Source organism: Podarcis raffonei, chromosome 5 (genome assembly GCF_027172205.1).
Source record: "Podarcis raffonei isolate rPodRaf1 chromosome 5, rPodRaf1.pri, whole genome shotgun sequence".
Classification (NCBI taxonomy): Eukaryota; Metazoa; Chordata; class Lepidosauria; order Squamata; family Lacertidae; genus Podarcis; species Podarcis raffonei.
Window position 1 is genome coordinate 65,755,500 of NC_070606.1, and position 136,705 is coordinate 65,892,204.

The 136,705-nt window shown below is 43.9% G+C and overlaps 3 protein-coding genes and 1 long non-coding RNA gene across 5 annotated transcripts; 1 reads left to right on the forward strand and 3 right to left on the reverse strand.

Annotated features, from left to right (window-relative positions):
• The first annotated feature begins 1,356 nt into the window (after positions 1-1,356).
• RAB6B (RAB6B, member RAS oncogene family) lies at positions 1,357-55,641 on the forward strand. Of its 2 annotated transcripts, XM_053389866.1 has the most exons (8): positions 1,363-1,659; positions 30,049-30,107; positions 40,741-40,794; positions 44,057-44,162; positions 48,246-48,357; positions 48,692-48,785; positions 49,964-50,030; positions 54,018-55,641. In XM_053389866.1, exons 1-8 carry the CDS (start codon positions 1,590-1,592, stop codon positions 54,080-54,082), a joined length of 627 nt encoding a protein of 208 aa, XP_053245841.1. In that variant the 5' UTR covers positions 1,363-1,589; the 3' UTR covers positions 54,083-55,641. The 2 variants fall into 2 exon arrangements, with proteins under 2 accessions (XP_053245842.1, XP_053245841.1); XM_053389867.1 differs by lacking the exon at positions 48,692-48,785 and having other exon boundaries at positions 1,357-1,659.
• A 1,997-nt stretch (positions 55,642-57,638) lies between these two features.
• On the reverse strand, positions 57,639-63,059 carry LOC128414494 (uncharacterized). Its single transcript, XR_008330676.1, has 2 exons — positions 62,063-63,059; positions 57,639-58,886 (listed from the first exon to the last, which is right to left on the reverse strand). It is a non-coding gene; the product is annotated as an uncharacterized LOC128414494 (long non-coding RNA).
• Positions 63,060-67,300: 4,241 nt separating this feature from the next.
• Positions 67,301-76,380, reverse strand: SRPRB (SRP receptor subunit beta). The gene is made up of 7 exons (XM_053387438.1): positions 76,239-76,380; positions 74,231-74,325; positions 73,280-73,357; positions 72,673-72,755; positions 69,445-69,581; positions 68,310-68,364; positions 67,301-67,517 (listed from the first exon to the last, which is right to left on the reverse strand). Exons 1-7 carry the CDS (start codon positions 76,378-76,380, stop codon positions 67,301-67,303), a joined length of 807 nt encoding a protein of 268 aa, XP_053243413.1.
• Positions 76,381-79,123: 2,743 nt separating this feature from the next.
• On the reverse strand, positions 79,124-103,652 carry LOC128414495 (ovotransferrin-like). Its single transcript, XM_053389868.1, has 17 exons — positions 103,512-103,652; positions 100,799-100,968; positions 100,007-100,118; positions 98,976-99,170; positions 97,737-97,872; positions 95,047-95,102; positions 93,953-94,125; positions 90,525-90,702; positions 89,866-90,017; positions 87,566-87,656; positions 86,551-86,592; positions 84,658-84,822; positions 83,374-83,530; positions 82,310-82,374; positions 80,833-81,017; positions 80,301-80,484; positions 79,124-79,366 (listed from the first exon to the last, which is right to left on the reverse strand). The coding sequence occupies exons 1-17, from the start codon at positions 103,552-103,554 to the stop codon at positions 79,326-79,328; spliced, it is 2,145 nt and encodes a 714-aa protein (XP_053245843.1). The 5' UTR covers positions 103,555-103,652; the 3' UTR covers positions 79,124-79,325.
• Between the last annotated feature and the right edge of the window lie 33,053 nt (positions 103,653-136,705).

A 136,705-nucleotide genomic window follows, 5' to 3' on the forward strand; every position in this document is an offset into this window, starting at 1 on the left:
ACTTGTAATCTGGGGAACAGGGTTCGCGTCTCCACTCCTCCATATGCAGCTGCTGGGTGACCTTGGGCCAGTCACACTTCTCTGAAGTCTCTCAGCCCCACTCACCTCACAGAGTGTTTGTTGTGGGGGAGGAAGGGAAAGGAGAATGTTAGCCGCTTTGAGACTCCTTCGGGTAGTGATAAAGCGGGATATCAAAGCCAAACTCTTCTTCTATTCTTCTTCTGGAGTTGCAGCACTCATCTCGCTTTATTGGCTGAGGGAGCTGGCATACAGCTTCCAGGTCGTGTGGCCAGCATGACTAAGCTGCCTCTGGTGAACCAGAGCAGCGCATGGAAACGCCATTTACCTTCCCGCCGGAGCGGTACCTATTTATCTACTTGCACTTTGACGTGCTTTCGAACTGCTAGGTTGGCAGGAGCTAATATACCATGCTAATATACAGTAGAAGGTTAAGAAATGCATGTTCGGATTGAAAGTGGGTTTGGGGTCTGAAAAGTTTGAAGATACCCGATCTGCACCAGCTGCCCTCCAGACCTTGCCAAACTACTGGTCCGATCATTCCTCACCATTGGCTGATAAGATTTTGGGCAACATCTGAAGGACCCCCTGTTCGGCACCCTTGCGTGGCTCTGACTGGCAGCAGCTCTCCAGGATTCCCAACCTCTGCCTGCAGACGCCGGGGATTGAAGCAGGGATCATCTGCATGCAAAACGGGTGCTCGGTCGCCCCTGAGCGAAGGCCCTTCCTTTGAAGAAAGGCAGCCGTCTAAAGCCCCCTTAAGAGTGGCGGGAATCCCTGCGAAGGATTTGTAGGAATCAAAGCGCAGCAAACCTAGCGGGAGGTTGCAATTCCGGATTAATGGACGTGGATTGCAAGGGGATGATCTCATCATCCGTCTCAGCCCAATTGCTTGCACTCCCCCGCGCGGCGCCCCCCCCCCGCAGAGACACACTTGTGGCTTCCTTCCCACCTGCTCAGCCCCAGCAGGTGCCGGTGGGGAGTGCGTGGGAGGGGGTGGGGAGGAGAAACACCTGCTGGGCGTGAGGCAACGGCGGAGACGTAGTCGCGTGCTGGGCCCCGACGGGCGAGGTGCAGCAGGTCCCCCCCCCCGCCTCCACACCGGCGCGGGCCCGCCCCCTCCAGACGGGCCCGCCCCTCCAGCAAGCTCGTCTTGGTACGTCCCCACCCGCGCCTCTCGCTCGCTCCCTCTCTCTCTCCTGCAGCACCGCATTGGCTTGCTGGCTGCTCCAGCATGACATCAGAGTAGCCGGGAAAGGGGCAGAGCGCAGGCGCCGCCGCGGACGGGAGAGGCAAGGCAGGGCGAGAGCCGACAGGGGCAGAGCTTGGCTTCGGCATCTCCAGTAGCAGCTAGCAGCAGCAGCGCTGCTTCTCCGCCGTGGACGCGCGCCCTTGCCCGGCCACCGACGCAGGCTGCGCCCCGCTCGGGCGGCTCCCCCTCTGCAGAGCGCCCAGATCGCAGCCTGCCAGACGGGCCAAGGCGACCGGTCTCCCCGAGCCGACGGAGCCGCCTGCAGCCTTGCCCGCTTGCCCCCCGCCTCCGCCCTGCCCTCTCCCCGGAGCCAGGCACCATGTCCGCGGGAGGAGACTTCGGCAACCCGCTGAGGAAATTCAAGCTGGTCTTCCTCGGGGAGCAAAGCGGTGAGTGGGAGCCGTCGGGCGCGGCGCCCTTCCTGGCCAAAGGGTGTGGGCGGCGGCGATGGAGCCGGGTGCTGCGGCAGGCAGGTGCTTCTCGCGAAGCCCTTGGCCGCGAGGGGGAAGCGGCGGCGGAGCCTCCGGAGCGACGCCCCGCGCTCCGCAATGGACTCGAGGTGCCCGCGCTTGCCTCTTGCATTGCGGCAACTTCTGCCGGCGGGAGCGCTTCTGTCGCTGGGCGCCCGCCCGCCCGCCTCCCCCACCCTTTCCCGGCTTCGCCGTCTGATGTGTGGGGCCGGGTGGGTGAGAACGCCGCTCTTGGGTGCGGATGGAGAGGATGCCCACGGAGAGGTGGGGTGGGCGAGGAGAGGCTTCTAGCCCAGGAATTGCTGCCTGCGGTATAGGAAGAGAAAACGGGAAGATCAAAGTGGCGCTGGAATGATAACGCGGAGCAGCTTTAGATCGCATGGTGTGGATGCCTTTTTGGAGAACTGAGTCTCCTCCCCCGCCCTTGTTAGAGATACAAGGAGACGATAATGTGCCCTTTTTTCGAATGGGGGGGGGACCACCACCTTTGAAAAATAGATGGGGAATTTGGGAGGGGGTCGTAGTAGCCATCCCAGGGCTATCTGAAGATGTCATCTCTTCTCTCTCCTTGCCCACCGTGCAAACAGGCAAATTCCTAACGAGGCGAATTTTTTCTGTCCCCCCCCCCCCGAAGGATTTGCGCAAATAAAGAAGCGAGGCCCGGGACACACCCTGCTGCTGGCCAAGAGTCTTCCCCTCCCCCCCTTCCTCCCTATTAAAACCCAGTGGCTAGATAGATACCTGCCCAGGCTCTGAAGGCAGAGCCAATAGCCAGCACCACCTGGAGATGCTCTCTCCCAGCTTTCCATTTCTGGCCCCCGTCCCTTCATTGGCCCAGAGGTCCCCAGCTAGCTCAGCTGGGAGGAGAGTGGCCAGAACCCCTTCTGCATGTGTGCTCCATCTGCCTGGTCCAATTTGCAACCCCAAGGGGGAACAGAGGGGCAGCTGCCCCAGGGCTGAAACCTCAACCTCCAGGATCCATTTTGCTTTGCTTTCCTAGGCATTTCATGGACTTGACTTTAAGTCTCTTACAATATTATAACTTACAATAAAAAAAGGATATAGCAGTTCGCAATGAACATTCTACTCCTCCTCTCTTCCCTTGCCCAATTCAGAATCTGAATTTCACCTCTGGGATGTGTGAAATCTTGGCATGCCTCTGAACATATACAGCCCTGCTCTTCATCACATCAAAGATCCACCTGTTCAGGCATCTCACTTCCCATAGGGTAGACTAGTGTCAGGTGCTTCTGGGAAGAGCATCAGAAGGCCCCTCCCACTATTTGCCCTCCTGGCAAATGACATATTGCCTATGAACCTGATGTGCCTCCCCAACTCCTCTGCTGCTGCTGGGTAGCCACATACATGACCCTGTGTTTGGGGAGCAAACTTTAAGAATATATGAAGAGCTTGCTGAACTAGACCAGTCACCCAGATGGCTGCGGGAAGCCCCAAGCAGTGCACGGGCACAATAGCACTCACTCACCTGTTGTAGCAACTACTATACCTAGCAACTGGTTTTCAGAGGCATACTGCCTCACACAGTGGAGGTACAACCATTGTGGTGAGTAGCTGTTGATAGCCTCCTCTTCCATTAATTTGTGTAATCCTTTTCTAAAGCCATACGGATTGGTAGCCATCAGTGCCTCATGTGGGTGTGAGTTCCATAGTTTAACGATGCTCTGAGTGAAGGAATGCTTTCTCTTCTGTGTCTTGAATTTTCCAGCATTCAGCTCCATTGGATGTCCAAGGGTTCTAGTATTATGAGAGAGGGAGAAAAACATTTTTCTATCCACTTTAACCCTACAGCGCACAGAGAGAACTTCTATCACATCTCCTTTTATACTTGCCTTTTCTCTAAACCAAAAAGTCCCAAACATTGCAACCTTTTCCACATAGAAGTCTCACTCAGAAGTATTTGGGGAGGTATCTTGTCAAAAGCTTTTAGAAAGTCCAAGTAAACTATGTCAGCTAGATCACCTCTACCAATATGCTGGTTGACACTCTGAAAGAACTTTAAGAGGTTCTTGTGATAGGATTTACGCTTGCAGAAGCCATGCTTGCTGTACTTCAGCAAGGCTTGTTCTTCTATGCTTTCTCCATTTTACCTGGGACAGACATTAAGCTAATAGGCCTGTAATTTCCAGGAGGCTCCCAGATCTCTTTTTGAAAAGTGGTGTTACATTGGGTACTTTCTAGTCTGGGGGTATGAAGACTGATTGAAGGACACCTCTTTTTTTTGTTGTTGTTAGAAATTTTGAGCTCTTTGGGAACTCTCAGGTGCCATCCGGACTTGGCGACTTGTCAGTTTCTATTTTGTCTTAGGCCTAGACTTCCCCTCTAATCACTGCTATCTGCCCCGCAGTTCCTAACACATGGTATATTTCCTGATCTGCAGCATACACTCTAACTGAGCTTGTAATACTGTGTTAAACAACTCCCAAGTAATTTGGCTCTCTTGACTTTGCCTTTCAGCTTCCTTACCTGTCCCCTCATTGGGGGATGTTTCATGTTCTGAAGCCAAATGTGACCATGTTGGATTTACTTGGCATGTATGTTTAGTTTAATAGCACTATGGTCACTGCTCCCAACTGGCTCAATAACTCTTATTATCTCACATCAGGCACTGGGTGCCGGATTTGGTCCAAGGTCATCGCCCCTCTGGTTGGTTCTGTGACCTATTGTTCTGGGACACAATCATTTAGGGTTTCTAGAAATTTAAACTCTCATGTAAACTATCTATGTGAGGGTAGTTGAAGTCACCCATAACTACAACATTCCCTCTTTTGGATACTTCCATTTCAATATCTCCCTGAGCATTTTGATCAGGGGGATGAAAGCACATACCAGTACTAAATTACTTTTGGGCTCCTGCATCACCACCCACAATGACTCTTTGTAGGAATCTGCCCCTTTTGGCATACAGAGCTACACCATCTATAGACTCTGTATCTGGAGATAACCATGTCCCACTGGTTCTCTTCATTTCGCTATGTTTCTGTTACGCTCGCTATGTTGATTCCATCCTCTAAAACCAAGCATTCCCAGTTCACCATCTTGGCTGAGAGACTTCTAGCTTTAGCTCCTTTCAGATGTCTTTGGCATTTTCGTGTTGACCTGTGGTTCTTTGGCCTCTGAGAATTGCTATCTGGGGCAGCTGCACTCAAAATGCTTAGTTCTTCGCCTCCCCCATTTAAAATTTTATTGGTTTTGCAGTCTTCATCCCAGGGGGGGAGACTGGTTCTGAACTGGACCCTCTTCAGCACCTGCTAACTTTCTACCTGAGAGGGCATGGTTTCAAGGAAGTTTGAGTTCCACAGCTTGCCACTCTTTCAAGAAACTAAGCAGTGTCTACTACAAGAAAGGAAGGGCACTCATCTCTGTAAACACAATGATCAGAGGCTTAATCAGGCAAGTGGTGTGGTAGGCCAATTCATTCTTAGTTCCATCCCATTGAACCTTTCCCTTTTGAAATTTAGTACACTAATGTTCATCTTCTTGATCAAATGCTTTTAAACCATTGCTTCCTATTTGTGTGTCTTTGTTCGGTGTCTACATCAGGAGCTCTTTCCATTAGTGCATACCTCTAATGAATATGCTGTTGTAACATTTTTCCTTGGAATAAATACCTACCTAAACTCATTGAAACAATGCTGTTATCCCCTTGCAGCCCCCAAATCTATGATATGTCACAAGGCACTTAAGTAGACTTGAAACTGGCTTATGTTTGTAGTGCAGAAATGGCCACACTACTTCCTACTCTTCCAAATCAAGCTAATGTCCCTGGCATCTCTTGAGAATTGAGAAGGATCACTCCTTCTATACATGTGCTGGCCTTCTGCCAATATTATATCCTTCCAAATGTTTTGGATTTTATTTCCCAGCACTTTGCTGGCTGAGGCTGATGGGAGCTGTAGTCACAAAATCTGGAGGACCCCAGACTTGCAGAGGCTGACTCATGCTGATTTATTTAAATAGATGTATATTTTAACATCTTGGTTTATCTTCATGGAAGAAAAAATATCACTAAGCTATTCCCAGTTTGATTTTCTCTTGTCTCTCCCATCTTTCAAAGAAGATATGAATGGGACAGTACAGTATACCTTTTCCTTCAAGCAATCTTTTAAGCTTGTCAGACAATTGCAGGATGGCTTTCTTTCAAATACATTCCTTGTAAGGCTGCCATACCTTTTTCTGGGCTTGCTCCTTGTGCCATTAATAGCAGCTGGTATGAAGGTGAAGAAACCTTCTCTGCAGCTTGATCTCTATGTCAGTATAAGCTTTGCCTGCTAGATTCCTGCTGCTGATAAAAAGCACAGAAGCAAGCTCAGTAAAAACCACCCCATTGAGTTGCTTGCCATGTCCTCTTGAAGGTAATGTGCTGAAGAACGGCTAGTTCAAAAGTTCCTTTTTTAAAAAACAATAAAGGTGGAAAGACTATCTTTTAAAAATGGACTATTTTTCTAGGTCAGGGATGGCTAATCTGTGGTCCTCCCAGATGCTGCTGGAGTTTAGTTCTCTTCAATCCTGACCATTGGCTCTGCTGGGCTGATAGGGGTTGGAATCCTGGTGTTTCCCTTATCCCTGTTCTAGAGGAACCAAATAGTTAGTCCCTTGATCCTTCCCATCAGGATCATATGCCTATGGATGGCATTGAAGGTCTTCATAGCAAGGTAACAGATAAAGTATCAGATATATTCAGGGGCCTCCATCTCAAGCTTAATCTTTGGAAGCCCATAAACATGCCGCAGACATGAAGCTCAAAGCACAATGCAACAGGCAGATGCAACAGTCAGAGAAGACAGATAAGGGAGGAGAAAGCCAAAGCCAATTGCTCTAGCCTTTTTTTGCCCTGAGGACAGGTAATGGTGCTGTGAAACTGGGAGTGGGAGGCAGGGAAATAATCACAGATGGAAAAAATTGATCAGCTGAAAGTTCTTTTTTGATCAATAATATAAAACCAGCACAATTGTCTGAAACGCAGCTGCCTGTTTGGTGCCAAGGTCATTTGGCTTCTCTGCTCTGCAACGTGGTTTTTACGCAATGCATTCAAAATGCAATTTGAATTGCACAGTTCTCTGTGAACCACCCCCACCGCCAGCCATCTAGAAGGGGAAGTGCTTGCTGACCCACATATTGGCAGGACATCCTGAGGCTTTCTTGACTGATGCAAGAATCAGGCACAAAGAGATGGGTCTCTCCTGGTCAGGTCTCTGAGGCAGGTTAATGTATGATGGGGTGGAGAACTGGTGACCCGTGTTGTTGGACTCCAGTTCCCATCAGCCCCTGCCAGCATGGCCAGTGATGAGTGTTGTAGTCCAGTAATATCTGGAGGGCCACAAGTTCTTCTTTACTGATGTATGGCATTATCCCCTGCTCCAGTAGATAGCGTGAAATGCCTCACTACCTAGGAACAAAGACTCCACACTTTCCCTATAGATGTGGTGCAAAGCTTGTGCACATACCCTTAGAAATGCTCACTTTGAGCATCCTTTTGTGTAAGTCACACAAAGCGAGGTGGATTCCCTGCTCCCCTGATCTGAATGAGCCTGCAGAGTTGATTTTTTGCAAGCATGTTTGTGTTTTGTTTTCAACCAGCTTTCCCCAAGCTGGTGCCCTCTATCAGTCCTGGCCAGCGTGGACAATTGTCAGGGATAATGGGAATTATAGCCCAGTCACCTGGAGAGTATCAAGTTGGGGAAGATTGCCTTAGACTCGGTATCCCCAAATTCAACCCTCCAGCTGTTTTGGGACTACAACTCCCATCACCCCTAGCTAACAGGACCAGTGTTCAGGGATGATGGGAATTGTAGTCCCAAAACAGCTGGAGGGCCGAGTTTGGGGATGCCTGCCCTAGACCTTTAGCATTTGCAAAGCTGCATTTATTTATACAGTAAGATGTGTAGCCTGTGATCTCTTTTATTACCAGCCTGCATGCTTGCATGTTCAAGTATCACCAAGTGCTCTTTAGTGGTTATTTGACAAAGCATCTTATTCACCTAGAAGGAATTGTTGCTGTTTCATCCAGGCCACTGGCTAACTGCCAGATGGCTATGACTGTAGTCCTACACCCAATTGCCCACATTGAATTCAGTGAGGCCCACTTCTGAATAGACATGTATAGGATTGCTCTGTATAGCAATGTGTAGAAAGTAACAAAATGTTTGTAGCTCGTTAGATAATACTGACCAAAGCAACTAGGCTATTTGAGTTAACTGTGCCTCCCAGTATCGGTAACCTTCGCAATGAACTGTTATTGATTGGAATATTAAGTGAGGGTTGATTAAAGCACTAACAAGCCTCATTTCACACTCTTAGTTCCTCCCACCCAATCTTATTTATAGTCGCCTCCATGCAGGTGATTCCTTGGTTCTATGTACTGTTCAGAGAGGAATTAATGTAAAAATGGTGGGTAAGATGCTAAACTTTTATATAACCATGTATATGCCCTAGCAAAGGAAGTAGGGCTCAGGTTTTTGAAATGATTCTGAAAATTGAGTCTTTGCATGCACAGCACAGAGCTATTTATTAGGGTTGTGATGGTTGTGATATCTCAGGTTTTGGACCATTCCTTATAAAAAAAACCTGGATTTTAGTGTGTGTTGGTGTGTTGTGCCAGGGCAGGATGCTTAGCAGGGCTTGATAACAAAGGCAACAAAGCAGGAAGCTGGATTATTAGCAAGTTTGTGTCTTTTCTGGAAGGAAGAAGTATGATAGCCCTAAAGAAAAGGAAAAAGGGTTCCAATCTTCAGAAATGGCTGGCAATAGGACATGCTTGTGCTGTATACATTCCAAAAAGCCTTTTTTGCACTGCATGGCTGTTGGAGATGAGGACTCTCCTGAGCAGTGATGGAGGTGGAAGCCTGATTCCCCACAGACAAAAATACTCCTAGCCTACCTCTCAGAGGTATGTGCAGCAGATACACTTCACCTTTATACTCAACATGCTGAGCCAGCTTTCGGTCTGAGGTAAAGTGGCCTGTCATGTATCACCTCTTACAAAGATGCGCTGCCTCAGGCATATTTGGCCACCACAGTAGCCTGGGAGTTGGCCTTTGTCTCAGTGCCCAATGTAGTGCCGCTCCAGGAAATTATTACTTCAGTTTCTATACCACCCTTCACCCAAAGATCACAGGGTGGTTTACAATATGAAAACACAAAAATACATACTATAATAATGAACAATAACAATAGCCTTCCACACACAGTTGAAAGGTGGTTTGTACAGGTGTGGGAGATCCAGGGCAAACATCGCTACTACGGCCCTGGATGCCAGAGGGTGAAAACTGGCCCCTGAAGTATTGGAAATCAAGGTAATTTGTGGTACTTATTTGCTGTGAGGTCAAAATTCAAACCATTAGTTTAATCACCAAATTGTAGACTCCCCAGATATATTCTATGGTGAACTTTTACACAGCTGATTATTACATCCTGCAGCTTGATAATTTGTGTGTACAGCGCTGATTCTGAAGGGCTGCTCTTAGGTTTTATTCATATTAAGACTTTAAGGCCTTTATTCTTTATGAGGTTGGCTACCTGTAACACTGGCTGCATACAAACAAAATATTGCTTAAGTTGTGGGGATTACTCACATGCTGTGGTATGGTTTTCTCTAGAGTTGAGTTCTGGGGGAAACAGTTCTTTTGAATTTCCCAGAGAAACTGGGTGTGCACTGGGTGCTGACTGGCTGATGCCTGTGACAGCACGGATCCACAAACTTGCTCAGTTTCTCACTGGACATAACAGTTCTGGAACTTGTGGGGCGAGGCAACAAATGGTACTCTTAATTGCATAAAGGTACGGATTGTGTTTTAAGTTAGCTATACAAGGCAGAAAGCATTTGGGGGAGGAAGCAAGACTGACAAACAGATCTGCATTTGAGCAGCTGGTAAAGCTGGTAAAGTGTCTGACAATTGCAAGCATAGCCTTGCTAGTGTCTGCTTGTAGCACATTTGTATGGGAATATTGTTCAGTGATGTGGCATAGCATAGCTGCTAGAGGTGAATAGCTTGTACTGCAAATTCAGCAAATGTGACTCAGGTGACTATAACTAGAACTGCAGTATGAAAAATAATACCCAAATGTTTCCTGGGATATTTATTGCATGTCATGATGATTTTCAGGGAAGGTGCTCAGGGTGTGGGGGGAATTGGGAATTGTAAGCTGTCTAAACCATCTTGTGGCACTAATGCCATTCACTTTTTTTCCCTTAGCGATTACCAGTGCGGAGAGAAAATGTCCTGTTAGCTTACTTTAAACTCATTTTGTTGATATAATCTTATAAGTCCAAGTGAAGAAAAGACACCCACCCACTCCCATTATTGTGAATTTTCCCCTCACCTCTGATTTGCCCCATGATGATCAGAGTAATCAATACCTCTCTAATTTCCTTGGAGTAAACTGTGAGATGCCTTCACAGTATGGAACAGCACCTATGATTTGAAAGTAACTCAAGATGGATGCTTTATTACATTTGTAGCCCACCTTTCTACCAAGGAGTTCAGGGTGGTGTGCATGCTTTTCCTTTTCTCTGTTTTCTCCTTGCAACAACCCTAGGTGAAGACTGGCTCACGGTCACCCAGTAAGCAGCATGGCTGAGTGGGTATTAAATCCCAGTCTTCTGAGCCCTAGTCTGACACTCTAAACACACTGGCTTTCAAGATAGTAAGGGGAGCATCCTAACACCTTAAAATATATTGACCTTGTGAATCAATTATTGATGTAGTGATCAGGATACATCCATTGAGGCCTTGCTTTTTGGCCTCTTGGTAAGATTCGAGAAATTCACAGATAGCAGGGGCAGGGCCTTTTTCATTTTGGCACCACACATGAGGAAATGGTACCATTTTTGTTGTTTTTTGGGTGGAGCTCTTAAGACATTTTAACTTCGGTCTGCAGTTGATTAATGTCTGTGCTTTGATTATTACTGTTCCCCTTAGAGGTTATAATGTGGTTTTCACGTGGTGTTTTTATATAACACAATGTTTAGTTTATGGGTGGATTTTTTATGCGATATGCACTGAAGGGCAGATTTAAAAACCCTCTCAAAATATGAAAATATAATTCCCAATGAATTGCTGGGACAAGTAAAACAAACTGATTTCTTTCTAGATCTTGTAAACAAACAACAGTGGTTTTATTTTCAAAACATTTTTATTCATCATTTACAGAAATAAAGTTCCTTCCAGTCTGCTATTTCCATAATTCATGTTTGAATAGTTTGCAAAACACAACCACCTTCCAGCAAACTTTACAATATTGGTACTTCCATTTCTCATAATGGATCAATCTGTCAAAGTGTCCCTTCTGCCAACTCTAAGCACTTCAAGTATCCATTCCCATGTGGATGGAGTTTCTGGGTTTTTCCATCTGTGAGCCCAAATTATTGTAGCCGTTATCAAAGGGATCTTAACTAAGTACTTCTGTTCTCCACAAATATCTTCCTCAATCCAGTTAAACCAGATCAACCCTGAGGAAAGTCTCAGAGTTCACCCTCTCATTGATATTTGACACACAGTTCCCTCCCAAAATCTGTAAGTATGCTGACATTCCCATAACATGTGTAATGTGTGTGCATTTAGCAGCACAACATGTTTCCATACACTTTCTATTCAATCTGGCAGGGTGTTAAATACCAGTGCGGTAACTGTTTCCACTGAACTTCCCTTATTGATAAACTTAATGAAGAATCTTTCACAAAACACCAAATCTTAAACCATATTGACTCTGGGATAGTAAATCCCAGTTCTCTTCCCCACTTTTATCTGACAACAAACTCTGTTTTACTCAGGTCAATCAGTAATTTATAGTTTTTTGCCAAGGGGCAAAACAAATGTTTTAGATCCTTCTCTCTGCTTAATGCTCATATTGGGGGATTGTGTGATGCCCAGGAATAGTTTCCCTTTGATTTGAGGGTAAACTCTGCAGCCCCAGATCAAAATCCTCAGTGTTAAAGATGCGCTGCATTCCACTATAGTTCCAGAAGTGGCTTTTACATTGCGTAAAAGCTCAACTATAATGTGGACATGAACAGGGAAAATTGAGTAAGCTACCGTGTGAATGCAGCCCATGCCTACTTGAAAGTAAGTTGTTTGCTTCAATGGGGCTTACCCTCAGGTAAGTGGCGTTGGAATGCAGCCTTATCCATGTGCCTTAAAGAGCATGAGATCATGGCAGAAGGGCATGTAGAATGGTTTCATCATCCCACTTTACATTAAGCAACACAAAACACAACATTCATAAAATACATAGCAGCTTTACTATAATCAATAGGAGCTGGAATTGGAGCAATTTGGAGTATTTTTATTCCCCTGCCCCATGATATGTGTGTTTCTCTCTCTCTCTCTCTCTCTCTCTCTCTCTCTCTCTCTCTCTCTCTCTCTCTCAATGTTAACTTACACAACAGGTTCCCTTTATAGGAAAGGAGCATTATTTTTGCTAATACTTTTGGATTAGTTTGTATTTTTTACACTTTGTATTGTATTTTTACAATGCTAAATCCATGGGGGAAAGGGGAATTGAAAATAAAACAGTAACTATTATATACCCTTGTAAACCGATATTATGTCTCCCTGTAAATCTACAGTGCTGGTGTTCTGTTCTTGTGACTCCATTTCAAAAAGGAGAAATGGAGCTGGAGAAGGTTTTAAAAACTGCAAGTAAAATGATGATCTCTACAAAGAAGAGCTTAAAAGGACAGGGCTCTTTTCTGTTGCCTCTCCTTTTTCAGAAAGAAACTTGAGAGGAAATGTAACAAATGGTGCAGAAAGAGCGAACAGAGAGGACTTGGTTTTTGTTTTGTTTTTCCCCAAAACAGTAGAACTTGGAGTCATCCACTTTCATTGAATGGAAACAGGTCCAGAATCACTAATCGGGTATATATAGCATTTGATTAACCAGGAATTATTTGCTGCAAGGTGGTGGTAACGGCTGCTGGCTTAGATGGCTTTGAAAAGGGATCAAGCAAATCCATGGGGGACCCTCTTTGATGGGTATAAACCAGGAGTGGGCAACCTTTTTCAGTCCAAGGTCCACATTCCCCACTGGGGAGCCTTCTGAGGGCCATATGCCAATGGCTAGTGGAGCAATGAATGTGACTCTTCTCTTTGCACTGTAGGGTACAGTTCCAGCCCCACCAAACAGTATCCACATGTACCTCTTCAGGCAAGGAAGAGACATGATTACAGTGCAAAAGATGTGGAGGACCACCAGTGAGGGGTGTGTCCTAGGAAAGTCCCAGAGGCCAGTTACAGAGGCCTAGAGGGCTGCACTTGACCCTCAGGCCTGAGGTTTCCAACCCTTGTTATAAGCCATGGTAGTCTGAATGGAATCTCCACCATTTGGGCACCTATCTCTGAATATGAGATGCTGGGGACAGGGAGGTTTGTTTTCTTCAAAGGCTGCTTGTATCTTCTTGGAGACATCCACTTGATTGCAGTGGGTGGGTGAGATGGACCATTAGACTGCTTCAGCAAGTCAATCCTTCTGTTTCTGCTCCTTCACTGCTTTGATCTCATGCACATTTTCCCTGCAGGAGGCAGAATATTGGGCCAGAGAAGCTATTGGTCTGGTCTTAAGACTTCTGTGTTCATTTACCTTTACCTCATTTAGTGAACTGCATCTAACCCATATCCCTCAATGATGGTTTACATCCTGACCCCCTTGATCCCATTGCGTTCACTGACAAATTGTACTGAAGAATGGCACCCGCCATTTCATGCGATGAAACTCCAGTAGGTGTAGAAAGGATCCGTCTCCTAAATCAGCAAGTGAACCAGTTGTGTTTAATCACATGGCTTAAGTCGTGTATTTAAGCGCTGTGGCTGCAGCTGAACACAGAATTAAATTCATGACAGAACGTGGACATCCATGAATTCAATCCAAGTCCACAGAAATTGAGGGTTCTTCAGCTTTGCTTCGTGCTGGATTATGAAATACTCGCTCCTGTCGCTTTCTGCTGTGTCCATATGACTTGCAAACCGTCCAACAGAATTTCTGAAGAATTGTTATAATTTCGCAACTCTTCAGTGTGAGCTTTTTGTACTTTGGGGTCACAGCTGTATTTAGCTGTTTCAGGAAAGAGGCAGGGAGGGTGACAGACTCGGGCTGTGTACATACCAGATATTTAAAGCACATGACTTCCCTCCCCCAAGGAATCCTGGGAAATGTAACTTGACACGTGTGCTGCGCGTTGTAGCTCTGAGGGGTAAAGCACAGTTCCCAGGATTCTTTGGGGGATGCCATGTGCTTTAAATGCACAGGGTGCATGCAGCCTAATAGTGCACCGCTGTGCATGTTTGCTTGGGAGTCAGTTCCATTGTTTTTAATGGGGCTTACACCCTGTTAAAGGGACGCGGGTGGCGCTGTGGGTTAAACCACTGAGCCTAGGGCTTGCTGATCAGAAGGTCAGTGGTTTGAATCCCCGCAACAAGGTGAGCTCCCATTGTTCGGTCCCTGCTTCCAACCTAGCAGTTAGAAAGCATGTCAAAGTGCAAGTAGATAAATAGGTACCACTCCAGCAGGAAGGTAAATGGCGTTTCCATGCACTGCTCTGGTTCGCCAGAAGCGGCTTAGCCATGCTGGCCACATGACCCGGAAGCTGTACGCCGGCTCCCTCGGCCAATAAAGCGAGATGAGCACCGCAACCCCAGAGTTGGCTACGACTGGACCCAATGGTCAGGGGTCTCTTTACCTTTACCTTTACACCCTGTTAAGTGTGCTTACAGCTCCAGTCCGGGGTGCTCTTGCATATAGGAACAACTACAGTCAGAGGTCGGAAGGGTGTCCTCCTTAGTGGGCAGGCACTGGCTTGGCTTCCACGTTAATTGGGTGTTTATGTCCATGCAGCAACGATGTGGCCTGAAGCTCATCACCTAGAGTTCTGCTAGCTCCGCCTGACCCCTTAGGCTGCTGTGCTCACTTTGCCGTCTGTTGCCTGGCAACTGTGAAGAGCAGCACTCTGTATTTGCGTACCTGCTGTCAGGACCACATTCTTTTCTCCTTTCCTTTTTTTTTAATAATGAAAAAAGGCCAACGGCAAACACAAAGCGAATTGGATGGTCTCTCCCACTGTGCTGGAGCGGAAGCGCCGCTGAAGAGGCTGCACACCAGCTGGCTCGATGTGGAAAAGTGCCCAGTTCGTTGTGCGTGGTGTATGGGCTTCGGAATTATTAGCTGCAACCCGCCACAAAGAGAGCAGCCACTGGTGGCACTCTGTGGTTCACCCCCCTCAGGTATGGATGCCAGCTCCCCCCGCATCACCGATTCTGTGTGACTTTGGTGGTGGCACCATCTGGCTGCCACTCCCTTGCCAACTCTTGTCTGGGTGCCTGTCCTGCTGTCAGTAGTCACTATCGCTATGCTCCCCCCCTCCCCAGGGACCCCCGTTAAGTATGACGTAGGCTCCAGCTGCCCAAGCATGGCTAATGGGAGGGGGGAAAGCAGTTTCCACTCAGTGGGAGATCAGGATGGCTTTTAATTATACATCAGGATGCTTGACAGCACTACTTTCCCCTTTTGCCTGTCTCTGGTGCACTCTATCTTCTCTTTGTTCCCCCATCCCTCCCCTTGTTATCTCATGTCATCTGCCATTTTCTCAGTCGTCTGGTTATGATTCAACCCTTTGCCTCGCCCATCCTACACAAATATTTCTAGGTGCTGCCTTCCCGCCCCTTTCCCCTCAGCTGAGCCTGTCTTTCCTCTATTTCAACCTCTCTATTTCCTCTCTATTTCTTGTGATTCTGAGGGCAGTTCTAAGGGCAGAACTGCTGACAAAGGGGAGAGAGAGTGGCCTTGCTAGTTTAAACTCCCACCACCACCACCTTTTAAATAAAACAGCAACAACAACAACAACTGGATAAATGTCCCTGCTATTGAGTGGCAGGGTTCTGCCTCTTAAGCATTTAGAGGAAAAGGTGGGATATAAATGTAAGCTATAAGTAAATAATAAAGAAATAAAATACAGCTCCATCACAAAGTAGAGGAGGCTTGAGCTGGTATGAGTTGCTGTCTCGTGCATATTTCCACTGCGAGTGACTCCGAATAAGAGCCCATCACACTTGCACAGCTACATCCTATGCAGTAATCACAGTAGAAATACTTCCAGAGAATTTAGGGCAGAGATGGGAACCTATGGCCTTCTGGATGATGATAGGCCTGCAGCTTCCATTAGATCCAGACCCCTTGGCCAATGGTCAGGGGTAATTGGAGTTGTGGTCCAGCAAAATTATGTGGACCACAGGCTCCCCATCCTGATTTAAAGGTTAAAATGAGCACCATCTTGTGCTTTGAAGCAAACTTGGAGCCAGACCTGTTTCAAAGCCAGGAACAGGGTATGTTCCATTCGGCTAGACCTTTCTGTTGTGTATGGAATGAAACAGAAGTTTCCAAGTGTTTCAATGCAACCCCATGTACACTGTGTAACAACAGTCTAAATGAGATGTTACTGGAGTGTGGGTAACCATGGCCAGGTGTGATTGCAGTTGGCACACCAGCTTGAACTGGTGGAAGGTGCTTTCTGACACAGAAATCACTTGGGCCTCCAAGGGTAAGGTTGACTCTCAGAGCACCCCTAAGCTGTGAACCTGATTCTTTTTGGTGAATGCAGCTCTATACAGAAGAAGCTGAATTCTACTTTCTCAAGTCAGATGAAGCATCCACCAAAATGGTTTCATTATGTCCTCACTGAGCTTCTGCTTTATTGGCTGATCAGTTCATTATTGACTACACACCTCAATCTAGCAATTTACTAGCCTTACCTGAATCTGATGAAAAGGTGAAAGTTTGGTTTCATCAGCTTATTGGTCTCCAAGATGATGTCAGAAGTTTCATGTAGATGAAACAAAATAGAATCTTGCAGATCCTCCAGTGTCGCCTTGCATCTTCTGGATAGAGCCATCAAGATAGAAATGGAAGCATGGTGCCCTTTGTCACCATCCCAGAAAACCGGTTCAAAAGGTGTCCATACCTGAAGAAATCAGAAGAGGTGAAGGAGAATTTGATTATAGGGATTATGGCATAAATGTGCTGGCTTTAGATTTGGCAATTCTTAATGCAGAGTGGGAATGTCATTCTATTTATAATAATATAGTGAAATGATGGGTTGATTCTTTTAGCACAGAATCAGGATGATTTTAAAGCAAACTTAAGACAACAGATGGCAGATTACCTGATTGCATATCAAAATGGGCCCACCTATAGTGTTTTACCTTTTCAGGCTTATTAAATCATTCAGTTTCTCTTGTCTTCTTTCCCTCATTCATTCACCATAGGTAATGTAGGGACAGAGATGGATGCAGTTGGCATTCATTTTTTTCTGCACTGAAGAATGAAGTGTGTCTGGGTGGCATTTAAATGTTGAAGAAGCTTCTTCTTATGTAGGCAATCTTTCCTAGCAGCTGCTGGTGGCATCAACTTTTAATTTGGAGGAGCTGACTTAAATGACCTATTCTAGAATGCTGGTACACCTCTGATTATAATGCCAGTTGGCATTTCGACAGGACACAGCAGGCGACACATTCAAAGCACTATTCAGTCATACATACTGTATAACATTGCTTAACCCTTCCTTCTCTTGGCATAGTTCAGCTTTAAATATGGAGTCTGGAGTCTCTGGGTATCATCTTTGGATTTCTTCTCTCTTTGTTCTTGCGTCTCTGTATTTCTAGGTGTTCAAAGAAACAGATTCTCTTTCTAAGCTTCACAGTGACCTTAGGAAGTTGCCTTATTAGGGAGCCAGACCATTGGCCACCCAGCTCAGGTGAGACTTACACAGGCACAGGTAACCTGCTGCCATCTACAATCCACACTGAAGTCCCTGGGGGGGCATATCTTATTTTATTTTTTAATAATAATTTTTATTAAGGTTTATAGAGAGAAACACAAAGCTTAATATCAAATACCATTTTTATCCAAACTAAAATATTAATCTAAATAAGATAAAAACAGCGAGAGAGGGGGAAAGAGAGAGATATATATATATAAAGAAAAAGAAATAGAAAAGGTATTAAAAGAGAGAGAGAGAGAAATAAAGTAAAGAAATTAAAGAACTTTAGATTCTTCATCTGTCTGCTATATAAAAACAATATTCACTTCATCCACCCCAATATAGCACCCTTTGGGTGGTGGGGAGTATTTTCCATAAATTAAATTGCAGCTCAGGAGTCCCAGTGTATGGAATACGCCGCTATATCTCGTTCATTGGTAATGCCATGCCTTTCTTAGAGGTGCAATTAAAAATGCGAGGTTGTGAAGCCACATGTACTGCATCCTCATTCTGGGCCATGCAGCTCTTCGGTGCATGTCCATTTTGTAAAGTGCAGGAAGTAGATTCTCTCTGAAATTTCACTTTTTAGAAACCCTGGCATGTGCACCAGCCCAGAGAGTTGTGTGTGCTTAGAGTTCAGTGTTGCTCCCCCCCTTTTTATTAAAAGGTTGATGCAGGCGCACCTTCACACAACTATTTAAATATTAAACGTCAAAATTCTTAACTGAAAAAACTCTGCCCTGTGCTTGCAAATAAGGATGTTATTTGGGTCAGGTTGTACTGGAGAACTGTGGTGTACTTAGTGTTCCTTTACTCTGTTTTTGCTGCCGGGAAAAGGATGCACCCCAGTTGGCTGCTTAGTGCATGGTCAAAAACTGTTTCACAGTAATGAACACTAACCATCCTCTGCAGCACTGGCAGCATTTTCCATTTGTGACCTCTAGCTGCTGAGAATTGTGCAGTTCAGGGCCTATTAAGGAGGAGTGACCTTTGTATGTCGTTGCACAGCGTACATTTCTCTAGGTGGCTTAAAACATCAAAATAAAGGAAAGAAACACAAAGTAAAACATAAATTCATTAAAAAGGGGTGAGGCCTCAGTAAAATAGAACTTAGCACACACCCCAAAATAAAATAAAACCTAAGTTAGTTCAACAGACGGAATTCCATCACAGGTATTTTATTTACTAATAATATTTATATACCGCTAGTCATTCAAGCATCTCTAGGTGGTTTTGAATACTAATTTATTTGGTGAACTGTGAAGGTTTTAGGGGAAGATTTGGGTTTTCACATTAAGTACAGCTATGCAGGTGCAGGTTTAGTAGCTGTAAAAAAAATGGTCCAACCATTGAGAGTATAATGAAGGATAAGATTTTGTTCTGCGGATTCATTCTGCCCTGCCCAAGGTTAAAACTAAATACGAGGTGGGGGAAAGGATGCTAAGCCATTCTCACCATGGGAATCAACAGTGCAAGGGCAATGCAATGAATTAAGAAACAAAACAAAAACACCAACATAGACAAGTCTGTAAAACCCCAGAATAAAAGCTCAGTAAGTAGCATTATTACTACATGTCGGGGAATATATCTTGCAACCCACATGCTAGCAAGAAGCAGCAGTACTGCAAAATAACATTAATGTCGGATGCCATCTTGCATCAACATGACCAGTAGTCCAAGATGATGGGAGCTGAGGACCAGCAACCACTGGAGGGGCCCATGGGGCTCTCTAGGGTTTCATTTAGGCATCTTTCCCAGCCCTGCCTGGAGATACCAGGAATTGAATCTGGGACCTCTCCTGAGCTCGATATATATCCTTCCTTTGCTCCTCCTGCCAGGAAAGCTTAGCTATCCATTATCTGTAATTGCCTTAATCTTTTTAAAGCGCACCTAAGGCCCCGGGTTGCATGAAATGGGTAGTGCAATGGGGAATAATAGCACAGTGTGTGAAGGTGAGATGCTGCTATCTTCTTTTGCGAAATAGTTTGCTGGCCAAGGGCATTGAGCGGCACCAGCAAGGCCCAGAATCCGAGATTCTAGCAGGGCAAACCTCATGCTCAAGTTATACAATTGCCCGCAAATGGGATGCGAAACAACTGAGGAGCTATTTGGAAAAACCTTTCAAGCGAATCCACTCTACAGTTAGCCTAATGTCATCTTGGGTCGTGCCCATCATGTGAGTGCTATGTGGGTTTGTTTTCTGTAGGTGCCACTAAATTAAAAGCGCCACCACCAGAATGTTAATGCCAGCCGTGTTTATGTACTGTTCAGAAACACAAAGAGATGCTCTCTGTTCATAATGTGGAGCCTTTTGCAAGCAGATCGTTGTCTATAGAGAGACTACAAAGCAGCTACAGTACCTCTTTTCCCTCTAGTCGGCCCCCACTCCGTCGGTTCCTGCTGCCTGGATAATGTAGAAGGGGCCTGAGAGCACCATGATGGATTGCAGGGACCGTCTTCTGCTAGACACCTTTGATCTAGTATTGATCTGGCTGGACTGCCTGCCTAATGGATAAAAATGGTTTTCCCTCTCTGCTCAGCATCTTCATAGGCTTCCCAACAAGAGCAGCAGGGCAGTAATTCTCCCTGGGTTTCTTCTAGAGCATTGGCTTCCCTCTGGAGACCTCTTGACAAATGCTGAGGCCACACTTCTAACACAACGATTGTTCCACTGGAAGGGAGGGGTGGTTGAGGAGCTACTGAAATAGTTCTTTGAAATAAATGGGCACAAAGTCCAAAGCAGGATGGGGCAGCCTCCTCATAACAAAGATTAAGATATGGTTAATTCCACCCAGCATGACTGCGTCCTTGGCATCCTGAATGTTGGTACCTTGCTGCAGTTGCTTGGGATCCCACAACTGTTGAGTGAAGGCTTCTGTGAGCATGGCAGGGGGATGTGGTGGTATCTACCAGTGGTAGTGAGAGCAGGTCAAAGACTGCTGGAGAGCACAATCCAGCAAAGCAGATAGAAAGATGGTTCTCCATGATCTGACAGACCATGAATAGCTGCCATTCTAGCATTGGTCAGAAAAGTGCAGGCCTCAATGAGTGCTCCACACAGCAGGCCTAGAAGAGGACTGAAAGAGGCCACAGTCTCGTTTGGAGACTAAACCTTTCTCACCCTCTTGAATACATGACTGGCCATATAGCACTGAGCCTCTGCCTAAGCCTGTGACCTGCCAACGATCCCCAGCGGGTGGTTACCTGGGTAGAAAGAGCCGGTTTGGGATAGGCCTGACAAGGGGGCATTTCCCTGGAAAAGCTTGTAAGTTGCCAATAAAGGATCCACATTGCTAGATACTGATGGATGGAGCTAAGAGCCTGGTTAAGAGCCTGTCCTGGGTGCTCAGACACTACTGGGCAACGTTCAAAGTTCTTGTATTAATTTACAGTGCCCTTATTAACTTGGGGGCAAGATGCCCCAAGGGACCATCTAGTTCCTTATATCCCTGCCAGATCATGGAGGTCTTCCATGGGGGTCACTGCTAGTGGTCCCCTCATGGCTCTGATGCCTGGCTTGTATCCAGCAGGAGCTGTGCATTCAGCATTGTGTGTCTGGTGCCTTTATTATACACTGGATAGCTCAGTTCGTTAGAGCATCGTGCTGATAAGATCAAGGTCGTTGGTTTGATCCCCATATGGGACAGCTACATAGTCCTGCATTGCTAGGGGTTGGGCTGGATGATCCTTAGGGTCCCTTCCAACTCTACAATTCTATTATTCTAAGCTTTTGGAGAATGCTGAAGATGCAGCTCTTTACCCTGGTTTTTGACACCTGAGGTAAATGTTTTTAGAACCCACCTTATTTTTATGGTTGTAAGTTGTTTTACTATTGGTTTTAATGCTGTAATCTGCCCTTGGACCACAGAGTGAACTCCTCTTTGTTTTAAAGTAGGGTTGCATCCCCCCCTTTGATTTTACTGTTTTATCTTTTGTAAACTACTTTGAGGTTTTTAACAAAATCAAGTGATGCATAAATTTTAAACGACTAAAATAAAATTGTTGCCCCCTATTTTGTGGATCTCCCTTCTAGTTGGGCAGAGCCTTTGTTGAACTTCCAGCACCTACTGAATATGTTTTTTTGAAAATCCCAACAGGGATTTGATAAATTTAACTGATTTTTACCTTTTCTGCATTGTATTTCTCATGCTTTGTTTTACTATGTGTCTCAACATATCTTAAATAAAGGATGTGGCGGCTGTGGGGTTGGGCTGGTGTGAGTTTTAGTCCAATGCCATCTGTAGGACCACAGGTTCCTCACTTCTGAGTTAAATTTTCTATAGTCATATAATTTTTCCTCATCCTGAGGCACTCTGTCTGACTTTGGGATGTTCCGGCCACACTCTGAGACAACATTCTTTGCTCTCTCTCCCCCTCTGCATTCCAAATGGTTCAGTTAGTGTTTGGTTCCTCGGGAAATAAGGGCCAATCTAGTAAAGAGGGGCTTGTTTGCATCTCTGTGTAACTGGGGTCAGAGCATGACCTGCAGGAGAGAGAGCAGGTGGACGCTTGCCCAGGCTGATGTGTGGAGCACTGGGGCTAAGATTGATCTGGGGTACCAGAAGCAGTTGAGGGAAAGGCATACTAGGTGTGTTGCTTTCCACTGCATTGATTTGCGGAGGAAGCACCATTAAGTGCAAATCCATCTTAATTTATTTTTAAGACATTCCTATGTCCCGTTCCACATTTTGCTTTGTTAGATCTCTGCGTGAGCTCCAGAAATTGCATCTTAAAGCTCAACGTATTTTTCCCCCCAAGGCGTTTTTCAAAGAGATCTTCTAAGGAGTGCATTTCCCTTCAGAAACATTGAGCAGGATGCTGGTGGCGCATGGGATCAGAATACAAATAGCCTGCTTGCTTCATGTTTGCTGAGTAACTGCTCAGTTGCTCAGGCGATGTGTGAACAGAGTGGCGTTCTCGCCCCCCCAACAGTGCTTTGAAAAGCTGCATGTGGATGTGAGTATTAATCATGTCTGGATAGTCATGTCTTTCCTGGGTCCAATGCACACATCCTGCTCTGAAGGCTGATCCCAGCCTGTGTATGCAAATGGGAGTGTAGGGAAGAAACCCCTGCATATAAGCCCATTGCCCCAAGATAGGTACCCTGTGCAAAACTCTCATCTCACAGGACTTTATATAGTTCGGGAGAGGTTGTTTCGCCAACATGTGCAGAATGGGATGGACAGATGCACACGCACACATGAATCTGATATTCCTTCTGTGGGTTTATTCTGAAGCAGATGTTCCCTTGAGGATCAGGGCATGAAACAACTCTAGGTGAAACTTCAGCCAGCCATATCTCCCTCCTTGTGAGTTCAGTGCACCAACTTAGCAGTTGCAAAGGAGCAGAGGTTGGCTTGTTCAAGTTTTTGCATTCACATTAAGAAGAAGCAAATTTAATTTCAGTTTCTCTGAGAGTGGAAGTTCTAAGCTTATTTATATGTAATATATATGTGTGTGTATATTTTGAGGATAGTAGCCAACCTCTAAAAATAGATTTGGGGTTGAATTATTAAGTGGTCTACCAAGACCCTCAGTAATTGTGTGATTATATATATGTATATGAGAGAAATTCTGCTATTGACTCTTAAATAGATCTGCTTAAAACATGAAGCCTGTTTGAATGGCTGAGACTGTTGTGCCTGTCCACCAGCCTGGAGGAAATGTGCAGTCTTGTCAGCATGCTCCAATCTGGCTATAGAAGTAATAACCCCTGCTGTATGTCAGTTTTCAGTTTTGCATGAGAGTAGTGTAGGCTGCCTCCCTTTCTTCTGCCTGCATATTAACCTGCAGGCATGAGACGGTTCTGGGGTATGGAAACTCTTTGTATCCTATGCTATCAATGTATCATTGATTCTTCTTGGTTCTTCTCTTGCTTTCTGATGACTCTAGGCTGGGTGACTTTGTCTCCTTCAATATTATGTTTGCATGGTCTATATTGACAGCTTGAGTGTGTGTGTGTTTAGCTGAAATATGGATTGTATTTTAGTATTCCATTGTTCATTTTTACAGAATTTTGTACATATTAACCCGGTGTTTTCTTAAGGACTGAATAAAAAGTTTGTAGCTTTATTATAGCATCTTTATGGCCAGATATTTCCCCCTATATGGTGTTGGGTTTTTTAAAAAAATTGTCATGTTTGGATGATGATGTTAGCCTCTCTAGACTTCCTTTTGTAGGGAAAAGAAGGAAGGAAGGAAGGAAATAAATAAATAAATAAATAAATAAGTGGAAGGAAGGAAGGAAGGAAGGAAGGAAGGAAGGAAGGAAGGAAGGAAGGAAGAAGGAATGTAAAATGTATGTTGGAAAAGCTCAGGTTTGCAAGTTGTCCCTGTCTGACCACCAGCAGCTTGCAACTCCTTTGTGGCTTTTTGTCTCAGAAAATATGAGTGACTCTCTAAAAACTTGGGGGGTAGGAGAGCTGAAAATAATGCCAATATATTTCACAACTGGCAAACAATACGCCCCTTTGGGTTCAGATGGTACATGGGTAGATGAGTCTAAAAACCCCAGGACACAAATTTTCACAGCCCTCTAGTGGCTGTGGAAGCTCATTCATAACCAAAAGTAATGTATCTAGCATTAACTCTGGAAGTGTATACTCGATTCTGACCAAACTAAGCCTCCTGGTGTGTATTTTGCTCTAGGAGGCTTAGTTTTCCTACCCCACTAATGTGTTTTTACTGCAGTTTATAAAAGCAAATATTAATAAAGGAATTAAGTCTTCCAAAACGTGTAGCTGCTTTTACTGTAGTTTCTGTTTCAGAGGACAATTTCAGGGGAGCATGCTTGTGTGTTCTGCTTGGTGGAATTCACAGGTGGCTGAGAGCATCCTTTTAGAGGGAAACCTCTATCAGCTATCAAGCAGGATACTCACAGAATAGGGGGGGGTGCATTATAGCTATACTATGTGCCCAAACCTGCCTCAAAACTCCAATGATATTGATCCTGGGAAGCAAGCCACCCTAATAGCCTTTCTCGTAGTTTACTGCGGGCTGGCTCTGTACATATTCCATTGCCAGAACCTTTCCATTAACTCTTGTGCAAATGCACCAACAATAGTCATTCAAGAATGGAAATATAAACACAGAATAGGAAAAAAAAGAAGAAATGTACAGTGCAAAACACACCTATTTAAGAACCCAGATATTCACATATTTATGTTTTGATGCTGAGACTATTGTCAGTTTTATTACAGGACACATTGTGTACATTTAAAGTAAACCAGATATTGGTTCAATTCACTAATTTGTTTGGAGGATTTGTAATACGCAATAGGCTCATATGCTTGTTCCTTCTTGCATCCTCCCTTTGTATCCCAGTTTTCTCTTCCATGATTTGGGGTCAAATGTACTATGATGTCTACATGAATCAAGCAAACTATGGTGATCATTAACATGGAATTGCCTCTGAAACATGGTTTGCAAACGTACTTTGAAGCATGGTTTCAGATGGTGATTTCAAGGCAATTCTTGGTTAATACTAACCATAGTTTGCTCAATTTGGTCATCATGGCAAACTGCAGTTACTCTAAACCCCTAAAAGGAGTGCATGCACAGTTAGTTAGTTGATATGGATTGCTATTGTGGGATCTGAACTGAGTTTGCAAATCAAATTACAAAAGAAACTAATTTGCATTCCTTATGATTTATGTTCTTTCATGTGCAATGGCTACTGCCAAAAACTGTATGTATGCAGTCTTGGGAAAAATGGAAGAACTACAGGGAAAATGCAGGGAAACAACAACTGGATTATTATGTCATTATAATGGCTCAGAAAAAAGAAGATGAACAAATCATGGCTATTCCAGAATAAATACTAGTGTGGAAGTAACCAGAAGTGGAAATCATGCAAGTACTGAATACATGATGTATAGAAGTTCTAAATAATCAATCCTCCATGAGTCTAGATGCTGAAATAGATCCAGCATGAAATTTGAGTTTGACTGTAGACACCAGTAGTTGTATGTTCCTGGCTGATCCTACCATTAGCTGAGTGAGGTGGCTGCCTCAGGCAGCAGATGCTGAGGGTCAGGAATAAGAACAGCCGAGTGTACTATGCAGCCTGCTCTGTGCTCCTTAGCTAGCCTGCTGTTTTGGCTGCATGCAGTGAAGGACATTATTTTGTCACCAGTGTGGACATAAGATGAAACTACCAGTCTGATACATGGAACAGGGGAGGCAAAAATGCATTGGGATGGGCATGCTGTTGAATAAAGGGAAACACATTCAATATACAGTTTCCTCCCTCCCTCCTCAATTTCTGCATTATTTGTCCCAGCAATCTGTCAGCAACAGAGAAAAAGAGAGAGAGAGGATGTTGTTTGTCAGCTTCATGAAGCTCTGGATTTCTGGAGCATCTCTGGGGAGCAAGCATCAGGCAATGCCTTGTAGAATTCAGCAGCCAATTAGGATCCTGCATCAGCCCCTTATCCTCTACTGAACTGGCTAGAGCTGCTCTATAAATATCCATAGTTTGGTTTGGATTGGCTCTTTGGTTCATCTTTTTTCTCCCTTTCACAATAAGCAGTCTCTAATGAGAATGCATGAGGAGCAGGGGCTTAGTGGCTTCCAAAGTTACGGTCCCTTCACATTCATGTTTTCCTACAGATTACAAAGCCATACAGAAGGCAACAGGAGGGTTTAAAAGAGAGTGGGAATGTTTTCAGTTAAGATGACTTTGGGTTCTCTTCAATTATGAGCACTAAAGATCTAACACGGCCTTCTCTAACCTAGCACCCTCAACATGTCAAAACATGTAGTCCAAAGACTACAGCTCCCATCAGCCCCCGTACTGGCTGGGGATGATGGGAGTCGTAGTCAAAAGCATCTGGAGGGCACCAGGTTTGGGGAGGCTGATCTAGCACAATGAGGAAGGGGGGAACATTCCAGATCAAATGGGTTTTTAACTGGTGTTGTAGTAGATTAGTAGAGTCTCCCCCCTCTCTCATTATTAGTGCATTGCATGAAAATGCAAGAGATTGTCAGTTCCTCTCTCTCCATTTCCCAGCCTCAAGAGACCTGCCTTTTCTCCATTGAAAGCATGCTGCTCACTCACATCTGTAATCCTTCAATCCATCTTTCCTGCTGGTCTCCTGAGTACCACGAGAGCAGCAGGAAGGTTGGTATAGAGAAATTGCTCTTGGGCTTGGGTTTATGAGTTTCCAAACATCCCCAGACACACCCAGGCAGCTTTCTCCTATTTCCAGAGGTTGGCAAATGCAATTTTACTTGCAAAGCAGGGATTCTTCTTCTTCTTTGCTTCTACCTTTAGAGGTTTTAGAGAGCAGCAGGATGGACAAACTGGTGCCCAATCCAGACACATTAGAATCATGGACTTCTGTTTTTGTGGCAGCTCCCAAACCTGGTAACATTTTAAAATAGTTTCTCAGGATGAAGTGAGAAATGGCTTATCAAGAACCAATGAGATGGTTCTTTCAATCCTTTTTATATCTGTGCCTCTTCCTCCTTCTCTAGCCACAGCATCATGCCCCCCTCCCACCTGGATTTTTGCCCCCAGTCGGCATTCTGTGTCCAGTGACCACACTCGGTTCTCAATGGGCTGTTTTTTGGGGAGGGGGAGGTTCTTTTCTTACTTATTTATAAGGCCCCATCTGTACTATACATGCTTTGGGGGAAGCCACAACTGTTTAATATGATACTGCTTTAAATGTATGTTGTGGAAGGGGCCTAAGAAACACTACCTCTTTCCCATGTGTTGGTGCTGCCATTTTGGCTGCATCAGTGTGGACACTCTCTTCCTGAATATCAGAAATGAATTACCACATTTTTCGCTCTATAACACGCACCCGACCATAACACGCACATAGTTTTTAGAGGAGGAAAACAAGAAAAAAATATTCTAAACGAAACAGTGGATGTATGATTTTTGTGGTTCATGCTGTGGCCACAGACATGTGATCTGACGGTGAGTTTGGGGTAGCCCAGTGCAAAAATCCTGAGGATCCATGTGGATCCATGCTTTGTAACCACGTTTTTGCACCACTGCGGCCCCAGGCAACAGTGGGTGCGTGATTTTTTTGGTGCAAGCTGTAGCCATTGACATGCTATGTGATCTGATGGTGAATTTGGGGTGACCCAGTGCAAAAATCCTGAGGATCCATGTGGATCCGTGCTTTGTAACCAGGCTCTCTGTCCCTCTCTTCTTCCCACTCAGTGGCTCTTCTCCCGCTTTGCTGTTTCAAAGCAAGCAAAGCGAGCCACGGAGGAGGGAAGGAAGGGGAACCATGGATCCTCTGCTCACGACTGCAGCAGATCCCCCCCGCCATCCGTAGGCATTCGCTCCATAACACGCACAGACATTTCCCCTTACTTTCTAGGAGGAAAAAAGTGAGTGTTATGGAGCAAAAAATACGGTATATGACTAGTGCCTTTTTAAATGTATGTTGATGCACAACCAGATGCCATCATGTGCCCCAACTGCAACAACATATGCCTCTCCCATATTGGTCTCTACAACCACAGCAGGCGCTGCAACCTTCCAGCAGTTTGACTTCACCCCTCCATTGTCTCCCAAGACAGATGTATGCCAGCAACAAGTGATGCTGCATACTGAGAGTGTCTGTAGATATTGTATCATCCAGCATTGTGAGGAAGGGGAAAAGACTTTGGCTTCCTATTTTTGCACGTCTTCTGTATCTTCCAAAGTTGGGGTAGCTTTTCCATGGTGAAATGCATGAGCTACTAGCCCGCAATGGTTATGTTCTACTGTTGGCTTATGCCAAATGCCTGTCTAGTTCAGCATCCAATTCTCAAATTGGCCAACCAGATGCCTCACAAATCCACAAGGAGGACCTGAATGCAAAATCATTCTCCCCACTTGTAATTCCCAGCAACTGGTATTCAGAGGCAAATTACCTCCTACAGTGGATGTAGGAGGAATGCTAAGGTGTTAAGCTGACTGGCTTTGAGCCACAGAGAGCAGCTCTGAGGGGAAATATGGTCTCTCTCCACCCCTTTCCTTCAGCTGGGATTCTGAAAGGGGGGGTGAGAGAAAATTATACTAAAGACCCTCACACTCCTTCTGGTGTGAGCTGAACACCAGGGTGCTCATTAAACCTAAAGACGTATCCCATCTCTTCAAACGGCACACCATGGAGGGAATTAGCATACTTAATTAAGACTCCCGATGAATGGCGTTGTAAAGTTTCTTAATTAACAAATGTGCCCTCGGGGCAGGGGGATGGGTCTTAAACCAGGTTTGCTTTAAATGTTTCTCTTTTTAATGTGCATTTTGTAATCAGTAAATCAGCTGGGGTTTTGTTTGTTTTTTGTTTTTGGATGGGTATACTGAGAAGTGTTTTCTGTGGAGATACCTAGGTATGGAAGTGTGGCAAGAGAAGAGGAGGTCCCATGAGCCTCTTCGAGGCATCTGTTCTAGAGAGTTCTCATAGTTTGGGTTTCTTACTTGAATTGCCTGGCTTCAATCCATCATCTCCTGAAAAATACAAAAATACCATATGTTTTGTAAGAAATGTATAACTTCCACGCCTGGCCCCTGAAGCTCTGCATGTAATGTCCCAGTGGCCTTTCGCAGAACAGGTTTGCATGCACACTTCCCAGGGGGGTCAGCACTGGGCAGATTTCCAGCTTGTGAGATCTACTTTGTTTTTTAATTCAACCCAAAGGTGGAAAAGACAAACATTTAGAATTAAATAATTCTGAGCCCAGGAGCTTGTTTTGAATTGAGTTTACAGTCTTTCTACACACAAATTCACTGCTGCCTTGACTCCCAGCTTTCTTCATTTCTGCAGTTTGATTTAAAAGGAGGGGGGGAGTTGTTGTTTCTGTTGCCCTAGTTACTCAACTGGAAATCAGAAGTCCCTTCTGATCTGCTTCAAAACACCCAGAGATCTAGTAGCAGATTGCAGTCTACCTTCTGCCCAACCCTGATATAGGTGGCCAATAACTTGTAGACATTCAATGAAACTGAACATTGGACAATTCAAGACAGATTCATGGAATCATAGACCATGAGAGAAAGGAGCTAACACTTCCCCCCTGAACCTCTTTCCCTGATGACACCCCCCCAACCTGCTGCTTTTTGCTTTGATAGGAAGCACATGGATGCATTTATATGGTTTTAGAAGGGCGGAATGAACAGCACATGGAGTGAAGTTAGAAGGCACCGCAAAGGTCATCCAGTCCAAACCTAGGCAATACAAGAATCAATAATTTTGTGTCAGTTTAAGGAGTTTGTACTCTACCCTTCAACAGATTCACATGGCTACTTAACAAAAAGTTTTTAAAAATACGAAAAAGCAAACCTAAAAGGCAAAGGGTGAACTGCGGCACAGTTCCCAGTTCAAATTGCCTATGTCCCCTACCACCACCAGATTGCTATTTGTAGAAGTTTTTTTGTATCTCTGCTTCTTTGTTGTCACATCCACCTGGGCCTTGAGTGCCCCAAAGAATGTCCGTCCTGTGTTTGGATGAGGACTCTTGTATTATTGGTGGTCACAGCGTCCATTATTTTAATTGCATCTCTGTGGCTTTTGTGTGTTTCCTCCCCTGCCCCTCTCCAGTTGGGAAGACGTCGTTGATCACAAGGTTTATGTATGACAGCTTTGACAACACATACCAGGTGAGTTTCATCGCCTATGAGGTGCTCAACTGCATGATGCATGGTAATAGTAAAAAACAAAAGTTTCCCAGTGTTTTGGATAGCCATGTCACATGACCAAGGCTGCAAAATAATAATAATGCTCCCCTCTTTTTCTTTTTGACAAATGAGCAGAAGAGGAGTAGCAGAATTCAAATCTGAGCATTGTTCAGCTTTTGATCACCTGCACCTATCAGCGTAGATGTAGCCTCAACTTCCCTGTGCTTTCTTCTTCTGGTTTAACCTTGCCACAACCCCAGAAAGGCACATACCCGCCCCCATGGCTTCAGTTGGTTCAGCTCTGAAATAAGCCAAGTCATTTCTCCCAAAAGTCAGGAAATGGACTCAGTCATTTCTGAGCTAATCTGAATCTGGCCTCGTCTCCTGCCTTTCTTTAAAAACCTGCTTATGTTGCTGGCATGGGCAGTGTCGGCATAACAGCAGTAGCAAGAAACTGTATGGAAACAGAAGGGTGGTTGTTTCTGCCCCCCCCCCCCGCCTCCTTTCTGGTGCTTGACACACTGTAAAGCAATATGACAGAGGATAGAAAGCCCTGGTAGCCTCTGAGAAATGTATTTGCTCGGGGATGTGACCTGCAGCCATGATCCCAGTCACTCATGCATCCACTGAGTCTACACACTTGCAAAACATTTGAATTGGTCTGTTTGCTGACCAAGGCAGTATTTATTCAAATGGAAACAATACCGTACTCTTAAAAAAAGATCACGCTCCCTGTTGCAAAGGAGAGGCCATTCTCCTAGGATGAGTCCCCAAATGGGATGATTATCCATGGCAAGGACAGCGACATCTGTCTTGCAGGCTGCATCTGTTCACTGGAACAGGAAAATACACACCGAACAAGTGAGCTCTCCCCATGGATGATGCAACCCACGAAGCTATTGTACGTTACACAAAAGGCTGGTTTCTTGCTCGGCCATCTTCAAGGGTGTGGAACTGCAAAGTTGCCCACGTTGCTCTCTATAGATGAGAATTTGAGCTCCTCGGTCTGACTGCAATAAGCTTTGCTTTTCCTTGGGGTGATTCAAAATTATGTTTCTTGGCTGCCGGCAAATAATTCTTCCATCAATCTGAATGTTTGATCTGCTCATGCATTGTTCAACAGTTATCCATTACTGTATCGGTTTTGCAACTGTTAATATGCTTTCTTTTTGCACTCTGCTGGGTATGACTCCCGGAAAGAAATGCAGATTAATTTCATGTTTAAAAAACTTAAATGATTCACCAGGTGCTTCCACTATGCACCTGAATCCTAATTTAGTTATTGTGGGTTGACATTCTATTGTGCCAATCATTATTGAACCGTGGAGCAGTAAAATGTTAGCCTATATTGGAAAAAATGGGACCTTGGACATATTGTGAAGCAATTGGTTGACTATGTTGCTACCACGGCTAGCATGAAGAACTGCAGCAATCATTTCTGGCAATATTTTGAAGGCTGCTAATGAAACAATGACGTGGGTGGTGCTGTGGGTTAAACCACAGATCCTAGGACTTGCCGATCAGAAGGTTGGTAGTTCAAATCCCCGCAACGGGGTGAGCTCCCATTGCTCGGTCCCAGCTCCTGCCAACCTAGCAGTTTGAAAGCACGTCAAAGTGCAAGTAGATAAATAGGTACCACTCCGACGGGAAGGTAAACGGCGTTTCTGTGCGCTGCTCTGGTTCGCCAGAAGCAGCTTAGTCATGCTGGCCACATGACCCGGAAGCTGTACGCCGGCTCCCTTGGCCAATAAAGCGAGATGAGCGCCGCAACCCCAGAGTAGGCCATGATTGGACCTAATGGTCAGGGGTCCCTTTACCTTTAATGAAATAATCCACAACATGTGGGGTGTGACCAGAAGCCCATGCAGTGTGAGGGTGCTGAGGCCCACCTCTTCACCACGATCCCTTGGGACAGCCCTATTTACAGTACAGATTTGAGATTAGTCTTTGTACCAATTTCAATACAATACCCTCAGGCAAATAATTCTAGGAATTACAGTGTGGTGAGGTGCTGAGTATCATCTGGTGGAGAGCCTCATCCTGCCAGCTCCTACAGGTTCCCTGGAATGAAAAGTTTATTATATTTTTATGCCTCATGCTATTTCAACCCTCATTTTAGGGCCTTTTCATGGGTGTGAACCAAGGAATTTACAGTCCTTGCAGATCTGTAAATGCTTTGCATGCCAGGAGATGTTGTTGTGCTTCCCAGTTGGTGCTTTTTTTTTTTAACCTTTCAGGCTCTTGCAATTTTCTTGCTGCAGTGGAAAGTGAGGTTTTCTTCAGACTTCTTATGTAGCACCAAAGGGCAGTTTTTGGGTTCTGAAAGACCTCCTTGATCCTTGCTTGTGCTCCTGGCAGTGCTGGTTCCAGGTCTGAGGTGACTCTGGGCAGTGGGCCTCCTGTTCATCTGATGGGCCTCCTGTTCTGTCAGTAGCTCAGGGTGGGCTTACCTGGTTACGGCGGCGGCAGCAGCAGCAGCACTCCAAGCAGATCTGGGCAACTGGGTCTTGCCACCCTTTCAGTTTCTTACAACATCCCAGTGTGGCACTAAGCCAGGAGCATTGTGGGAAACTAAGGCTGCATTCAGACAAGGGGATTGTTGCATTAGGTTTCCTGGTTATAATATTACAGCTTCTGCCCCATATGCTAACTTTTCTAACATGGGAAAATGGGAATCTCTAACAGAGAATTCTCTCTTTTTTCTGGTGCTGTCACTGACTTAGAAGAGAGGACAGTCACTCAGAGAAGCTGGGAAAGCTGCTTTAATTGCCCACTTCACTTCCATTTCCCCCCTGAGTGTTGTTTTTCTTCATCTCTGGGTTGGGGAGCACGTTCATCACCTCCCAGAAGGATGCCATTCCTGCAGCAGCACTCTTACGGTTTACGATTTGAAACGGAACACGTTCCATTCAGGCTAAAAGGTGATTGGCCTTCAGCAATTATTTCCTCTCCTGCATTGGGCTTAAAGAGCCACCTGACTCAGTCAGTGTTGCAATTTAGTGAGGTAAACAAACACCCCATTCACCTCTTGACAAGCAATTTAAAATGCATCACAGGAGCAGCACTGCATGAGCACACGAGATGGATTCTCTCGTTAAAGACTGCTGCAATTTCCACGATAGCCTTCTTGGGCCCTACAAAAAAAAAAGGGGAAAAAAGAAATATCTCTGCACTCAAGAATTCTCTTCCACCTTTCCAAAAGCTCCTTCTTGCCTGGTTGCTACTGGTGACCAGCAAATGACTTTGAAAAAGTATAATATTACCCATGCCCAGTGTATTTGGAGAGGAAGAGTTTTTATTTCATGCTATGTGTGCTTGGCGTCTGTCAAGCTAGCAAGTGGTTGGCATAAAGGAGGAAGCATGTAGGATTCAAGGAAGGGATATGCCTAAAGCCTAATAAAGTAGACACAACCTGAAATATCTAATCTCCCCATTAAATGTGTTATTTCTTTTTTGGCTGCCTCAGGCCAGTTCAGACATTGATAATGTAGTCTCCAAGTGCCCCGAAAATGCCACCATCATCACAAAACCCTTAATCCATCACGGCTTCTCACTTTGTCACTTAGAGTCCCAAATTCCTCCCCCTCACTTTAACAAAAACCCCTCAGATCTTTCTCCACCTTTTCATTTATTACTCCTTCCATCTCCTGGCCAGGGAAAGAGAGAAGCAGCAACCTACTTTGGGTTCTCATTTGCACACTCAGCACAACGGGGAGGGTCTGCTCTTTTCCCAAACCTTAGGTCCCTGCCCAGTTTCTTTGCATTGCTGCCTCACCTTTAGTTGCTAGTTTCATTTGGAAAACTGAAAATTGGGAACCTCCCCATATCAGGAGACCCAGTACTTTCTACATTAGAGAGGTCTAGCCCACCCCAACAAACTACAGTTCCCAGTGTTGATTGGGAAGAAGGAATGACTATTGTAGTTTATATCTGAAGTGCAGAAAAACTAGTGCATGAATCTCCACACCACCATCCCTCACATATTTACTATTTAATTCAGAATGCCTGCAAAGGACCATATTTTGCCCGTGTTTTAAATCTGAGCATTGCACTGGATGTCTATTTTGTAAGCTATCTTGATAAGGTTTGGCCTTGAAGGGCAAGGCATTATTATATTAATTGTCGTTTAAACATAGAAGGGAAAGCAGTGATGGGCCATTTGCAATGTTGAATGAGTTTCCTGTCCAATATCAGCCTGACATTTTTGCATCACAAACTAATCAAAGCAGGAGTCTCTCGATGACTTGTGTTTGAAAATGCCTGTTCCTGTTGCTTAAGGAAGGTTAATGCAAAAAGAACTCTTGAACGGGGTCTTCAAACGGTTCCAGCTTAGGCTCATTTTGACGCTGATCTCATCTGGCAGGGATTTCACACACGAATTGTTGTGCTAGTCTGACTAATGCAGCATGTGTGTACCAGCAGTGGCGGCCAGACAAATGCCTCTAGGATGCTCATAAGCAGAGCCAGTTGACAATAGCCATTCCCTGCTGTTAATCTCCAGCATCTGGCATACACATGAGCCCTGGCATATGAGCATATAAATGAGTAAATGCACTAGATAGACACTAAAAGCTTTTTGGCTCATAGCCTTTGCCCTTAACCACTGTGTCACAGTGGATCTCACTGTGTGTTAGCTCCTTAAGGCTGCAGTCTAAACGCCACTAACCTGAGAATCGGTCCCATTAAATTCAGTAGGACTCACATCTGAATAGACCTGGTTAGGGCTGCACTGTAAGTTAGTAAGACTCATAATCTTTCCCCAATTCCAGGACGTTTTTCAACAGTGAGGAAGCTTTAGAGACAGGATGCCTTGTTCTGGGATAGGGAGTTGGACAAGATGCTTCATTTGGTGCCTTTGAATTCTGAGTTTTGCAGAGAGATGCTGAGATTAGCTCTAGATGTCTGTGCGTTGGCCAGCTCCTTCCCTGCTAGCTGACTCTGAGCTGGTATTTGGACTACAAGTTAGCAACTGGGAAATCCAAAGTTTCATTTTAAAAGAGGGTGGGGAGGCTAAGCCTTTAAGATTGCAAAAATAATCTTAACATGTGCAGGTGATGCCTGGTGAAGTCTCCTGAAGACAAAAGAGGCCAAGATGGGGTGGACCCTCAGTGGCTGAACCATGTCCCATCTCCCCGATTAGCAGAAGGGAATTACTTATGCTAAATGAAAAAATGTATACTGAATTGCCTAATTTCTACACTATGCAGAACCTGGACGTTCTGATTTCAGATTTTGAATATTTTCATATAAAGAGCCCTATGTTTGCTCTTCTGATGTGTATTTCCTTCAGGTGGGGAACCTCCAGCTCTTGGGCCAAATTTTCCCCAACCAACCAATTAATTCATTCACTTTATTTGTATGCCATTCTCCTGCCCCCACCCACAAAATGCTCAAAGCAGCTTACAACAAAGGAATAGGGATGCATTTCAAACAAACACTACAAAAACAATTTCATAGTAACACAGCAAAACAAAAATATGATAACATATTAAAAACCCACATTTCAATACTATAAATATAACAAGATTACTTAAACAACATGCAGCATCCAATAATATAGGAAAAATAATAAGGAAGCTTTACAGTTTCATCTTAGTCCTAGAAACACACCTCCCAGTCCCTCTCCTCATAAGGTTTCCAAGGGCAAAGGTTGGCCTACACCCACCTGCCCCACATCTGATGACATATGTGACGTCAGGTGTGGGGCAGGTAAGACACTATTTCAGAGGAGCAGTCAGGAGCTTAACATACACTCTCAGTTGTGCCTTGGCAAGCAGGACTCATTGTCAGTTCCAGTCAGCTGATTGGCACTGATAGCTCACCACTTTTAAGTCATCCATTTGCAGGCATGGTTTTGGATTTAAAATACACCTTCAAGCTGACACTTTTCCTCTGCAGACCAGTGTGCAGAGAGGAAAAGAGACAAAGCCGGGCTTTCTGTCAGCACCAATCAGCTGATTGGCACTGATAGCAAGCCCCTTCGAAATTATCACCAGGTGTCAAAATGACATCAGGCAAGTAGGCAGCCCTGCCCACCTGTCAAAGTGGCCTAAAGTGGTAGAGAAGGTTATGATCTGCTAGTCAAATCCTGTTCTCCACAGGTGCCTTTAACCTGCTGTACTGAAGTGATGGCGAGCAAACGTTGTCTAGCCTCTCTTCCTCCCATCCTCTTTCCACTTCAGCAGTGCAGAGGAATGATTTAGTTTCATTCTTATCCATCTCCCATTGGCCTTCCACAGCCCTTTTGTTGTTGTGTTTCTCTTCCCCTCTTTTCAAGTGCCTGCTACCACTGAGCTTCAGGGGTCTTGAAATTCAAAAGGTTATTTGCTTTTCTGATGGGAGTTGCGTGGTGCAGGATACTGGGCTTAATTGGCTTCCTGGCTTCCACACATCTTTCTTTCTTAAATCCCACTCAATCCCCCTTCAGACAGCGGTGAAACAAATCAATACAAGGACCCCTGAAGACCTTTCCTTGCTCTCTGGAATCGCAGGCCCTCAGTGCTCCTACCAGAGAGCATTTTCTCCATCACCTGAGCACTCTCAGAGCATTCCCAGGGAAAATGGGTTGATTAAAAGTAAAGCTGGGATCCCCAAGAATCCAAATTCAGTACAATCCACCCACAGATTTTTAGATTCCAGCTCTCCTGTATCTCCCAAGGCTCTGTTCAGATCTGGCTTCAGAATGGGGGATTAGGGCAGCTTCCCCATATGTTTTGGATCACAACTCCTTTCAGCCCTAGCCAGCCTGGGCAATAGTTGGGTGATGGGGACTGTAGTGTAAAATAAAGCATCAGCCTGAGGAAGGCTGCGTTAGGGACTTCCTTAAGTTTCAAAGAGGGTATCTTCCTTCTGCTGTTTATACACTTGTCACATTGTCCTTCTCTCTTCTTTCTGTTTGGTTTTCACTAAAGGTTTGAGATATATTTTATTGATTTTATAGTAAAATAGCATTGATCAATTCCAGCAAAACCCTGTAAAGACTTAATATGCTTATACCAGTCACATATAAGAAAACAAATTGAGTGAGGACAGGGTGGAATAGCTGAATCAGTGACTACATCGCCAAGGCTTCAGCTGTCCATGACAGCCTCTTGTGAATAAGCCCGGAGACTTACATTCACATCACTTCTGTTTACATGGCTGATATATGGGGACTGTACTTTCTCAAAATGATTTGTTTTTTTGCTTGGCCTTCTGTGTTGTAGATGCTCAGAAAGAGCCATATCCCAAACCTTCTGTTGCCATCTTGTCAGAGATAGTCCCTTGAGGAGGCAATCTTTCAATGGGCAGCAGGATGAACAGCATGGCAGTTAGATCTTTTATATAAGGGGAAGATCTAGATTGGTGTCTAATGCGCCCATATTATCAAGCCCTGATAATATGGACGTTCTAGACACCGATCTAGACCCTCCTCTTATATATCAAGGTCTAACTGCCACACTGCACATCGCTCGTATTATCAGGCACCAAAGTCAAGTTTTTGTCCTCTCTTAGAATGTAAATAAGACAAGCATTAATATTTAGGTGGGAGAATGTGCAGCTACCCAGTATTCATGCTGACCAGCCTCACTGTTGCCATGGAAGCTTGTCGAAGTCGAGCTAGGCAAGCACTGAGCACCTTGAAATGCAACTGCATTTGCCCGGGATAGATTTGCAGCAGTGGGCAGAAGGTCTAAGAAGCAGGAATGTAACCCTTTTGGCCTCATGCTGTTCCCCTCACCCCACTCTCAGTTGTGTAGAAATTGGCGGTTTCACCTTTGTTTTCCCTCTCTAATTTGCTGTGCCAAAATGTAGCTTTTCAACAGCAACAAAGGACAGGGATGGAACGAGGTGGGATGCTGTGGCTGCTGTACATATGTAGATGTGCAGAAATTTGGGTTCCATCTGTTTGCTTTTTCTGCTGTGACACTTGTAATTGAGAAGGCGCTCCCAGATGTCTGAATTGGACCGCTCAGCAGCACATAACCGAGTGTGGTTTTGACAGTAGAAGATGGATAGATTCTCTTATTTTCGCATTCCCAAGCACTTAGCCGAGCTCGGCTCAGTGCGCAGGGCTAACTATATAGACTCTATAGGGCCAGTGCTGCATTGCTTTTTAAATATTGGCCAGTTCCCTCCGGAGAGGATGCCCCCTAGCAGACTGCAGCACATACTGTTTGATTAATCAACTAAAGCCAACAGCAGATGTGACTTGAAATCCAAACTCCCAGAGCTGTGAGTGTTTCAATGGCTGAGCTCTGGAGACAGCTCCTTTTAATTACAATGGTCAGCTCTGCAGCCATGGGCCACAAGAGCTCATCTGTAATATGCCCTGCTGGAATTTCCGTCCTTGGTTGGAAACCAATGTAAACCTGGGTAGTAAAAAGGGGCTAGCATTTATATACCATGCAAATCTACAACGAGATTTTTCACCCAATTTGCCATGCTGGGTACATTTTAGAGCAAAGTATCCCTTAGTGTGTCAGCAACACTATTCATTAATCACCATAGGTGTTCAGAAGTCCCTCATATCTCTCAATAAAACAACATTGCTTTCACCACTTATGATATTGTAGTTCAGAGGTAAGGGGAGTTATTTTTATTTTATTTTATTTTATTTATTTATTTGTTAGAATTAGAATTATTCATTAGAATTATTAAAGTCAGGGTTTAAAAAAAGTTAGCTTAAAAAGTCAAAATATAAATAATACCAGTAGTTTGAAAATATACACTGATTTAAAGTACTCATTTTTACATCCTTAAGATATCAGTGACTTCCATTCTTCTCTTTCCATCGTTCATTTTACATATAATAAATTCCTTCATATTTTACAAAAAAATACTTTAAATTGTAAAACAGAAAATTTAATAAAAATTATATACACCAAAAATATACGCTGTGAAATTAATTTGCACATTAAAATACATGCCAACTTAATCTAGAAAGACTTGCCTAAACAAAACCAAAAAAGTTTTGAGCCTGTGCCACAAACAGGACATCGAGGGTGTCTGACTAATTCCAATAGGCAGGGAATTCCAGACTGTAAGTGCTGCTGTGCTAAAAGATTGATTCCTTACAAGGGCAGAACCAATATTATGTGACATTTGAAAAAGCACCAGTTCTGTACACTGGAGTGGTTGAGTGGGAGTATATCTAGAGGAAGACAATTCTTCAAGTAAACTGGTTCCAAGCTGGCATAGTCCCTGACCTAGCTGGAGCTGATGGGAATTGGTGTCTAAGAACATCCAGATGGTCTCAGATTTCCCCACCACTGTTTCAGCCTATGCATTCATTCCTGGATGACATCCCAGTGTTCTAGAGTTCCAGTTCTAAGGAAACACAGAGAAAATACCAAAAACATCTATGGTGGGAAAGCCTATTTGGCTGTCTGTCAACTCTTGGAGAACTGTGAATAGTCAGTGTGACAAAATAAAATTTTTAAAAGGATGTTCAAATATTGGTGCCATTGCTTATTACATTTGAGTAAGACAGAAGCCTAGGAAACGGGGAAGCTTGTGAATGGCACTCTGTATGGCAGAGAAATGGTGGTAAGGCTGTACAGAAACACATTGTGCACTATGACTGTTGTGGTATTTAAGATTAGTGCAACGGAGCTGAGAGGGCCACCATCAGGGCTCACCCACATTTTCCTCATGCAGTGCCTCTAGAAAGCATGGTTCAGAGCAGTTTCCCCCTTGCCCCACTCCTTCCCAAAGGAAAAACCCGCTCTCTAGCAAAAGATCAGAAGAAATGGCAATCTGGAGGAAAACCTGAATTGCTGTTTGCTCCAGTTGAGTGCTAAAAAAGTGGTTTACCCTGGGGGAAAGCAGAAGGAGAAGAGGAAGCATGGATAAGCCCTCAGTCCACTAGAACAACTTCAAGGGGAACATCACTGAGCACATGTGAGATGGGATCTGAAAGATGGTGCAACTAGCACTACCAACACCAAGCAAGCTTTGGGCCCATATTTCTTGGAATGGCAACTTCCCATGCAACACGGCAGTGCAATTTGAAACTGAAGGGACATTCTGAAGCAGTCTGTTCCATGGCATGAAGACGGGGTCTACCATTTGTTGTTGTTGTTGTTGTTTAGTCGTTTAGTCGTGTCCGACTCTTCGTGACCCCATGGACCAGCGCACGCCAGGCACCTCTGTCCTCCACTACCTCCCGCAGTTTGGTCAGACTCATGTTTGTGGCTTCGAGAACACTATCCAACCATCTCATCCTCTGTCGCCCCCTTCTCCTTGTGCCCTCCATCTTTCCCAGCATCAGGGTCTTCTCCAGGGAGTCTTCTCTTCTCATGAGGTGGCCAAAGTACTGGAGCCTCAGCTTCACGATCTGTCCTTCCAGTGAGCACTCAGGGCTGATTTCATTAAGAATGGATGCGTTTGATCTTCTTGCAGTCCATGGGACTCTCAAGAGTCTTCTCCAGCACCATAATTCAAAAGCATCTACCATAATTCAAAAGCATCTACCATATCAAAGGTCTACCATTTAAAGGTAGACAAATCCCTCTCAAGTCACTGAGAGCTCTTGAAGTGGTTCTGTGGATCCCAGTCACTGTGTGTAATTTTAAAAATTATTTTCTTCCAGACTATCTACTAATTCTTATGCCGTTCCTCTTTTTTTATATAGGCTACAATTGGAATTGACTTCTTATCTAAAACCATGTACTTGGAAGACCGGACAGTAAGTGCCAGGAGTTGCTGAGGACCTGACATTCCCAAGCTACGTATTCAGACAGAAGTAATGGGCGAACGCAGAGGGGACTTTTTGAACCAAACCCATGTTCTGATTTGCCCAAACTGATAAGGGAGTAATCTGCCTCTGCTCTTTCATATCTGCATGCTGCCTTACCTTTCCCAGAGCATCATGTCAAAAACGGGTGTTTTAAGGAGGGTTGGAGTCAGACATTTCTGCATGGGCTTGTCCTTGCCCGTCATAATATTCTATAGATAACATGCTCTCAGATGTGTGAAGAGGAGCTGGAACTAATATAAAACAGTTTTATATTATATATATTAGCTGGCCACAAGTCTCATGTATTTTTGGCCACGATACCTTACCGTAATTTATTCCCGGCCACCAGCCCAGCTAAATCAGAGTTCAGAGGCTTGAAGCTACACTGATAAACTGTCATACTGATGACTGAGGCTTTGTACGTGTTGCCAGCTTCAAATGCAGCTTTTTCTCAATTTGGAATGGGAAAATGAATCAAAATGCAGTATTTTCAGAGAAATGACAGCATACATACAGGATATTGCACCATACATGCAGGATTGTAGCTAACATTGTGTGCACTGAGCACACTGGGACATAGAGTAGCATGCAGGCAAGAGTTCCTGTACATTAGCTCCATCCTAGTTCTGAGCAGCGAGACTAAGCTGTCCCACCCCTCATTTGCCCTCATGCCCCCGTCCTGGAGGTTTTCAACCTTACTATTTCCAGAGAACACTTTTTCATACTGAAGCACTTCTTGTTTTCTTCCATCACTTTGGCAGAGCCTGGTGATCTAATTTCAGGCGCACTCTTTATTGCCTCAGACGGGCCAGACAGGAAAGGGGTTGCACCACTTAAGAGGGGTTTCTGCATTTATCCAGCTATCCCTGTATTGTCTACTCTGACCGCCATAGCTCACCAGGCAGAGAGGGTGTGATTTTGTGCTGTTTCCCTTATAAGCCAGGAACGTGTAGCCACCGTGGGCCTGCTTTCTCTCCTTTGAGCCAGGAAGTTTGTGACTAGCAGTCTCTTCAAGGACAGGCAATCATCCTCTCTGCTAGGAAGACCTTCCTAAGTGCCTGCATTTTGCCATTTCTCCTATTTTCTCGGAAATGGCCTTGGAAGGGGGGGGAACCCACTGTAAAACAAAAAAGGTCTTGATTTATAGATTTTGGGGGGACTTTGTGCAAGGATAACCCAATGTCAGTGCAGATGGGAGTTGGCTCTAATGAGAGGGGGAAGCGGCAGCTGCTCCATTAATAAGTAGCAGCTAACTATCTCTTGCAGTGTTAATGTACTCTCCAACATCCATCTCAGGCCTAATGGGTTGTTTCCAAGCCTTTCCAATTGCTCTAATGAAAGCCACAGGCTGAGTGATTTAGGGATGTGGGGGGCGGGGAGATGAAGCTGCACTGGTAGATTTCCCTAGGCCTTCCATGGGTTTGTTTCTGACCCAGCAGCAGAAATAGAAACGGATCTCTTCATTTACATCATCTCTTCCCCAAAAGATATCCCAAACCAGTTGTGTGGTGATTTGGAACTGAGGCAAAATACTGAAGCCAAATGAACTGTGGAGTAGATTACAAGCAACTTAGTCCAAAAAGGCACCTTAGTCTTTTGCACACCTCTTTTTCTTAGTCGAGGATGCTTTAGTCACATGGTATGCTTGCTCCCTGAGTATTGGCCATCCAGTCTCGCTCTCAATGCACGGGAGAGTGGACAACGTTGCAAAAGCCTCTCAAGTCAATGAGAATTTGATGGGTGTTAATGCAAATTTCGTAGCCTCAGATGCCCCTCAAAAATCCAGCCCACGTGGCTGAAGGCCTTTCCACATCGGAAAGATTCCAAAAGCATTCCAGATTCCAGAAGCCTTCCATGATACCATGGAAGCACAAGCTTGAAATCCTTTGCTGGCAGCCTCAACAGAAAGGCCACGAAGGATGAAAGCATAGGACTCAGCTGTGTCCCATGTGGCTGAGCCTTAGATCTGGGATTGTAGAAGGAAATTTAGACTACACTTTTCAAAACTCCAGAGTAGCCCATGGGCTGGATTCGTGCAGTGTAGGCAGGACCCACTTTCGAGGTCCGCCAACTGGAGCCTAGTGCAAAATGGTCAGAAGGGTGCAGCCAATCACACACTGTGTCCCACCAGGAGCCATTCACTAGAACGACCCGCGTATACATGATTGGGATCTACAGCTGAGTGGCTTCAGATCAGGAATTCTAACAGCTTAATTTTGAAAGCAGAAGAAATCTTTTTTGTTATTATTGTTCTTAAACAATTGGGAGTCAGCAACCCTTGTTAGATCTACTGTCAGTGAGATCACAGTTGTATCTTTTTGTAGTGGATGCAACCTGCCATTGGTTGTTTTTTTCCTTATTAGTGAAGCAGGGTTGTGTCCCTTAGTGAGACTAGTGTGGCCTACTCCAAAGATTTGATGAAACCACTCCATAGTTGTTACTCTTTCCCATTTTCCCTCTGATCTACATCTCAGTGGCCTTTTGCCTCCTTTTACTGCACTCTTCCTTTTGTTCACGAGACTCCCAGATATGCTTTACAAAAGAGCTTTTTTCAGGTGCTCAAAGTACATAGGTATACTGAGTACACATGACGGGGATATCAGAGCAAATATAGCTGTGCCGTCTATGGGACTGTCCCTACCCATTTCATCAAATGTGCATAGAGGTCCGAAGCAGGGCCTGCTAGGTTGTTTTTTTTTTCCTAGGTGTTACCTTTACTTGCCCCCAACTCTGTTGTCATATGTTATGCTAGGTGGAGGACAGGCAGGTGTGGCTTGGGTTGGAAAAGCCTTGTGGGCCAGGTTAGGACCTCTTACAGGACTAAGTAGGCTTGCAGGCCACCACTAGTTTATAGGCTGCCTCTGATATCATAGTGACATGGGTTTGAGAGTGAGAGGAAGCCAGGATCCAGCCCACCAGCTGGATCCAGTTCCCCAACCATGGTTTATAACCACCTGGGAAGGGCTAGCCTGTACATCATGCTGGATTACATGGTCATTTCTCCACACCTCATATAATCAGAAAGCTAGAATAAAGAATGAAGAGCAATCAATTGTTACTGTTTATTAAAAATGACAACTCTCAGGGGACATAACAGATAATGGATGCTCCCTCTGTTCATCATTCAGTCTTCCGACTTCCTGTGTTTAATGGCTGTTTCTTCTCCTAACTGTATGTCTCTCTGCCGCTCTTCCCGATCCCCTCTCGGCAGGTGCGGTTGCAGCTCTGGGACACAGCCGGCCAGGAGAGATTCCGAAGCTTGATCCCCAGCTACATTCGAGACTCAACGGTAGCCGTGGTGGTCTATGACATCACAAGTGAGTTACAGGCTTGGAGGCACTGGACTGTGGGGCAAGCATGGGAAGACCTTGTATCTGCCCATTGCTGCTCAATATCATCCACTAAGGACTATCTGTTGTATGGGCTCAGTGTAAGATGTAACAAACGGATAGACCACTGCTACCCTGTACTGTACTCACACACACACACACACACACACACACAAATGCACACACACTCTGCACCATGGTAGAACCTTCCATTCTGAAGGAGTTGCCTCTGTCCTGCAGAAGTTTACATGAAGAAACCTGTTCTGCTGTCTTGTAAACAATTGCCAAATGAAATGCATGTTGTACTAAGCAACCTAGTTAACTTATGATTGCTTAAATGTTAGTTATTTTAGATGATAGATAGAGGGACGCAGATGGCGCTGTGGTCTAAACCACTGAGCCTCTTGGGCTTGCCGATTGGAAGGTTGGTGGTTTGAATCCCCGCAATGGAGTGAGCTCCCGTTGCTCTGTCCCAGCTCCTGCCAACCTAGCAGTCTGAAAGCATGCCAGTGTAAGCAGATAAATAGGTACTGCTGTGGCAGGAAGGTAAATGGTGTTTCCATGTGCTCTGGTTTCTGTCACGGTGTTCTGTTGCACCAGAAGCGGTTTAGTCATGCTGGCCACATGACCCAGAAAGCTGTCTGGGGACAAACACCAGCTCCCTCGGCCTGAAAGGGAAATGAGCTCCACAACCCCATAGTCGCCTTTGAATGGACTTAACTATCCAGGAGTCCTTTACCTTTTTACCTAGATAGATAGATGTACACCTGTAGGAGGATGCAAGGGCTAGGCTTTGTTTGAAGACCATCCAAATACCTCTAGGAGCATCCTTTAAAGAGTGATTTGAACAAAGACCATTCAGTCCACCAGACTGTGTCCAACAGTGGCCAGACTAATGCTCCTGGGAGCTTCCATGCCAAGCATGAGACCTTAACTTTCTATATGTTGGTTCCTACCTGATAAATGAGGAGGATGTTGTTGTTGTTTTTAAGGAGAGATACTACCTCCTATTATGTACACAATAACTCAGGTTGCCAAACCAGTTATTTTATGAATAGGCTGAAATGAGTGGGACCCGCGGCAGAGTGTTGCAGTGTGGTATGCCCATGGTTCAGATGCCAAATGGACTTCATCCCATTCCCCCCTCCCTGCTGATTTTTTGTTTTCCCTTCCCAATAGCCTGTCGGCATTCAAAGACCTCTAAGCACCGACAAAGCGATCCAAGCCCTGAGTGGGGTGTAGCAGAGTGGCGGGACCACACCACATCCACAAGCCTGTTGCTTACCTGGCTGGGATAAAAAGTGGAGGGCATGCAAAAGCTGGGGGCAGACTGGAGTTGGCCTGGAAATCAGGTCCAGATCATACCTGAGGCTGTCAAATGACAGCAGCGGGATTGGCTCAGGACCCACTCGATCCTGGGTTGCCTCAGCTCCTCTGCACCCCCAGAATGGCTCTTTGGGGGCTTTCCATGGGGTTCTGACAGGCCACCAGCACCACATCTACCTCCCTACACTTTTTGACAGGTGGAATAGGGAGCTTTGTGCTGGCAGGACTGTTCCAAATGGAGGGCTACCCCTGCTGCATCCATACACAAACCTAGCACAGTGGATTGGGGGGTTGGATCGTACCCTTGGCCCTCAATGGGCTGTCTGGGGGGTGGGTAAGCTAGGCAAGGTGGGGAGGAAGTGATTGGCCTGAGATCAACCAGGAAACTACATGACTGAGGATTTGAATCTAGGACTTTGCAGTAATCAGACACTGCCTGGGCACACACGGCAGGTGCCCTCCAGAGGTTTTGGAACACAACTCCCATCAGACATGACCATTAGCTGGTGCTCCGGCCCTTGGACCACATTGGGTCTGATGCAGCACTCAGATCCTCACTTCTGAGGAATCTAATGCCTCCTCGGTAAAGGAGCCACCAAGCAAAATATTTCAAGCCTTTCTGAAGCCCGACTCTGACAAGAACACTCTGACCTTTTCTGCAGCCACCTCTCGCTGTTTGCTGTGACTTACCATGTTCCTTATTGCAATTAATGTAAGAGGAAATGAAAAGTGACAGAAAAGTGGATCTGCTTCCCTCTGGTGGCCCCTGCTGGCTCAGGCAGCCGAAGCCGTCGCAGAGGGGTCAGACCTACGCAGGCGGCTGAGTGAGCTGAGTGGCTCATTTAAAATGTTCCTGTTTAATGGATTGCCTATGCTCTGGTTGCTATAGCTACACTAAACTCTGCCTCTAATTGGCAGCAGATTCTCCTGGCAATATGCAAGGAAGGGGCAGGCAAAAAGCGGCGTGTGGATGCCTCCCGTCACAGTTTGTGAGCCTGGGGGGGGGGGTGCGAGAATCAGTTGAAAGTGCTGCCTATGAGATGCACAGTCAAAGAGCCATCTGTGGATAGGAGGCATGGCTTCTTTATTTATCTAAATTATTATTTGTATAGGGACGTGGGTGGTGCTGTGGGTTAAGCCACAGAGCCTAGGACTTGCCGATCAGAAGGTCAGCGGTTCGAATCCCCGTGACGGGGTGAGCTCCTGTTGCTCAGTCCCTGCTCCTGCCAACCTAGCAGTTTGAAAGCATGTCAAAGTGCAAGTAGATAAATAGGTACCACTCCAGCGGGAAGGTAAACGGTGTTTCTGTGCGCTGCTCTGGTTCACCAAAAACGGCTTAGTCATGCTGGCCACATGACCCGGAAGCTGTACGCCGGCTCCCTCGGCCAATAAAGCGAGATGAGCGCCGCAATCCCAGAGTCGGTCACGACTGGACCTAATGGTCAGGGGTCCCTTTACCTTTACCTATTATTTGTATGCTGCTTTTCACTTCACAGAAACACCAAAGCAATTTGCAGTACAATAAAGCTGCCGACAGCATAAAATGAAATAGAACAATAAGTAAAACTGGGATGGGGAACTTGTAGCTCAGCAGATGCAGTTGAACTTCACCTCCTGCCAGCCTCAGCCAGCATGGCCAGTTATGAGGGATAATCCCAGCAATATCTGGGTGGCCACAGGTTCCCCACTCCTGCAATAAGGTAAAGGTACCCCTGCCCGTACGGGCCAGTCTTGACAGACTCTAGGGTTGTGCGCCCATCTCACTCAAGAGGCCAGGGGCCAGTGCTGTCCGGAGACACTTCCGGGTCACGTGGCCAGCGTGACATCGCTGCTCTGGCGAGCCAGAGCCGCACACGGAAACGCCGTTTACCTTCCCGCTAGTAAGCGGTCCCTATTTATCTACTTGCACCCGGGAGTGCTTTCAAACTGCTAGGTTGGCAGGCGCTGGGATCGAGCAACGGGAGCGCACCCCGCCGCGGGGATTCGAACCGCCGACCTTTCGATCGGCAAGCCCTAGGCGCTGAGGCTTTTACCCACAGCGCAACAGTAAAAATTCATTAACAATTACAGTAACCAGAGATGCCAGGAGCTGGTATTAACAGGCAGGAAAAGCTTGGATGCAGATACATCTTCAGTAGATGCCCTGACAGTGCTGGTTCTATTCTGCTGCAGTTTGGTTTCTGCCAAATACTACATTATTTGTCTTGCTGTCCACTATTTAACATGTGATATAAGTTATGTAACTATTTATTTATTGATTGATGCTTATTCAAAGATATACAAAAATACATACCCATTACAAATTAATTTTTTTAATAATATGCTGGAAAAAACCAGCTATTTAGTCTATAAGAGAACCAAGTCAGAAGGAAGAAAAGATAAAGAAAGGATAAACTTAAAGAGAAAAAGTCGTGTAACTATGTTAATTACATACATTTCAACATAAAGGAAATGTCAAAACAGCATTAAAAAGAATCTCCAATTAATTACATATCATTTGCAAACTTCCACACACAAAACCCCCAATTATGCAAAAAAATTGTCATTGTATTTGCTTGAATGATTTCCATTCCTGACTACAGACAGGAACAATTTCTGCTTCCTTTTCTGTTTTCATTGGAATTCTCCAGCATCCCTTCTTGTCTGAAGTGTTGCTTCTTTTAAAAGTATCAGAATCTGTCGCCCATATTGAAGGACTGGTCTTTGTCTTATACCCACCTTCCTTGTTTTTATTCTCCCTTGTAGATCTCAACTCCTTCCAGCAGACATCCAAATGGATTGATGATGTCAGAACAGAAAGAGGAAGTGATGTCATCATCATGTTAGTGGGCAACAAAACAGACCTTGCTGATAAGAGGTAAATGCATATAATGAGGAAGAGGGGGAGGACTATTAATTTCCAGTAGAGAAGGTTAAACTTCTTAGACACACAAGAAACCTGCAAAAGGGCAATAAGCCACATACTGTAGAGATGCTCCATTGTCTACTGTTGCCATAGGAACAGATCTCCTAGAGTGACAACTCCTGTTTTATTGACCCTTTCTGAATCCCTTGTGCATCGTTAAGAATGAGGGCACAGCTTGGTGCCATTATTACAACTTCACATTTCAAGCCACAACCCATTTCCCTACTCTTTTGCAGCTGCATTGAGACAGTTACCATTTCCCCCTCTTCTGTGTGTCTGACCCTAGGCAGATAACAATTGAAGAAGGGGAACAGAGAGCTAAAGAACTGAATGTCATGTTTATTGAGACAAGTGCGAAGACAGGATACAATGTAAAACAGGTAAGGTGCCTTTGTTCCTGGGTGAGGAGGAGAGCGTGATCCAGTTTGTGTGCTACAGGCTCCTGCATGGCACATGCAGATTGGATGAAACATGCATTTTTCACACACAAATGGGGTGCAAGTGTCTGTTTTATCATTGTTGCTAGCAAGCTAGATTATCCTGATTTAGGGAGAAATGTTATGTATCAAGAAGCCCTAGGTGGCAGCAGAATATACTTGTACAATACTGTGGTGAGCATTTACAGCCCGTTAAGTCTGTGCAGAGTTCATTTTCCTTTGATTTCTCTCCAGGAACTTCGGCTGCAAACCAGTTGCACCTCAAGGTCAAACGAGATGTGACCTGCATAGCAGATTGGAAAAATAAATGAATAACCAATATGGGAGAGGGACTAGCCAACTGGGGCTGTGGCATGGGGGAGGCCTTTAACCTATTGCCCCTGCCGTAGTCATGATCAGAATTGCCTCCTGCACAATAGGAGCTTTCTTCCCAATGTGACTAGCAAGTGTTGGGGCAAGTCCAATCAGGACCATGGCAGAAGCAAAGGGTTAAAAGACTCCCTTGACACCAAGCCCCAATCTGGCTGGTCCTTCTCCCATATTGGTACTGTTAAACCTCGGTTCTCGAACGGCTCTGTTTTGGAACGTTTTGGCTCCCGAACACTGTAAACCTGGAAGTATGTTCTGGTTTTTGAACGTTTTTCGGAAGCCAAACATCCAACGCGGGTTCCGCTTGAGTACAGGCAGCTCTTGCAACCAATTGGAAGCCATGCCTCGGTTTTCTAAAATTTCGGAAGCTGAACGGGCTTCCAGAACGGATTACGTTCGACAACCAAGGTTTGACTGCGATTGGTCTTCAAGTCATCCTGTTTCACATGGCTGGAAGTTGGAATTATACATCACAGCAACCATTGTTTTCAGAGGCACAAGGGAACAGCTTCCCCTTTCTACTGATAGTAACCAGTCTGAGCAGCTCCAGGTCTGGTTCACTTGGGCAGATGTATAAATGGAAGAAAGCTTGGGGCTTACTTAACTCATGTCACACATATTGTAACTATTTTTGCTACTGTTCTCAGTTGCATATTGGATGTAAACTAGAAAGTACTAATGATTTATTCTCTTGCTCCCTCACCCATCCTTCTGCCTGCCTTTGTTGCTGTACACTCTGCACGCTGCTTTAGCTCTTCCGACGCGTCGCCTCTGCTCTGCCAGGGATGGAGAGTGTCCAAGAGAAGAGCAAAGAAGGGAGTATCCTTTCTTGATTAACAATCATTGTTCCTCAAGCAACCATTCCCATTCGAAATCTTACAGGTAGGGGATTGGGGGAAAAGTTTGGTTCAGTTCCCATTTGAAGCCAAATCTATCAAATTCCGAAACAATGTCAGAACCAGAAAACACAGCCATCCTTCAAATTTTGCCCTTATCTGAATTTTCCAATGCAGTTCCCCAACCAATGTTTACAAAAAATGCATATATTAGGGGGAAAGGTGCACAAAAATGAATATACTAATAAAAATAACATACTGATGTGCATTAGATTAGAAGTCACTTACAAAAATGTGTACACAAATCAAAACTGCATGCATAGCTCCTTATCCCTTTAATGTCCACTCTAATGAGAGTTGCATGTTTTCAGAAAATCTTCATCAGTGAGGGAAATAATTCAGATTGCCTTGCTTGTTTTTCCCTATTGGGAAAAGCTGGGATTATGCAAGCCATGTCCCATCACTACTTCACATTGTGTCTAAATGACTTCTCAGCCTTGCCCTAGAAGAATGTCCGAGGTCAAATGCAAGAACCCACCAGCTATTTCCTTCCTGTTGCGATAGTTCTTCAAGACACAAATGGCCTTGTTAAACTAAACCCAGAATCTCCATTCTCCAATTATGGAATGAGCACACAAAAGGAAAGCATCAGCATAGAGCAGTACTAATGAATATGGTCCAATTAAGTGTTATTTATTACAGAGAAGTTCATGGTTTCTAAATTAAACACAGCAGTAATGGCTTCCTCTGCCTCTGAAGCTGGCAGGAAATAAAGAATAATGGTTACACAGGGAATGTTTGCCAAACAATGACAGCTCATGCCATGTCCCCAGATGTTCCCTTGCATAGGTTATGCAGGAGGCCCGCAGAATTATCCCTTCTGCCCTGAATAGCCATTTTTCACTGCTAACAGTGTGATTTAGAAATGATCTTGATGAGAGTCCCAATGAGGCCCAGAAACAGAGGCTGAGTGATGACATCAACTTCATTTTAAAAGAGCTAAAAAAAAAGCACCTTATTTTGCATCCAATAGACTGCTCTGTGCTTGCTCCTGGGTTCTCATTTAATCTGTTGCCATTTGCTGGTAGATGTGAATTACGCTTCCTTGGTTCTCACACTGGTCCCCTTGTTAATGGCCATCAATCATTTTGAAGGGCCCCAAATCAAGAAGAATGTTTGTGTGCTTATCGTTCTCACTAATTTGTAAATTTCATAATCTTGACCATTTCCTACATTTTTTTATTTATTTCCAATGATAACACAAACCTGGTAAGTAGATTTTTTAAAAAAATGTAAGAGCTTCTTTCACATTCTGCACTAGCCTCTTTTCCTCAGGATATGGGATGATGAGTTCCCCCCCCACACACACACTTTTGTGCAACCTGTGTGAGTGAGATTTCACATGTGGGAAGTTTTCTGTACCCCCTTGTCCCCTTAGCTAACTCATGTGCCTTGCATCCCCCCACTCCCTGCCATCTAGACCAACAATCTTGGATATTCATCTACATCTTTTGTATGCCCCACGTAACATAATGTTCTCTATGAAGCTTACATGACAGATAATTTAAACACAAAACTGCCTATATACCCCCTTTAAACTCTGGGGTTGCACGCTCATCTCGCTCTATAGGCCGAGGGAGCCGGTATTTGTCCCCAGACAGCTTCCGGGTCATGTGGCCAGCATGACTAAGCCACTTCTGGCGAACCAGAGCAGCGCACGGAAAAGGCGTTTACCTTCCCACCAGAGTGGTACCTATTTATCTGCTTGCACTTTGACGTGTTTTCGAACTGCTAGGTGGGCAGGAACAGGGACAGAGCAACAGGAGTTCACCCCATCACGGGGATTCAAACCGCCGACCTTCTGATCGGCAAGCCCTAGGCTCAGTGGTTTAGACCACAGCGCCACCGCGTCCCCCTTTAGGTATCCCTTTAGGTATCCCTAAATTCAGGTAGCGGCAGAACACAAGACATCACAGCAGAAAGATATGTGCAGCCAAAGACTAGAGAATATCCGTAGTCTTATCAACCTTATACTGAGACCATTGGTCTTTCCCAGCTTCCTGGCAGGGTCTTTCCAGGGTTTCAAACAGGAGAGACTCCTACATGGAGATGGGAAGAATTGAACCTGGGGCCTTCTGCATGGAAGGCAGATGCTTTACCACTGAGCTATGGCCCTTTCCCTCTTCCCAGGCCAATTTAGACAAGCTGCAGTTAGGGACCGAACAATCTCACTCTTGGTGAGGAGGGAATGGAGAAACTCTCATATCTGAACACTTATAGCAAAAAAACCTCCATTCCCATAAACCACAACAGGGAGGAAGAGTTCAGCCTAGACTTTATGCCTAGAGCATGGAGGAGAAGGAGAGCCAAAGCTACTAGCCATGATGGAAGCTGTGCTGTCCCTCCACAGGCGGAGACAGGAATGCCTCTGAATACCAGTTGCACTTAGATCCCACAGTCATCTGGTTGGCCACTGCATAAACAGGATGCTGGACTAGGTGGGCCAATGGCCTGATCCATATTCTCATGCAATTCATATATTCAGGAGAGAGATATTTTTAAAATATATGTTTTATTAAAAAAATACTTCAAAGATACAACCTCCTGCAACCTGAAGTATCTAGGCCAAGGAAAAGCTGGCGCTACTTTATTTTGCTGGTTGTAGAAACCGACCCTCTTCCAACTGCTAAGCCTTGCTTTTCCTTCTCTCCTGATTGCCCCAGAGGGCACATGCGGCAGCGGTAGCAGCGAGTGCATGTCTGGAAAGGGGAAATGACATGGCGCCTGCGAACCACTGTGGCGGAAGAGAGTGTCTGGATGTGACTGACAGCAGCTCTTCTCCCCTAATTGCTGCCTTTTGTGCTTGGGAAAGGTCATCTCCCCTGGGGGCCTGCGCCGAGTTTGATATAGATTACATATGTCAGCGCCACATGCAGAGAGCACAGCCTGGGCTCGGCCCTTGCTGCGTAAAGAGGGAGAAACCAGTCTGTGGCTGGTTAAGGAAGACAGAGGTGTGATGTCATCTCTCTGAGTCCTCAGAGCTAAAGCCTCTGCTCCAAGAGGCAGGAATTCATCCCGATTCTTTAAGTTGCTTGGCAAGCGACAGACAAGACAGCATGAAGGTTTATACAATGCACAGTCACACAAATATTGCAGTACATTTTTTGGCTTGGGTATTTGCCTGCTTAAGTTACTTGCTCACTTGTGGGAGCACCTCCTTACTGTGATTTTTTAACGTTGCCTGAAGTGAGAGCTTTGTCGGAAGAAATAATGGGGTGGTATTCCACACTCCACTGGGAGGGCGTTCTGCTGCTGGAGCAACCAGGCTTCTGTTTCCTCTGCTCCCCATGTACCCTCAAGATCAGCTCTGGATGGTCCACCAAAAACCCCCCTCCCCACAAACTGATTTTGAGGGCATTGGTGGGGGGGAGAGATGTTGGAGAGGGAGAGGAAGCTCTGTTGCACCAGCAAAGCCGCAGTGTTGGAAACAGCCCATGTTCTTTGGCTGTTCACTTATACCGACTTTTAGCTAATACCTCATTCGCAGCAAGAGGAGGAGAGGCAGGAGATATAGGTAGGAAAAAACTTGGCTACAAAGTCAATTCCCAATCTCATCCTACAGAAACCAGTCACAGGACTCATGGTCTGGAGTGGGAACCAAGTGACTGCAGGTGACCATTTTAATTACTGTGTTAGATGGCGGCAAGGAGGACATGTCGTGTGAAAACGGTATTTGTGTACCATCCTCTTGGGTTCTCTACAGGTTTTGGGTACCTGTATATCATGCACTTAGATCTTGTTATGATATGGCATTTAACCAGCTTTGATGGGCATTTATGTTGCCAGCCGACTTGCTTGCTGCTGTTGGTAAAGACACCTTGGTAAGTTGCGTTACCTTGTTGACACTCTGGGAATGATGCACTTCCCTCAATAGCATAAACCTGTTATCTCCCTTAACCCTTTTCTGCAGTGATTGACATTAAATTGGACAAACCACAGGAACCACCACCCAGTGAAGGCGGGTGCTCTTGTTAATGCAAAGCGCAGGATTCGTCAGCTCCATTTGACACCACACGCTTGTTGTGTTGCTTCCTATTGGTTAGCTTCCTAATAATATGAATTGAGTTATTCAATGGGGAGGATTTCTTTTCTCTCTGTGTCTCTCTAGGAAAGGGAGGGGGTGGGTGGCAAGGATCAGACTATGTGATTCAACCACTGGTTCTATTTTCTTTTCTTTCTTTTTTTGGTTTAGTTGTAATATATTGTACTTTATTAAAAATGCCAAAACAATTCAGAATTTTAAACAAGACACTTTAATTGTGTGTATACAACTCTCAGCCATGGGGACTTAATATCCTTTTTTGGGTACTTTTTTTTAAATTGTATATTTGTAAACTTACAGAGAAAACCCCAAGATTATACAGGCTGGCTAGTTTCAGTGTTTGACATAAATGGTAGACATATCCTTGAAGTAAACTAGCCCCCAATTAGTTGACTGAACACTAACTGTGCCATTCGCACTCCAATGAGAGGCAAGCAAAGCATGCAACCACCGGTGTGCAATGTAACAGCTGACTAGATGGCCATGAAAAGGTGGGAGAGAGAGCTACAACTAGAGAAATGTTATTCATGACAGTGGCAGCGCACCTCCATAGTTCCCAGATGCATAAGGATCTATTGCGCATGCACAGCTTACGATCATGCATCATGCTATATTTTACTATACCATGAGAGACATTCCTTTTTTAGCACTTCTGTGGGTGGATACTTGTTTTTAAGACCTTCACTTGTGTCGCGTAGCCTATGTATGTCAACTTTTTAAACATCACACTAGCTAGCATAAGCCACCACACACATATACTATGGCGTGTATGTGAAACCAATGGCATTGCTGTGTATATGGAGGGTTGGGCCCAGCAGTAGCCTTTACTTCCTGAAAAGGCCACCTCAGCCAATGATAGCTGCTGATCTGTAGCTAACATTGGATTGAAGAAGAAAACACTCAGATGGTTTTGCCAAAAAAGGGGGGGAGGGGGGAAATATGGCAGAATAAAATAAAGTTATCCAAAGGCTCCCTCTAAGCTTATTGTTACAAGTAGATTTCTTTAAGGAAGCAACTCAAAATGATGGCCAAGATTGAATCAGAAACTGTCAATTGCTGTAACTTCAAAAGGTAATTCCTTGGGGGTCACCTCACTTTTAGCCAACTGTACTATTCATGGTGGTTGATCATTATTATGAGTGATGATAACTTCTGCATGAGTGAACAAAGAGCAAAAGAGCCTGTCTCTGTAGAAAAGAAGATTGCCTTGGCAACAAAGATACGATAGATAATGTATTTAATTTTTGTAACATGTGTATGCATGTTTTATATTGATATAAAACATACATTGACACACACACAGCTGTGTGAAGGTGTATGTCTACACACCCATGCACAATATAGATGCTTGGTTTCTCCCACTGTTATAACTTTGCAACCAACAACAGTTGTGGAAAATTACAGTTGGTGCAGTGTGTGGGTCTAGAAGGTTTTTGTTATTGTCGGGGAAAAGTGTGATTTGTCATGTCTTCAATAAATTAAACTCAAGATACATGTGAAGCTACAAAAAAAAATGCACGGAGATGTATCTCCAGATGTTGTCAATCAATGTGTGATAGCGCATGTAGTCATATTCTGGCATTACTCCAGAGAAAGTGGCTGTCATGAGGTCTCATGTTAACTCATGGTCATTTCAGTCAGTGAAAGGTTCCAAGATGTTTTCTAGTTCAACTTTTAGCCTACATTACAGGAAATGTCACGGTGATCACCACTATGTGATAACTGAATTAATATGGTGTTATCTTTTCCTCTGTGGAATAGTGCTACTTTTGTGCCATTCCTGTGCTGCAAAACAACAACCACCACCACCACCCCCTCACATGCTTACCAGCACACACTTCGGAGGTCTCTTTTGCTCATGAGTAGCCATAGAGAAGCACTAGCACCCATGTGCCCTTCTAGTTTGTCTAATTGTAGCCTGCAGCCAGAACAAGTGATCAAGTTTTCCTTCTTTCTCAATTCCATTCTCCTTTAACGTATTAGCTTCTCTGCTGTTTTCTCCTCAATTCTCCCTTCTTACCTTTCCCATCATCCTTTCAAGACTTCCTGCCTTCTCAGTTTTGTTTTTTGCCTCAATCATCATAGAAGCATTATTCTACCTATTTGCATCTAATGCCATCCTCAACGCATCGCTGCCTCACTCAAAGAGCTTGAAAAGTGTTGAGACTTTGTGCGTTTCACAGTTAAATCATGTGAAATGATCCTAAAGTGACATTTTGAGGAAGGGGGTGGGAATCCTCAGGGGCAGATTTGATTTGAAAGATTGCCATCCATCAGATGTTCCTTCTGCAGGGGTACTTCATGAGAACATAAGAGAGCACTTTGCAAAGGGTGAAACTAGATGAACTGAAAGTGTGTTGGGGGGAAATCAATGCTAAGTAAGTCAGGCATATAAGGTAAGTGAGCTGATTATCTTGAATTCGGTAACCAAAAGGAGGCAAAAGCCTGGCTTACACTTAGAAAAAGGTCACGAGGAGGTCCAAAGCAATATACTGATCCAGAAATGTGAAAGTGTTAGATTTAATTGAATGGAACATAGCCGACTGCTTCTACTAAGCAAACAAATCCAGTGTTTAAAGTGGGGCTTGCAAATGGATGAGCATTTGCACAAAACAGTGAGCAGAACAATAACTAAATGACAGCATCCATTTGTCAAATGCAAGCAAATAGAAACATAAGTTTCCCCCTTCCTAACCACCATAGGCAGTTCTTATCAGTGAAAAACCAGAGACTTCACTGAGACTATTGGTTTCCAATGAACTTAAGCTTCAGAAAGAATAATCATAGGTTAAGTGTCCAAGATATCTTAAATATTATTGGCACTGGCAAAGTCTCAAATACATATACCCCAAAAGCCTCCCCAAAACATATTTTTTAAAATCAAAGTTTTGGTTATATGTAGTATGCCATAACATTTGTGACAATAACACACGGATGAGAAAGCTGATGATTTCACGAAGGGTCAGAAGTCTAAATACCTTGGAACAAAAGGGCTCACAAAAGACATTTGTGAGCACCCTGTGTTGAAGTCACAAACTGAAGGGATCAGAAGGTCCTCATCCAATGGCTTTAACTTCTAATGTAGGTGATTGCTGCAGTCTGAGGATATTGTGCTCTGCATGCATGCCAGTAGCTTCCACTGGAAACTAAAGCTGAAACTGAAGAGGATGGGATGGAGCAGGAGGCATAGAGATTTTTACTGTTAGCACCATGTGAAAAGAAACTGAGTAGACAGACTGTTTCACATGAAGAGGAAAGAAAATAAAAGGAAACAACTGGACTGTGGAAATACTGCCCTACAAAGGTTTGCAAAAACCATTACCATAAGTAATGTTACCATAAGTAACAGTAAATGTTGGAAAGTCCCAAACCTCAACAAATGCCAATACAATACCACAGACACAGTTCTGTTGGAGATAATTGGTATGGTTTACTTCCAAGAGCTCAGCTGACCAGAAGAGAATACAAATTGGATGCAAACAAGCAAGCTACTTTAGTACAATTTTAATCTCTTTCAAGCACATGCAAGGCTACAACTAGACAGCAGTCGTGGCACAGACCGCCACACCCAAGTTCAAAGTTTGTTCATCGCAAGTTTCCATTTTTTTGACAGGCGAATTCATCAAGCAGACATTGAGCTTTGTCTTTTGGCTTGCAAGGATGTAACTAGCCTCATTTTGACTCCCTAACCGTCACCAGGCCAGATCAACTGGCTGAATAGACTAGCTCCAGGTGAGCAAGCAGCAGGTTCCAGCACCAGCATAACTGAGAGTTAACATGCATTTTTCGAAATGATTCCTTCAGTCTGAGCAGCGCTCCCCACTATGCAAAGAGAGAACTTTAAACTGGACACATGGGGGGGAAATGAGAAAATCCATTTTGCACACATTTATTTGTACTCTTCCTTTCCACAGTAAAAACCATGCTCAAGGCAGCTTATGACATGAAAAAAATTACAAAAGTAATCCTCAAGAATAGTACACAACCAAACTGAACAATTTCCACACAAATCACAATAAGATCTAAAATAAAGATACACAAATAATAGCAGCAGCAGTGCCCCCAAATAAATCCCCACACAAGACCCCAGTCTAGCAGTTTTGCTTTGTTCAGAGCCAGAGAGAGTGCCATTCATAAGTAGGAAACCAAGGAGAGGACTATGTATAAAGAGAATAAAACGCAGTACTATGGGCATTATCATACCTGAAGGTTTAAACTTCTAGCACATATGCTCCCATATTGAAGCATATCCAAAGACCCTTTAAAGCCGCCTGCCCTCCTTCAGGCACTGATAGACAAGGCACCCATCTCCCAACATGCTGATCCCACATGAATTGCCAATCTGTTCTTTTGTGCCACATGAGGTACCAATTAGGAGCTCACCCGTTGCCCCTCACTGTATATTAAGAAAATAAATGTCATGTTCTAGAATATGAGTACCATTTTCTTACCCTACCTAATTAAAAAGAAGCCTGGCACTGGAGGAACAGGCACACAATCTACCCAGAGACAAACTTGGATAATGATCAAACAGCTTAGCCTTCATAGCATTCTTAAGCCCAGACTTGTGGGTTATCACCTGAGAAGTCCCTTTTCGTTTTCTCCATCTTTCTTCCATTTTCTGTACTGAAACATCATACCCATTCTTGAGCGGCTGCAGGCAGTTTAGGGCAGAGTCTTTCAGTTTCTCGGTAGCTTGGTGGAGGATATTGGCTGCCACGTCAACTTTCCATAAAACTGTATAAAAACGAAACAAAAATAAACCAGAACTTAGCATGTTAGTCCAATTAACAATAAACTGTCTTATTCTCAAACATGGTCTCGTGGCTAGAATTTTTCAGTGGCTGTATTTCATGGGGAAATTCCACCTAAGCACGTCATCGCAACTCTAGTTGCTGTAAGCATTCCCTATATCTCTCCTAAGTTTTGGAAGAAACATTAAAGGAGCACCTGCACTCTGCGGTTGCACTGGCCTACCCAGGCACACATACATTTCTCATGACATAACTAATGGCGGGCTCCTCTTCATTATCATTTCTTGCTTAGAATTCCATTATTCTTGCAAAAGACCTTCAGAAACCCAGCATACATGTCTTTTACTGACAGTTTCATCCACTTAATGCAGGCAATTATACATCTCCGGGCTTTTTGGAGCAGTATGCACAATCAGAAATCCAATCATCAGTTATTAGGGACAGGGGGTGGGGATTCAGAAAATACGGCCAGTGTAGTCTCTGGCCAGGGTTATAGTCCAAAGTATCTGGCAAGCACCAGGTTTGGGAAGGCTGCTCTGTACAGCCCCTCACGCATGAGAAAGGAAGAATAGCACTGCTGGATCAAACTAAAGGCCCATCTAGTCCAGCATTCTGTTCCCACAGCGGCCAACCAATGTCCATGGGGAGACCATAAGCAGGACAAGACTACAGCAGCACTCTCTGCTCCAAAACAGGGACTCTTAAGAGCTGTTCTGTGGTGAACTGAGACAGTGTATAACTCAATAACCTATTTCTGTTTCAGTGGTAGCCACAGGGCCCATGGGGCAAGTGAGGTAATCCGCTTTAGGCAGCATGAGCCACTGGGGCAGCAGATCCCGATGTCAATCTTTCTTCCCCCTTGTTCCTGATGTATAGCTTCCCTTATCCCTTCTTTCCCTGACATGGAGGGAGAAGCCATTTTGGGGTCCACCCCAGGTGCCAAAATGTCTTGGGCCTACTCCAGCTAGCCATGTTTACAAATATGCCCGCCACTGTTTTCTCTCAAAGCAACAGACTCTGTGCTGGATAGAGGGGCTTACTCAGGTTCTCCTTTTCAAAAGTGAACACAAGAAGCAGCGATCCAGAGCTTATCCTATCCATCAGAACCCTGTATGTCTAATTTTAAAAGGTTTATTTTTGGGTAGGATTCAGGAAGAGAAGGAGATGGAATGTATCCGTTGCCTAAGAGCATTTTTAATTAGGCAACTCATAAATTGAATAATACGATCATGGACTCAACACAGCACAAAAGAAGTGAGAACACTCTATGTACCTGATCATGCATTTGAACATCTGGCCACCTAATAAGTTTTAGCATTGTATCACATGCCCATGAAGTTCAGTGTAAGAGAAAGCTAAACATACATCCAAGAAGCATTTTTCCAGGTGAATATTGGGGTTCTTGCCGTCATGCAACAGAAGGCTATGAGGCAAGAACCCCTATCAAACTGGCAAGAGCAATTGGCAGATATCCAAAAGACGAGCAAGAAAACATGAGAACTGCATGAAATGAATTCTTCCTTGGCAAACAAGAGCAGGGGTAGGCAACCTAAGGCCCGTGGGCCGGATGCAGCCCAATCGCCTTCTCAATCTGGCCCACGGACAGTCCGAGAATCAGCATGTTTTTACATGAGTAGAATGTGTCCTTTTATTTAAAATGCATCTCTGGGTTACTTGTGGGATGTAGGAATCTGTTCATATTTTTTTTTCAAATTATAGTCCGGCCCACCACATGGTCTGAGGGACGCTGAAAAAGGTTGCTGACCCCTGAACAAGAGGTTCAGAGGGTGGCAACATGAAAATGGACCTTTTCAGTGATGCACCCCCATTGTGGAACACACTCCCTAGGGAGGCACACCTGACACCATCTTTATCTAGTTTCAGATAAAGTTTCAGACTTTATCTAGTTTTTATTCCCCTGTTCCTCCCCCCTCTTCCTCCCCACCCCTGCATAGTCCCTAAATCTGTTCTGGCGTTCCCCAACCCCCTAGAATAGATTTGAGGAGAGTACATGGGATAGATGAGGAAGGAGGAGGAGGGAAAGTCCCTCTGTGCAAACAGAAATCCTTCCCTGGTGGGACACATTATGAAAATACTACACCCTCTTTCCCCCAATTCATATCATGGTGTCATTCCCGATTGCCCCCTCCACCCACAGCTGTTAATTACTTTAAAAATCTCCCGTGTGCAATAGCTAATTATGTGAACAGCATCCCAAGATGTTTGGTCCAAAGACTATCTCAGAGTATGGATGCAAAGCAGCCCCATTAGCACAGTGTTTTATGTACTGTTTGCCCAAACTGCTTCAGTTGTGCTAATATCAGAAAACACAGATGGCAGACCTTCAGCCCTACAGATATTGCTGGTGTATCACTTGCATCTGTCCCAGTCTTTACAGCCAATGGTCAGGGATGGCAGGAGCTGTAATCCAACAACATCCAGAAGGACACAGATTCCTCATCTCTTGCATTTAGTTATTCTTGCTAAACTACATTTTAAACAGAAGGCAGGCCAAACTAATGGCACACGCTGCTAGGAAAAGATACATACAGAATATAAAGCAGAACTTACAAGCCAATAGAGTTTATCATCAGTTGCAATGTGGGGGTGCACTCAGATACTTCGGCTTCTTGCAGAGAGCAGCACACATTATGGGCTATGTAGGAACCACATAAGTTCCATATGATAATCCAACATGTGTGAAAATTGTTGCGTTTACACCGAGTGATTTACACATGTGGATGAAGCACTGGGAAGTTCTCAAAAGTGTAGTGGAGCTTCCGTTCCCTCCTCTCCTCTCCACCCTCACCCACTCAAGTTAATTGAAGAGATTAAACCAGAAGGCAGAACTAATAAAGGCTGGCTGGGATGAAGGGCTGTCAAGGAACAGCTACTATAGCAGTCTCGTGAGCAATCTGCAAAGATCACACAGGGGAGGGTCCTCCGCTGAACTAATTGGCAATCCAGAGAACAAGCACTAGCTGTAGACAGCCAAGACTAAAGGGAGGGGGCACAGCCCCAAGGGAATAGTTGCCAATGGAATCTGGGCTGTAATTGAACTCAACCATAAGTCACAGTAATCATTAGATCATTCCCCTTACATGCACTAGTGCCATTTTTTTAAAAAAAAATGTTTTTCAGCAGCACAAATTTTCTTACTGTTCAAACAGGTCATTTTCCTCAAAGCCATCACCAAAAGCTTCACATCCGTTAAACAGGTTATCTCCAAAACCGTGTCATTTTGTTGTTGTACAAAAGAAACCATGGTCAGCTATGGAGAAAAAGAGAAATCTTCAAAATGAGTGGATGAACATATCCAGCTTAAAAAAGAGAGATAATTTCAATAACACATTTTTATATAGCACTGGGCTTTTCCTGTTGTTGTTAACATATAATCTTGCCACTATAACATTTTAAAAGTTAAGTGCTCATTTGTACAGTGCCATCTATATTATATGTAGAACCGCCCTGTGACCTCTGGGTATACGGAAGTATATAAATTCAATAAATAATAATAATGATTTACTGAGTTCCATAAGCAAGCAGGCCCTGATCCAAAGTGCTTACAGACAACATTTACACAATGCGAGTGTGATATCTTAAAAAGTGCCACTAAGAATTATTCAAGTGTTGCCAAAATGGGGCTGGTGGCAGGGGAGGCCCCTGAGGAATCTCGTCAAAATCTATTGCATCAAGTTCTTTTTTCCATAAAAGGGGAGATGATATAGTGAGACCTAGCCCAACAGCCACAAACAGCAAGCTGTACTATTAAGCAATGATGGGCAATGGAAGATCAGACAGCAGGCTTCCTATTATGTCAGCAAGATCTCCACACATTTTACTATAGACCTTGACAGGTTGATAATAGCCATCTGCAATGTCAGATGGACTTTGAATGACCTCATCAGAACTGCATGACCACCTTTGTATCTTACAAAGTTGTTCCACATGCTTGAGCAAATTACTTCTATAGCTGTTTGTTAATATGGCTTTATCCTGTCACATGGGTACATATTAGCTATTTGGGGTTGCACCCTAGTCCCACTGGAGTCAGAACTAACTTTTCACATTGATTACAAGAGGGTGTACGTACAACAAGTTTGGCTTCAATCTGTTGTTTCCATTTTAAATGAAAAATTATTCTGCAGAAATACTGTATTATAACACACACACAAACCAAAAAACCCCAGGGAGCAGAGTTATGACTTTACCACTGAATTTTAACATGCACAATAAATTGCATGAAGTGTAGGAACGTCACAGTGAATAACAGAGTTTTTTATCTCTTCAGTTCCATCCTTGGAGTTTTCTCCAGAGGCTACAAAGCATTATAAACTGCTACAATAAAGATGAACTGGAAACTCACGACAACAGCATCCTGTGCACAAAAGCTTGTAGAAATTCACCAACAAAACTCGAGCTTTAAAGTCGGTGGAAACTGCAGCCAAGATGTCTGCTGCCTTAGGTGCAGTGAAAGAAGCTATTCTATCACAAGTGTTTAATATTCAACCACTAGTCCAACTGGATTCTAAACATAGGAAGCGGGCCCCTCACACAGCGAAATATACTGGGCCAGCCATTGAGGGGGGGCTGTTTGGGTTAAGAACTGTCTTCTCTTCTGCATCTGCTTCAACAGTTTCAATAAATGCATTTCCTATGTGAGGCCAGAATGGGGACATTAATGTTGCACACCTTATAATCAACTTGCGTGGAGCTGTGTGGCAAACAGCAGGTAATAGTGGATAAGCAGGCCTCAAGTTGCTGTACCTTCTCTTCCAGCAAGACAACCAGCTTGCACTTGCTGCAGGTGTAGTTCCACATATTCTCAGGCAGGAAGACAAATGTGGCACAGGTGTTGCAGAACACCACAGCAGCTCCTTTGCCATCCACATCTCTGGAGTCTACATACAGTGGTACCTCAGGTTACAAACACCTCGGGTTACAAACACTTCAGGTTACAGACTCCGCTAACCCAGAAGTAGTACCTCAGATTAAGAACTTTGCCACAGGAGGAGAACAGAAATCACGCAGCAGCAGCATAGCGGTAGTGGGAGGCCCCATTAACTAAAGTGGTACCTCAGGTTAAGAACGGTTTCAGGTTAAGAACGGACCTCCGATATGAATTAAGTTCGTAACCAGAGGTACCACTGTATACTGTGAGAGAGCACTCCAGGCCTCTCCCTCAAACTCTCTTGCTAACCACCCTTGCGAATGCGAGGTCACAAGCTCCCAGACATTGCAAACAGCTAAGCAGAACTGCTGGTGGCTGCTAACCCCTTCTCCCAACTCACTTCCTCCTTTAGCCTGGATTCCTCTCAGAAGTAGCTGCTCCATCTTAGACCATTTGCTCAGACATGGGCACACCCACAGAAATACAAACCCATAAGCAAGCCTCAGCTCAGACAAGCAACTACAGTGGTACCTCGCAAGGCGAAATTAATTCGTTCCGCGAGTCTTTTCGTCTTGCGAGGTTTTTCGTCTTGCGAAGCACGGTCAAGTCGCAACTGCACCTCTTCAAGCGGTTTTAAGAAAAAGGAAACAAACTCGCAAGACGTTTTCGTCTTGCGAAGCAAGCCCATAGGGAAATTCGTCTTGCGAAGCAACTCAAAAAACGAAAAACTCTTTCGTCTTGCGAGTTTTTCGTCTTCCGAGGCATTCATCTTGCGAGGTACCACTGTAGTCTGAATTCAAATGACACAAGCTCACTCTCTGCAGTCTCTTCCAACAATCCTTCGCAAAAGTCTGTTTACAAGTCTTAGTCACAAGCTCCCAAATATGGCAAACAGCTAAGGAGAACTGCATAGAACTCTGCATAGAACTTAAGATTCCTCTTTTTCTTCTTGTTACAATCCTTCAACTTACCTGCTGAGCAATAGGGACTTTCAACAAACCATGGGTGCATTCGAAGTCAATAACAATTTCCTTTGACTCCTGGGGTAGTGGCAGTGCGTGAGCGATTTTTCCACTCTCTTGCATTCCTCTCCACTGCAAGACTTCTTCCAAAGAGAGCTAGGAATTAACATGTTATGGCAATGTTCCTCAGTGGTGATGCGGGATTAGCTGGTGTTGTGGAGAAAGAGGAGAGGATGGGCTTTTGTGTAGTGGTATTTTGGTGGCATGTGGAAAAGAAATTAATAGTCTCTCTCACCTTTGGACAAAGCTCTCCATGAGTCAATAAGCTTATTTTGGATTGTAGCCAATCATGCTCCCCACACCACCATATAAACAATGGATGAGTCCCATCCCACAGACTCAGCCAGCTTTATTTACCTTCTAGCCTGAAGTTATTTTGTGACAGATAATGCCCTAACATCAATTTCAGAATTTTTGCTATAAGTCAACACAGCTACTGTTACAGTCTGTGTAAAAAAAAATTGTTACTGAGACACGAATTAGGATTTCTTCTAAGCATATAAACATTTTGTACAAGAGTCACAAACACAAAATCCTGTGTTTGAAAATGAACTCACTTCAGTGAACCAGAACAGTGTAAATGCATTGCTTCACTGTCTTATTTTGAAGAAAATATTCATGACAATGACAAGGGATACCAGAGCTGCAGTAGAGAAATTCCAGTCAAAAGTTAGTCAAACATCTTTATTTACAGGTATCAGCAGAGAATAATTTAAAAGAGATGGATTCCTGCATCTTTGCAGCTCTTGAATCCAATACATACATGACAGCAACTTTAGCCATGGGCATAATGACAAGCACAGTACATGGTCTGAATTTCTTACTACTGGATCGACTTGGCAAGAGGGTTGTAAGGGTCAAAGCAAGAGAACCCAATACCAACCCCATTCTAGAGCTTAGATTTCAGACAGGATCTTGCTGTTTCATGTCCAAATGTCCCAAACTCAGTTGCACGCAAGTATGAAACCAATTTCCAATACCATCCACAATTTGGAGCACACCATGACGGCTGAGCCACTAACAATGAACATACAAGATGCACTTAAAACATTAGGGCTGTTCCAAACAGTATGGAAGTGTTTTTACAGCAAATTCACTGCAGGAATAGGCATATGTCTACGGGAATATAGTAAACAAGCATCCAGAAGCAGTAGTTGGGTGGGATTTAGACAGTTATAGACACACATATCCCATTGAAACAACAGTGTTCACTGCTGGGATATAAAATTCATAAGCTGTAAAAATCTTTTCAGATTTTATGCAGGCATCCCATCCCTGTTTGTGGCATGGTACCCTGAGCATCTTTCTTTTATTTAAAAATATGTATGTTAAAAAGCAAATCACATTATTACACATGGACATTATTTAGAACCGCTATCCCTGGCTTAGTAGTCAAGCACAGCTATGCAGTTCTGACAATTGTCCTAACATATCACAGGATAGTTAAAATTCTTTTGTCAGACATATTTCCCAATACTTGAGATAATGACAGGTCTTAGGGCACTGTGGGAAGGCTTCAGTCCACCCATGGATAACATATCCAGAACTGAAAAGCTACGCACTCAACACTCCCTTGGTGTGAAGTTTATGCAGAAGGTTATTTTAGTGATTGCCAGATCTAAGAAGGGAAAGACTCAGCCAGATCAGCCAAAGAATAGGGAGTAGTTCATCAGAAACACATTTCGAACACTGTAATACCAATCAAGCAAAATGTAGCACATCACATTTCAGTCCTCCCTGAGTGGAAAAAAACTATTTGGAAGTAGAACCCAAAATATTTTCCTCGGCTACTTGAGTTTTCTGGCTTTGTGCGACAATTATTCAGTAACAATTATTCGCAGAAACAACACAATGCCCAAACCTAGGAGGAGAACAGCAATTCTAGGCATTGCAAGCAGTGTCCTCCCCTGCTGATGCATCTAACTAGCAACCCATAGCTTTCCTTCACAAACACAATGCTATAAGAAGAGCAGGTTCCATTCACTCCTGAATATTGTAATGTTTCCCAGGTAATGAAAGGGACAAGCAAAAAAAGTGTGAATGGGCAAGTGGGTATTCACAAGTATCTCAGGTGAGAATATGAAGGCAACCCAGAAGTGGAGAAATTACAGTCCTGGAATAATAGTTCGAAATAACTCCACAGTATCTTGCAACTTTCATCCAAAGATAGAATCCTTGTTTAAAGACTCTCTGATTAAGATGAAGCAGGGGAAACTGCTGCAGGGAGTGAGAACGGAAAGCGCAATGGGGGCTGCACTTTGCTGAAGGATCCCTGTTATCCCAGCAGAGCATTCTGTAACAATGAATGGGTTGCTACAGGGTAAGCAGAGATGGCCCAAAACAGAGCAGAACACAGAATGAATTTGCCCTTATTGCAGTTCCATGTGCTACTTTCACCCCATCCCGGCTGTTCCTGGCAACGCATTAGACTTCATTCCAATTCATACCATTTTCCCAGCGGTTGCCTATGCTACCTTCCCAGGTTCAGGCAATTTTTCCTAGCCATTTTTCCAGGTCTTCAATATCAGCACTACCCTCCTCTCCCTTGCCTCCTCTGGCACTGCATTCAATAAATTCCACTTTCATGGGCAGTTGGGAGAAGTCAAACTCCTTGCCCTTCTTCCCAAGCTGGGAGACAGATCCAGAGCCTGTGCTTTCCAATGTGCTTGGGGCAGCTGAGAGGGTCACTCGTAAGGTATTGCTGTTGGAGAAGAGAAAATTAACTTTAGAAAAACAAAAAAAGACTGTGAAAGCCAAGGCTAACATGTACAACCCGCTTATTTAGAGATATCCACTTTAAACTGGCAATGACAACATTCTTCTTTCTGAGGGTGCTCAATTTTATCACACTGAATAATGTGATAATATAGTTTGTATTTTTTTATACCATTCAGTTTCTAAAATGCAAACCATATGCAGTGAATTAGTAAAGAGGGGGAGATACAGCAGGATTGGGGGAAATTGGCCTGTGGGACTAGGAGAACTCTTCCCCCCCCCTCAGTGTAATGCCTACACCCTTTTAAGAGGTAGAATCCCAGTCAATTAAAGATGAAAATGTATTTTCAGGATCGCATTTAAAACTGACCAACCCAAGTTATATTACTGCCACCTGCTGGACACAGGAGAGGAACTGGAAGCAATCTGTTACCTGACTAATTATTAGTGAGATGTCTGAATCATGGCAGTATTTCAAAAATATGTGATACACGTGAACTGATTTGACTAAACTGATTTCTACGTCACCGTTCAGCAATCCCCTCCCCGCCACTTCAGGCATCTGAACAGTTTGGAAACTATGGTCAGAACTGTCCTTAGTATACATTTCATTTCTCATGGCAAATTATTGGCTCTGTGTTCCTTCCTGTCATCCTTTTGCAATGAACTGTGAAGCTTATGGGGATACTAAGTATGAGATGTAAAGTCAGATGCAGTCAAGAATTCTGGACAATACAACGTACACATGAATGAGATTTGACAAACCCTTTCAACTTACAGTTCTCTCTCCAGCTGCTGTTGTATGAGTTTGGAAGATTTTGCCATTGTAACATCTAAGGAAGGAAGGAAGGAAGGAAGGAAGGAAGGAAGGAAGGAAGGAAGGAAAACCTTGGGTTATTTGGCACTGAATATTTCACCCACAAAAGGAGCCTGCAATTTTGCTACAGGGTTTTTTTGTTGTTGTTGGTTTTTTGCTACTGGGAATTCCTAAGTGCATTGTACAAAGGCCTCACTGGCAGTTATATAAAGGGAAACTGACAGAGTGAGAGACAACTGAAGGCTCCAAGGAAAAGAATGGAACTACCTTTTAAAAATCCTTGTCAGCAAAAAGTCACTGAAAGCAAGCAGGTTAAGCAAGAAAACACATGGCAGTAAAAACTATCATGCACTCTCACAATCCATTCTTTTTCCTTAATTTGAGAGCAGTCACACCTCATATTCATAAAATTACAAGTTGATGCCACGGTTCAGTTCTTCGAGTAGAATTCAAAACTGCACTAATTTGATAGTTCTATACAAATATATAATAAAATATTACATTAAAATTAAATTAAAATCCAAATGAATTAAAACTCTTGATGACAGGCATCAAGAACCAGCAAAAGCCAAGGCAAATCAAAAAGTTTCAGATTATGCTGAAACTGTAATAGTACTGGTACCATGGCTTATTTGGGGGAAGAGACCATTCCAGAATATGGGCACCAACACAAAGGCTCTCTTCCTGGTTATTGCCAGAAGGAAAGCTGTAGGTCCTGGCACAGCCAGGTTGGCCTCTGAAGTTGAGGAATATGAAATGACAGGACTACTTCATAAACAGACTATGAAATGGTCACCTCCTATCACAGTCACAATCAACTGAACAAATATAAATGCTATATTCTATTACAACAGGGATTGGGAACAGCAAGTAAAAGGATGTCTCTGCTGTATGATTACAGGCTATAGAGGTTTTTTTATAGCGCAGCCTGGTTATTTATCCAATGTAATGTACAATAGTTTCATTTGGATGGCATATAAAAGAAACATGTACAGATACTCCATGTCTTAGGCAAGAAAAAGGACATAGAAAAATGCCAATTGCTGTAAAAATCTACCAACAGTCATGATTTTTATTCCAAACAGACATGCACTACCTTGCTTGTTGCAGGCTATTAGCAGGGGAGGTGCATTTTTCAGCACTACGTTGTCAATCAGGAGCTGGTACAGGAATTCAGCCACATCTTTCATCTCCCGCTGGAATGCTACACTATCCACAACGAATACAATTGCCCTGTGGAATAAAAAGAGTACGCTATGCATGGTCTCGTATGGCACAGTTCTACAGCTAGCAGCATCGGTGAATAGATGGCCTCCATGGAACGTTTAACTGCATGCAAGCAGCCCTGGAATTCTGCTCTGAGCACAAGCTTTGATACTGTCTGTACTGGGATGAAAGATTCAAAATTACTTCAAGGGCTGCTTTTACATTATTGCTAACTCACAAGGGCTACACTAGCACATTATCCATGGGGAAACAATTGAGGCACAATTTTCATTCAGTGTATTCTTTAACAATGTCCTGAAAGCACCAATTTCTCTACCCCATTGCAGGCCTCTCTGAATAGTTTCCCACAGAATATATCAAAGTCATTTCACAATAAATTTTCACTCACTGCACCACGTCTGTAGCCCCGCATCTTCGCTGCCTCTTTATTTTACCCTCTTTGCCCCATCTCAGTTCATCTCCTTTCTTTCTAAATTTTGTTTCTATTTTTGCTGTTTGTCGCCTACCCAATTCTATTTCTACATGTTCTCACCAACTTTAGCAGAAAGAGAATACAGTGGTACCTCGGGTTGCAAATGCTTCAGGTTACAAACTCCGCTAACCCAGAAATAGTACCTCGGGTTAAGAACTTTGCTTCAGAAGGAGGCCCCATTAGCTAAAGTGGTGCTTCAGGTTAAGAACAGTTTCAGGTTAAGCCTCCGGAATGAATTAAGTACTTAACCCGAAGTACCACTGTACACAGATGTTACACTCTCTTTTTTTTTTTAATTTAATATTTATTAGGATTTTCAAAAAACACACAACAAACAAGAACAAGAAATAAACAAAACAAAAGAGAGAAAAACAAACACAAAAATACAAAATATTCAAAACTAAACAACAATAAAAACACATAAAAGTTTCTGATACTTATTGTTCTTAACCTTATTTCTCAGACCTCCTCACACCTCCCCTTCTTGTATTCCCATTTAAATTGTCAGTTCAGCAAGTCCTTAACTTATTTCTTTACCTTAACTTATACATTTATTCTAACTTACTATTGTTTTACTTTCCTTCTTTTTTCCATTTCCTCCATTTATTTTTAACAATCTTATTTTCAATTAATTTAAAAAGAAAAAACCAATTTTACCTTATTAAAAACACACATCCATACTTATACCCCATTAATTATTCTTAAACCTTTTTCCTGAAGTCGACCGACATTTCCCTTCCACGATTTGCCCAATTTCCTTACCATTAACTAAATTATAAAAGACAAATTATCCTTATACACCCTTTGGATTCCCAACCTCCGCCCACCCTTTTCCCGGTTCCAGACCCCAACCAATGTCCATCAGTCTTTATGTTATTTATTTAGCCTGGAGATCTCACGTCCGAGGCCCTTATATCTCTCTCAGTTCCTTTCCGCCGGTCTCTTTGATGGTCCTTAATGTTAAGCCCCAAGTCTCGGAGGGGCTCCGGCCCAACAGAATCCATGTTGCTTCCAGCCAGTCCTCCATACTTAAAAGCAAAGCCTATGGGGTGCTCCAACTCTTGTTTCAGATTTCTTACAGATCCAAATGTCCCCAAAGCTCCAGCTTTCACCTTCAACCAATTTGTAATCCTCAGGTCTTCAGGTCTCCTCCCGAGGAGATCTTTCCATTTTCCAGATTCCCATTCAGACCAGGCTTTCCACATCCAATTTTTATTATCCTTTTTTGTCATCATGTCAGGCCTCATGTTGTAACTCTCCTTTAACTCCTGCAAATCTCCTGCTCCTCCTTCATTTTCTTCAAAAACAACACATTGCTCCATCGTTTCTACGCTTTCAGTTTCATTTATTTGTTCAGTTAAATAGGCTTCCTGTTTCAAGTCCTTATCAGGCTCCAAGCTGTTGTTTACTGTCCAGTGTAGTAATGATACGTTTGTAGACAAAGCATTGTATTCATCTTTCAAGTTTCCCAAGAGAACGAAAACTCTGTCTAGTTCTGCTTGGAATTTACATACTCCAGTCATTTTTGTAGTGTAATGTCCTTATTCCCCCTCTAGGGGGATTTTAGTTCCTTAATGTTCCTTTCAGCTCAAAACCAAAAGTCCAGTTATTTTGTATCAGCCCTCCTTGTTTTTAACAAAGTTGTACCAAATAAACCAGCAGAAACAGCAGAAACAATGTTTTCTTTTTCCAGCTGACAGCTAGCTGACTAACAGCTCACTTGACAGCTGTCAAAATCTTCCATACACCAGGCTTTCTCATAGGGCGTTCCCGGGTCTGGGGGGGGGGGTAAAATTTCAGTCCCCAAGTTCTTTTTATCCTCCAGTAAATCTTCTTATAGTGTCAAAACCGTGAAATCAAAATCTTTTCATTAAAAAAAAACAAGAAGCAAATTCTTTCGACCTTAGCTGCTCAGTCCTTTGCTTTAAATTGTTTACAAAGAGGGGGGGGTGACTTCCTTTTTAGCCCCTTCCCGCTCGTTCCAAATCCAGAATTAAAATTTTTTATAAAGTCCCAATCTCCGTATTACTCACGGGTTTATATTTTAGAGTCCAGTCGATCTTGGAAGAAGTTGGCGCTCTCTGTCTATGGCTTGCGGCTTCACTCCGTAGGCGAGGGAGTACTCTCAGCACCACGCCTCACCCTGCCTCCGTTCCGAAGCCTTTAAAAAGGCTCCGTCGCAGATTGGGGGGGCGCAAATGGTGCCCGCCGAGTCTCTGTGTTCACAGGCATCTGCGCCTGTGATTTTAAGGGTCCCCGCTTCGCCGCAGCGGCCAGACCCAGACGCTACGGAGCCGATTCCCTCCGGAGCTCGGAGGGAATCCGCCATTAAACAATGGCGCCAACCCGGAAGTCCCCACAGATGTTACACTCTCAGCAGTTCACCCAAGTAGTCTCTAGCACTTGCAGACTGTGTGACTAGCTAGACTTGAGAAACTGACCCCAAAGCTACTATGCACCTAAATACAGGTTGTGGAAGAACAGTGGAGACGTAGCGACTCAAGTATTCTCCCCCAACCCATAGGTGCCCAGGTTTAATTACAGCAAATGCATACAGCACACCACCATCAAAGCTCTTTTTGGCTACAACCTGAATGCACAAACATCCATTCCTCTGATACTTACCTAGCTGCAGCCTTGAACCTATCCAAGAACTGAAGACGCAAGCTCTCATGGCCTGGAAGGTCAATCAATGTCACATTTGTTCTCTGTAGGAGAAGCAGTAAATATTTTGATGAACATTTAATGAGGGAGACATCAGTCTACTGTATTCTGCTTGGATCCATATGCTCTTACTTGTGTTTAAATCATTATCAATCTCTATTGGTTCCAAATATTTAATGCACCATTTTCATATAAATATTTATAGTCTTTCACATAAATGTTATAAACAGATTTATTTAATTTTGTAGTCGAGATGTTGTTGGATTACAACTCACACTAACCCCAGCAAGTATGGCCGGAGTTGCAGTCTAACAACATATGGATGGCACCATACTGGCTTCTTCTGCTTTAGACACAAATTGCCAGTATTGAAAGACAGAAATTAGTTTTACATCTGCTTCCCTTCTATCACTGAATTAAAGGCAGCATACATAGTGTTTCCACCAAGGCACAGACCCAATCAGCTTTAGAAAGGTTGCTGCATCATATCCTCTTAAGAATGTGCCCTGATGACTTTATATGCAATTTCTAGGAACATGACAGAACACAAAACATTACATCTTCTTACCTTGTCATTATTTACTCTGTACAAGGCAGAGCTATCAGTTATAGAAGTCTGTGTATTTCGGAAATTGCCTGTTAATAGCTAAGAAAAATAAAAGAAAGAGAAAGTGAAATATTCATAGACTAATTAAAACGATTTGACTATAGTCTAAACCACAGCAGAAAGTTGGAAAGAGCCATTTTTATTTTTTTTAAAAATAGTCCCTTGAATCTTAATCTAACCATTTAATCCAACAAAACTAATCTGAAACAGAATATATCAGTAGATACCCTGACAAATACCCTGATACCTTTGACAAAACATTTTTTTACAAATATATCTGCATCTCATATATGCTGCCTACTACTGAGCTATGGGACGTGGGTGGTGCTGTGGTCTAAACCACTGAGCCTAGGGCTTACCGATCAGAAGGTTGGCGGTTCGAATACCCGCAATGGGGTGAGCTCCCGTTGCTTGGTCCCTGCTCCTGCCAACCTAGCAGTTTGAAAGCACATCAAAGTGCAAGTAGATAAATAGGTACCGCTGTGGCGGGAAGGTAAACGGCGTTTCCATGCGCTGCTCTGGTTCGCCAGAAGCGGCTTAGTCATGCTGGCCACATGACCCAGAAGCTGTCTGCGGACAAACGCCGGCTCCCTCGGCCAGTAAAGCGAGATGAGCACCACAACCCCAGAGTCGTCCACAACTGGACCTAATGGTCAGGGGTCCCTTTACCTTACTGAGCTACATTAACAACTAATTTAACAGTGTAAGTTAGTACTCCATGCTTCTACTTTACCTTACAAAATGAAGTGCCAAAAAACTTAATCGGAAAACATTTAATTTTTTCATACCTTACATCTCAGACAGCTTTGAAAACAAGAGGGAACAACCTAAGGAGTTCTCCTTTCTTAAAAAGAATGGGAACGTGACAACAATGTATAGGTCCAAAAGAAACTGAAACAGGAATTCACATACCCTAACAAACAGAAGTGTTTTCCCTGAGTCACACAGACCCACCAGAAGCACTGCTCTCCGACTGCTCTTTCTGGTCCGCACAAATATCCAAATCACTAGAAAGAAGGATAGAAAGAAGGATACACCTCTGAGTGTAGTTAGGCTTATACCCAAGGCAACTCAATTTTCTACCATGAAAACAAGCTATTTAATACATGCCTCCTCCAATTAGGTCTTAATGCTGCTTTAAGTTTTGTACAAAAAAGATGCAAACATTTTGGGGACATAATGATGTATACATTTCTCCTATATCCGATACAGGAAATTCATTTCTCAGAACAGCCAAACACATTTTTACATCCACACAAATAACATTACACCTCACAGTAAAGTCTGCTTTTATCTATTTCTACCATCTTTCTTTGTAGCTGCCCAACTTGTATAGTTTTACTCAAACGTAAGCCCCACTATGTTCAATGGGGCCTACTGTCTGGTAACTGTGTTTACACTACAACCTTAGTAGTATACAATATAGCAAAGATGCATCTGATTTGTCATGACAGAAAACATGGGCAAATTCATTATCGTCTGATTTATAAAGGATGTGATTTCAGGCATAGCACATTAAAGATGATCACAGCACATGTGCCCTGGTTGGGACCAGCTGAAGGGGAGAGGGACTACAACTACAACCCAACCACCCAACCCCCCAACCCCAATTGCATCAGGCTTGAGGCGCCTTGGATTTTGCAAAGGTATTTCTCTGCCTTACTGGCCTCTATGTGGAGGGTGATACCAGGGCCACTCTGCTACCACAGAATTCAGTCATCCTACCACAAGGCAGCTTGAGATCTACTGGATCCCCTACTGGCCCCATAGCTGTCACTCACTGACATCAGGCCTTATGGTCACTGTCTCTTCGAGCTCCTGCCGTCGGGACGGAGATACAGGACGATGAAGACAAGAACGAGCCGTCTTAAGAACAGCTTCTTCTCCAGAGCGATCTCAGCCCTGAATGGGAAGCCTGGACTTTGAAAGTCATCTAATCTTCCTTGCTGTACTATACTGTATTGTTTTAATTAGTGTTTTTATGGAGCAGTCGAGTAATTTCGTTGTCCCTGAGAGGGGGCAATGACAATAAAGATATTATTATTATTATTATTATTATTATTATTATTATTATTATTATTGCCGTCCCAGCTCCAGGCTGGTGCCCAGCTGGGGTTTGAATTGCCCTGCTTAACTAACTTACTTATTGTAAACACTTGTATTAAACTTCCAACCAGTATAAGCTCTCCTGAGAGAACTTACAAAACTTTATAAAAGCCACGCATACACCCCTGCCCAACTCCTCCTCCTCCTCTATCTGGTATGGCAAGAAAGGGCACACTAACAACCCCCACTTTGAAACTTGCCTCTGCTATGAACCCTCCCTGGGGCCTTATGCAAGTCAAAGCCCACCTGTCTCACACATCTTCAACCCCACTTTAGCAACATGAGGATAATAATAATAATATGAACCCCCTTGATGGGATTGTTGTAAGTAAGGCCTACAGGAACCCAATGCCCGTAGAGCCATTAGAACACACTAAAACACGGCAGAAATGCCAGCTAATAATAACTGTGACACTAAATGTTACAACTCCAGTCCAGACTTTTAAATTTCGGTTCTATAACATGCAAATGAACTGCAGTTCTTTGGAAATAAGAACCACTGCATTCTGCTTTAAGAGTCTTCTTACGGAGCAGGCGCAATTCCTACGAAAGAAGACGATCTCGGATCCCTAAGAGGCTCGGTGTCTTTAATAAGAACTGCAGGACAGGCAGCTCCTCAGCAGGCGCCTTTTCCCAGCGTGAAGCTGCAGCCATGCGGAAAGCTACACCTGACTAACTTCTGCCTGCCACGCGGCTCTTAAAGGCACAGAGCCTGACTGGGAGGCTGGCTGGCTGGCGGGGCGACCAGGCAGCTCTTCCCCCCGCAGGCAGTGGCGCTCGCCTTCCCTGCCACCGAAAGAAGGCCGGCACTCACGGAGACACGAGGCGAGGAGCACGAGCAGGGCCACGGCCACCGAGACGAGCAGCTGGGCCCTCGCCAAGTCCTGGGGCTGCAGCGGAGCATCCTGAGGAGAAGGCGACCCTTCGCGCGCGGCTGTCACCTCCACCGCGTCCATCTCCAACCGCTTTCGCCTCCCACGAGCTACGCGCGACGCGGCGACGACGTGTCCTTCCCGGGACTCGTCTCCTTCCGGCCAGCGCGCGCAGCGACTGCTGGGACGCGCGCTTCGGTGGCCCAGGTGCTTCATGGGAGTTGTAGTTTGTTGCCCACCCCCGCCCCAGCGAGTGCACACTAACACGGCTCGTTCTACAGGCGACAGGAAGAGGAGAGCGTTGGAGGCGGCGGGTCCGTAGACCCCCAAAAGGATATCGCTGCACGTTAAGCCGCAGTGCCGGATATACGTATAAGCTAAACAAGCTATAGCTTAGGGCCCCACTCTCTTAGGGCCCCCCCCAAAAAGGGGGAAAAACTGGATGTACATTTCCAAAATATAAGATAAAAAATAAAATAAAACCTGCATACAGCAACAATGTTTTGTGTTGTGTAGGCTCGTATGATGTAATGGGCTCCACCTGCTAGTCTGCTCCCTAAAATATCACTGGTTTGCTCATTTCTACATATAGGGTGCCTACATTCTGCCTGGACTGGTTGCATGGCAACATGTGCAAATGGCTTTAGATACCTATCAGGTCCATAAATTACCACATCGCATATATTCAACACAAAAAGCAGTGACAATTGGTTGTTGACAAAGGACAGCTGGACGTAGAAAGGGCCCCATTACCTTCAGTAGCTTAGGACATTATCAAACCTAAATCCAGCCCTGGTTAAGCGCCATTGGCGTTATTGTAAGCATGAGCTTTGGGGGGCTACAAAACAGGACCCACTTATGCCTAGTGGGCAGGTGTAAAGCCAGCAAAAAGCATGGACGTAGCCAAGTGGGGGTGAAGGGGTTGCAGTTGCCTCCCCCCTGTAAATCATTACAAATATGAGGTTCTGACGCCCCCCCCCAACCAAAAGCCTGCCCCCACCCATGGCAAAAAGGGAATGAAACTGGTGAGAGAGGGTTAGTATTTGGGGAGGGCACCTTGCTGTTGACCCGAAAGTGAACGTTATTCAACTGAAAACCAAGAGTGTGAAATTTCCAGTGTGAAACTGCTGGACTTCAATATCTCAGTAAGCGCAGGACATATTTCCTCAGGGCAGTGCTGGTTCCAGGCTATTTTGTGCCCCGGGCAAGGCTAAATATTTGCAAATCCCCACCAACACAAACAGCGTTTGCAACTTCTGTTTTCAAAAACAGGTAACTTGTAGGGAAAAAATGAAAAGCGCAGAACTCAAAACTGCTAATTTTTTCTTAAATTGCAAGAATAAGTAATATGTATATCTTTCTCAAATGTTTTAGCACACAGATCAGTTTGAATAATCTTGTGAATAGTGATGTTGCAATTTAAGTCTCTTTAAAGTTTCACATCAAAATCTCACTTTGCATGCCTTTTCCTTTTGCAAATTTTATCACCAGCTCCTTCAGGTCAACTGCTAATGCTTGGGCATGTTCAGTTGATATAGTTTGCCAAGCCAACTAGTCCCTTTTTGCAACATTGTTGAATATATATAAGTTTTTGTAAGTTTGAACTTTGAGAAAATATGTTCACCACTTGCCACTGGAAGTGTCAGAAGGATCCTTAGAGCAACAGAAACGTTAGGCATATTATGCAGGCACACTTCCTCTTCTCCTGCTGCTTTTCCCTGGGGGAAATCGTTCTTTAGCGCTCAATTATAACAAACAGCAATACAGAAATTTCCCAGTTGACATTTGTTCTAGTCTGTTGCTAAAGAGCAGGTTTTCCCTCAGAAAGGAGCAGGGCAAGGAGAAAACTGCGTGGAACCATACCCAGAAAGTGTGGGTCAGGCAGAGAACAGTTTTCTAGGCATGGCACAGGCAGAAGTATGGATGAGCCCTAAGAGGTGGGGGCTGAAACCCTGGAGAGCCACTTCCAGTCAAACCAGACAATACTGAGCCAGATTTAATGGTCATACTGGGATAAGGCAGCTTCCTATATTCCTACAAGCCCCCCCCCCCATATCCTTTTTTAGATAGTCCAGCTCTGATAATGTGCTGTCTTTACATGGCTTGGTTTGTTTTGCAGATTGGCTCACTTCCTTGAGCCACATACTTTTAGTTCTTGCTTAGTGCTTGTGCCACAGTTGGCACTTGTATAAGGATGATCTGCCTTGGCTTGGTAACCTTTATTGCTTGGTAGTAGGTGATTTGTAAACAAGTGGAGTAGCTGTACTGTGTGGGCTCTATTTTGGATGCACAAACTCCACACACAAGCACCATCCTCTTGGCTTTGTAGAGCCCATCTCCCAAAGCGCTGCTCGAGTACATGAACTTTTTTCTTGCAGGAATTAACAGGCCCAGGGTTGAGGTAGGTAACTGTGAGAGACAAGACAAATAGGAACTCTTTGCTTTGTTTCTTCCAACTTTGCAAATCAGCGTTGTAATATAAACCATCTATAAATTGTTCCATGCGAACTAGAAACGAACCTATTCCTGTATGCTGGTGTAGTGCTGAATCTTTATTGGCCTGAGTCAAAACCAAACTGGAGCAACTCCCAAACCAATTAAAAGCGAATCAACAACAGCAATTCCCTGATGGAATATAAGAGGAAAAATATATTTATTACAGTGGGTCTTCTTATGTTCTTAGGGGTGGAGAATGTGTGGCCCTCCAATATGCTTCAGCCGCAGCCACCGTAGCTGGTAGATTTGAATAATGGACATTGTGACCGGCAGGCTGTAGGTTCCCTACCCCTGCCCTAAAGGAATCAGTAATCATAGCCAACAGGATGAATTAGCTTGTGAGAGTTACTTTTATTTATTTATTTGTACTAGTGACACCAAGGAGTTAAAAAGCCATACAAAGAGAAGCTTGAACACACTTTGTTGTGATGTTAAGGAGAAAAGAAACAGTTGGACAGATCCCCAAGTTAAGGCAAGAAAGAATGGTGCTTCCAATGCTACTCATTCATTAGAAGGAGCTGCTTTTCATCACATTAGACATCATGATGGTGGAAGTTGCAGACCTTAAGGAGTTCTGTAACATAAAAACAGAAAGAAGAGAAGAGAAATAAAAAGGAAAGTTTAAGATCAGCACACCAAAACAGACAAACTCTGGCAATGTTTCGTAATGCCCTAGAAACCATTTTACTCTCATGGAAATTTGTCTAAGACTTAGGAGCTAAAGCCTCGGGTAATATCACATCTTGAATATGGGTATGGACTCTCTCAAAGGTCTGTTTTGTGCAGACTAATGAAGGAAAGGGAGCATGAACAGTGTAGCTAGCTAATAACATTATATTTCATTCAGTTTTCCTATCCAGAATATTGGGAACAGGATGATTGCATAACTTCTATAGGACTGAAAAAACTACATCTGCTTTGCAAAATTGTTATAGAATATAGTGGAGCACGCATGTTTAAAAATTCACAACAAAAGTGCACAAGCCAAAAGTGTGGGGGGGAGGGACGACAACTTATAGTTTATGAAACTGCCTTTTAAAAAGGTCATGTAGCATTGGTCCTTACTGATATTTACTTTTTGCCACTCACTTAAAATGCCCTTTAAACTAGACTCCCCCAACCTGGTACCATCCAGATGTTCTGGACTGCAGCTCTCAAGTGTCCCAGATGGCATGACTGATGGTCAGAAATGATAGGAGCTATAGTCCAAACCTTCTGGAGGGCACCAAATCAGGGAAGGCTGCTTTAAAAAAAAAAAGATGCAGAACAGAGGCGTGAAACCTGTGGTCCTTCAGATGTTGCTGGACCATAGCTCCGAGCATCCCTGACCATTGATCATGTTGGTGGGACTGATGGGATTTGTACTCCAACCACATCTGGAAAGCCTTGATAAGGAAAAATATAATGCTTCCTCTTCGACTATAAGAGAGTACTGTCTAGACTGCAACTGAAATCCAGGTTTTGCCTGAAGCTGACTGGTGTCATTCATCCCAGTGTATAATTGATACCTGAAGGTGAGAATTTCTTGAATCCACCAATAGCAGTCAGATATTGCTCGCCAAGATAAGCAGCGGCGGTCTTTTCTTTTGTGCTAACTAAGCACTGAGTGCCATCTTTGAACAAGCTATCTTTGGTTTCAGATTGGAACATTTGGAAATCCCCTTTTCTTGATCCACCGTTTCCAAATAAAGCCTGTAATTAAGGAAGAAAAGCAGGATTCAGTTAGCTGTTGTGTTAAAGTTTTGGTCACCCACTTTTTGGTAAAAGGTTGTGGTGATCACATGCCATCCAAATGGTGCGTCAAACATTTCACAGTTGTTCTCTTCCTACTGAGCACTCCTTAACGATTAAACTGTTCCTACACTTCCCTTGATTGCTTCTGGGTGTCTTTTGTACAAAGAATTTTGTCCAACTGTGGCTACCTCTACAGAAGTGGTGTGATTTATTTACATACTATTTTTAAAAGCTATCGCAAGCCAACAGATTTATTGTGAGTTGTGATCTGGGAAGTCCCCTTAAAAAAAACCAAAAAAACCTCACCTGTTGGTCAAGTAACACACGACGGACAGCCTCTGCTTTCCCAGGTGCTGCAACTACTCCATGAGTAGGAACTGTGGCCAGACCACATCTTACATAGTCATTAACTGGACAGCGATCGCCATTAGGTCTCAGAAGTTCAAAATCGGCAGCCACCTTGTTCCTTACCCAAGCAGGCTTGTTTTCTCCTGGGAGGAAAAAAGAATGTTAAAGATCAGAAAGCTTTTATTGTTCTATTCAGGGATCTGTCAAGTGAGCACTCACCAGGTGACCCTGTCCCTGATGTTACATACCCCACCAACACCTACAGGTGGATGCAAATGGCTACACAGGGGAAGAAGACTTTATATATTTTGGTATCTGCATGTAGTACTGGAACTTGCTTCTTTAAGAGGAATGGTTTAGCAGTGGCACAGCCTAAGGGGATATATTTTTATGTAACTTCCATGAGAATTGTGACAAGTGAAAGCAACTGAGTTTACCTGCTCCTTCCCCTCCTTTTCTTTACAGCTTGTAAAAGCAGAGTTTAGTTTATTGTACGCAAAGAAATTTTGTAAAAAGGAGGAGGAGGAGGAGGAGAGCATCCAACAGCTGTCATTGCCCTTGGCTTCCTTGTAACTGGGAGCTCGGATCATGCAGGGTCCCCAGTCTCATGCAAGCCACCATATAATACAACAGTATGTGCAAAGCTTCCCTCTGCAGGCAATCATGTAAATTCACAGGTGTCAATTGTGCAAAGGTGGCAGACCATGAGTTGTCAGGGGCTGAGCCAACAAGAACAGCCACACTCTCTCTTTTGTGGAGTGCTTGGGTGGAGGACAAGGGGTATGGAACTTCCAGTCCAAAGACCAAGTGCGCCTCTCCCAACAACCTCTGTCTAGCCCTTGGGACTCTTTACAGGCCATGCCTTTCTCTGCACCATCAAGGGCTTTTGCCTGGCTAGAACATAACCTACTGTACACTTTGGCTTTGCCTTCTGTTAGGTCTGGCATTACCCACCACTGGCATAACCACTCTGGAAGTGGTTGGCAGTCTGATAAAAAAAAAGATGTTTCCATCTAGCAGCAAGGATTCACAATTATAGTGAACTTTGGCTCAGCATAATATTACATATAAATTTAACCTCCAAATGAGGACTTTGTTCCTTTCAATCTGAATACAGTTTAGCCACCAGGGGCCAAATTAAATTGCTTCAGGTTTCACATTTCCATGAGCCAGCAGTTAGCCATCCTCAGCGTAACTCATGCAGAATTTCCCCTTCTTTTCAATGGACTTGCTAACTGACTTGCTGTTTAGATGCTATTCTGCTTGGATCCCCCTTGTGAGCAGGGGACATTTATGGGCATGTAGTGATGGGGGAAATAGACAACCATTTCTCTATAAAACCTGTGGCCACTTTGTGAAATTTGTGTTAGGTTAATCCACAGGAGTAGGGCTCCTTGCGCATCCTGCTTAGGGCTGGCATGAACCTTCCACATACCTTCTGTGTTCTCCTGGACTGTGGTGTGTTTAACAAAGGCTACATCTCCTGCCTCAATCAAACACCTAGAAAATACAATTAAAAGAAAAATGTTGGTGTGGCATTTGTCAATTCCTTCAAACCAGACTGCTGAAATGAATTTGAATATTTCCAGTTATGTTCAAATGGATTCAGAATTTGCAGTGAGAAGTGAAAGACGCAATTAATCACAGATGATAATTTGATGAGATGCTGTGAACTGAAAAGAGTTGTGGCCAATTCAGTGTAATGTTGAAATCACGGCAGTATGCTGGCAACCAGATTTTTTTTGCTATTTACCTGGATGTATATTTAATAGCCATGTTAAAAGTACAGATTAATATGTTTTACTTGAAGTGGGAGAAATGTTATTTCTGCTTATTTGTTCCACCCACTAGGTGGAGCAGTGATTTCATTTGAGACAGAAGTCAAAACATCTTAGTTTGAAACTTGCTTTCAATATCCAGGTTTTGACATGGAATATGTGAGCTTGTTGTTTGCAATTCAGTACCCACAAAGTGATTGCTTCTAGGCTCCACATACCTGAGATAAAGGGGGGATCCTAAGCAGAACTTTGCCCTGCCAATTTTAAAATTAATACTAACAAGGCTTATATCCTGCATAGGATTTTGAATCCTGGGAATTCATGAAAATGTTCTTTAAAAACAACAACAGCAATAATAAGCAGTGCTTTTTTCTGGGGGTACGCAGGGGGACGCATACCCCTAAACATTTTGTGAATCTTTGTACTTTTGTCCATTTACTGTATTTATTTTTCCTGATTTGAACTATAAAATGGTGATTTTCTTGAGTCTAAATGAGAGTCCCCCTAAACATTTTTATAGGGGGGGGAGCACTGATAATAATAATAATAAGTAACAGGAGGAGGAAACTGGGCCTGAGGAGGCATCTGATGGACTAATAGAGACAAAATACTGAATGGCTCGTTGCTGCAGTTGTTTAAGATTTCTCTTTGAAAATCTCATGGGTACATTCCTCTATCATCTCCTGAATAAGAGTTTGTTTTTAATATCCAAGTTACCTACCGGAAAGCACCACTGTAGCCAAAGTATATCTCGTTGCTGTTAGCTTTGCACTTGTGTTTGTCAGCGAGTGCCCCTCCAGTACCAGTGCCCTTGCACAGCTTGCAGAGTGGACTGCTAGGTGGCGATCCTGGAGCACAGCCTTCACTGAAGAATGTACCTGACAGGAGAACATGGAATAGTCACTTGGAATTCTTCTGTATCTGTTCTTGTAAGATGGCCACATATCATATTTGCAGTGAAATATTTGCACACAAAAAAGGATTGCTATTTGGAATGCCCAATAGAATAGAGGAAAGCAGGTTCCCCCCACCATCTTCTTAAAATTTCAGTCTTGTTGGCTGGCAGGCTAGCTATCCTATTTTAAAAGTATCCCACCCATCCCAAAAATATTTTGGTTGCATCCAAATGTAGTCATTTAGAGTAGATTGACTGAAATCAAGGTAGGACCTAAGTCAACCATGATTTCAATGAGTCAGCTCTAGAAATGACTGTGTCATGATCCAACATATTCCCCCCCCCCATGTGATGGTTTATCAGCCATCTGGATTACCACCATAGACTAACGAAACATTGCCAGCCAATCCAAGGGTATTCTCCAAAAGGCAGTGCCATACATTTGTACTCAGCCATTCTTAAGCAGGCGACTGGAATGGCAGATTCTCAGCACTCCATCCTGGCCAGATATCACAAGGTGCACACCCGCACATTTCAGCAACGTGGTAAGTGTTGGGAAACATTTTTCATTAAATAGTATTATAGCAGTGTTGCGCTTACAGTGCTATATTTTACTGCAACTTAAACAAAATAGGCAGGAAAGTGCTGGCTGGACAGAACAATGCAAAGCACTGGCTAACTGTGCTGCAGGAAATAGTGAGGTTGGAGCGAGTGGAAGTGTCTGTCTCCTAGTCCTTCCCAGCTCCTCCAACCTTGCTGGTTGGGGTCTTCTGTCATGTAAAGCACTGCCCTTTTAAAAGGACAACAGCAGCGCCAAACAGTGGCATGCAGTGAATTTTTCATAGGGGAACAGTTAGGGCCAGAAGTGTGAGCTTGCAAAGGTTATGGGGTGGGGGTGATGTCACACATGTGAGCATCGCACCTCCCTCCTTAAGCCGGGCAGAAGCTTCCCAGGCTTTGGAAAGGAGGCACCAGGTTTCTGACACATAATGTATAGGGTGAGATGGCTTCTTTACATATTTAAACAGGTTGTATACCACTTAACCACATTTGGCTCCGAAGGGGAGTCATGTGCAAAGTAGTTAAACAAGTGAACATGAGGTCACTCACTAATATTGAAGTTTCCAATGTTCTCCTGGTAAAGCAAGCCCATGGGGATGTTATACCCAGCAGTCCTATCAACACCAGTATGGCAGGATTTCTTTCCTCTCATTGTCTTCCAGTTGAATCCAGTATCAGTTTTCTTGACAACAGCAACAGCAGTGTAGCCCTTTACTGGAGACAGGAAAGGAAAAGGGGGAGAAAAATCTCAAATAAGGCCTCAAATCAAATGAGACCCTAATTAATGGAGGGAGGCAGCCAAGTTGGCCCATGAAAGCTTGTAATTCTCTCACATGCTGAATGAATGAGTGGGTAGGGTCTTGACTACCTCTCTATTGTTGTGTCCTTATTTGGAAAGTAGGCATAAGTCAAAAGGATGCTTTGCTCATAGATCGGTTTGAAAACTGGGTTCTCTGTCCTGGCTCCCACTTTCAGATGAAAAACCCAGACTCTCGGCTCAGGAAATCCTGAAAGTTTTATTAAATGAATCAGCTGCATCTCTGCTTCACTCAGGGTTCAGGTTACAAGGCTCAATGGGTACACGGGCAGAGTCTAGGATGCATGACCAGGCGTGATTAAATGACAAGAAGGAGAATTGTGTAAGCTCACCTTGAGCTCCTTGGGAGAGAGGTGGGTTATAAATGTAATAAAAAAGGGAGCTAAAACATTGTCTCAACCATAGCTGTCAACTTTTCCCTTTTCTTGCAAGGAATCCTATTCGGAATAAGGGAATTTCCCTTTAAAAAAGGGAAACGTTGACAGCTATGGTCCCAACACAACTGATGCACCCCTCCTGCTCTACTTATGAAGGAGCAGAGTGTGCTCCATCACTAATGAGGTTCCTGTCCCAAGCAAGAAGACTGAGCAGAGAATGGCTCTGCTCTGCTCATGCCTGCATTGATAGCAATGTGTCTTCAGCAACAACGTGGTCCAACCTTCTGACTGTCCCTCTACCACCAGCCTGGCCAGGTCTGCTCAGCCACCAGGGGAAACTCTTTCCCAAGAGACAGGGGTAGGGGTGGGTCTGGTTTGGCTGGCTTCTCAGGAGGTGAGGTGGCACCTGCCTCTGTTGGGTCTCCCTCCCCTCCTGAGCTATCTGACCACCAGGGGGCAGGACCCTCATCCTTGACACTGCTTGAGCTGTCTCTACATAAGGTAAATAAAAGGTAAAGGTAAAGGACCCCTGGACTTGGTCCAGTCAATGATAACTATGGGGTGCGGCACTCATCTCACTTCAAGCCAAGGCAGCTTTCCGGGTCATGTGGCCAGCATGACTAAACCGCTTCTGGCACAACACTGTGATGAGTGCCAGAGTGCACAGAAACACCATTAACCTTCTGGCCACAGCAGTACCTATTTATCTACTTGCACTGGTATGCTTCCAAACTGCTAGGTTGGCAGAAACTGTGACACAACAACAGGAGCTCCCTCCATTGCACGGATTCGAACCGCCGACCTTCCGATCGGCACTGTCTCTACCTGCACCCTTCATGGAATTGTCATCCTCTACCTCTCCTGACACATCCTGCCCCATCTTGCCAGGCACCATGGAGACCACAACATTCGCCATCTTTGCCAATAGTACTGGATTTGAAAGAGTTTTAAAGCTGGCAAATACATTTATATAAATATGAACGAATATAAAATTATATTTATATAAATACAGTTTGAAATGGCAGTATAATATTAGATCCTCTCCCTCTGTCTCTGTCTCTCTCTCAAACAAACATTGCACAGAAAGGTTTATCCATGTTTTTAGGTGCTGGGTTGTTGTTTTTTGAATCACATGTTTTCTGCCCTGGGTTCTTTTGAGAGGAAGGGTAAGATATAGATTTAACAAATGAACAAAAGCTTTAAATCCTAGGTTTACTCTCCATGGCTGTATGTCCCAGAGTTACCCACCTGTTGTCTCTGTTTCTGGATGGGCACATGCGGCAGGGTCAGCTACAAAGAGAATGAGAAAGAGGTTCTGGACACAATATTCCAAGATAAAGAGTTGTATCCAAAGTAGCACTAATGAAGTCATTCTGCCAGCACAAGGATTTCTGCTTCCCCCTGTCCTCCCCCCTTTAAACCTTTGGGGCAAATGTGGGGAGGATGCAGGGTTCATATGTGGTGGTGAGTGGGGGGAAGAAAATGAGGGGGAGTTCTGATGTGCAAACAGAAATCCTGATGGGACACGCTAATTGAATACTGCCCCAAACCCACCCAGTTTTTGCAATGCCACAACAGCCATTTGTGGTCACAGACCTGAGGGTCAAACACCAGGTGCTTCCTGAGAACTTATAATAAAAGTGAATCACACATAGAGCATTGCTTGGCACATCTTCACAGTGGTGTGCTCTCATCTGAAGTGACAATATGCTTGCCCATAAAGGTAAAGGTAAAGGGACCCCTGACCATTAGGTCCAGTCATGGCCAACTCTGGGGTTGCAGCGCTCATCTCGCTTTATTGGCCGAGGGAGCTGGCGTACAGCTTCCAGGTCATGTGGCCAGCATGACTGAGCTGCTTCTGGCGAACCAGAGCAACACACGGAAACGCCATTTACCTTCCCGCTGGAGCAGTACCTATTTATCTACTTGCACTTTGACGTGCTTTCGAACTGCTAGGTTGGCAGGAGCAGGGACCAAGCAATGGGGGCTCACCCCGTCGTGGGGATTCGAACCGCCGACCTTCTGATCGGCAAGCCCTAGGCTCTGTAGTTTAACCCACAGCGCCACCCACGTCCCTATGCTTGCCCATAGGTAGGTATAATAAACACAATGCAAAATTGGTATAAAACCTTGAGCCTGCGGGTCAAGATCCCCATTGGCCCCCTTGCAGAACTGCAATGAAGGTGTATCAGAAGTTATTTCCAGATGTGTGCTTGTGATAGTGTGGGCTGTATTGAGTCAAACTGCCATTTTTCATACTTACAGTAAACTTCAGCCATCACTGGCACCAAACCGCACATCCCGGCAGTGTAGACAAACCCTCCGTCCAAGCTTATGGCATCAGCCTCATCTTTCTGCAAAGAACATCAGATATGCTAATAGCAAACACATTCTTCACATGTGAAATATTTTATATAGCCAAGACAACATCATCCATGCATGAAAGGGGGCATCGGAAAACATGCATTGGGTTTGAAGCAAATTTGTTCCTCAGGGGCATTATTCAGTCATTGCTATTTATTGCAATGTACCTGCTTTGTTTGGAGAGGGATTATGAAGGTGTGCTTTTATTGCGCAAAGAGCACTGGCAGTGGTACCTTGGAAGTCGAACAGAATCCGTTCCGGAAGTCCATTCAACTTTCAAAACATTCAGAAACCAAGGCGCAGCTTCTGATTGGCTGCAGTTAGTTCCTGCAGCCAATCAGAAGCTGCAGAATTCACATCCGACATTCAGGTTCCAAAGAACGTTCAAAAACTGGAACGATCACTGCCAGTTTTCGATTGTTCGGGAGCCAAAATGTTCGACTTCCAAAGCGTTTGAAAACCAAGGTATGACTGTACGGGTATCTACTCAAATGTGTAAGAGATCCATATACAAATGTAACAATCTGGACATAACCAGTATTAGAGAAAATCCTCTTCTTTTTGTTATGCTTGCACTTTCCCAGTCAAACTGTTAAGCCTGTAAAAGGCTTAAGTCACGAAACAGTAGCCCTGCATGTAGTTATGCATGTGGCATGAAAGCCTTCCTCAACCTGATATTTTCCATATATTTTGGACTACCAGCTATGCTGGCTGGAGATACTGGTAGCTATAGTCCAAAACATCTAGAGATCACCAGATTGACTGACCTTTCTAAAATTTAACCTCCATGTTGCATAATAGGAAGCATGTTTAAAATCTTGTAATTTGAATTCAAGTTTTGCAGCTTGACATTAATCTCTCAGCCTTCCAGGCACTGAGCCTGGAAGCTGGAACATAAATACACATTGTGAAATTAACACTATATAAAACTTCTTTGGCTGCAGCCTTGCTCACAGGTTAGTGAGCTCTGACTAGAAAGAATGGGGAAGACTCAGAAGCTAGTTTCCTCCAAACATTTCAATGTGTCTGAGCACAGAATGCACACGGTTGGTATCGTCTACACCAACATTTAAAGTACTCTCACAGCCCTTTAGGAAGGGGAAGGCAGTAAATGACACTTGAGCTCCTTGGGAGAAGAGGTGGGGAAACAGAATAGTGCAGTACCCAATAAGATGCCCTCCAGATGCTAGACTACAAGCTCCATCAGTCCCAGACAGGATGGCAAATGGAAAGAGATCATGGGAGTTGTAGTCCAACGACACCCAGAGTTTACTATATTGGATATCCCTGAGATTCATAGGTCAAAGATAAGCTAGTGTTCTGAGTGGGCATGATGCCCCGAGTCCCTTCCGATTCATCTGTGGGGGTAGAATGTGTAAGAGCAATCTTGCCAAACTGGTTCCTTTATTAAGGTAATGACTTTGGCTGGTGAGTTAAGTACAATGATCAGCATAACCAAAGAGGTTTCCCTGTGCTATAGAACAGGGGTCGGCAACCTAAGGCCCATGGGTCACAAGCGGCTCACAGGGGTCATTTAACCAGCCCCCGAGCTGCCCTCGAACCGAGCTGCCCACTCGATGAGTCCCTGTGCACTGTGCTAAACTGGCACAGCATGGGGACTCACTTCTGCAGTGCCGGAAACTGCGTCTGCGCAGACGCCGGAAATGGTGGGTGTGCGCACTCACGCATGCGCATGATCCAGCCCACAGAGGGATCTCCACTGCTGTGAACCAGCCCAGGCAAGGTAAACCTTGCCAACCCCTGCTATAGAACAAATGGCTGGGACTTCCCGCTTCATATGAAGATATTTTAATTTATGAGAAATTTTTCTTAGTTATCTTATTTATATTTAACTACCTGTGGCCTTTTAGACATGGGCGGGATGTTTTTAATGCATTTCTCTTTCCTCTTGGCTTTAATGTTTCCATGTGGGGTTTATTGTATGTCCGTTCATTTGGCTGTAAGTCGCTTGTAAAGCAACTAACAAATTATTGTAAAGCAACTAACAAATTTAATAAATAATTTTTAGAAAACTACAGTTCCCAATATTCTTGGGGCGTGTGGGGAAACATGCTTTAAATGCATGATGTGTACACAGCCTCAGAAGCAAAACCACACTGGATGGAAGCAATGAAACCCAAGTGAGGACTCACAGTGGCAAGGTACAAGGGAAAGGGGTGTGCCACTCAAAGCACTTACCAAGATCTTGATGATGCAGTCATCAGGAGTTTCTGCCACAGCACACTCTATGGAGCCTCCGCTCACTCCACTCCATGAGTCGCACTTTGTTTGTTCAGCCTTGCCCACTGCGCACCACCTGATCCTCCCTTCGGTATCAGGGGAAGGTCTGTCTAAAGGATCAGAAAGAGAAACTCAATTAACCAGGAGTTCTGATGCCTCATCGTGCTGCAAATTAAGTGCTGGTAGAGAGAAGTGCTGGTGACTTCATCAAGGGGCTCTGGACAGCTGCCCCAAAGTCCAACCCTAACTGGCACCAGTGCTGTTACATGTGCCGGAGTGTAGAGAATACCAGCAGAGATGCCTCTTACCACTTCCACCTACTGTGGGGACCTGAACCTCCAGTGACAGAGCTGGATCCAGGAACACACCCCCAAAATGCATTTGATCCCATCCAGGACAGGCAATGGCTCAACTTACCAGATCTGAGAACCACTCACCCACAGAGCCTTTGTCTGGTCAGGATTCAGACTCAGTTTATTAAGCTAATCTAGCCTGCCACTGCATCCAGACACCAGTCTGGAGCCTTCTCAGCCATTCCCAGTTCCAGATGATACAGAGAAATAGAGTTGGGTACCACCAGTGTACTGATGGTCCATGGCAGCTGATCTCCTGCATACCTTTTCTGATAGCCCGAATAGCACCACAGTACTGGGAGCCCAGGTAGAGTTGAGAATCCATTAACTCAGGTACACGAAGAAGACTGACAGCAGAATCCTTGAATAGAAGGTCTTTGGTAGGACCTTCAGGAGAACCAAAAAGTTTGCATCCAGATTGTGGGTTCTGGGAAGCCAGCTCCTAAGATAGGAGAATAAATATTCATTGAAGAGTGAGAAAAGGTAAGAAGAAAACATGAAGTCAGATGGAGCGCATTGAAGAGTTTTGAAAACTCATGGTATATGCATCACCACTGCCAACCCCACCAAAAGCAGGTCAATTCCATCTCTCTCCATCCCTTTATTTTCCAGTGGACACCTTCAACATTCCATTGGTTGACCTGCCTCAACTTAACTGCTAGACTTGCATAGTCTACCTGACTTCCACTTCCTTTTTGGGGGTCTAATGAAGAAACAACGAAGAAATGCAGGACTGTAGTGTAATTATTATTATTATTATTATTATTATTATTATTATTATTATTATTTTTACCCCGCCCCATATTTTTACCCCAGCCACTCTGGGCAGCTCCCAACAGAGGACTAAAAACAGAACAAAACTTCAAACATTAAAAACTTCCCTAAAAAGGGCTGCCTTCAGATGTCTTCTAAAAGTCCGATAGTTGTTTATTTCCTTTACATCTGATGGGAGAGCGTTCCACAGGGTGGACACCACTACCAAGAAGGCCCTCTGCCTGGTTCCTTGTAACCTCACTTCTCGCAGTGAGGGAACCGCCAGAAGGCCCTCAGCGCTGGATCTCAGTGTCCAGGCTGAACGACAGGGATGGAGAAGCTCCTTCAGGTATACTGGACCGAGGCCGTTTAGGGCTTTAAAGGTCAGCACCAACACTTTGAATTGTGCTCGGAAACGTACTGGGAGCCAACGTAGGGCTATAAGGACTGGTGTAATATGGTCTCAGCAGCCACTCCCAGTCACCAGTCTAACTGCCGCATTCTGGATTAGTTGTAGTTTCCGGGTCATCTTCAAAGGTAGCCCTACGTAGAGCGCATTGCAGTAGTCCAAGCGAGAGATAACTAGAGCATGCACCACTCTGGCAAGACAGTCTGCGGGCAGGTAGGGTCTTAGCCTGCATCCCAAATGGAGCTGGTAAACAGCTGCCCTGGACACAGAATTGACCTGCACGTCCATGGATAGCTGTGAGTCCAAAATGACTCCCAGGCTGCACACCTGGTCTTTCAGGGGCACAGTTACCCCATTCAGGAGCAGGGTGTCCTCCACACCTGGTTGCCCCCTGTCCTCCCCAAAACAGTACTTCTGTCTTGTCAGGATTCAACCTCAATCTGTTAGCCGCCATCCATCCTCCAACCACCTCCAGGCACTCACACAAGACCTTCACCGCCTTCACTGGTTCTGATTTGAAAGAGAGGTAGAGCTGGGTATCATCTGCATACTGATGAACACCCTGCCCAAACCGCCTGATGATCTCTCCCAGCAGCTTCATATAGATATTAAAAAGCATGGGGGAGAGGACGGAAGCCTGAGGCACCCCACAAGTGGGGGTCTGAACACTCATCCCCCAACCCACTTTCTGGACATGACCCAGGAGGAAGCAGCAGAACCACTGTATGACAGTGCCCCCAGCTACCAGCTCCTCTAGACAGTCCAGAAGGAGGTCATGGTCGATTGTATCAAAGGCCGCTGAGAGATCCAGCAGAACTAGGAAACAGCTTTCATCTTTGTCCCTAGCCCATTGGAGATCATCAACCAGCGCGACCAAGGCAGTTTCAGTTCCATGGTGAGGCCTGAATCCCGACTGGAAGGGATTCAAATGGTCCACATCCTCCAGACGTGTCTAGAGTTGTTCAGCAACCACCTGCTCAATCACCTTGCCCAAGAATTGAAAATTTGAGACTGGGCGATAGTTGGCCATATTGGCCAGGTCCGAAGATGTTCTTTTAAGAAGCGGTTTAATAACCGCCTCCTTCAGCGGGTCTGGGAAAGCTCCCTCACAGAGGGAAGCATTCACCACCCCACAGAGCCCATCACCCAGCCCTTCCCGGCTCACTTTTATTAGCCAGGATGGGCAAGGATCAAGGAGACAGGTGGTGGTTTTCACTAATTCAAGCAGCCTGTCCACATCCTCGGAGGTAACAGATTGGAATTGATCCCATGCAACTTGACTAGACAGGACTCTAGCACTTTCCCGCCCCAGCCCTGCTCCCACATTAGAGTCTACCTCTTTCCGAATCTGAGCGACTTTATCTGCAAAAAACTTCATTTTGGGGTCCTTACCAGGCCCCGATGGTGCAGGTGGTTCTGTTAAATTGTGAACCACCTGAAAGAGTCTCATACTGCTGTTTTCTGCAGATGCAACAGAGGCAGTAAAGAAAGTCGTCTTCGCTGTCGCTATTGCCACTTGGTAGGCTCGACATTGAGCTCCAACCTATGTCTGGTCTGATTCAGAATGTGTTTTCCGCCACCTGCACTCTAGCTTCTCAGTGATTGTTTTATCACCCTCAGCTCCAGGAGAAACTACGGGGCTGTCCAGGCTCCATGCAATCAGAGAGGGCGCTTCAGAGCCAGACAGTCGATAGCCCTGGTTAACTCCGCATTCTAGCGGGCCACCAGGGGATCAGCTGAAAGGTCATCAACATGGGATAAAATATTCCCTACCACTCTCTGAAAACCATTTGGATACATTAAGTGGTGGGGGCAGACCATCCGAATAGATCCTACCTGCCTGCAGAGGGGAAGGGTCGCAGAGAAGTCCAGTTGCACCAGGAAGTGATCCGACCATGGCACTTCTTTTGTTTCGCTTTTATTGTCAGTTCACCCACATCCATAGAGGTAAACACCAGCTCTAAGGCATGTCCATGACTATGAGTTGGGCCAAACTTATTCAGGGACAGCCCCATGGAGGCCATGCTTTCCACGAAGTCCCGAGCGGCCCCTTGTAAGGTCATGTCAGCATGGATGTTAAAATCCCCTAGGACAACCAAACTAGGTGTCTCCAGGAGCACATCCACCATGACCTGAAGCAGCTTGGCCAGGGACAAGTTGCTCTATATACTTTGGATTTCTAGAACCTCAACATTTCATAAGTCCTGAAGCAAGCTTGTTTGTGTATGTTTCCATTATTATGGGTTGTAGTCAACTAAGTCCAACCCACTGCAATTAATGAACTAAAGTTAGTCCTGTCCACTCATTTCAGTGGGTCTATAGAGAGTAGGAGTAGCATTTAATAGCACTCTGTGTGTGTGCGTTACTTAATTTACAAACTTGCATGCTTGGAAGTCCCCCATAGGTCTTACAAATCTTATGTGCAGTTGTTTTAACTGTGTGTTGCTGTTTATAAGCGGCCACTATATTGTAAATTGCTTTGGGATACATCATTGAAAACAATTTATGAAATACACACACACACACATACCATTGCTTTGGAGAGGACCGTCCAGATCTCATCTGCCCGACTGTCGGTACTCCGTGCTACCACAGCATGAGCAGGGACTCTAGCCAGAGAACACTCCTTATACTTTTCAATAGGCTTCCTACTGCCATCATCACAGAGCAGCTCATACTGGTTCCTTTCTTCTGGACTGAGGGCTATGAAAAATGATAGCAAGATTTAAAGCCAGGTATGTAAGATAGGTTCCACCCTGAAATGCTAGAATACCAAAGCTGAGAAATGAGAAGCCCATAGACTCATAGAATGGTAGAGTTGGAAGGGACCACGAGGGCCATCAAGTCCAACCCCCTGCAGTGCAGGAATCTTTTGCTCAACGTGAGGCTTGAACCCACAAATCTGAGATTAAGAGTTTTGTGATGTCTAATAATGAAAAACAATGAAGGTGAAACTCTACAATTACATGATACTGATTCCACCTGTATATACTGAGAGTCCATCCAGGTTTACAGTGGTTACAATTTCCTGCAGGAAAGCATTGTAGTTCAACGGTGGAGTACATGTTTTGCGGGCAAAAGGTTTCAGGTTCAATCTCCAGTATTTCTGGGTAAGGCTGGGGCAGAATCCTTCCTGAAACTCTGGACAGCTACCGGCAGTCAGTGTAGACAACACTGAAACAGTAGTTTGGCTAAGCATAAGGCAGATCTTTCAATGTTCCTTCCAAGGAATGCTCAAGTGGTTACTGTACTGTATAGGGTGTTTGATCTTAGGATATAATACATGAAGTCAACCAGGTGCTGGAACAGCCTAATTGCATGACCTTTTCACAAATGAAGCTGTGTATTTTTTGGCACTTGCTACACTGTGGAAAAAGCTGAACCATACAGGTTTCTGCACATATCGTCAGCCTTCATAGAACCAACTCAGTCCATGGAACTCAACACAAACTGACTCAAAAATGTGAATTCCGTCTGCACAGAGGGTTGAGCTCTACTAGGAACTTTGGGACAGGTATTGTGGTGCCTTCCAGATTTTGTGGACCACAGTCCCCAGCATCCCTGACCTTCAGGGAGCTGGAGTCTAACAACATGTGAAGGGCTAAACTTGCCCTCCGCCCTTACCTAGTACAGTTGCATCTTTCACAAAGGCCACATCTCCAGCTCCATCCTTCAGACATCTAGAAGAACAAGCAGAGGAAGAAATATTAGAACAACTGAAGTTTTGGGTCCTTACACCAACCTTCTGCGTGTTCAAAGAAGCAGAAAGGAATTACAGATCCTGAGCATACAAACTACTATTGTTTATTTTCTTCAGCGCCAACAAAACGCAGAAGTCATACAGTCCATAAGTGAAGAACTTAAAAATCATAATACACAGATAAAACATAGATGGTCTCAGGAATGATCAAGCACAGGAAATCAGTTCCGCTTCCGAGTGGGACCGGGTTGCGCTCGGGCCACCAGATCCCACCCCGCCTCAGCGTTCTGCGTCACACTGAGGGTGACCCGACCACGCCATTTGCCAGGCGGCCAATCAGGGAGCTGTGGGGGGCGTGGCCGGGGCCAATTTAAACTCTGGAAGCTCCTCTTTCAGCCTCGCACCGCGGATCTCCCACCCTCTTTTAGGTAGGGTCACTGGCCTTGCTATGGACTTCGGTTGGTCGCCGTTGAGGGGCCTGGTAGGACTTTTTCCACTTGGCAGATTGGCACCAGCCACTTGGTTTTCACCTACCTCGTAGCAATCATCACAACTTTGTAAGCTTTGGTGGTTAGGCATTGGAATAGCGATGTGGGGGGGAGGGGAGGTGTGGCCATCACCTGCCCCTCCATGCATAAGGGTATTCCGTTAAAGGAATCCAGGGGTGTGGATCTTGTCCGAAGCCCGTGGAGGGGCTAGGGCCATGCCAGGACCCCAGCAGGAACCCGGGGGGGGGGCTCGAGTCGATCCTCATTGGCAGGGCTCCCCCTACTGGTGGTTTACCCTTCCAGACTTCCTGCAAGGTGGGCAGGAGTCAGATATAGTCTGTTGATGCCAATGCCTAAGCCAATACCACTCACATTCTGTAACCAATAAAGTTGTGGCCTAAATTTTGCCCATTAACATTAACCTAAATTCTGTGTCCTTGTGTCTTTATTCTCCTAGGGGTGGATTGGGGGTCTTGAAGCGCAAATGAGTAGTAAAAGAGTGGAAGAATAGGTATGGTGAGACTTTGATAGTTCCAGAAAAACTTTCTTCCGGAAAGGAAAGACTTATCGTGAGGGAAAGAGAGGAAATCAGACATTGCAAGTTGAGTGTTCCAAAACAGAAATCATAGCAAAAACTCATAATATAAACAACAAAGAGTCAGGTAGTACTTTAAAGACTAACAAATGTATTATGATTTAAGCTTTTGTGGGCTTTATGATCTGGAATTGTAGTCATCAAAAGCTTATGTCACAATGAGTGTGCAGTTCTTAGGGTGCCACAAGTTTTTTTATCATGTTTTCCGCAACTGATTGAAATGACTACCTCACTGGAAATTGACAATAAAAATTCATTTTTCCACAACCTGATGGTAGAACTTTACATTGCCATGTAGAGATATTTAACCAGTTTCTTGCTACCCACGGTAACCAGAATATACAAGACTTTGAGGATATTTTAATGCTTGCCACATAGTTGTGTGCCACAGAAACTACTGGGAGACTTCCACACACTCAGTTGTTTGTGCATTTATTGTGCAAAAATAAATAATCTCCATCTCTTTCTGCACTTCTGCAATGATTTGCAGATGCATCTACACACAGAAGAGCAATGTTGCTATTGTGATGGCAGTAAAGTATAAATGTCACATGTTCTGAAAATGTTACTGACATCTGTTGGATATAATTTCCTGTCCATGCTTGCACCATTATGTGAAACTTTGTTTTTCTTCATTATTAAAAAATGTCTTTACTTATGTGGAAAATGGCAGCTAAGCTAGCCCACCCGCAGCTATGTCTAGCTGTTTCGGAAACATTCTGGTTTGTTTTTCACTCTTAGGAGAGTGGATTGTTTTTATTCCTTTGTAGAGTTCCACCTCTCCTGCACTGGAGTGTACATCTGGCTAAAGTTTTGTTTTTAACCCTAAAAGACATGTTGACAAGGTTTTGATTTCATGGCTAGGGGAGAAAGTGTTAAAATTCAAATCCCCATGTACTACAGTCCTGAAGAACACTCCCTCCTCAATGGGCCTAGCAAGAAAGAAGAAGAGGAAGAGGAAGAGGAAGAGGAAGAGGAAGAGGAGGAAGAAGAAGAAGAAGAAGAAGAAGAAGAAGAAGAAGAAGAAGAAGAAGAAGAAGAAGAAGAAGAAGCAGCAGCAGCAGCAGCAGCAGCAGCATAATTGCTAACTACCATTTAACTACCTGGCATAATTGCTAACTACCATTTAAAACTGAGAGTTTCCAAGAAGCAGAAGGCATCACCTGTGTATAGGCAGCCTCTCATCTGATGCAGGGTAGAGAATCCACTACACAACAGAAGCATGTCTAGCTATACTTGTATGTTTCTAAATAAACCAAATATTACAAAAACACCCCTTCTCTGCCAAAAGAAGGTAGTGATGCTCTTATGATCTCTTGTTGTTCAAGGAAATGGGGAGTGTACCATCAGTCCTTTGATTGTCCAGAAAGGCTCTCAGGTTGCATGTTTCCAGTGTTAGGTTCAAAAATTGTGTTCGGCATTTCAGAACAAACCCCTCCTTTTCCTATTTTGGTTATAAAGCACCTGAATTTCCTAGGGCTATGACACCCCCCCCCAAAAAAGAAACCAAATGGAAATGCATGTTACTTACTGGAAAGCCCCTGAATATCCAGCGTAGGGGTCGTTCCGGCTGCATTTTTCATCACCTTTTCCAGCGCAAAGGCGGCACAGATTTGGCTCATTTTTGCAACCTGGGACACAGGAGCCTGAGAAAAACTTGGCTACAGCTGTAAAAGAAGACCACACAGGCAAGGCATTGGCAGGTCCCTTCTTCTAAATAGCATTCACCTATTAGTTTGTATCGGGGATGAGTCAGCCACACAAACGTTTCAGTCATGGCCTTATAATGCCAATTATTGTCAAGGACAGCACTCGCCTCTTGGTAGAAAGCAGGTGGAACACAAAGTCCAAGGAGTCTCTGTGACAGGGGTGATGAACCGTGGGCCTTCCAGATGCTGCTAAACTCCCATCATCCCTGACCATTGGCCATGCTTGCTTGGGCTGAGGGAAGTTGTAGTTCAGCCACATCTGGAGGGCTAAAGGTTCTCCAACCCTGTTCTGTGATGTCCCAGAAAACAAATCTCAGACCATATGCTGTTTCAGCAACTGCAGAGGCATACAACTTGTGATAGACATCCCAGAAGCTTCTGCAATGTTATATCGGCAAGGTAGGGCTGGGAAAGCCTCTTTCAGTCAAGGACCACATTCTGTCTCAGCTTGTCTTCTGGGGGCCATGTGCCAAAACAAAAGGTGGGTGTGGCCTAAACAAAACAGGAGTTAGCCTCCTCCATCCTCTCTTATGCACGCACGCACACACGCACACAAATTCACACAAGCACACGCATACTCAGGATACCAGGACACACTTCTCAGATCATGCTCTGCAAACACTTGGGTAAATAAAATGTCTTGCGTTAACCCTGGATTTTATACCTGGTACCTATGAAGAGGGACTATATGTAAAACATGTGCTGGGTCATCATTCCACTTTAGTAAAGGGCAGAATGCCAAAATTCCCAGAGGGTGTACAGCAGGGATGGGGTACCTGAGGCCTGGTTGCTGAATGTGGCCCTCTCTATCAGGACACTCCTCAGGCCGCCGCCACCCTGACCAGCCCTGCTCTGCACCCTGTGAGTGCTTTTCCTTGGCTAGAATGTGTCTCTGAACTATGATAACACCTCTTGTTTCTCTGAATGGAGAATGGAAAGAAATCTCTGACTTCTGTGTGGCTGGAAAGTAATCTATTCAACAAAGGTCATGTGACCCTCCTTCCTGCCCGTTCTCGCTCCTTCCACATCAATCTTGTGGCTTTCATCACTCTGCTTCTTACCTTTTTCTATAGGTTCTGTTTCTGCTCCAGCCCATTCTATAAGACCAAGATTCAACAACCGCCCTACTGGCATAACCCAGCCTGCAGATCTGCCCAAGCCAGTGTGGCAAGATTTCTTCCCTCGGAGATCACCAAGTGCCTGAATGGTATTTTTCTTCACAACGGCCACAGCGTAGTAACTGGTAACAGATTCTCCTGGCAGGGAGAAAGAGAGAGGGCATATTGTGACCTGTGCGGCAATGAAGAATAATAGAATTGTAGAGTTGGAAGAATAATAGAATTGTAGAGTTGGAATTGTAGAGCAATGCAGGAATCGCAACTAAAGCATCCATGACAGATGACCATCCAACCTCTGCTGACAAACCTCCAAGGAAGGAGAGTCCACAACCCTCCCAAGGGAGTCCGTTCCACTGTTGAACAGCTCTTACTGTCAGAAAGTTCTTCCTGAAGAACTTTACTACTTCTTCCCTAGTCTGGAGACCTTCTCCTAATGACTCTTGTCTACTAAGTTGAATTTACTGGAGAGCTGAATTTAATAATGGAAAAATGAGAAACTGGAAGAAACCCAAACTGACAGATTCTTTCACTCCTAGCACTAGAGAGTCAGTGTGGTGTAGTGGTTAGAGTGATGGAACAAGATCTGGGAGAGTCCACCAAAAACCAAGGGAGTCCGTTCCACTGTTGAACAGCTCTTACTGTCAGAAAGTTCTTCCTGGTGTTTAGTCAGATTCTCCTTTCTTGTAACTTGAAGCCACTGGCTCCAGGCCTACACTCCATGGGCATGTAAGGCCTGCTCCAGAAGCACTCTCAGATGAACCTGATGGGTCTCTAACCTCTAACTCAGAGGACTCCGTTGCAGTAGGCCCAGGAAGATCTGGGGCTTCTCCACTCCTCTGGGAGTGGGCTTTAAGCAGGCTTGGCTTTAAGAAAAGCAGCATATTGCAGCAACACCTGAACCCTGATCCCAGCTTGGGCCTTGCCACAACACAGAGCACAACAGAATTCTCAAAATCAGCCCTGTTGAAATTTACCTCCTGTACTTGTGCCATAAACTTCAGATACAACCGGCTTCAAGTTATACGGGGCCAAGCCTGCATCATAAATGAGACCACCATCCAGGCTGACAGCATCTGCCTCGGAGGCCTGAAAACACATAAGAGTAGACAAATGGGAAGAAGAAAACACAATTGGGAAGGAGAAGTGACAGGAATGAAAGGAGCTAGAAAGACTATTGTACCACTCAGTGACGGGTGAATCCCAAAATTAACTGAGCTCTCTTCTCTTTTTTCACAGTGCCAGAGTCAGAAAGGAGGTATAGAGTGATCTTAAACTGATAATTTAGCCCAGGGGATCAAGAAGGGACTTTATTAGTGTTCTAGTTGCCTGGGACTTTGCTTTAGGTTGCCACCAGGCCAATATTTTGTTTTAACCTCTTTGGATCTATGGCCCCATAATAAAGTGATTACTGTTTTAACCACTAAAACCATTTTCTGGCAAATAACCCATACTGGAGTCTGAAAAGGCAGTATACAGGCAAAGGCTGTTTTACCATTGATTCCTCCCAGGTTCCATGACCCCAGGGATTCTGTCAGCCACTTCTGTGATCAGACAGAACTTTCCAATGTCTGTCCCTAGTCAACCCCTTTCTGCCTCATGGGCCGCTCCTAGCTCCTGCTTCTGACCCTAACCAGGGAACTAGGATCTTTGAAACAAACCATTTTCTGCAGAGTTGACAGACCCACCAGCAAAAGTTTGGTTTGTCTTGCACACCAAATTCAGGGAAGTCCCCCAGTGTTTGGGTCCAGCTTCCACTAATCACTTACCGCAATGGCACTGATGCAGTCATGGGGACTGCTCTTCTTCACACAGCTGAATTGTGGGAAAGATGCAGGTTGCTGGGAGGTACTTAAGCATTCCTGCAGTCTTTGACACTTGTTCTGCTCAGCCGTTGATGTTGTACACCATCTTACCCCGGACGTTGCAAAACACGATGCTGTGAAGAAAATAAAGGAGGGGAAGTGTTGTGATATCATGGGCCATGAACGATGATAACGCTGCCTTGCCTGAAGTCCACCTCCCCAGATGTATGGGATTTTCTTCCCATCTGTGCGATTGTCTAATACTAGGATCAGGGTAAGAAGATTTGCTCACCAACCTTCCCCAACCAGATGGTTTGCACTGCAATATTCATCAGGCCCAGTCAACATGGCCACTGGTCAGGGATGATGGGAGCTGTAGCCCATATCATCTGTTAGGTACCACATTGTGGAAGGCTGTATTAAACTAACCTTGACTATCAAGACAGAATCCTGAAGATCTGGAACTGCTCCTAGATGCCTACATAAGGTACACATCCTTGAATTGCTGTTTCCTTGTTGTCCATGTAAATGAGATTTTCTCAAAGCTGCATGTTTTTCAGTGCATCTCTACAGATTCTGTCCATCAGAACTCTGTTGCTTAACCTACACACAAGAGCCTCAATCCAGGTCTTGCACTGCATCACACTGAGCAGTCACATACTGGCCCCAAGACAAAGACTCAGCTGTTTAGAGGAACGCAACACTCTTCGCTTAGTCTGATGTTGCAGTACTTAAGGGCAATGAATTATTTCAGTCCGTGGTAGCTGAGATTTTTATTCAGCCTGTGATGAATGCCAGCTGTGCTGTCACAAGTCAAGCCAGAGCTATCACATTCTAGATCGAAAGAGTCTGGAGAGATTGCTTTCACACTCTCAGCCACACATGCTCAAGCAGCTATAAGCTGCGTATGTGATAAAAGGGAACCACACGGGGTGAAGGCATCCTCCTTTGCTTGACCCTGTGCTAATTTAAGTTTGTTGGTTAACTTTTCTAGTAGGGTGTTTTCGCACGCAGTCATCCCAAGACATGTTCGTGCTTCAGGAATAAAATCCTGCTACCACCAAAACCTGGACACATATTAAACACCAGGGGAAGATTCCCTTATGTACTGAAAGTAATGTGCTGGGGAGAGAGGTTCATTGGGAGCACATAATGGGAGGTGAATGGGTAAAGAACACATCCATCCATCCCTACTCCCCACAGTACCAATCCTAACTGTTGCTTCCTCCCAACACCAGACGCTTTAATTGCACTCATGCAATTAACACAGCCCTATTCATTGTAGCTTAATTCCAGTTGATTTGAGTCTAGTCCTAATTAGAAGAAGGGCAATAGCTCAGTGGTAGGGCACTTGCTCTGCACACAAGGCACCACATGTTCAATCCCCGAGAATCCTGGGAAAGAATTCTGGGAGCAGTGGTCTCTTAGGGGTGCTGGGTATTGCAGCTTTGTGAATAAGAAACTGCAGCTCCCAGGATTCTTTGTGGTGAAGATGTGTGTTGGATGTGCTTTAGATGCAATGGTGTGGTTACGAAACCATAGATTACATGCAAACATGGGGGTCCCAGTTTGGGGAGATTTGCAGGAGGGAATCAGCTGCCAGGAGGAGGGTGTTAAACTCTTTCCCTGACCACATCTCCCTCAAGCTGTTTCTACATCTATCTTTCTGCATCTGGAAAACAGTTGGGAAGAAATACAGTGGGGGAAGGGGGAAGCACAAGAGGATTTAACCACCATACCGTCCTCCCCAAATCCCCCCAACAAATGCCCTTTATCCTACATACACTTTGCAAATGTGGGTTTCTGAACTGTTTCACAGAGGAATATGCAATTCTGCCTCCCTATCCTGGTCAAAGCACATCACCATTATGGGATTAATAATGGTACTGGTGCCCTTTCCAGAAGGTAGAGTTGCATACCTCAAATATTAGTCCTTAAACCCTATCTTGCTGTTCACTGTACCTAAGCTTACATAACTATATAGTTATAGTTAAGCACTGTTTCAAGCTCTAAGAAAGATATTCTGGTTGACAGTTCACTGTGTGCATAAATGGAAGCTTCATCACTTAAAGTTCAGACCCATACTATACATTGAAATTACATGGCTTCCCTCTCACCCAAGATCATGGGGAATGTAGTTTACCTTTAATCAGTGTTACTTTTCATAGAAAAAGAGGTGCCAGAACTCACCATGAACTTACCTTGTTTTCTTATAATGATAGTGGTGCCCACCTGAGAGGTGCCAGAACTGAGTTCTGATGAGTTCCAGCTGAAAAAAGCCCTGCCTTTCACACAGCTATAATCCCCAGCACCCTTAACAAACTCCAGTTCCCAGGACTCTTTGGGGGAAGCCATGCGCTTTCAATATATGGTGAGGGCATGACAGAAGATAGCAGAAGCATTCAGCTCAGCAGGGCTCTTGGACTGAGACCTCAACAAAAGGCAGGAACTGCTGCAAACCAGTGAGACTTTCTGCCATCCCTAGGACTTTGTTGTTTTCCATAAGGAAAATATTTGAAAGGCTTGCAACCCTATTTCTTAAAAGGCAAGGAATGGCAGAAATTAAAGCGGCATGATTTTTAAAGGATTGCCATTGTCTGAGCACAGACTCTAATTCCACCTTGCGGCCATGAAGTGCCTTTGACTTGCCCCTTTCTGCAAGCCTGCATTCACTTACCCAGAAGCCCAGTGAACAGCACAGCTTGGAGAGCAAGCTTCATGTTGTCTTCTTCCTGGAGGCTTTGAGAGAGGTGTTGCAGAGGTGTCTATCACAGACTGCTCCCACGGCGTCTGTGAGGCTTTTGACTCAGCAGCCTTGCCTTTTTATAGAGAGAGTGGACTCTGCAGTGTTAGCAGAAGCAGTGACCCAACTGTGTTTGTCTGTCCTTGTTTCCCAATAGCTCCTGCTCCTCCCTCCTCCCTCCATTTGCAGGAAGAATGTCACTTTGGCACGGGATTCATATGGACAGCAAGAGGGCTTGAGAGGCTTCACATGGGAAATCCCCTTGTCATTTTAATTCTTCCTGGACCTGAAGTACAGTTAAACTGGCAGGAACACCTTCCCTGTTCCTTCGCCACCATTGTTGCAAAGGCAAACCACAGAACAGCCTGTTTGAGGCGGCTCTGAATTTAGGCTATTTGTGTAACAACCCTACTCCATAGACATTAATGTGAGTTTTGCCATTGATTTCTTTCAGAATAAAATTGTTACCTAAATCATATACCTGCTACTGATTTAAAAAGCCGTTTGAAACAAAGGACTTTTAAGGAACTGCTTAATAACCAATAGACAATGAAAAGTAGTTCTAGGATTTAATTTTGGAAAGCATCTGAGAAAGAAACTCCCTATTTAGTCAAGCTTGTTTTTATTTCCATTCATTCATGTTCTGTTTTACAGTTTCTCTCACTATACTAAATAAGGTGAGGTACCGGTACATAATAAAATGGAGGAGATGAAATGTGAACAAACTACTGAAGCCTGGATACTTCTCATCACCTAGTTCAGGTTAGGTTATTTGCTACTTTAGGATTATTATTATTATTAATTACATTTGTTAATTGTTTTATCTTGCCCAAGGCAACCCAAAAGACACAGAGATAAATTAAAACCAAGAGGTGATCCTGCCTGGGGAGAGCATTCCACAAATGGGGAGTCACCACAGAAAAGGCCTGTTCTCTTTGCCACCCTCCGGACGATTGCAGGGTCCGAGTCAGTTCATACAAAAAGAGGCAGTCCTTGAGGTATTGGGGTCCTGAGCCATTTAAGGCTTTATAGGTTCTGTGGTTCTGATCCCCCTTTTTCCCTTGCTACCTATTCACCCTCTTTCAGTTCAGGCGGTCCAGTTCCAAGAGATGAAGGGGGAAGTGTGAAAGAGCATCACTTGTGCAGCTTCCTCCTTCAGCTCTATGTACCTTTTGGTGGGTGAGTTACTACTCTCACCATCTCATGACAAAAGGGGCAGTGAGTGTGGCTCAGAGACTGTGAGGGAAGTCCTCCTCAAAGGCACTGTTGCATCCAAGAGTGCTGTGTTGATGATTCCAAGTCAGTTTTGTCCCCTCTGAGTTCCAGCATGTCCCCCGTGCTATTTAACACCCACATGAAATCATTGTGTGAGGTCACCTGGGGTTTTGAGGTTCAGTGACTTCAATATACTAATGACACCCAACTCTGTTTTCTCCTTTCCATCTGAATCCAATAAATATGTTCAAGTACTGAATCAGGTCTGATGGTAGCAATGGGCAAGCAAACTGAAACCCACCTTGGGCTCGTCACCATCTCTTAGCCGAACCTACCTCACAGGTTGTTGTGAGGAGGAAACACAGAGGAGGAGAACCATGTACACCACCTTGAGCTCCTTAGAATACATAGATGTAATAAATAAATAAAATACTTAATGCAGACAAGCCAGTGGTGTTCCTAGTCAGTAGATGGGCAGATTAGGGAATAAGAGTTCAACCTGTCTTGAATAAGGGTACACTCCCTTTGAAAATTCAGTTTCACAGTTTGGGTGTACTCCTGGATTGAGTCCTGAATGTAGTAGTAGTCGTTGTTTTATTATGGTCAATGACCAGTATATATATATATAAAAAACACCCACACCAATTACAAAATTTTAAAGCTCAAGGCAAAGTAAAATAATATAAAACCACATATAAAATCATATAAAACCATGTATATTCACTTCATTAATGTGAATGCCCAGGTTTTGATGGTGCTCAGGTCAAGAGAGCCTTTGCACAGTTCATGCTGGCATGCCAACTGTGCCCATTTTTGAAAACATTGGGTATGGCCACAGTTACACATACCTTAGTTGCCCATCACTTGAGCCATTGTGCCATGATCTACCCTGGGCCATTTTTGGAGAGGGCTCAGGAAGTTCAACTGGTTCAGAATGCTGCCACCAGACTATTGGCCAAGGAGGATGTCGATGGGGAACACGCGACAGGGAAGGTATGTGGCTCTCTCCGGGACTTCCCAGAATGAACCCATAATGAACCATGGGTACAGGAAGCTTCTATGTGTAATATGACAGCTGCTCAGAAACTATTTATATGATCGTATCATCAGGTACAAATGTGAGCTGCATCATGCAACATGTTAGCTGTACCAGTTTTACCAGCAGGAGGGGGACTATTTTCATAGTGGAGATAAGGGTGTTTTGGTGTGTGCATAGCTTTAGCAATTCCTTTTATTTTTGTCAGTCGAGTGATTCTCATGATTCATGAAGTCAAATAAAAGGGGGAAATATGTTGAAGAGTTGCATTCCATGCCATAACCCTTGCATTCAAGATATTTATCACACACTGGATGAATAAGGCAGTTGTGGGAAGACATTCCTCTTCAGCAACAATGGAAGGCTTGGTTTGGTCAAAAAAAAGGGAAGGACCCTGATCCACCCAGACAAGTGACAGAGCCATCACTCACAGTAAAAAGGACAAAGAGCAGGTGATTATGTGAATTTTGCACCTCAATCCTGAATATATTTATTTGAAATACAGATTTCAAGGGCACTTCCTTTGGTGTGATGGTCCCAGGGACCAGATCCTTGGGTGGTAATTCTAGGCATGCTCAACTGATCCCCTAAAATTAGTTGTCAGTAATTAGGAACATAGGAAGCTCATTGGTCCATCTACCTCATTACTGTGTACACTGACTCACAGCACATCTCCAGGCTGTCAGTCAGGAGCTTCTACCGTCCCAACCTGGAAGTGCTGGGAACTGAACCTGGAACCTTCTGCATGCAAAGCTGATGTTCTCCCACTGTGCTATGGCCCTTCCCCAGAGATTCTTAAGCTTTGTTGCATTGTGGACCACTCATTAGCTGCTTAAAACTGACTTGCTGCTACAAGATGCTGCAGGAGAAGCTAGCTGAATGGCTTAAAATTCATCTGTGTTTGTGTCTGCTTTCTGCCTTGATTAGCAAGTGCCTCAGGGACACAGATCGTTAACAGAAAGTTAATGAGGTCTAGCCACCAGCTGCTATTATTATTATTATTATTGTTAGTATTAAGATTTATACCCACAACTGCCAATCAACCTTCCCCTTTCCCTTCATACCATGCATCCATTCCACCATCAGCAGCATATGTAAGATGGTATTATTATTATTATTATTATTATTATTATTATTATTATTATTTCATTTTGGTACCCCTCAACTCTCATTGGATTGCTGTACCCCAAACACAAAATAGAAGAAGTATAGAAATAGATCACTAATGAAGGCATGAGGACTAGTCAATGGGCAACTGCACACCCTGTGCTCACAACAGCAATGATTATGTTATCGTGTAAAAGAAAAGTCACTTTTGCCCAGAAACTCAGCATTGCCACTTGATTTACTGGGAAAGTTTCTCTCTCTCTCCCTCCCTCTCTCTCTATCTATCACACACACACACACACAGAGAGAGAGAGAGAGAGAGAGAGAGAGAGAGAGAGAGGAAGCAGTTCCTAAAGCAGGAATGGCTGTGGTCCTCCAGACATTGTTGGATTCCCACTTTCTTCAGCCCCAGCTGGCAGAGCCAATAGTCAGGGATGATGGGATTTGTAGTACAGCAGCATCTGGATGGACAAGTTTCACCACAGCCCCTGTCCTAAAGAATAAAGAAGCCTCACTTACAATGACTGGATGTGGACTAAGCACTACTACAACTGCTTCAGCATGCGCCAAACTGACATAGCAAATGTCAGTAGAGCTGGAGACTCTTAATATTAGGGTTATGGCTTTGAGCCCCATGTTGGGCAAAAGCTTCCTGCATTGCAGGGGGTTGACCTATGACCGTCATGGTCCCTTTCAACTCTATGATTCTATGATTTCACCATGCTAAAAGGGTGCATACGCATAAATCTGGTTTTTTATACAGTGGTACCTCGGGTTACATACGCTTCAGGTTACATACGCTTCAGGTTACAGACTCCGCTAACCCAGAAATAGTGCTTCAGGTTAAGAACTTTGCTTAAGGATGAGAACAGAAATCGTGCTCCGGCGGCGCGGCAGCAGCAGGAGGCCCCATTAGCTAAAGTGGTGCTTCAGGTTAAGAACAGTTTCGGGTTAAGTACAGACCTCCGGAACGAATTAAGTACTTAACCCGAGGTACCACTGTACAGTGATATATAAAAACCAGATATAACTTGAAATCTTACAGATTTTAAAGATATGAATCACAGTCTGCATTAATATGATGAACTATGACTGCATACACACCATGTGTTTATTCTGCAACAGAAATTGTGAAGAGCTGGAAATTCACTTCTTTTCTTACCAACAACCAAAGAGGAACACCCCCATGTCAGAATAAGAGAAGGAGAAGTTAGAAGGCCAACAGCATATTTCTTCACCTCAAAGTTTAATAGTTTACCAATATAGACCACAGGTTATGTAAGTCCATGTGCAAGCATGGATAATAACAAAACAAAAACAAAAAAAAAGACTAAGCACTAGCAACTTAAGAATTTTCATGGCTGATATGAACAACACTGAAGAGATCCACAATGATCAGTGAAGCCAACAATTGTAAAAGACAGAACATAAGAAGAACCCTGTTGGCTCTGACCAAAGTCTAGTCCAGCAGCATCTTTCCAACAAGGGTTCAGAAAGTCTATAAGCAAGCTATTGCCCTAAAGTCCTGCTAGTAGACTAGCCATGGGCACCTGGTTAGCCACAGTGTGAAACACCTGTTGCCTTCATATCTTAAAAACATAAAAGAGACTCCTGGAGCCCAATATACACCAGGAGGCTTTGTGCGGTCAGAATTTCGTATACACTTCCGGAGTTAACACTACAAAACATTACTTCTGGTAAATAAAAAAAGGCAAAGGACCCCTGGACGGTTAAGTCCAGTCAAAGGCGACTATGGGGTTGCGGCGCTCATCTCACTTTGAAGCCAAGGGAGCTGGCATTTGTCCACAGACAGCTTTCCAGGTCATGTGGCTAGCATGACTGAACCGCTTCTGGTGCAATGGAACACTGTGACGGAAACCAGAGCGCATGGAAACCACCATAGCTGTTAAAGGGCCATGAAAAATTGTCTCTTGGGATCTTTAGACTTATCTACCCATGTACTATCTGAAACCAATGGGGTGCATTGGTTGCCAGATGTGATTTTTCCCCCCAGGTCTCCTACCCTACACCCAGTTCTAGAGCATTCAGTTTGAACTTATATCAGGTGTCAAATTAGTTTTCATCAGGAGCAGGCAGCAGGGAGGGCCAACGCCACAGACCTAGCCTCTCAGCATTGACTTCTCTGGTACTTATTGGGATGGGGGCATAGCAGTGTGGATACAACACAAATACCAGCTTGGCTTTGCTGGTGTGGCTGCACCATTCTGACCTGACTGCCACCCTGCTCCACCCCACCCAGTCCTGAAACATGGCAGTGTTGTTGGTGCTGGATGGTCAGATCTGCAGGGCCAGTCCTTCCCGCTAGCCGCTCCTGGTTTTGACACAAGCAGCACCAAGCCAAATCACTAGTCGCATGACAAACACTGTTGCAATATTTAAATGACCCATTTGTGATATTAGGCACCCGCTGTAAAGTTAATAAAATTCCATTTGTTCCCTTGTGTGATTAGGATGAGCTGAAGCAACCAGAGCAGGGGGAAGCTCTGGTGCCCACTGAATCAATATTTGCATGTAAATATTTCCCAATTTACAAACCACGAAAGCAAAAAGGGCACTCAGTCTGCTTGAGATATCTACTCCTTTCTCTTCCCGGCAGCTATAGACCCAAGTTGCTTAACCTGCTGAGAGTTGTAGCCTGCCAACCTCTTCATCTGGCAGACCTCCTGTGCTAGTAATAGTCACATGTTTTGCAGAAATCCAACTGATGAAGTTTTCCTACTGCTGCTGAGAAATCTGTCCTCATCACACAGCTGTAAAAAGATACAGGAGTCCTGTTCCCCACCTGCCCAGGTGGCGATGATCATAACGAGCATTGTCACATTATTAAGACCACAGTAAGATTTTTGAATGTCAGGAGTGCACTGCTGTGATCTCAGTTGGTAGTGGAATTTTCTAGCACTGCAATTTAACTGTGAACACCTTTTGCTCTCTCTTTCTCAACCCATCTTTCAAAGTTTTGCTGCACTCTCAGCACATACTTTCCACAAATAATCTGGCATAGTAGGCAGATCAAGGATGGATAGTTTATTTTTTATTTTACTCCAAGTGGGAGGAAAGCTGTGTATGTTTGTATCTGTTCCTATGTTGAACCTTTTTCCTAAGAGCTATATTTTATCTTTTTTAGTAAACTTTTAATATTAATTCATAAAACCTTGTCGTCTCCTTTGATTCACCACCAATGTCTAAGCACCAAATTCTACACTGCCCTGAAAATTTGTTTTTTTCAAGGAGACACAGTGAAATTTTAGGCTTGTTGGTGGAAGGCAGCAAGGGCAAAATAGACAATTTCAACTGGTGGCAGCAAAAAGGTCCTATGGGAAGTGCAGGTGAGCAGAGAGGTTATGTAAGTCCAAAGACATCTGTCCTGATAACTGCCCATTCGGATCTTGACCCCATTTCACCCACAATTACAGGTTATAACTAGGCTGTTTGTTTTTAGAATAACATTGGTTTAAGAAGGGGGGTGGATTTCCAGAAAGGAAATGTCCCCATCCCCTCCTCCCTTAAGCAGCCACCTACACTCCACAAAAAGCCTCTCTATTGAAGGAGCCTGTGGACAATATGGGATGGGTCAGAGAGGGCTGATGTAAGAGGAGGGAACAGGAAATATTCCATTCATGAAGTTGGCTTATCTTAGGATCCTAGTACAATTTTGGATGATTCCCTCCTCCCCCAGCAGAAGATGCATAGCCAAAAGCAGTAGTGAATTAGATATCCAAATTCAATCTTTGCCCTCCTGGCAGACATTAAAACCTCTCTTTCCCCCTTTGTCTTTGTGGTTTAAGATTGATGCATTGACCTACTGTCCTTTAAAAAACTAAACAAAACTTTCTCTTTCTTTCCTTTGAATTTCCCTTGTCTGTAATCTAAACTGAAAACCTACATTGATGTATATTCAGTTTTTTAAATGGCTTTTTGCTGCCCTGTACCCCTGACTAGACCATATCTATACATATGTAGAATTGGCTTTAAAGAGGCTTGGAGGCATTTTAAGTATCCTGTAAAAAATGTTCCCAGAAAAAGAGCAAAAGAAAAGATGGCTAAATGTGGCTCACATATCTGAATGCATATCTCAAGGGCATTGTCTTTAAAGGGTAAACTAGCTGCAGAAAATATCCAGGATTTCAAAATAAGAAGACAGTGGCCATTAAAACTCACAAACCACAAACATAAGGGCAATAGCTCAGTGGTAGAACACCTGGCTTGCACGTAGAAGGTCCCAGGTTTAATCGCTGACATTTTCAGGTAGGGCTTGGAGAAATCCCTGTAAAAACCTGAAGAGCTGCTGCCAGTCATTGTGACAGTACTGCTATAAGGCAGCTTCCTATGTTCAGAAATCAGTTTGATCTGTAAAAAGCAATACACAATTGATACAGTCTACCTCCAGGTTAAACAAGCATTTTGTTCAGAATATAGGGCTCATTTGTTCTTGCAATCACCGATAAAAACTTTGCCACTGCTAATGTTCTAGCATTTGTCCTTTCTTCCAATAGGAACCTGACATAGTGAGTCTCTGATTTTCCCAGGAAAGGTACCAGCAAGGTTAGTATCAGTTCAGCCCTGGCTTGCTCATATTTTGCACAATGCAACAAAATATGTTTTATACAAACCATTCATGAATGACACAGTCAAAAAGCAGACCCAGAGATAATGTTCTGTTCTTAGAATGACAGACTCTCCAAGTATCCCTATTTTCCAGTGACGTTCCTGATTTAGAGAAGCCATCTCGGTTTCTGATTTGATCCTGGAATGTCCCACTTTTCCTTAGGACAAGCTTCCTCAACCTCGGCCCTCCAGATGTTTTGAGACTACAATTTCCAGCATCCCTGACTGGTCCTGCTAGCTAGGGATCATGGGAGTTGTAGGCTAAAAACATCTGGAGGGCCGAAGTTGAGGAAGCCTGCCTTAGGATGTCCCTATTTTCATTGGAGAAAGGTTGGAGGATATGGAGTTATCTGACCCCCGAGCCATCTGAAGGCCAGCCTGTATAGGGAAGTTAAAAAAAAAATGTTTTATTATGTATTTATATATGTTGGAAGCTGCCCAGTAAAATTATCATTATGGAATGGGACATCCCTAGTTTCATCAGAGAAATGTTGGAGGCTATGGAACGAACAGATGCCCAACTGGATGTAATAGGAGTGGGGCTGACCTTGAAGGGTTGTCCCCATACCACATTGAGTGTGGGTGGGAGCCAATGCGTCTTGCAGCTACCCAGGGTTAGGATCACTAGGACTACAGAAGCTCTGATTCTGAGCGACAGAGTTTGGAGCCTAAGAGCTAAAGGGCCGTGCCTGCCAGCTCATGGGGAGAGCCTAGAACAAGAGAAGGACCTGATGGTGCTTTGTGGGAGAAGAACCTGGTCATATTTAATCTGCTGGGTAGAGCCTGAGGGACATGATGAGACATGAGTAAATGGCAAAACCCAGGTGTGGCCCAGGACATTTTGATGCTGTGAGCAAAATGCCCCTTGCTTCCCCGCCCCAGACACCAACACCCCACAGATCCAGATGTTCCCAGGGTCACCATTATACCCACAGGCACTACATTGGCAGTCCCAGAATTTTGTTTAGTCGTTTAGTCATGTCTGACTCTTCGTGACCCCATGGACCAGAGCACACCAGGCACTCCTGTCTTCTACTGCCTCCCACAGCTTGGTCAAACTCATGTTCGTAGCTTCGAGAACACTGTACAACCATCTCGTTCTCTGTTGTCCCCTTCTCTTCTCTCCCCTTCTCCTTGTGCCCTCAATCTTTCCCAACATCAGGGTCTTTTCCAGGGAGTCTTCTCTTCTCATGAGGTGGCCAAAGTATTGGAGCCTCAGCTTCACGATCTGTCCTTCCAGTGAGTACTCAGGGCTGATTTCCTTCAGGATGGATAGTTTTGATTTTCTTGCAGTCCATGGGACTCTCAAGAGTCTCCTCCAGCACCATAATTCAAAAGCATAAATTCTTTGGCAATCAGCCTTCTTGATGGTGCAGCTTTCACTTCCATACATCACTACTGGGAAAACCATAGCTTTAACTATGTGGACCTTTGTTGGCAAGGTGATGTCTCTGGGATTCACACCATTTCTCCTGACAGAAACCATATGTCTGTAACTTCCTAACAGGCAGAAATCCAGCACATATTATTTTTTCTCAACACAGGGATGCTGGGGGTGGGGAGGTTACAGCTGATTAGAATTTCTGCCTGTGCAATAGCTATTAAAAGGCACAGAGTACTCCACCAAGGAGGAAAAAGTTGTTAACCCCAAGTCATTTACTCATAGTAGGTATTGTGTGGAAGAAAAGGGGTTACTGAGGAGGGAAAGCTTGAAAGGAGACTTGCCCTGGCGAAGAATGAGAGCTTGTTAGTTCCACTTCAGAGATCTGTTGTATTTTTTATTGTGAGTTGGAGGTGGTTTTGCATCTATAAAGGGATAAACTGTTTTACCAACTGAGCACACTTCAGATCTACAAAAGTTTCTTTCATCACGATGCCAGGGTCCTTGAGAGCTAAACCTCATGAAGCTAGTGAGAATTTGGAACGAGGAAGCCAGACCGTTTATAGATGAATAGTCAGACCACAGGGGATGCTTATAATGAGGAAGTTCAAGGGTTGAAGGGGAACTCTGAGGGCAGTCCCTTTGCCTGGAATCATCGCTGGGTTGATTAAAAGTTCTATTCACACAACTGAGCTTAGATTGGACACTTGCCCAAAGCCATATTTGAAGAGTGTCCCTGCTTGAAGACAGAATCCATGCAATATAGGTATACACTCAGCACTCTGGTCTTCAACAGGTGGGTCAGAACTCCCTAATGGACCATGGCCTGATCCAACATGGCTGGCAATAGGAGCACAACCACCATGCAAATATATTGTAAAAGCTTAGGAAATGGGGCCCAAGTGCATATTTGGGTTAAAAAGTTGACGATACCTGAAAAGGTTGAAGTTACTTGACTTAGCAGAAGCTGAACCCACGCCAGCACAGTAATTTAGTTCTACAGTTGTTTGCTTTGTTACATTTCTTATTTAATCCTATTTTTATTATGGTGATTTCAAAATCCATCAGCTAATTGTGAATACTGTTATGAGTTTGTGGGATGCCTGGACCCCATTTCTAATTCCTGGACCCCCCCCCTTCTAATTCCTAAGTGCCAGACACTGGATCTAGCATGTTAAAAGCAATACAGGCTGGCTTCCCGTGTTCAGGAGATTGCCTGGGATAAGCTGATAAGGAGAACAAACAGAAAGTAATAGGCCATTAGGAATCTCACCTGAGAGAGGGGCCCCTTCTTCAGCTCCGGGTTAGCTAGCAGGACAAAGCCTAGGGTTGTAAGGAGAGGTGTTTTTTTAGGATTTCAGTTACTGCAGCTTGTTCTGGGGCAAAGGTTTTTCTGTCTGTAAAATGCAGAAGGCTAAAGCAGGGGGACAGGGAGACATGGCTGATTTCTGCTGGCATCCAAGACTGAGAAGCAGAAACCTTTTGGAGTGTTAATGATGTGAACCTCTCAATTGTAGGCTCGGGTTGCACATATGTGTAAATAAACCATATATCATAAAGACGCCACAGTCTTCAGTGTGCCTCATTTCCAAAGGAAATGCAAACTCTGGGAAACGCCTGGAACCCCTGAAATCTTGCATGGCTCAGAGAGGTGGCGTGTAACAATGCTAACCTGGCTTACAGGAAACAATTTTGTGTATTGTTTTTAAATTTCACCACACCTGCATTTAGCATAGCACCAGGAACTCTCTGTGCAACTTCTTTTTACCATCCAGTACCGGTTATTTTGCAATATTGAAAATAAAAGCTTCAGGTGTTCATAGAACATTAATCTCCCCAGGGTGGTATTAACAAAAAAACTACCCAAAAACAATAATTACATGTCAGACTAATGCAGGAAGGCTTTTGTTGTATGTGCTTTCACTGCTATTTCACTTGATGTTTTGAATACAAGCCTGGATAAACAGAAACAAGAGAGAATGTTCTGCCTTGTGCAGAGAAATATGCCAGTAGGAAACTCTGCCAACAGATCTTAACTTTCTCCAGAGAATCTGTTTGTTTGTTTGTTTGTTTGTTTGTTTGTTTGTTTGAAATATGATTATACATATGTTCCTTAATTATAACAAAACATAAATATTTCCACGCCTAACAAAAGAAGAAGAATAATAATACATGAATATAAGGACTGGAGCTATAATTGCAAGAGCACTATATAAAGCAGGCATGGGGAAACTTTAGCTCTCCAGTTGTTGCTGAACTACATCTCCCATCCTCCCTGGCCATTGGCCATGCTTGCTGGGGCTGATGGGGCTTGTAGTTCAGCAACATACAGAGGGACAAATATGCCACACACCTGATATAAAGGATAACATCCATCATCCATCAAAGCAAACACAGTATTCATGAAACATATTCCAGAAAGAATGAGAAAAATCAAGAACCTCATAACACAAAGTAAAATTGTAAGGTGTTGGGTTTTTTTTTTTTTTTGGTGCATAGGGAAAAGATCATATGTTTGGTAAGTTAAAAATTGGTTTACTTACAAACTCTTCAAAGTTCTGGTTCATGTGTTTTCCCATACATCAGTCAGAAAAGTTGTAATGGCATTATAACTTAGCTTAGTTGCAAAGTAGTAAAAGTTCCTATATTATTGATATAGGAACTCAAGAGTGGCTGGAGCAACCAGCTCAAATCTTTTCACGCACTGAGTTTCTCAGGTAGACTAGATACAATAGGTTTACCTATTTCCTCCCAAGGTGAGGGGAAGTGACATAGCTAAGCCTGGCAGTACAGCTTACTCTATAGCATTAACCCCTTCATGCATTAATTAGAATAAGTACCCTTTGTTAACTTATTGGACTGCTTTTGACTGATTGCAGGGCTTGAGCATCAATAAAAGACTCAAGGATTATGAGCCGTTTCAGTTAGGACTGTTTCTTTATTATTCTGGGCATCCTAAGGGTGCTGAAGACATTTGTCATCTCTGATACAGAGAATGGGCTTAGTAATCAGAGTCTTAAATCGTCCTGAGAGTTGTCAGCATTATTTACATGCTTTGGTGATTTATGTATAAAACTACTGAACTTACTTAAAATGTTAAACTTTGATTGATTTATTTTTATTTCCCTTTTAATTTTTCAGGGTTGGCCTAGTGAAACCATGGGTGAAAGTCACACTGTCAGAGTACAGACTGAACTTGAACACTCCTGCAGATATAAGGTTGTTAGTGGGTTACACAATGTTCTGAATGTTCTGCTCAAGCTTTGCAATGCTACCATTCACGATAGTGCACTACATTATGTTGTCAGAAATCAGGCCTGCCCAAGACATTTTGCTGCCCAAGATGAAGGGCAAGATGACACACAAACCAATTGGACTGGCATTTGAAGTTTACTTCAACATAGGTAGTATCCTCCACCTGAGGGCAATAGGAAAGCTGAGAGCTGCACACACAGCTCAGTTCTTCAACACCTCATTACTGCTGCCCACTTTCCAAAATCAGGGGGCCTGAGGCAGTTGCCTCATGTTGCCTAATGGTAGGGCCAGCCTTGTCAGAAATAATTAATGTTCCAGATTGCTTGGCACCATGCTGTTTCTGGAAGAAATCTAGTTATGGGTTGCATTGTTACCCTTCTTCCTGCATGGGGCTTCTGGGAGTTGATGACTACAGACATGACATAAGATCCTTCCATGAAATGTTGCTCCACAGGAACTGGTGCAAAACTGAGAACTGTTGTTTCCAAAGTAGCCACAGCAGTTCTGGTTAGCAAGACCGCAGAAAAAATGCTCTCGAAAACACCTCCAGGTGCAGCAAGCTCACATACATGTTTACTTACATCTGTTACTCTAAAATGCCATTGTATTGCTACCAGTGATTGAATAAATAATAATCTTTTCTTTAAGCAAGAGGAGCACCAAGGGTTGAAATCCTTTATATTCTCAGCAAGGTTTGACCTGCTGTTGAAAACAAGCTGTTTTGTAAGAATAAGGAAATAACAAGAAGGGATTCTTGCTTCGGACACCTCACCAAATATTATACATGCCAAAGGGGCTTGTTTTCTGTTTTGAAATAAGTTGCTATGATTGGATGGTATTGTACAAAGAACACTGGATGCTTGGCAGGGAGAAAGGCTCTCTACACCATTGATCTGTTAATTGCCAAGAAAATGAGGCTCTTGGCATGTGATCCAGAATGCACTGCTGTGCCTTGTTCGTTTCTGCTGAATTTGGAACCAAGAGTCTGCATTCTGCCATAAGCTTACTCAATATTTGTTGCCCAGTCTATGGATCTGAGTGCAAATAAGCTCTCAGGATGGGCAGTGTTCACAGTGGATGTTAGGAGAATTGAGGACAGAAGACAGCACCCCACAGCTCACCACTGTGGGCGATGTTTATAAATTCCTATGGGAGGTGTTTCCAAAGTTGTAGTGTAAAGACAGCCAGTTGTAGTGGTTAGAGTCATAGAATCATAGACTTGTAGAGTTGGAAGGGACCTAGAGGGTCATCTAGTCCCATGCAATGCAGGAATCCCAACTAGATCATACATGACAGGTGGCCACCCAACCTCTACTTAAAGACCGCCAAGGAAGAAGAGTCCATCACCTCCCAAGGGAGTCCATTCCACTGTCGAACAGCTATTACTGTCAGAAAGTTCTTCCTGATGTTGAGTCGGAATCTCAGTTGGGCGCCATTGCCATTCTAAGAGAATGAAGAAGGTGTTCCTGGTGAGTTCTGGCACCTCCTTTTCTAGAAAAATAGCACTGCCTGCAATACTGGTCTGAACAGATTTAATTAAACTGCACAAAGCATTGCATACATTACAGTCTGAGTTCTCAGAATATTATTCCCATCTGTCTGCTCTTTTCCTCACCTTGTTCTAGATTCACCACACTTATGACAACTTAAATCTTCACATTTCTATCATAAGTTATACAACACAGTGAGAACTAAGGAGGTCGGGTTTATTCTGACCTGCTGCTTTGGAGATTTGTGGAGTTCAGTTGACTTTTAAACTGTGTCAGAGGTAAATGTCCCACAAACGATTGACATTGCTTTGAAATCCCAGGTAGGCCTCTAAGCCTTCGTGCAGACAGTCCTATCCAAGTGTGGTTTAAAGAAAAATAAATGTAAGAAGGCAGAGCAGGATTCTTGAAGATAACAGATGGGCTGCAAAGAGAGCAGGCACATAGGTCATCACACCACAAACTTCCTCACATGAAGAGATGTAATTCTATTTCAATTACAGCAATCATTTTTAAATGCATTTCTAATATCTGCAGATGTTAAAAAAATCTGCATCTTCTTCTGTTCTCCTGTTCTGTTCTCCAACTGGTATTCCTCTATTATACCAATAGAGATAGATAGATAGATGATAGATAGATAGATAGATAGATGATAGATAGATAGATAGATAGATAGATAGATAGATGATAGATAGATAGATAGATAGATAGATAGATAGATAGAGATGATAGATAGATAGATAGATAGATAGATAGATAGATAGATAGATAGATAGATGATAGATAGATAGATGATAGATAGATGATAGATGATAGATAGATAGATGATAGATAGATAGATCGATCGATAGATAGATAGATAGATAGATAGATAGATAGATAGATAGATGATAGATAGATAGATAGATAGATGATAGATGATAGATGATAGATAGATGATAGATAGATAGATAGATAGATAGATGATAGATAGATAGATGATAGATAGATAGATAGATAGATAGATAGATGATAGATAGATAGATGATAGATAGATAGATAGATAGATAGATAGATGATGATGATAGATGATAGATGATAGATGATAGATAGATGATAGATAGATAGATAGATAGATAGATAGATAGATAGATAGATAGATGATAGATAGATGATAGATAGATAGATAGATGATAGATAGATGATAGATAGACAGTTGTTGTTGTTGGCATCTGTCTGCCTTGAGGGACTATAGAGTGCACCTTTGGGGGTGAAATCAAACTGCTGTATTAGCAGCCCCAAAGTGACCTCTTGGGGGCACAAGCCTGAGCGGTATGCATGGAGGTCCTGGGCTGCCCAGATGACAAAAATCCCTTCTGGGCCTTGCTGATGTGGTCCAAAGGAAAGCAGAGCAATACATCACCAGCTTGGCTGCAGGAGGCGTACAAGATGCCCTCCAACAACCTTACGGACTCCACTCTGGATTTGTATAGGGGTTACTCCATAGCCTTTTCTTCTCCCAAAAATGTCACTCAAGGCAGCGGGTAAATTATAATTCGTATATGTTAAATAGAAATACAGTAAATCTTGCTGTAATGAGGAAGACTTTGACCAGGTAAGCTGTGCATCTCTCCGGTCTGCTAACCTAGCAATGTCAGTGCACAAAGCCCCTGCTGCTCTCTCTTCTTATAGTACCTTACTTTTAAATCAATTGTTTAACTCTATTATTTTATTACCTTTCAGTACAGCCACCTCACCTGTTCCCTTTTCATGTGTGTAAAGCTAAAACGCTTGGGACAAAAGCAATGACAAACCTAGACAGCATCTTAAAAAGCAGAGACATCACCTTGCCAACAAAGGTCCACATAGTTAAAACTATGGTTTTGCCAGTAGTGATGTATGGAAGTGAGAACTGGACCATAAAGAAAGCTGATCGCCGAAGAATTGATGCTTTTGAATTATGGTGCTGGAGGAGACTCTTGAGAGTCCCATGGACTGCAAGAAGATCCAACCTATCCATTCTGAAGGAAATCAGCCATGAGAGCTCACTGGAAGGACAGATCCTGAAGCTGAGGCTTCAATACTTTGGCCACCTCATGAGAAGAGAAGACTCCCTGGAAAAGACCCTGATGTTGGGCAAGATTGAGGGCACAAGAAGAAGGGGACGACAGAGGACAAGATGGTTGGACAGTGTTCTCGAAGCTACGAACATGAGTTTGACCAAACTGTGGGAGGCAGTGGAAGACCAGAGTGCCTGGCATGCTCTGGTCCATGGGGTCACGAAGAGTCGGACATGACTAAACGACTAAACAACAACAACAAAAAGCTAAAACACCCAGCTTATTTTCAAAGCTCCTGTGGCGTGGCATTATGGCTTGGAATGCAGGCTTCCATTATGGCAGGGCTGGCCCTGCTGTTAGGTAGGATGATGTGGCTACCAGACAGCTGATTTTGGAGGTTATGAAAGGACACTAAATTGTCAGCCCCCCTCCCTATTTTTACTGTGAAAGAGGGGGAAGAGTTGCTTGGGGGATTTTCTGCCTCAAATGCAAAATTACTTCATCTTTGCACCTTGACTTGGGGAGGGGGCACCATCTGCTTCTCTGCCTCAGGGAGCACAATTTCTTGGGTCACACCCAATCAGGAGACAAATTTCATGTGCTGGGTCTTGACCATAAAAATGGATCTGTAGCTGGTACAGTGGTACCTCTGCTTAAGAACTTAATTCGTTCCGGAGGTCCGTTCTTAACCTGAGGTACCCACTGCCACCATGCGATTTCTGTTCTCATTCTGAAGCAAAGTTCTTAACCCGAGGTATTATTTCTGGGTTAGTGGAGTCTGTAACCTGAAGCGTCTGTAACCCGAGGTACCACTGTAATCGCTATATGTTAGCCTTCCGCAAGCTGTTGGGCTACAACATTTCTGACCATTGGCTATACTGGCTGAGGCTGATGGGAGTTGTAGTCCCAAAAAGGTTGGGGAAGGTTGATCTATGTGTTAGGAGTACTTGGACTTCATCTAGATCATAATCTATATGGAGAATGCCTAAACAGGTATTTTGAGGACAGCAAAACCGAGATCTCTCAGCATAAACTAATAATGTTTCAACTCCCCTGCCCCCCCCCCAGCTTCCTGCTGCAATGATTCAGCAGATTGTTCTCCATTCCTTCAGTTCTCGTCTTCCTAGGGTAGCTTTATAAAAATAAATAAATAACGACGCCTTGTGGCACCACATTGCCTGACTTCTTGTAAAGCCTTTGATAGCTTGCCAACATTCTCCAGCTTTGGATCTTCACTGTGCCAAGGGATCTCAAACTTTGTCATATGGCCTAAAAAGTCAACGAAAGAAAGAAAGAAAGAAAGAAGGAAAGAAAGACTTTTAAAGCTTCCAGATATTATGACAGGTCTGAGTAAACATTGTACATAACAAAACCCCAAAGTCTTAAAAAAATAAAAAAGGAGACACAGGAAAGCTGTTTGGAGATCGCTTCCAACAAGAAAAGTAGCAGAGGAGAGGGGGTATTTAACACTTTCTATGCCTGTCAGTTTTCTGCCCCAAATTACCTCCCTCCCCTATCCCTAGGTACTTTCCTTACCTTGGGGTTTCAAACTTATTTACCCCCACATAAAAAAAGGTGACTTAATGGGCAATTTAGAACAGAGAAGCAAGGGGGCAGCCACTCCCCACCCCACATATATGTTTACTTTCTCAGGTGGAAAAACAGTTTAGGGGTGCGATTTGGAGCAGAGAAACAGTGAACGGGAAAAGGATAACGTACACCTTCCCCTCAGGGATGCAGAAGCCCTCTTCAGATACTCCATATTAGGGTTAAATAAGCACACAAGGTGGGCAGGGGGAGCAAATGCAATAGCTCTGCTGTTCCTGACACCATTCAAGTCGCCTCCCCCCACAAGTTGGAAAGGAAACTAATGAAGCAGGGAGCTTCCAGTACTCGTGGAACTCCCCTGTGCATTCTAAAACACACAAAGGGGAATGGCAAAGGGAGGTGAGCAAGTGACTTGGGGTGGAGGACTAATTTAATTCAGTACACATTTAAACCCAAATCTATCAAGTCTGCGCTTTCCAAAACAACATGAAAGCTGAAACACAGCCACCCTTCGAAATTGCAATTATCTGAATTTTGCAATGCAATTCTCCAACCAAAAAAATGTTTATATTCAGGGAAAGTGTGTGTGAAAATGAAGACATTAGTGAAAATAACACACAATAGGCATTATTATTAAGGATAATTGCACGCAAAAATGTGTTCATTAGTTAAAACGGAATATAAAAATGTTTTTCCTAGGAGAAGTCACACCAAAATGCTGATGAATTTTCATGAACACACACACACTAAATTGCTGCAAATGTGGAGAGCTCAATTTAAGATTGTAAAAAAGGGGAACCTGAGAGAACCAAAATTGACACATCATTGTGTCACCATTTCATGTTTAATTAACTCTAGTACAGAACATCTGAAGAGGATTACAATTTTTTGTTGTTGCAAATTCCCCTCTGTTGGTTTTTTAAAAAAAAAAAAACCACAATGCTGTCAGGTTTTGTGGTATTTAAGTTTGTTAGGACATACAAAGACAGAAAAACCTGCACTTACTCTAATTCCAGTGACAGGGTGAATAATTCAAAGGGGTGTAGAAGGGGTCAAAATGAGATTTCCTTGTTAAATAATATCACCTTCCTACATGCCAGTCAAACACAAATGTCACATGGCACCCTGTATTTATCCTTGCTGAGGAATGTGAACATCAGTCTTACTCAAAACACACAAACTCTGAGGAAGAAGTGGTCAGGAAGACTTTACCTTGTTCTAGCAACTTCCAGCAGCTGCAGCTACCCAAATGCTGCAATACTTTTGATTGAATCTGTTGCCATGTTGCAAACAGACCACTCATTTCGACATTTTTGACACCCAACACACCAGAGACTGCAAATGTATAATTACAAAATCCATGTTGGGGCAAAATCTTTATTAGGCCAACCAGCACCCAAAAGGGTCTTATTTGAATACTAGCTCCTCCCCCTGTTCTGCTTGCTCCCCATACCACATTCCATCTTAAGACTGTGCCCAGATGCAGACACTACAATTTAAACATCAGCCGAAACCTCACCCTCCCCACATCGTTCTGTTTGCCATCTCTGGAAAACTCAAAAGCTTGTACTCACTGTGGACCTGCAATTTCCATTATATATCTGTCCGGTCCAGTAAAAAGTCACATATGCAAACCCAATGAATCTTTCTAGGGAGACTTGCAAGGGCAGGACATTGTATGCATGTCTCAGATGTTACACAAAAAGTTGTGAGAGCATGGACATATTTTTTTAATGTCTAAAATATTTTGTTCTTGACAGGAATTAAATGCTGGTGAAACTGATCATCTCTAGAGAAGTACAAGTTGGGAATTAAATAACACTGATTACTCTAATGAACAGAGGAGGCAAAGAATTATGTGAATTAGCTGATTCAGGCTCCAGATTGCTGAAGCTCAATTGCAATGTCACATCTGGGGAGCAAAAGTACAAAGCTAATCTACTACCTTACATGTAAACACCTGGCTCTTTGCTAAGCAAACAGCCGATCTTCACACAACCTTGGACAGAGCGTTTCAAAAGGGTTCAGTGAAGGGATTGTTTAAGCAGCTGTGACCGATGGCCGTAATTTACAATGTAGCCCTACGCATGTCTATGCAGACTTGCATCCCAATGTTTCTCCTCGGTAATAATGCATTGGATTGCAGTCTTACTGTAAGACTGCAATCCAACACGTCTCAGTCAGAATTAAGTTCCACCGTCGGAGCCAACTCCTAGGGGCTGTGAGGGCTTCAGCCCCAACAAAATAAAATATTAGTGGGGGCCAAGTCCCCACAAAGTTGAGAGGCATTCCCAACTTTGGTGTGTGTGCAAGACAGGGCTTACCTGGGCCCCCACAATATTTTATTCAAGTTGGCACCCCTGAGTTTTGCTGAGTTCAGTGGTAATTTCCCCCAGGTCATTATAGACAGGGTTGCAGCCCTTCTTACATGGTATCAGGGGCGGGGAAGTTATGGCCCCCCAAGTGTTGTTCAACTCCCATTAACCTCAGCCAGCATTGCCAATAGCCAGAGATTCTGGAGATGTAGTCCAACAACATCTGGAGGACCACAGATGCCCCATTCTTCAATTTGTTAACGGAGAAATCCAAGGGCTCCCTTGGACAAAAAAACAAGGACACCAGCCAGGAATACCAGAGCAAAACAGCAGCCAGTAGGCTTGGTCTTTATTGAAGACTGTCGTGACAGGACTCCCACCTGCCACCAGGTGAAACAAAATGGAAGCCCCAAACAAAAGAGCACCCAAACTTTTATTAGTTACAAATCCCCAAGCTACACCCCTAGAATTACATCACAACTGCATCATGACTACATCATTGACACACAACAAAAAGGAGAGGTTGAGGGAGGAGTTGTGGCGGTAACATGAGTATCTTGTCACCTGGCTGGTTCCTCCTTTCCCCCTCCCCATGAGTCATTTCCAGAGGACAAAGGGGAGTTGGCAGTTTCCTGGCCCCAGAGGGAAGATCTGATCATTGTCCTTTGTTCCAGTCTGTGTTGAATCCACTCCCATATGCAAGTCCTTTGTGACTTTGATGGTCTTCTGTTTGGGACCATCAAGGTTGTCATGCCAACTGGGTAGGGCTCCTGAGTATGTATTGGTACGCTTAAGGGATTATGGCCATCCTGTATCAAACCATCCCCCTTTGATAGTCCTTCCTTCATGGAGCAAAATAAAAGTGGACCGGTGTAAATCCGATGTACGGTTGATTTGCTATGAATTTATAACAGAAACGTCACGTATGTTGTGTGTGTGTTTGTGTGTGTCGTACAAATTACATAATGAAGAGTACTGCTGCACGTGTAGAGGTAGCATAAATATTTTTTTTAAGTTTATGTGTTTGCGTTTCTAATTCAGAATTGGAATCTGAAGGCAATTCTGGTCAGTTAGACAAACCACGCCCTAGCAGCATTAGGTCTTTGTACAATACAGTTATAAATCACAGCATTCTGTCCCATTCCCACTTTACAGATGGTGGGGGTAATGCTGTTGCAAGAGGGCAGCTGTGTTGCTGTTTCCCTGTCTTAACAATGAATTCAATATAGGTGGGTGAACCAGTGCAGCAATGATGGGAATTCGCAATGTCCAAAAATCAATCAAACACTAAATAATTTTTTCACAGAGTGGCAGGGCTTTACAGCAAGAGAGGAGTAGCCTTGCAAGTGTTGACACAAATTGTTGTGTCACAAGTGTTGACTAGACTGGTGTTCCTGGCCTGCAGTTATATAACCATAGTTCTACAGCAGGTCTTTGGAATGCCTTCCCCTCAGATGCGTAGTTGGCACAGGGTTGGCCCAAGACATATTGGCATCTGAGGCGAACCACAGAATGGCCTTTCTCTCCCCCTCAGTTCCAGCCCCTATTCCCTTATTCACTAGACTTCCTTGGATAGGCTCTGTGACTTTTTTCCTATTGCATGCACCTTGAACCCTAATCCTGTTTGCATCTGAAGTGCTGACCTGCTATTTAGAGGAAGTTAAAGGTCCAGCCCTGGCCCAGCTATTTGTGTAGTCCTTGATCAAACACCAAAAGCATGTCTCTGTATGCAGCAACAGTCAGCCCCCCCCCCAAAAAAAGCTAGCTTATTTTGCTTGCAACTGACCATTGTTATTGTTTTATGAAAATGATGGTAATATTGCATCATATTGATATGAAATCTTTTAAGTTTCTGTACTTATTGTTCACAGACGCATTCTGCAGTAACGGTGGGCATTGTTTTCTTTCCAAATTTGCAACCAGATCTCTCTGCTTCTTCTCTTTCCTACACAGAGAAGTCCTTTGTTAGCTTTTATCCCTTAGTGAATCATCAACATGAGAAAGCAATCACTGGAGGGTCAGTAAAGACAGGTGATTGGCAATCCAGCCATTCAGCACAATTGTATGCTCAAGAGAAAACTGAGAGATAATCTATCCAGGCACCAGTGACCTTAGGACTTTTGATACTGCCAGGACAGTTTGTGATTTGAGCTGGATGTGGGCTAGAGCCACCACTAGGTGGAAAAAACCATTCAGTGTTGTTGAGAAAGGGCCAGTCATTCACTTCATCCATTCAGAGTCAAAAGAACTCAAGAAAAAAAGCTGCTCAGGAATTGTGGCATTTCTATAGCAGAGGGAAACCACTAATGAGAATGAAGCAGCTATTAAGGAAACTACCTTAGCATTCTACATTTCTGTGTCTGTTATTGGCACCAATGAGAACAGCATACTGTTATAGATTTGGGGGATTCTCCCACAAACCCTATAAATTAATAAATGGTATGATTTTTATTATTTGGGATGTGAAGGGAGAAATACAAGCTGCAGAGGAATTCCTGGGCTAGCTAGGGCCATTAAGAAACAATACAGGGCCATTGAGGGCCATTGGAAATACAAGGGAAACTGTACTCCCCCCTCCCCCTCCCCGCCCTGAGGCGTGAACAGAGACTGGGGGTTTGGAAGGTTGCCCGGGTAACTGGGTGGGAGGTGTCAGGAAAAGAGGGTCTTTGGAGCAAGGTGTGCTGGGAAGAGGAAGGGGGAAGGGGAAAGGATTGGGATCCACCTTGGGCAGGCTGGCTGAAGGCTGGCTTGGGAGAGATGCCTTTGACTCCAGTGCTGCAGTGCAATGGGAAACAAGCCCTGCTTGAGATGGCCATGCAGTAAGATTTACCTTTTACCTGCTGTAAGATTTGGACTCCCTCATGCAGATGTTGTAAACAAAAATTGCCCTTTTCCCTTATGGGGTATCTAAGAGCCCATATAGAGTCCTTACATAGGTTCCCTATTGGTAGGAGAAAATAACAGAGGCCAACCAGAGAATATTGAGAAGCAAAGCAGCTAGTAAGCCCTGATCTTTATTGATCTGTTGCAACAGGGTGCTCCCCTCACACGCAGGAAAGGAGGAGGACCCAGAAAAATAGTGTTCAAGGCCTTATAAAGACTTTTGAAATTGCCACCCTGTAGATCAAGACCACCCCCAGAAACATCATACATACATCATAGAAAAGGCAGTCTAAACAGAAATTTAAATGTTGTTTATCTCTTGTCCTTGTTTATCTCCTGTCTGGCAGGTTACTTGATTGGATTTCCTGGGTAGCCTGGCTAGTCTTTTGTAGTGATAAATACTTAGTTCCTGGGCCAGGTCACAGGCTCACACCCTATTCAAACACAGACAGGATTTGTGAAGGAAAAGACAATGGGGAGGCTTTTCCATTTTGACCTTGCAGAGAAAAGATTTGGTCAGTTTAGGAATCAAAATGGTTCCAGGTTGGCCTTCTTGTGCTGATCTATGTATGTGCTTGGTTGGTACACTTATGAACATTACCATATATCTAAGACCATAAAATTCCTATTACACAGACTGAAGATGTAAATAGATGAATAAACTATATTTCTTAAAGCTGTGACAGTCTCTGCCGTGTTTCAATTCTAAGAAGGAACACAGATCCTGGGTGAGTGCCTGGAACCCCCTGGAACCTTGCTACTGCTCGACAATGAGTGGGGGTGGCACCCAGCACTTCTAACAATACATTTGGGCTCTAACTGTTCACAGGAACCAGTGGGCCAAACTGGCTGGTGATGGTTGGGCAAGAATGTTTCAGTGTTAGTTACTAGCTGGAATAATTGGGGTTCCCACACTGAATAATAAAATCCTTCTCCTCCATGACATGGCCAGCACTGGCTGTTCTCTGGTCCCTCCTGTTACTTTTGCATAGCACACACTTCTCTCTGAAGTACTTCTTTTTTGTTAGGACCAAGAGAAGTGAATAACAACGCTCTGGAGAGCTAATGATAGAAGGAAGCAGGAGAGCTTTGGGGGGACATTTGGGAAATTTAGTAATATTATACACCAACACCACAATTTGAAGCATATTTTACATTGCATAACATAACCTTTTAGGGTTGCATTATTCACTTATCAGGAACTACAGGCTAGACTGACACAAGCTATGCACAACACCACACCTTTAAAACATACTCAAAGCACATTCCTGATCTTAAGGAATTCTGAGCATTGTAGTTTACACCTCTCAGAGTTATAATTCACAGCAACCCTTAAGAAACGACAGTGCCTAGAATTCTTGGAGGGAAATAATATGCTTTAAAGACAGCCACAGCATCTTTGCAAACATCAGATGTGAGCCAGTTCAATCTCCCTAGTGTTCTCACCATAGGTGGTGCCAGGGCCAGGGTTGGCATCATTGCTGCCAAGTCCCATGCTCTAGTTGGGCTCCACTGCCAATCCCTGGAGCTTCGTGGCATTTTTTGTCCCAGGAGGGACCTGGCAAATGTATCAAAAAGGCAAACAAATTCAAGTAGAAATGTACACTATCTGGTTTGGATGCTATAGTCCTCCGCCTGTCGCTGCAGGAATGCTGTGTAACATTGTACATGCCCAACCATATTTGCTTCTCTCTGAGGTTTCTATCCCACCTTTCCACCAAACAGTGCTTCAGGTGGCTAAGACAAATACAATGAAACAAAATTAAAACACAGAAGAACAAGGCAGAATTAAAACACAGAAGAACATCGATAAAAGCAGTAACAACAACAACTGAAACCTGTTTCAACACACTTGCACATTAGATTAAGAACCAAAGACCTGTCTAAATAACAATGGCTCTGCCTGGCAGTGGAAAGTCATCAGAGGGTCATGAGATGTGATTGACAGTCACGCAGGGAAAAGCAGCTGGCTGGAGGGATAGCAGTAGAAATGTAGCAGATGGGAAGGGTTAAGCATTCTTCCTCTCCCTTTCCATTTATTTACTTGTCCCTGTTTGGTATTTTGGAAGCAAATGTGAAGTTGGGGATCCCATGTTAGCTGTGGAACATTTAGTTCCACTTAAGCTGAAGCATCCTAAAAGAATAATCTGCCATGCTGGCAAAAAATATTATTTACCTGTCATCTCCCACATATACACACCCCATCATGCCATTTACGTTTTTTAAAAAATATGTTTTATGTTTTAACATTGTACATTGCCCTGATATTTCACAATATTGAATGGTTTTTAAGTGAAAAGACTGAGGATCACTGATAGTTAAGCAAGAGAAGTAGTAGGCTGACTCACAAAATGGGCCAAAGAGAATGGTGTCTGTTTATGAGTGCTCCTTTCCTATTTTCCACCCCTACTAGGAATCCAGATTACTTTCCAGGAAAGAGGTACCGTATTTTTCGCTCTATAAGACGCACCAGACCACAAGACGCACCTAGTTTTTGGAGGAGGAAAACAAGAAAAAAAATATTCTGAATCTCAGAAGCCAGAACAGCAAGAGGGACCGCTGTGCAGTGAAAGCAGCAATCCCTCTTGCTGTTCTGGCTTCTGGGATAGCTGCACAGACTGCATTCGCTCCATAAGACGTGCATACATTTCCCTTTACTTTTTAGGAGGGAGCAAAAAATACAGTACTTTTCATTCTATACCAAGTGTAGCGTCCCACTTTGTAAGTCTTTTTTTTTAATGTGTCTGTCCCACTTTCATTTTTTTAAACAATCTATTTTTTAAAAAGGAAACTCAAAAGGGGAAATCACACAATATCAGCTAATTAGCTCATCCTTCCCAGGATGCCTGTGTACAACCATCAACCGTCTTGAACATCACCTCTGCTAATAATGTAACTATCACTGGTCACTTCTAGGAGCTTCTGTTTATTGAGCATTTATCTGGATTTGTTTGCATATGTAATGTTGCATCAACAAGTGTTATTCCACACTTTCCAGTGCAGTTTCCCATCACTTTCCTTGGTGTGTTCATGTGCAACATGTTTGTGTTGCACAAGAGCACCTAATCAGCTTTATTGTACAACCTGAATTTGCCAGTATATGAATCTGAAAGCACCCACTATCTATACTTTCTACATTTTATTACTCTCTTATAGGGATGGGTGTCAATTTTGGTAGCTCTTAGTTTCTTATTTTCCAATCTTAAATTCAGGTCTCCACATTTCCACATCAGTTTGCAAATAAAAAAACAACACAACCTCGTGAAAATTCATCAGCATATTCATGCACATTTCAACTAATGTACCCATGTTTGTATGCAATTTTGCCTAATATACACATTTTTGCAGTGCAATTTTCCAGAATACAATTAATTTTGTATGTTGTTTTCACTGATATGTTCATTTTATGCACACTTTACATAAATATATGCATTTCTGTACACTGGACAACTGCATTGCAAAATTCAGAGAACTTTGGATTTTGAAGGATGCCTGTATTTTGGTTCTTTTTTGGTTTCACAAAATGTGAACTGAATCAAATTTCTTCTCCATTCTTACCCTCTTACCTCAATGTTTACTGCTCTTGTGCATCAGAAAAACATTGTGTATCTCCTACTGAGAATTACACTACATGCTTCTGATAAAATGGACTTGAGCCCATGAAAGCTTATGCCATAATCAATGGGCTAGACTCAGAGGTTTCATTAAGGATCTAGGTTGTTTTTGTTGCAACAAACCTAATACGGCTGCGACTCTGTAAACAGCATCAAACTATTCCTATAGACATTCAAAAGAGAAAGGTTAGCAGGGCTGTTCTGCAGTTTGGTTCAGTAGATGGCACTGTTAAACAACTTTATTTATGTGTCCCCAGCTACTTCTGCACTGTCACTATTTTGCAGGTATGATTCAATCATATACAGACAAAGTTAGGCTGTGCAATTGAAGTGCATTTGGCACTCTGACAGAACAGAAAGAAAGAAAGAAAGAAAGAAAGAAAGAAAGAAAGAAAGAAAAAGAAAGAAAGAAAGAAAGACAGACCCATTTTGGGGATAAGAAAAGCGATGGGAAAAAGCACTGGCAAGTGTGAGGTCATAGCCAAATCAAGTGATGTCATATCCATGTAAACAAATCAGAATGAATGCACCACAAGCAGAAAGGCTGTGTTTTATATATTTAGTAGATCAACGTATATTCTGCTATTTCAGCTACGGTCCCCGAAGCGGCTTAATAACATTTATAAAACACAACAGATAGACCAAGAACCACAAAACAACTAGCCCCACCAGAGCAAGAACCAATTTCAGATGTTCCTTCCCACAGGGCTGTTGCTATTTCATGTCCTCCCTAAAAGAGGGCACGTGTTGCGGTGAGACCTGGAGACCGATCCCCTGTGTTGTGGGTGGGTAAGATTGGTCAGCCACAACACCCGATTGGTAGGTCCCTCAATGTTGGGTTTAATCTGACCAATGGGGTGCAGTCCAAACGGATCAAGGGACCTATATTAACCCATGCACGTGACCTAGAGCTTCCTCTTTTGGCGCGTGCATTCAGAACACCTGCCCACCTCTCCCTACTTTTAGGGCTTGTGCGCTTGACCTTGCTATGCCATCATGTGTTGTCTGTCATTGGGACAGGGGCATGGCAGGAATTTCCCCCACTTGGCTGATTGGCTGTGTGAGAGAGAAAACAACAGGAACAAAGAAACAGGAAACCAGTAACATCAACATCCGTCTCCCGTGAGACTTCCAACAGTCTGGAATGTCAATAGAGTCTTGTGACTCCAAAAACTGCACAGTGGCATAACAGAAACCTAACATCCTCCCCCTTTCTGTGAACACCACTGGGCAGTGTGTCAGTACAATCTCAGTACAAACCCAGTTTCTGTACATAGGTACAGTGTTGATCCCTTGGAACAACCTTGGACAATAAATCAGCAGGAATTTCATTACCTGGCATGTAGGACACTGTTACAAGTCCTTTCTGAACACATTCTTTAGCATGTTGCAGTTTCAATTGCAAGTGCTTCGTGCTTTGCTTACACCCTTCAGAAGTCAGCAAAGCCAAACATGCTTTGTTATCCTGATAAACTTGGATTGGACACTTTACAGGAATTCTCATGTCTTTACACAATTGTAACAACCATTCACAATCCACAAGTGAATAAGACAGTGCATTCAGTTCAGCTTCACAAGAACTTAAGCTTACTGTTGTTTGCTTCTTGCATGACCAATCAAATAGACCCTGGTTGTACATGTAGCAAACTCCAGACATGCTTATCCTGTCTGTGGTGTCACTTCCAAAACTCACATCAGCAAATATCTCAAGACTGCCAGACTTCTGATTGTTAAATCTCAGCCTGTAGTACATAGTGTCTTTCAAATAGCATGCTATGCATTACAGAGCTTTCCAATCCTTAACAGTAGGATTGTTGACATGTCTGCTTAGCAAATTAGTGCTAACTGCAATGTCAGGTCTTGAACATCTGGCAATGAAGTTTAGTTTGCCTAGCACACTTCTGTACAGTGTAGTGTCAGAAAATGCTTCTTCAGTATCATCTACCTGATAACCTTTTGTCATTGGTGTGTCTACAGGGTTAGCATCCATCAGGTTCAGTTTGGTTAGCACATCAGCAATTTTCTGTGACTGGTGTCCTAAAATATTACCATCTTGGTCTCTCTCGATTTCCAGAGATAGATAGTTGGTTATGTCACCAAGATCTAACCTAACACACCCTTGGCTGACCTATGCTGGAACCCTGGGTTAGTGCTACCTGCAAGTGCAGGGAGCTAGTCGAACCAGAGCCTATGCAACCAGTCACTTTCTGTAATCAATAAAGTTGTGGCCTAAATTCTGCCAAACCAAACTAAAATTTGAGTCAAGTGTGAATTTATTTAGGGGGGAGGTCTCTGGGTCTGAATACGCAAACGCTTGCTCTGTGGAGGTTGGACAAGGCCCCAGTGTTGCCTTTGTCTGCCTCCCCTGCACAGTTCTACCTTCCCACATCAAAGGTCAAAATTTCATTCCAAGTTGCTCTCGGTGAATTTATTTTATGTTGAGATTGTATGCATGCATTGTGATACATGCAGTAAAACAATGTGATTAATACTGTAATATAATAGATGATACACATATCTCTTTCACATCAGTTTTAATTATGTATTTTTGTATAAAAGTAAATATTCACAGGGCACAGGGGGGAGGGAATAGTTTTTTTCACATCAAACTGCCCTAAACAATAGATGCTGGCTGTTTCCATGAAACTTTTGTGTGAACAAAATCAGGGCGAATGCTCAATAAACAGGCCATCTGGAAAAGGCCTTGGTAGGTTTCTCTTGGGTCTTCTTTAGATTGTTCAACTGTTAGTGTACGATTGCTTCAACTGCACTGATTTCCAATGCATATCTGCAAGGAGCAGAAATATTATGATTTGTCACTTTTCTTAAAAATCAAGGTAGATGAGCAGTTGAAAAATACATAAATGTTCACAAAACGGCAGTTTGTTGCTGCAGCAAAGGTAGTACATTTGCTGGCATTTGCCGAATTCATTGTTAGGAGAGCTCTCCAGCTTTCAAGAAACAGTGTGGAATAGTGTTCAGGATTTGAAGCACACACATTGAAAATAAAAACACTTTAAAAAAAAATATGAAATGGGGCAGGGGGTTGTCAGTTATTCATCTCCACCACTGTTAGACAATAGGTGTGTGACCATGATACAACACAGCCACATGACACATCACAATTGCAAGAGCAATGAAAGCTGCAATTCTATACCCTCTTCCTAGGGAGTAGGCCCCATTGAACACAGTGGGACTTATTTCCAATAAACATGCACAGAATATCACCTCCCCCCCAGCTACAAAATATTGTATTTCAAGCACGTGAAAAAAGGTAGAGACCATGGAAGGCAAGTGCCCAACATCTCCCACTCTCCTCAGTTTCAGTGAGGTAGAATGACAGTTTTGTCTTTGGAATAAGCCTAAGATTATCTTGTTATCTTAAAAGAACCCCAAACTTAATCTTCGGAACCTGTTGTGCTTCTTTGGAAAAGTATATAAAGCAAGGACAAAGGTTCACCTTGATGGCATTGTTTATTTAGCCATTCTTAATGGTCTGATAAGATATCTGAAGGGATATATATATTTATCTGAAGAAATAAATATGTGGCAGTAACTGACATCGCAGAGAGAAGGTCAAAGCTTCCTAAACCACAAACCTGTACATTCCCTCCCTTTTTTGTATGATTAATGTTTTATTGAGTGGAACCCATAAATCTGCCTTATAATGAGCCAAACCATCTGTCCCTCTGGTCCAAGATTGTCTCCAACATCTCTGGCAGCAGGGCCACAGTAGGGGGCAAAGGGTTAACTCTTCCCTACCCTTCATGCTAGGATCCCAATCTGGATTAGGCCCCCTGCGCTGGCAATTGGGGGGGAAAGTGCCCAGTTGAGACCTCATATCATCTGCCTCTGATTACAAGCTATTGTCAGAAAAATGGCAAATATTGGCATAATTTTGAGTGCATGTGTGTAGAATTTTGAATTTATCACAAGTAATTGGTCCTGTTACCTTACACACATGCAAAAATGTGTTAAAATGGCTACATGGGAATATTTCTATATCTATATATTCCCCTGTGGCACTGTCTATCTCAAAACAGGCCGACTCCCTGAGTCATCAAAATACTTTACCTCCTAACAGTATTACGATGCCTTTCAAGGTCAGCTGTAATCATTTGCAAATACAGATCTCAAACTTGGTATGGTTTACTTTAGAGTTAACAGAAAAGCATGTTTTGCCATGCCTGCCCAGGGCCTTTTCCTGGGATGTGCAGAGGTAGTTTTTCCTTAAAGGCGTGACCATCACAACATCACTGGCCCAAGTCACTTCCATTCCTCAAAGTGTGCCGCTTTTAATAAAGTCTGCAGGAGGTTAAGAATGCCCAGCAGGTCAAAAGATTTAGGATGGCTTCCAGCTCAGTGTGCCAAACATCTAGCTCACTGTAACTTCAAATTAAATGTCAGCAGGGTTGTTATGTTGCGGTTCAGTGAAACATAGGAGAGAAAACTAATGGCACCTGCTGACAAACATAATGGTTGAAGAATTGCAAGAATCTCCAGGTGGCTGTTCATGGAGACAGAGAAGGCAAGTCAGCATGCTCAGCTATAGAGTCTCCCGCAGCCAGACATGTTAGGTCACTAACTCATGCACACACCAATACCTCCTATGGTGACCACAAAAGGTCTCAGTAAATATCTGAACAAGTATTCCAGGAGGACCATAGCTCAGTGGTAGAGCATCTGCTTTGCATACAGAAGGTCTCTGGTTCAGTCCCAGCATCTCCAGGTAGGGCTTGGAATCACTTCAGTGTCTAGGTAGGTCACTGTCCGTATTGAAACCCCACCCCTTAAAAAGGAGGAAAGACGAGTGGCAAGGGCAGATCTACTATGAAACCAATGAAGCTTATCTTCAGGGCCCCTAATTCCGCAGTGGCCCCCAGAAGTGACTTTCGTCCACATTTCTTAAAATATTTTGGTCCAGTAGACTCAATTTGAGTCTCATGACTCAAACCAATTAATTTTTGTTGTTGGATATATTTCAACAATCCCAAAGTTTGAGAGTCAGAAGCACAGATGTTGTAAAGGTTGTAGACAACCCAACTGATGAAAATAGCAATGGCTACTCGGACCTCATTGCTGGTTGCGAAGGGGCCTCCATAACATTTCAAGCAGTAGGGCTCCAAAAAATGTAGGTCTGCCATTGACTAGTGGTAGAGGCATCTACACCTGTGAAGATGGTGCTACTCATTCTTCTGAAAAAGTCAGATTTTCTACAGTCAGAGAAAAGACAGAAGAACCACAAGGGAAATACCTGAGGAGATTTTAGACTATGGTGGTCACTTTCCAAATGACCTGTTTCTTGGCCATTCATCCTGATTTGTTTGCAGGTTAGACTATGTCACCTATTTATTGAACATTCAATCTGGTTTGATTGCAGGGGGATTAGATGGTGTTGCATCAAGCAAATTTTATCCCACACTTTCTAGGGCATTTCCTAGTCACTTTCCTTACTGCAAAAAATATCAGATGCAGAGACTTGTTGTACAAGAGCTCCAAATCAACTTGAATAGTGCAACTTGAATCCGCCATTATGAGATTGAATCCCACCTGCAAACAGCAACAGCCCAGCAGTGTCCACTGTCATGTGGATATCCCATATAGAGTGAATGAACAAAGTCTGGCAATTACCTGCTAATGGCTAGTATGGAATCTCCCTTGGTTTCTTCAGAATAGTTTATTTCCTAGAGCTCCAGAGTATTTGCTTTTCTCAAGCCAGCTTTATGATGCAGACTGTATAATTTTCTCATACACACCTTTGTTTCTCTGAGAATAATGATAAATAAGCTTTGGGTTGGCACCCAAAGCTATAGGATTTGAGGAGCTGCCTTGGGTAAGCCAACATTTGACTCTGCTGCGCTTGGCAGCTGCCTCTGAAATAACCACAGTCATAAAAGGCAGAGTTTGCTATATTTGGTCTTCCCTTAAAAATGGGAAACGGTTTACCTCCCTGCAAATATGTACACTGTACTTGTTGCAAGGAGGTATTCCAGCCTGTAATTTGGACTTCATTGTGCTTGTTCCTCTACTGATCTTGATATTTTTGTGCTGCAGTCACAAAATAGTTAAAGTAACATAATTCAGATATTAAAGTGGTAGATGCACAAGGAAATCGTGTGCTCAATTTTCTATGCTTTTCATAGAATGTCTCGTGCCCTTCTGCCATTGTAAAATGCATCAACTGTTCTCACATCTGGAATTTCTACATCACTTGGGATCTGTTTATGCTCAGACATGGGCTTCTGCTTCAAGTATTATAAGCAAAGTGAGAAAAGCAGGTGTGTGATTCATGCACACATTGGCTTCCTCCACTTGAGTGTCACAGTCAAAGCCACTATGAGACACAACAAGGGCTAAAAAAAGAGAGAAATGGGACATGACCCAATATTGGGCTGACACTGATAGACCATGACGGGCATTCCTCCTTCTACCATGTGACTTTGGTGTATGATTTGAACTACAACTCCCATCAACCCTAGTCAGCCCAGCTGGGTTGGCTGTGGCTTTTAGGAGCTATGCTTCAAAACATGTAGAGGTAACCAGGTTGGGGTTGGATGCTTTAGGGAACACAGTCTACAGGTGGGATAATAAGGGTCTGTGCTTTTTTATTTATTTATCTGAA

Excerpts from the sequence above, each read along its gene's own strand:
- LOC128414495 (XM_053389868.1), bottom strand. The coding sequence starts at position 103,554 with ATGAAGCTTGCTCTCCAAGCTGTGCTGTTCACTGGGCTTCTGG. Across the intron at positions 83,531-84,657 it reads CATTGGAAACTTCAATATTA|GTACATTCTTCAGTGAAGGC; the intron begins GTGAGTGACCTC and ends TTCTCCTGTCAG. Across the intron at positions 82,375-83,373 it reads GGCTACAGTGGTGCTTTCCG|GTGTTTGATTGAGGCAGGAG; the intron begins GTAGGTAACTTG and ends TGTATTTTCTAG.
- SRPRB (XM_053387438.1), bottom strand. The coding sequence starts at position 76,380 with ATGGACGCGGTGGAGGTGACAGCCGCGCGCGAAGGGTCGCCTTCTCCT. Across the intron at positions 73,358-74,230 it reads AAACACTTCTGTTTGTTAGG|CTATTAACAGGCAATTTCCG; the intron begins GTATGTGAATTC and ends TATTTTTCTTAG. Across the intron at positions 72,756-73,279 it reads ACAGAGTAAATAATGACAAG|AGAACAAATGTGACATTGAT; the intron begins GTAAGAAGATGT and ends CTTCTCCTACAG.
- RAB6B (XM_053389866.1), top strand. The coding sequence starts at position 1,590 with ATGTCCGCGGGAGGAGACTTCGGCAACCCGCTGAGGAAATTCAAGCTG. Across the intron at positions 48,358-48,691 it reads ACAGACCTTGCTGATAAGAG|GCAGATAACAATTGAAGAAG; the intron begins GTAAATGCATAT and ends GTCTGACCCTAG. Across the intron at positions 48,786-49,963 it reads CAGGATACAATGTAAAACAG|CTCTTCCGACGCGTCGCCTC; the intron begins GTAAGGTGCCTT and ends ACGCTGCTTTAG.